Source organism: Schistocerca cancellata, chromosome 12 (assembly GCF_023864275.1).
Source record: "Schistocerca cancellata isolate TAMUIC-IGC-003103 chromosome 12, iqSchCanc2.1, whole genome shotgun sequence".
NCBI lineage: Eukaryota > Metazoa > Arthropoda > Insecta > Orthoptera > Acrididae > Schistocerca > Schistocerca cancellata.
The window spans coordinates 148,751,777-148,895,955 of NC_064637.1; the positions used below are offsets into that span (position 1 = coordinate 148,751,777).

Sequence of the window (144,179 nt, forward strand, 5' to 3'; positions counted from 1 at the left end):
CTGCTTGTAACAAGAAGAAAAATATCTTAACATCTAAGAGCATCAGCCTTGAAATCAGGAAAAGATTTTTGAAATCATATGTGTGGAGTGTGGCATGCTATGGGTGTGAAACATGGACTCTCAGGACAGAGGAAGACCAGAAGCTTAATTCTTTTGAAATGTGGTGCTATAGACGCATGCTCAAAATAGAATGTATCGACAAGGTCATAAACGAAGTGGTTCTGGAAAGAGCAGGTGAGAAGAGAAGCTTCTGGAGTTTCATTGTTAAAAGAAGAGTGCAATTTACAGGCAATCTATTAAGACATGAAGGACTCCTGAACACAATTATAGAGGGATATGTCGAGGGAAAAAGACCAAGAGGAAGACCACGGCTGAGGTACATGGATCAGATCGTGAAAGATGTGGGATGTAACACCTATAAAGAAATGAAGAGAAAAGCTGAAAGACGCACAGAATGGAGACAAGCTACCATTGTAGCTGTTGCAAACCAATCCTTGGATTGACCACTACAGAAGAAGAAAATAGGAAACCCATTCTAAATAGGACTAACAGATGATATTGAACTTGTACCAAAAACAAAACGGTAAGCGAGCGAGGTGTCACAGTGGCTAGCACACTGGACTTGCACTCGGGACTTGCTCCAAGCAAATGCTGGGATGGTTCCTTTGAAAGGGCATGGCCGACTTCCTTCCCTGTCCTCCCCTAATCTGATGAGACTGATGACCTTGCTGTCTGGTCTCCTGCCCCAAACAACCCAACCCACCCCAAAAAAGCAGTAACACAAATGGTCACAAGATTGTCTGACTTGTGGAAGAACTTTATGGAGATGCTGAAAAACTCTAACTGGCAGATGCCTTAGAGCTGTGAAGTCATAGGCCTTTGTAGTTGGAGTTCATTCCAAAAAAAACCTTCTAGGTATGTGACTGCATCATTTGTAACAAAACTACAAGCAACGCTAAAATAAAACACTTACAGCTGAAAGTAAGATGACACCATTTAATAACTTTATAGAAGCTATGGACCCATATTACAAGAAAGTAATCAAAAATACTATCCTTTCAACTGCTATCGTAGACAGCCTTCATCAAGTTGACTACCATGACGAAGGCTGTCTGCATTACCAGTGGAAACATTGATAGTTTTGTTACATGTGATGCAGTCACAGACTCAAAGGATTTTATTGAGATGTACATATAAATTTCAATCATCAGTATTAAGTGAGAAGCTCCGAAAGTATCATACCTGTAGGGAATGTAGAGACAAGATTAGTCAAATTAGAGTATAGATGCTGGAATTTAAACAGTCCTTCTCCCCCTTCATGTACGTGAACGGAATGGGATAAAACCCTGTGGTGTGGTACATTAGAAAGTACAGTCTGCTATGCCCTTCATGGTGATTTGCAGTGAACAAAGAAAGTAATGGGAGTGCAACGGCGCGGTTACTGTGTGCTTCTTCCTACAGCAAACAGTTCCACTCACCTATTAGTGACTTCTTATCCCCCATCATATCCACACCCCTTTCCTGTCAGAAGAATCCGTAATGTACGCCGGCTAGAAATAGCTGTAGCACAAACTAGCCGCACTACACATCTTTACAGATCGTATCAAAATGTTTTACAGTATCAGGCTGGCTGAGCGATTAATTGAAAGGTAGTTGCGAGTACGAACTTCAATATATTGTGACTTGTTTGATACAAAACAGCGCGAAGCCTGTGCTGTTGTTGAGTTACTCTTTCATCATTCACACGCAGTCACACTCACTCATAACAGTCAGCACACAGTAGTTAACAAAATCCATTACCAAAGCATTAACAAACGTATTGTCTGTGACAGAATGTTCGTTCAAATATTATGCAGTTTGACCAATACAAAAGTTCAGTTTGCAGTCCCGCCACGCAAAAAATGTTCAAATGTGTGTGAATTCCTAAGAGACCAAACTGCTGAGGTCATCGGTCCCTAGACTTAGACACTACTTAAACTATCTTATGCTAAGAACAACACACACACCCATGCCCGAGGGAGGACTCGAATCTCTGGCAGGAGGGTCTGTGCAATCCGTGAATGACGCCTCGAACTACGCTACCACTCCGCACGGCACGCCACGCTCATTTTGGTTTTCCAAAAGTCACAGTTTACATATTAAAACCGGAATTTCACACTCCGTCTTTCTCACACGTTACGTCCACTTTGGGACACTTCACGGACAAGTTTTAACAATTATTTTGTAAAGTTCGCACATCTACAGTGTACAGAGCTCCTTGTCTCCACGTCTAACATAATTATAGCTGAGATCCGAACTAAACTTAGGCCTCACAAAGCAATTCTCTTAGCCCACAAAATCCGCGCGACCTTACTGTCCACCGAGTGGCTGATATACACTGATGAGCGAAAACATTATGACCACCTGCTTAATAGCTTGTTTGTTCGTCATTGGAAGTAAATACCTCACAGATTGTGCGTATCAGAGATACGACAGTTTGTTGATAGGTTTGTGGAGGTACGTGGCATTAGATGTCTGCGCGCAGGTTATGTAATTCGCGTAAATAACGAGCCACCGATCTGCGCACGTGGTTCTGGCGCCCCATAACGACCCAGATGGATTCCCATAGGATTTACATCACGTCAGTTTGATCGCTGACACATCAATGCGAGTCCGCTATAATGCTCCAAAAACCATTGTATGACGGCTCTGGCTCCGAGACACGGACAATTATACTGCTAAAGATGTTGTCGCCATCGCAGAAGACATCAGGCATGAAGGGATGCAGGTGATTTAGCCCCTAGTGGTAGTTTCACTTTCCTCCAATCTTGTTCTGTAGATGCTCACAACAGTAGCACGTGAACATTCGATCAGCTTTGCCATTTTCGAGATACTCGTTTGCAGGACTGCGTAGCAATATACTGCCCTTTGTCAAAGTCGCTTATCTCAATCGATTTCCCCATTTGCAGCCCATATCTTCACTAGGGTGACCCATGTCCATGTCTACTCTGCTTACATACTTTTGTTACTGCATCACATGCCTGCAACGCCACCAGGTGGCATCTAACGTCACGATGGGCAGGGGTCATTATGTTTTGGCTCACTAGTGTACCTCGTAACCAATCCAAAATTAGTATTAAACTGCACAATCCCCACTCTTTTACTTGTGACCAATCCCATCTTAATAGTTTTCATGAACAATTTATCAAAAGAATATCAGTATCAATATCAGTGATGTATTTCGTTTCAAAGACAGACAAACAAGCCATTAAACAGTTGGTCATAATGTTTTGGCTCTTCAGTGTATGTACCTAGTATAACAGTTTGTAATAGGAGGAACCCTCTGTGGTACACAGTCACTGTAAATAAACGTCTAAAAAAACAGAGATTACTGCATAACAGGTTTAAAACAAAGCATAGCACTAGAGTTAGAGAGATACCAAAAGAAACGTGTCTGGCTGTCAAGAGAGCAATGTGCGAAACCCTTAATGACTACTGTAGCAGAATATTGTCACATGACAGTCTACAAAATCCAAAGAAATTCTTGTCGTATGTAAAGGCGATTAGTGGCATCAAAATTAGTGGCAAAAACTGAGGACAGTAAATCAAAAACTGAAATACTTAACTCATTTTTCAAATATTCATTTACAAACGAAAATGGCGGAGAAATACCCCAATTTAACCCTCATACCACTGAAAACATGAGTGAAATAAGCTTTGGTGTCACTGGTGATGAGAAACAGCTGAAATCGTTAAAACTGAACACAGCTCCATGGCCCAATGGAATCCCTGTCATATCCTACACTGAATTTGCAGCTGAGTTAGCTCCTCTTTTAACTCTAATCTGTCGTAGATTCCTCAAACAAAAATCCGTGTCCAGTCGTTGGAAGAAAGTACAAATCACAACTAGTTACAAGAAGGGCGGTGGAACTGATCCACAAACCAGCCGTCCAATAGTATTCTTGTCATCAACTTGTTGTAGAATCCTTGAACATACTCTGAACTCAACCATAATCAGTTAGCTCGAACGGAATGACATCCTCTATGGCAACCAGCATGGATTCTGAAAACACCAATCATGCAAAAACCAACTCACACTTTTCTCACATAATATACTGAAAGCTTTGTATCAATAGATGCAGTATTTTTTGATTTCCGAAATGTATTTGACACTGTACCATACCTATGCATATTGTCAAAAGTGCAATCATATGGGGTATCAAGTGAAATTTGTGACTGGATTGAGGACATTTTGGTTGGGGGGATGCAGCATGTTATCTTGGATAAAGAGTCATCACCAGATGTAGAGGTAACTTCACTTGTGCCCCAGGGTAGTGTGTTGGGACCTTTGCTGTTCATGTAGTGTATTAATGACCTTGCAGACAATATTGATAGTAACCTCAGATTTTTTGCAGATGATGCAGTTATCTGTAATGAAGTACTGCCTGGAAGAAGATGCATATGTATTCAGCCAGATCTTGGCAAGATTTCAAATTAGTGCCAAGATTGGCTACTTGCTTTAAATGTTCAGAAATGTAAAATTTATCACTTCACAAAACGAGAAAATATAATATCCTATGACTATTTTATCAATGAGTCACAGTTGGAATCGGCCAGCTCATACAAATATCTGGTTGTAACACTTGTTAGGGATATGAAATGGAATGATCACATCGGCTCAGTTGAGGGTGGAGCAGGTGGCAGACTCTGCTTTATTAGTAGAATATTGGGAAGTGTAATCGGTCTATAAAGGAGATTGCTTAGAGATCACTTGTGCGTCCCATTCTAGAATATTGCCCAGGTGTGTGCAGCCCATACCAGACAGGATTAACAGGGGATATTGAACATGTAAGTTACAAATAAAGACAGTACAAACAGTCAAAAGTGTGTCTGACATGCTGAAGAGTGTTAGTACTATGTTGAAGAAACTGAACTGTCAAACTCTTGTAGATAGACGTAAACTATCCTGAGAAAGTCTACCAACAAAGTTACAAGAATGGGTTCAAAGTGATGATTCTATGAGTGTACTGGAAGCCCCTACATATCACTCACATAGCGATCATGAGAACAAGATTAAAATAATTACTGCATGTACAGAAGCAATCCATAGCTGAACAGAACAGGAATAAAATCTAATAACTGGTACTTGTGATGTATGCTGTGCCATGTGCTTCTCAATGCGTTGTGGAGTATAGATGTAGATGCATAGGATAGACCAGTATCGAGACACGCATCAAACCAGTATATTAATTGGACGCTACAACAACAACCTGTTTTGTTACGATGTGACGTTCCAGATATCTCTGAACTGAGTGTACCCAATAGAGTTACAATAAAGTACACACATAAAAAAAGTTTTGCATACCTTGGTTCCGAAAATTCCGGAACCTGTACAGAAAATTTTAATAGAGATCAACATAAACATCATTTCCACCCTTTTTATTGCTCAGGAAAGACACAGATTGCATGTTGTACCACCATACAGCGAGACCTTCAGAGCTGGTGGTCCAGATTGCTATACACGCCGGTACCTCTAATACCCAGCAGAGCTTCCTCTTGCAATGATGCATGCCTATCCACAAGTTCATCAAGGCACTGTTGGTCCAGATTGTCCCACTCCTCAACGGTGATTCGGCGTAGATCCTTCAGAGTGGTTGGCGGATCACAACGTCCATAAACAGCCATTTTCATTCTATCCCAGGCATGTTCGACAGGGTTCATGTCTGGAGAACATGCTACTGGCCACTCTAGTCAAGCGATGTCGTTATCCTGAAGGAAGTCATTCACAAGGTGTACATGATGGGGGTGCGAATTGTCGTCCATGAAGGTCAATGCCTCACCCATATGCGCCGATATGGTTGCACTATCAGTCGGAGGACGGCATTCACGTATTGTACAGCCGTTACAGCGCCTTCCATAACCACCAGCGGCGTACGTCGGCCCCACATAGTGCCACCCCAAATCAGCAGGGAACCTCCACCTTGCAGCACTTACTGGACAGTGTGTCCAAGGCGTTCAGCCTGACGGAATTGCCTCTAAACACGTCTTCGACGATTGTCTAGTTGGTTGAAGGCATGTGCGACACTCATCGGTGAAAAGAACGTTATGCCAGTCCTGAGCGGTCCATTCGGCAAGTTGTTGGGCCCATCTGTACCGCACTACATGTTGTCGTGGTTGCAATGATGGATCTCACCACAGACGTCGGGAGTGAAGTTGCGCATCATACAGCCTATTGTGCACAGTTTAAGTCGTAACACGACGTCCTGTGGCTGCACGAAAAGCATTATTCAACATGGTGGCGTGCTGTCAGGGTTCCTCCGAGCCATAATCAGTAGGTAGCGCTCATCCACTGCAGTAGTAGCCCTTGGGCGGCCTCAGCGAGGCAAGTCATTGGCAGTTCCTGTCTCTCTGTATCTCCTCGATGTCCGAACAACATTGCTTTGGTACACTCCGAGACGCCTGAACACTTGACACTTCCCTTGTTGAGAGCGCTTCCTGGCCCAAAGTAACAATGCGGACGCAGTCTAACCATGGTATTGACTGTGTACCTCCTTCCAGGTGGAATGACTGGAACTGATTGGCTGTCAGACCCCCTCCATCTAACAGGCGCTGCTCATGCATGATTGTTTACATCTTTGGGTGAGTTTAGTTACATCTCTGAACATTCAAAAGGACTGTGTCTGTGATACAATATCCACAATCAAAAAAAAAAATGGTTCAAATGGCTTTGAGCACTATGGGACTTAACTGCTGAGGTCATCAGTCTCCTAGAACTTAGAACTACTTAAACCTAACTAACCTAAGGACATCACACACACCCATGCCCAAGGTAGGATGGGAACCTGCGACCGTAGCGGTCGCGCAGTTCCAGACTGAAGCGCCTAGAACCACTCTGCCACACCGAATATCCACAGTCAACGTCTATCTTCAGGAGTTATGGAAACTGGGTTGATGCAAAACTTTTTGTGATCTGTGTGTATATCTCTTTTCTTTAATTTTCTCTTGGGATTCATTACGTCATTTGAGTCGAAGCTACTCAGCTATGGAACAAGCTGCTGAACATTTAATTCACAGAGTGGCAATATAAAGGTTATAGATACAAAAAAAAGATATTTGGGATAGTACATACAGATAACTACCTAACCCAATACAGTGAAAAGTTCTTGACTGCTGGTAACATTCATGTAGAGAATGGAAGAATCAGCACAACAAATGGCAGCTTTATGCCTTTTGACTCGAAATCACTATTTTTCAGTTATTCTGGTAGCTTACAGAAAATGGAACCAATGGAATAGTGTTGTTGTTGTTGTTGTTGTGGTCTTCAGTCCTGAGACTGGTTTGATGCAGCTCTCCATGCTACTCTATCCTCTGCAAGCTTCTTCATCTTCCAGTACTAACTGCAACCTACATCCTTCTGAATCTGCTTAGCGTATTCATCTCTTGGTCTCCCTCTACGATTTTTACCCTCCACACTGCCCTCCAATACTAAATTGGTGATCCCTTGATGCCTCAGAACATGTCCTACCAACCGATCCCTTCTTCTAGTCAAGTTGTGCCACAAACTCCTCTTCTCCCCAATTCTATTTAATACCTCCTCATTAGTTATGTGATCTACCCACCTAATCTTCAGCATTCTTCTGTAGCACCACATTTCGAAAGCTTCTATTCTCTTCTTGTCCAAACTATTTATGGTCCATGTTTCACTTCCATACATGGCTACACTCCATACAAATACTTTCAGAAACGATTTCCTGACACTTAAATCTATACTCGATGTTAACAAATTTCTCTTCTTCAGAAATGCTTTCCTTGCCATTGCCAGTCTACGTTTTATATCCTCTCTACTTCGACCAGCATCAGTTGTTTTGCTCCCCAAATAGCAAAACTCCTTTACTACTTTAAGTGTCTCATTTCCTAATCTAATTCCCTCAGCATCACCCGATGGAATAGTAAGCTACACAAATTTCTGTGCCGTCACTATAAACTGGTTTTAGAGGTCCACATTACTTACACGTAGTGCTTTAACCAAGTGAATACTGCATTATATTCGAATGTGTCCTCGTTATTAACCGAATGGAACACAGTTTGGAGATCCTTGGTTAGTAGCCGAAGAAATTAAATTGAAGTAAAGAAAAAACACAACTGATGTAATAGGCCAAAGTAAATAGGCTTGTGTAATTAGAAATGAAATGGGAAATTTACATCACAAGTCCTCTCATTTTATAGGGGTGAGAGAACTAAATATCGAAAAAGATTAACTGGATGAAATAATGTATTGCTGCAGTCTCAGATTTAGATGTAGCTGCCTTGATTGACAGTAACATAACACAGTGATGTGTGACGTGCAGATACAGTTGTATCATAATGTGTAAAGGAAACAAGTAACTTTAAGATAGTCACACAGTACGAAATTTCGCAACGTCCTACTTCTAAACTTTGAACTCGAATCAGTCCAGGTGTAGGTTTAATGCTTCTCGCAGCTCTTAGCAGAGCACATTTCCGCTATCTTGATTCAGAATTTCTGTCTTACTAGCTCTAAATAACGTAATGGTATTATTTGCGTCGTAATTGTCAAAATAGACAAGTCCATAACAGATGTTGCATTATCTCTGGCTCTAGACGGGAACTTTAAGACATTTCGCATAGTTAGAATTGTATGTGTAATCATACTCATAATGAATGACTGCGTTTTGTGGTACGCAAGACAATATGCCATTTTCGAATAACCAGCAGAACATTAATTTGCAAATACATTAAAGGTTGGCGAACTTGCCACTGTGCGCGGCTACATTCGGATCACAGTTATTATTATTAGGTGGTGTTGCGCTCAGCTAGATAGCTATACAGCTTCACGTAAGATCTTTGGCACTGGGTCCAACGGAGTAGTTTCAGACAGGGCCAATTTTTATAATTAATTGTAGCTTTGTGTCTTTGTTGAGTTTTGCGAGAGCTGCTTCTGTATATTCAGAAACGATCAAATTAACGTAAAAGGTATAAAAGTCGCGGAACAGGCCGAGAATTTCCATGAATTAAGGTTGCAGATGTAGTGAGTTGTTGGCTGTTTGAGGGTATGATCAACCATTTTTTGATCTATCAAGACTTCACTTCCGTGGCGTAGCTTATGCTATGATTTAAAATTTCTACGTTCTGACTGCTGCGAGGTAGTTCATATCGAACATGCGCGTAAACGGAAGCTGAAATTACTCGTTAAAACGAGTAAAGGAGATATTATTAAGGTACGATTGAAGTTTTTCCGCTGTAATCTGTGTGGTGCTTTGTGTGTAGCGAATGTTTTTCTTTAAGTAATACTTTAATATTGAGCGTTGAATCACATTTTTAAGGAGAGCGGCGGAAACAAGAAGAATCATGGTATCAACTAGACTCTCCGGAAATTTTGGCGGTGGAGGTGAAAGCCCTACAGCGGGGCCCGAACCTGGACCGTCCAAATCAGCTCGCACTAGCTTGGTACAAACGTCAATTTGTGAACCCAGTACAAGCGTGGTAATTGTGAAGCCAGCCGAACCAAAACCACCACCTACTTTGTTAGACTTTCCTGCCGAGATTCTGGAGAAAATCTTTTCGTACCTGAGTTTTAAAAATGTAGCACATCTTCGTCCGGTAAGTTCAGATTTTTTTTGTGCATTCTACGGGCCTGTAATCAATTAATTTCGTGCCTATCGTAAAAAAGTTTGCTGTAGGGTTTTTTCTACATGCATTGTTTGACTATAGTGTTAAGTTGTAGATCGTGTGTAATGTTTCCAGATATTACTAAATGGTAAAAAGTAAATATGTTGTATGTCTGTCTTTTGCGATTTTCTCTTCTCGCGTAGATTAGTTGCGGAGGAAGTAGGCTTGAATTACGAATTTTTATCTAGCATCCTCCATTTTGTGTGTCACATATGACCTTAGTGTAGAGAAGGTAATGTGGTATGGCACAGGAAGGTTTTTAAAATTCAGATTCAGTAGGCAGCCGAAAATAAATTTTAATCCAAGCCCATCTTGTCATTGAGGATTATTTTCTTCCATGAATCTGCAATCGTGTGTTTGTCTTTATTCTATGGAGAAACATTCCTAATATTTGCCACTACCTTCAGCATTTTCTTGCTTGACAATTAATTGTTCACCTTTCTGGTATTTTATTTGTACAGTAAATTAATTTCAGTTTTTACCACAGGAGGTTGTGCTCTAGATGAAGCAGCTATTTATCCACTTGTGTTCTTCAAATTTGCTCTCAATTTTTTAGTCCCTCCAAGCTGCTGCTGAATAGCAACAGAAGTGGATTGATAAGTATGTTGTTTAAATACCAAGATGCCTGCTATATGTAGTGCAAATCTATGCTGCACACTCATGAGTCTTAAACTGAGTTGCTTTGTCAAGCTCTAAATGAACTTATTAATTTAAATAGTAAAGGCAACAAACCACTGAATACTAGATGAGATATCGTGCACAGGAGGTGTGTTTTTTAAAGATCAAAGATGTGCATTATAGACATAAGATGGCATGTACTGTGGAACATTAATAAATATATTCTCAGAAAACTATGTAGAACACACAGTTTAGCCCTACACAAATAGATGTGACCTGTTTAAGGATGTCCACATCAAAACTAGTATCCTTGACCATGATGTGGTTGTGGCAACAATGATTACCAGAGTACAAAGCACAACTAAAATGTGCAGAAAGATACATATGTTAAGTAAACCTGATAAAAAAATCAGTGGTGATATCTCAATGAGGAGCTTGACCCTCTTACCACAGGACAGGAGCATGCAGAGGAACTATGGCTCAGGTTTAAAATAGTAGTTATCTGTACACTGGCTAGATATGTTCCCAGTACAACAGTTCATAATGGGAGGGACCCCCATGGTGTGCAATCACTTTGAAGAAACTTCTAAAGACACAGATTACTGCATAATAGATATAAAACAAAGTGTAGGTCTATATATGTAGGGAGATGCTCAATGAAGCCCATTTGGCTGTCAAGATAAGAATATGAGTAGCCTTCAGTGACTACTGTAGCAGAATATTGTCAAATGTTTCACAAAACCCAAAGAAGTTGTGGACATATGTAAAGGCTGTTAGTGACACTAAAATTAATGTCCAGTCCATACCAAATGAGACGAGAACCGAAATAAAGGTTAGCAAAGCAAAAGCTGAAATGCGTAATACCATTTTCAAATGTAGCTTTACGAGTAGCCCCAATTTAATCCTCGTACCACTGACAAGATGAATGAAATAAGTATTAGTGTCAGTGATGTTGAGAAACAGCTAAGATCGTTAAAATTGAACAAATCTCCAGGGCCTGATGGTATCCCTTTCAGATTCTATACTGAATGTGCAGCTGAGTTTACCCCTCTTGTAACTATAATCTGGCATAGATCCCTTGAACAGTAAACCCTGCCCAGTAGTTGCAAAAACTTACGGATAACACCCATCCACAAGAATGGTAGTAGAAGTGATCCACAAAATTACCATCAGATATCCTTGACATAGATTAGTTGTAGAATCTTAGAACATTTTATTAGCTCAGACATAAATGTACCTAGAACAGAATGACCTCCTCCGTGCTAACCAGTATGGGTTCCAGAAACATCGTTCATTTGAAATCCAACTTGCACTTTTCTCACGTGGAATACTGAAAGCTTTGGATAAAGGCAGTCAGGTAGATGCAATATTTCTTGATTTACGAAAAGCATTTGACTCTGTACCACACGTACACTTAGTGTCAAAAGTACGACCATATGGGGTATCAACTGAAATTCGTGACTGGATTGAGGAGGTAGGTAGGATGCAGCATGTTAGCTTGGAGAGCCATCATCAGATGTAGATGTAATGTCAGGTGTGCCCCAGGGAAGTGTGTTGGGACACTTGCTCTTCATGTTATATATTAATGACCTTGCACACAAAATCAATAATTACCTCAGACTTTTTGCAGATGATACAATTACCTATAGTGAAGCACTATCTGAAAGAAGTTGCATAAATATTCAGTCAGGTCTCGATAAGATTTCAAAGTGGTGTTGAGATTGCAAACTTGCTTTAAAAGTTCAGAAATGTAAAACTCTGTGCTTGATGAAATTCAAAAGAAAGTAGTAATCTTAGTATAATGTCCATGATTCACAATTGGAAGTGGTCAATTCATATGAATGTGTATAACACCTTATAGAGATGTGAAATTGAACAATCTCATAGGCTTGGTCATGGTTAAAGCAGGTGGTAGATGCCATTTTGTTGATAGAATGCTAGGGACGTGTAATTCATCTGCAAAGGATATTGCTTACAAATCACTTGACACATTTTAGAATATTGCTCAAATGTGTGGGACCCATACCAAGTAGGACTAATCAGCAGATATTAAGCACATATAGAGAAGGGTAGCATGGATTGTCACAGGTGGAAGTGTGTTAGAGATACTGAAGGAACTGAACTGAAAGATATTGTAGATAGACAGAAACTATTCAGTGTACATCTACATCCATACTCTGCAAGCCACCTGACGGTGTGTGGTGGAGGGTACCTTGAGTACCTCTATCGGTTCTCCCTTTTATTCCACTCTCGTATTGTTCGTGGAAAGAAGGATTGTCGGTATGCCTCTGTGTGGGCTCTAATCTCTCTGATTTTATCCTCATGGTCTCTTAACTTCAACAAAAGCCCATACTGAGCTACTGAGCATCTCTCCTGCAGAGTCTTCCACTGGAGTTTATCGATCATCTCTGTAACGCTTTCGCGATTACTAAATGATCCTGTAGCGAAGCGCGCTGCTCTCCGTTGGATCTTCTCTATCTCTTCTATCAACCCTGTCTGGTACGGATCCCACACTGGTGAGCAGTATTCAAGCAGTGGGCGAACAAGCGTACTGTAACCTACTTCCGTTGTTTTCGGATTGCATTTCCTTAGGATTCTTCCAATGAATCTGTCTGGCATCTGTTTTACCGATGATCAACTGTATATGATCATTCCATTTTAAATCACTCGTAATGTGTACTCCCAGATAATTTATGGAATTAACCGTTTCCAGTTGCTGATCTGCTATATTGTAGCTAAATGATAAGGGATCTTTCTTTCTATGTATTTACATCTGCTAACAAAGTTTCAGGCTCCAGCTTTAAATGATTATTCTGTGAATATATGCAACCATCTACATTTCACTCATACAGGGATTATGAGGAGAAGGTTAAATTAATTCAGTCATTCTTCTAGCACTCTGTATGTGAGTGGAATGGGAAGAAACCCTGATGATTGGTACAATAGGGCTCACCATCTGCCATGCACTTCATGGTGGTTTGCGCGTGCACACACATACGAGACACGAGAGAGAGAGAGAGAGAGAGAGAGAGAGAGAGAGAGAGAGGGGGGGGGGGGGGGGAGGAATCTTCATTGGAGTGACAGACAGATCAGTAGTGTAATCACAGGTGTAAGTTAGGTTGAAAGGTGGTCATTTGAGAGTTGACAAAGCCAGCATATGGGAAAACTAAAATTGGCTCTTGTTAACAGATTGACCTGTAGTGGAGCCTAATGTTTACATCTGCAGCATATTCAAGCACAGTTTGCCACATTTAACTCTTTTCAACATAAAAACCAAAATTGCAAGTTACATTCAGGAAATGTACTTTAAATAATGGCCAAGCCTGAATATACTGATGCACATTATGCACATATATCATAAATTAATTGCAAAAAATTAAAGAGGCCCCCACTGTGTAACGTTTACTGAAAAAGCATTCATCTGAAACATAGCAAGGTTCTCAATCTTGTTTATTTTGCTCTCACTGACTCAGTGCATGTACCTCCGAAATTATTGCCCTTGCACTTACCATTACAACATTACCTAAGTGAACTGTTAAGTTAAAAAAAATAATACTGAAATTTACTTTCCCTGTTTGTGGTATTATTTTTAATAGTTCTTAGTAGTTTTATTTTTGCACATTACTGAGAGGCTTGATATGATCCAATATGTTAAACAATGTTTCAGAGGGTCCTTTAATGACTCAGTGCAGAGCAAGTATCCTTCAGTGACACCTTCGCTAAATGTGTGAACAATCAATTTGTTATTTAATCTGGGGAGTTTTTAGGTAGTGTAACTTAAGACTACAGTTAATTTCAATCAAAGGCATACTGTAAAGTGTCAAATGACTATCTGAATAATTATTCCCCATACGAATGTAGTGTTTAGTGGAGGGATCTTTTTACTCATGTTGGATGGCACCTGTCCTGTTCCATTTGCATATGTAATGGAGGAAAAGCTGCTGTTGTATGCCTGTGTACTCACCCTAATTTCTCTCATAATCTCTGTGTGAAATGTATGATGGGTGCTGCAGATTTGAAAACTACCTAGTACAGTGGGTTACTAAATTACCAACAGTGTTTAGGGAGACTATTGTCTACCTTCTAAAAATCCCCATTTATGTTCCCTCAGTATAACGGTTCCACTTTCATGATGGCTATACCAGCTGGCAGCATTGTGGCAATGAGCTCCTTTTTCAATTTGTCAGGCAAACTTTTTGCAGACCTCAATTTTTTTCTTCTAGTATCACTTTGTAGTACTACCTCTAAATATTTAAAATTATTAGATGCTCTGAAGTTAAACACAAATTTTTGGATCTGGTACTGTTGTACATCTTTCTGCTAGGGGACATTATCTTCGACTTATCCACAGTTGAAGGAATGTCATTCACTACACAGTGTAAATGCTGCCAAATGTACATCTACTTAATTTCTCTGCTGTCATACTTTTCTGTATGCAATGCCATAATTAGTCAACAATGTTAGTGATGCTGACTGTATTGCGACTGAAATGGACCAATTTTTGTTCAAATAGGCTTGCATTTACTAGCAGAATGTTTCAAATCCCTCTCAAGGTCTTTGCGATTCAGATTTTCAGGGTTTTCCTTCTGTCATAGTTCAGTCCAATCTGGTGCTCTGTTTCTAATGACTCCTTGATCAGTATGATGCTTAAGTCTGTTTCTTCAAGACAATCACAAATTTGGGAGGCTACTTTGTCTTTGTTGTTCGTTCTCACTTTGATAGAATGTCAAATACTTTCCATTTGTGAAGGAAGGCAATGCGCGCACACACACACACACACACACACACACACACACACACACACACACACACACACACACACTTGATTTGTAGTGGTTTTGGGGATACTTACATTCGTCTATGACTGGTCTGTCACTAAGCATTATTATGATTGGCACTGATCTGTAGTGTAGCCCAAGGTCTAGGTTCAGGACAAAGGCCAGGTTGGTTGAGAGTAGAATTCAAGAAATGTCTTACTTGAAATTCTCACTGGAACTTCTATTTCTCCACTGATCTATGATAGCATAGATGCTATAGTTGTCATGTGAGGGTGCCATGTTGTGCTGCAGATCAAACCCGTTAAGCTGTATTCTTCGCTACAAAGTAATGTCTCCATATTTTTGTCCTGTTCTCAATACCTGTTGAGATATTGCTCAGTCAACTTAGCACATTGCTGGCACAAGTTGCAACCCTTCAATGCTAGAGAGCTTCAAAGTGCAGCATGTAACATAGTGCTGCCTCGGTATGTGAGAAATGGCATGTTATAGTTTCTCACTGCAGAAGATGTTGTCCACACATGGAGCACACACTCCTTCAGCATGACTGCCAGGCCACAAGAGTGCTGTGACATCTGCAAGAATCAGATGCCTTGGTTGTTCACTGTCATTGACCATTCTCCATACACACCTGAGTTGGCATCATCTGATTTTCATTGGTTTCCAAAATTTAAAGAAAACCTTTGAGAATTTTATTTTGATAGTGATGAAGTGGTGCAAGCAGAGGTGAGGTTGTGGCTCTGTTAACAGTCAAGTTTTGTATGGTGGCGGTACCAACAAACTGGTCTTTCGTTGGGAGAAATGTGCTCATCACCAGGGTGATTATGTTGAGAAATAAATAAGTAGACGTGCAAAGTAAAGATGTAGAATGTTAATGTTTTATTTAAAAAGCTTTGACCGAGCAAGGTGATGCAGCGGTTAGCATATTGGACTCGCATTCGCAGGGTGGTGGTTCAAGCCCACGTCCGATCAACCTGATAAGGTTTTCTGTGATTTCTGTAAATTATTTAGGTTTTCCGTAATTTCCTTCAGGTAAATGTCAGGATGGTTCCTGTGAAAGGGCACAGCTGACTTCCTTCCCCATACTTCACTGATTTGATGGGGCCAATGTCCTCGCTGTTTGGTCCCCTCACCCAAATGAACCAACCTACCTCTCTTCCCGGTACTCCAAACCTCCCTTCCTTATCATATCAACTACATTAAAAAGCTTAGAGTTTTCTCATAAGTTTGGAGGCATTACTTTTCAGGATGCCCTCGTACATACATCCCTCAAAAGGAAACAAAGTGCAGTCAGCATCTAGGGTTGCCACAAGTTCTGGAAATCGAGGATTATCAGTGAATTTAAAACAGATCAAGGATATGTCAGTTTGAAAAAGACATTGGAAAAATCTCAGTTTTGTCTCAGTAGATGAAATTGCTTGTTTATTGTGATAGCATGCATTGTTGCTGGCTGGGCACTGCTTCCCTACTCCCTAATTCTTACTGTTTCTCCCCTTCCTACCACTTCAGTCAGTACTGCCACCACTTTGTGCCACTAGGCTAGCAGCTGTTGATGAGAGGCAGGGAGGCTTAAGAAATTGTTAGTTTGAATCTGATTCCCAGAGATTGTTGATGCAGCGGCCATGTGCGTACGAGTTGTCTGAGTGATTGTATGAGTGTTTTTGTGCTCTCGGTTTCTGATAAAGGCTTTGACCGAAAATTTAGTTGTGAGAGTGTCATTGTTTTTTCTACTTGCATGTCTATGGCTCGGCAGTTATCTTTACGGTGAGTTCCTGCCTATCCTTGCTAGTACTGTTTCTCAAGAGTATTTGCGCAAGTTACCTGTTACATGGATCACTGCTGTCTCGTTTCATCAACGTGGTGTCTGTGATCCATGAATAGCTGGCCACACGAGTGAAATTGCACAACAGGTTAAAACTGCAGGCGATTTCTGCAGCTCTCTCTAATGGACTGGGCCTGCCCATCAGATCTAGTCTCACCAATATGTCTGCAGGCCGTGTTTGTTTTTGTGTGGCATAATGTGGAAGATTTTCATGGTTGATCCATGGACCTCACTCAGACTGTGGTGCTCCTTGGCAGGCCAGAGGCCACTGGCAATGGATTTCAGGAATTGTGACTGTCTCACCACAAGTACATTGTACAGTGGGGTGTTTTATAGACATTTTCCTTATTCTAGTACATTTTGGCACTTTGAAAGTAGGCCTAGTTTATATATTAGACAGTATGGATGATACGAAGAAGAAAGCTGTAGCAGTTGCTGGCGGTTTGTATGCTATATACTCACATATTTCTCAAAAGAGAAATCACACAAGACGTGTAAAATAATAGACATAACTTAGTGGTAATAACCGACAATAACGAACGTAGTAGAACCAACATTTTATTTGTGGTCACCTTATAGTGTTGGTTTACACAAATCTTCCCCGCCTTATACACTTCTTTAAAGAGGCCTGCATTTTTCTGAGGTTATTTCTGAACTCAGTGAAAGTATTTTAAATCTGTCATTAGACTCCCAGGAAATGTGTGTGTTTTTGTCACCACATTTGTCTAGTTTTATTGAAATAAAACAGTGGTTTTGATGCACCATATTGCTTGCTTTCACCATCTACAAACAGTTCGTTACAAAAGATGTTGATGTTAGTACTTCATATTTTTGCTCACAAAGGGGAGAAATAAAGAAGTCCTTACTTTTTTGTCAACTTGGGTCTTTACTTACCCTTGACATCTCAAAATTTGTCAGGGAAAAATTTTAAAACTTGTCTGGAAATCATAGGAGTGTCAGTGAATTTCACATGGGGAAACTTGCAGCAACCCTGGCATCGTTATTTTTGCGTTTCGTGATGTTTTGTTGTTTCCACATTTAACTGTGCAATAGTTTGAGCCTTCTGGGTTCTGTGTACTGTTCGCACTCTTTCTGTGAAATTCCCAACATAACGGAAATTAGAGACTTATTCTTCCTTATTAATGCATAAAGATTACACACCTCTTCTTACACTTTTCAGTTTGCTAACTTTCAGGTGACAGTCCAGTATTATGCTGTAGTCCTGAACTTAGCTTCCTCCAAATATGATCCCATGTGACATCAAGGAACAAAAGTTCAGAAACTTCATGATGTTTGTAGTTTGATGCAGCTCTCAATACTAATCTGTCCTGCACAAGCCTCTTCACCTCTGAATATTTACTGAACCATGTATCCACTTGAACCTGCTAACCAAAATCAAACATCACTTAACAGTTCTGTTTCATACCACACTTGCCTCCTTTAACAAATTAGTTATTCCTGAATGCCCCAGGATGTTCCTCTCAACAAGTCACTTGACACCCCAGATCTCTGCATCTCCATTCTTCCACATTTTAAAAGCTTATGTTTTCTTGCCTGTATCATTTATCATCCAAGTTCAAATTCCCTGTGAGGCTACATTGAAGACTACTTTGAAACCTTCTGACACCTAAATTTAATGTAATTGAATAGATAAAAAAAAAATCTGCTCGCCAAGTGGCAGCAGGAGTACACGTGTATAAATGTATTGAAATCTTTAAGCTTTTGGAACCTATGGCTCCTCCTCCTCCTCCTCCTCCTCCTGGCAGAAAGGTTTGAACAGAAAGTAAAGGACCAGTGAGGGGTGGGAAATGGGGAGAGTTAAAAAAAGTCACTCTGAATCCCGGTTCGGGGGACGAAAAGTATTCAGAAGGCACATGTGGTGAAACAGGCACAGAGTTTGCGACTGTCATGTTGTAGAGCATACTCTGCAACAGGATATTGTGTGTTGCCACTGCACACCCTCTGCCTGTGCCCTTTCACTCCCACCAAGTTATCAGTTAGCATGAATGATCAGAGACAAAGGATTTACACTGAAAACAAGCAATATCCAATTGCAGAGAATACTCGGAATCATGGCAGATGTGACCTCAGTACCTGTTTCACCACGCGTGTCTTCTGGATTTTTTTTTCCCCCAGGCAAGAGATTCTCAGAACTCCACAGTGGAGGCTGGCATTACATGTCCTTGGTTCTTGTATCTCGCTGGCCTTCATTTACATAAATTTGATCTCAGCATTTCTGCCTTGTAAATATTGATTTCTTCACTCCTGGTTAGTTTTCTATATCATTTGTTTTCTGATCTGCCTATTCCCTCCCTCCCCCACCTCTGCCACATACAGTGCACATTACTTTCCACTCTTATTAACTTGTGCACTATGTTTTGTTAGTATTCTGTCTTGCTTATTAACCTATCTTCAACCTTTAAGCTCCCAGGTTTTCAAATCTTGTCCAGTGCAGTCTCCAACAGTCTGCCTTTCCTTCTCATCCTGTCTTGATAAGTCTCCCCAGATCTGGTGTTAAGCATAATTGTCCTGGACTTTTCCCATTATCTTAACTTCACCAGTCTGCCAACATAAGATATTTTGCTGTCCAAGTAATAAAACTTATCTATTTCTTTCATTATCTAATTTCATATTCCTTCAGCATTGCCTTTTTCACACTTCAGTGCCTTATCTTCATAATTTCTGTTGATGTTCATATTATAATATCTTTTTCAAGACACTATCTATTCACTTCATCTGATCTCCAAATTCCTTTGCCTTATCTGCCAGAATTACGCAGTCATTATCAAACATTAGTTGCAATTTTATTCTTCGTGCACTTCTATAAATTTTCTAAGTATCCCTTTGGTTTCCTTTACTGCTTTCTTTAAGTACATATTTAATAAGATGACAGGTAGAAGCTATGATTATAGATATCATCTTTAGCTTATTTTCTAAGAAATTGTAGATTCAGTGTTGCTACAATTTTCCAGAACCAAAATTGAGCTTCTTAAGAGAACTCATGTTAGTATTTTGTGACCAAGGCATTGTAAACTAATGAAAATACTTTGCTTAAAATAAATTTGTGATGTTTCTGAGAGTAGAGTGATAGGGCCATGTGTCAATCACAGCTGTTTCTTGGGTTCCATGTGCTTGCTCTTGGCTGTTCTGCAGACACAGTAAGTGCCTTGCTGAGCATTAGATTCTAGGGAGTGACAGGTTTTCGTGAGCATACGGCATGTTGTGTGAAAGGTGACAACTCCACTCCGCCCTGCTGCCATCTGTCCATCAGAAAATTATTTTGATCAAAGTGAGGTACTATGGCATCACTTGAATTCAGGATGGGTGTGCCTATGTAGGTAACAAATTCTGATGAGTTTTAGGGGTCCCTGCCTGAGTCAGTAAAAACTGAACTCTTACAGGCTCACTTCATTGTCTGTCTGTCTTCTCCCTGTCAGGCTTTTAAGAGGTTCCTGCAGATTGGGTAGAAGTATAAAGCTGAAATTTGTGACATACAATGGTCTATGGTCCCTTTCAGTGTAAAAAATTAAGCTTCTATGCCAGTGAAATCAAAAATATATGGTCATTTATCACATATTTTGATACCTGCAAGCTCACTCAATGCCTGTAGGGTGCTTCCTGTTTACATATAATCAGGAAATTTTTTAAGAAAAAAAATTCATAGGATGACTGAAGGAAAACCCTCAAAATTGTTGAATCGTAATTGTAATGCCAAAACAAATTGTAATTTGTTCTCTGACTTTGTCTGTCTGACAAGACCCCTACTTCTCAGCAAAGACTGAGTGGGGTGGCACAGTGTTTAGCACACAGGACTTGCATTCTGGAGGGCAATGGTTCAAACCCACATTGGACCATCCTGATTTAGGTTTTCCGTGATTTCCATAAATTGTTTCAGGCAAATGACGGTATGGTTCCTTCGAAAGGGTATGGCCAATTTCCTTCCTCATCCATCCCTCATCAGAGCTTGTGCTCCTTCTCTGATGACATCATTGTTGATGGGACATTAAACGGTTATCTCATCCTCCTTGTGCTCCTTTCAGCAAAATGTAGGCATATGAAGCTGAAAATTGTCGCATACTAAGGTGTAAGCTTGAGACAATGCAATCAAAATATACAAAAACTGGAGGGGGAGAAAAGAAAGCAGAGAGAAGGCACTATTGATGTCGGCTGCATTGGAGCATTCGTGGAATCAGTGATGACAAATGAAAATATGTACCGGACTGTGACTCAGACTCTGGATTTCCAGCTTACTAGGCAGTTGCGTTAAGCACTTAGCCACTCAGACACGGTGTTCATCGCAATTGTGTGGACTATGTTAGCATGCCTCTTGACCGGGCCACACTCCCACCTACTACCACCTATCCAAAGTCCGTACCCTTGTCTTCTCCCTCCATGTTTGATACCTTGAGATTCCTGCAAGAGACCAGACATAATTGTGCATCTGGCCTGAAGAAGCTGGATTCAGTTCCCGTTGAAGGGAATCAGTTATATGCATGTGTGGTGTCTGTACTTTCCAATATGTCATAAATAAGACACCATGCATCCATACAACTATTCACATCAGATATTTTGATGAGCTAGTGTTGATAACAGGCAAAAATTGTCGATTTTCCTGTGTTCTGGGCTGCAAGGGATAGTAATAGTAATGTTCCCAAAGTTGATGATTAATTTTCTTGTTGGCTATTATTGAGCTAACTGTAGTTCGTGACTGTGACTGCGTGGGCTTGTTGGCCTTCTTTCCCATAGTCTGCAGTCTAGAATATTGCTGGTAATGATGTTACTTAACACGTAAAATACTGTGAAATAAATGCGATGAATTTCTTCAGAGGCATTTTCCATGTGTTCTTAGAAACACACAGTTAACTCTTCGTGATAAATTTGGATAAGAAATTAGTTCAGGGAGAAGAAATAAAAAAGTTAGTTTTGCTGATGACACCGTAATTCTGACAGTGACAGGAAAGGACTTGAAAGAGCAGTCGAGAAGGGTAGACTGTGTCCTGAAAGGAGGATATAAGATGAACATCAGTAAAAGTAAAACAAGGGTAATGGAATGTAGTCAGATTAAATCAGATGATGCTAACGAAAGTGGATTAAGAAGCGAGATGCTAAAAGTAGTAGCTGAATTTTGCTATTTAGGCAGCAAAAAACTGATGAAGGCCAAAGGCATAGCCCATATCAATTCAGGCAGGCTAGGAAAAAATCTTATCTTCATAGTCTCGGATGTTATATTGAATTTAGCATATGTTAAAATGAAGGACTAAGTAAGGAACATGTAGTTTTTTGTTTTATGCAAAAAAAATTCTACTCAGAGATACAGACCTCCAAAGATAACACCATGCTTACCATTTTGAAGATGCAAATTTTGGAAAAAAATTTAAAATGCTGTATCTCTGGAACAGTTCTACATCTTTTGCTTGTTTATTTATTTTAAACATAATTGTGTTATGATTACAAAGAAATCCTCCTTTAGACTTATCTGTCAAAGTTCTTTTACTATAAAGTTCTGAACTTTCTTTATAATTTATGGAAAAAATACTTTTTCAAAAATGCCAAACCATAATTTTTTTCTTTTTGATTAGTACCATACATTTCTACATTTCCTGAAAAGGAGAGCTTCCACTTTTAGTTTGAATAGGTTTTACAAACAACTGAAATTTTTGTCATACATAAAACCTGTTTTATTACCACATCATCACATAATAAGCTCATAAAAATAAAATCCTAGTCTTATTTAACATAATCTTAGTTTTGAAAGATGAGTAAGACTCATTTTTCAAGCATTTTAGATGGTTCCAAAATGTTTGTGAAAGGTCCAAACACTTCAATGTTTCAATTTATACAACATCTGTGCACTCTGTTTTGTATGGAAACTAGCCAGTAAATGAACTAAAAACATGCTCCACTGCTTCAGTATCTTCCTTTGATATAGAGTGATGCCTTCCTGTTGAATCGGTAGGAACTGGAGCACTTACAATCTTCAAAACATTGTGAACAGAAAATGAGCACTGTCCTTCAGCTGGAAGCCTATATCCAGCAGCTGGGCCATGTGGTACCATAAAGTTTATTACAGTTTTGTTTAACTCATAACTGGTATCTATAATCTCTGCAATCCACCAGTCAGTCATACATTCACGCCACAAACATCGCCCTTCTCAGGTTGTGAATCTGAATATTATCCTACTGTTTCTGAGGTGTTGGCCGAACGAACAAAATTTCTTTGTTGCTCTTTAAAGTGTGTGCAGTATGAGTTATCCCATTATTTTGAGTCCAAAAATGTCTCTTCAGAATTCCTTTCACAGGAGTAGTTTGTTTGGACCATTCTTATTTTTTCTGCTCACAGAATTCTTTGGTTTCCTCTTCAGACAAAAGAATGAGGGCTGTGGATGTGTATGATTTCACTACTCTCATAAAATCCTCAGCATTCTGGATTGCAGCTGTATTTGGTCTAGAAAGATTGTTTTGTAGCATGGTGCTTCAGCAGGCCTCCTACACCATCACAAGGCCCCTTCCCATGGCCAGTAGTACTGTATACACAGTCAGTTGGCACAAGCGACGTACTCAATTCAAACAGCTGGTAATGATTTTAAAAACGACTAGGAGCAGTAATGATAATCTTCTGTGCCCCTGTTTGCAGTTGAAGAATTTTGCGCATTGCTAGTAAAGCATGTGCTGAGTCATGTCCTGTGTGATCACTTATAACTGCAACACTTGTGGTCTTGTTTCGAAAATGTCACTCCTGTAAAAATTGAAACCTGTTCATTGCTCAATGATACCCTTGTACTTCTTGTGGGAGAATTACAGACCAGTTCTCAGCAAAATCACAGTGGTGAACTAAACATAGTTCTTCAGCCTGTACACACTCTTTTCAGTTCTGCAATGTGTTGTCGCAATTTTTTCAGATGGTGGTGTGTTCCTGCTTTCACTGTCCATTTACCAAGTTCATCAATCAAACTGTCAAAGGCAACAGTTTTCGTAATTAGTTTATTTTCCTCCCATGTCACATATGTAATTTCTGCAGAATTATCTGCTATGTCTTCCAGGCCAAGTGATTGTAAAGACAGTCCTCCCTCTCCAGGGCAGTCACCACATTCTTGAAACAAACCAGTCACTTGCTTTACGTCACAGACTACTAATGACTTCACACGCCCAACCAAGGTGTCGTATGTCACATAGTGCAGTAAGTTCTTCAAAGTTACCACACTAAGTTCAAAATTCATGCAATACACACACAAACAGATATTCCTAGGTGGGTGTGGAACTGCCCACTTAGGTCGTAGTGCATGAAATTTTGATTTTCCAATTTGTGAAGTTGTATTGTTGCTCTTGTTGTTGTGGTCTTCAGTCCTGAGACTGGCCTGATGCAGCCCTCCATGCTACTCTATCCTGTGCAAGCTTCTTCATCTCCCAGTACCTACTGCAACCTACATCCTTCAGAATCTGCTTAGTGTATTCATCTCTTGGTCTCCCCCTACGATTTTTAACCTCGACGCTGCCCCCCAATACTAAATTAGTGATCCCTTGATGCCTCAGAACATGTCCTACCAACCGATCCCTTCTTCTGGTCAAGTTGTGCCACAAACTTCTCTTCTCCCCAATCCTATTCAATACTTCCTTATTAGTTATGTGATCTCTCGATCTAATCTTCAGCATTCTTCTGTAGCACCACATTTCGAAAGCTTCTATTCTCTTCTTGTCCAAACTATTTACCGTCCATGTTTCACTTCCATACATGGCTACACTCCATACAAATACTTCCAGAAATGACTTCCTGACACTTAAATCTATACTCAATGTTAACAAATTTCTCTTCTTCAGAAACGCTTTCCTTGCCATTGCCAGTCTACATTTTATATCCTCTCTACTTCGACAATCATCAGTTATTTTGCTCCCCAAATAGCAAAACTCCTTTACTAGTTTAAGTGTCTCATTTTCTAATCTCATACCCTCAGCATCACCCGACTTAATTCGACTACATTCCATTATCCTCGTTTTGCTTTTGTTGATGTTCATCTTATATCCTCCCTTCAAGATACCATCTATTCCGTTCAACTGCTCTTCCAAGTCCTTTGCTGTCTCTGACAGAATTACAATGTCATTGGCGAACCTCAAAGTTTTTATTTCTTCTCCATGGATTTTAATACCTACTCCGAATTTTTCTTTTGTTTCTTTTACTGCTTGCTCAATATACAGATTGAATAACATCAGGGAGAGGCTACAACCCTGTCTTACTCCCTTCCCAACCGCTGCTTCCCTTTCATGTCCTTCGACTCTTATAACTGCCATCTGGTTTCTGTACAAATTGTAAATAGCATTTCGCTCCCTGTATTTTACCCCTGCCACCTGTAGAATTTGGAAGAGAGTATTCCAGTCAACATTGTCAAAAGCTTTCTCTAACTCTACAAATGCTAGAAACGTAGGTTTGCCTTTACTTAATCTTTCTTCTATGATAAGTCGTAAGGTCAGTATTGCCTCACGTGTTCCAGTATTTCTACGGAATCCAAACTGATCTTCCCCGAGGTCGGCTTCTACTAGTTTTTCTATTCGTCTGTAAAGAATTCGTGTTAGTATTTTGCAGCTGTGGCTTATTAAACTGATAGTTCAGTAATTTTCACATCTGTCAACACCTGCTTCCTTTGGGATTGGAATTATTATATTCTTCTTGAAGTCTGAGGGTATTTCACCTGTTTCATACATCTTGCTCACCAGATGGTAGAGTTTTGGGCCTTGTTTCGACTCAGGTCTTTCAGTGCTCTGTCAAACTCTTCACACAGTATCGTATCTCTCATTTCATCTTCATCTACATCCTCTTCCATTTCCATAATATTGTCCTCAAGTACATTGCCCTTGTATAGACCCTCTATATACTCCTTCCACCTTTCTGCTTTCCCTTCTTTGCTTAGAACTGGGTTTCCATCTGAGCTCTTGATGTTCATACAAGTGGTTCTCTTATCTCCAAAGGTCTCTTTAATTTTCCTGTAGGCAGTATCTATCTTACCCCTAGTGAGATAAGCCTCTACATCCTTACATTTGTCCTCTAGCCATCCCTGCTTAGCCATTTTGCACTTCCTGTCGATCTCATTTTTGAGACGTTTGTATTCCTTTTTGCCACCTTCATTTACTGCATTTTTATATTTTCTCCTTTCATCAATTAAATTCAATATTTCTTCTGTTACCCAAGGATTTCTACTAGCCCTCGTCTTTTTACCTACTTGATCCTCTGCTGCCTTCACTACTTCATCCCTCAAAGCTACCCATTCCTCTTCTACTGTATTTCTTTCCCCCATTCCTGTCAATTGTTGCTCTTATAAATTGCAAAAGTTTCTTTAATACTGTGAATCGTGTACCTCTTCACTTTCACAACTTTTTGACCTTCAACTGTTACAGTTATAGTCTCTCTTTTTGTTGGTACTCTGGCGAAAACAGTTCCATTTATCTTCCAGATGAAATGACTGCACTATTTGAACTTGCCACTTCTACAGGATAACCATAATAGGGATCTGGTCTTCAAAGACTCCTTTTACAGACCTCACATTTCTTGATTTGCCTACCATGTACTTTGGTATTGATGGAATGTGGTTCAAAACTGTTTTCTTCAAAAGTGTCTCTGGAATGATAGTTAAAACTTGTAGCTTTTCACTATAGGATGCACAATATTCAACAGCTGAATTGCTGTCTCTGAAAAATTCCTGCCAAGAGGTGCAAGAGTGCTTTGGTTCATTTTCTTCTGAAGATGGGATTTGTACTTTGAAGAGTGTGGTCAGTTTTCCTGTAGTGTGTTCATCTATAGCTTTAGTAATTTCTCTGCACTTTCTTGATGCATAGAGTTATGACTCGATTTCACTGACCACGGTTTCTTAACAGTGCTAACACCTACCTCTGTAGTTGACTGATTCAGGGTATTTAATTCTTCCTCTGTTGATGCAAAATCTGCATCATCTGCACCATGGGAGGCTTCACCTTGTTCAGATACTGCCATTGTTGTTCTGTCAAAACATTTAGAACACAGTCGTTACGGGAAACATCTTCACTTTGAAACAGTCTTCAAATGAGAACACTAATTCCCAACCTGAACGAAGTCTCTGTTATATATATTTTAAAAAATCCCTCTTCTATGGATATGCAAATAGTCAGCACACTTCACGCTCCTGTGACCCCAATCAGAAGACATTTCTACATCTACATACATACTCTGCAATCCACCATATGGTGCGTGGCGGAGGGTACCTTGTACCACAACTAGCATCTTCTCTCCCTGTTCCACTCCCAACGAGAACGAGGGAAAAATGACTGCCAATATGCCTCTGTACGAGCCCTAATCTCTCTCATCTTATCTTTGTGGTCTTTCTGCAAGATATAAGTTGGCGGCAGTAAAATTGTACTGCAGTCAGCCTCAAATGCTGGTTCTCTAAATTTCCTCAGTAGCGATTCATGAAAAGAATGCCTCATTTCCTCTAGAGACTCCCACCCGAGTTCCTGAAGCATTTCTGTAACACTCGCGTGATGATCAAACCTACCAGTAACAAATCTAGCAGCCCGCCTCTGAATTGCTTCTGTGTCCTCCCTGAATCCGACCTGATAGGGATCCCGAACACTCGAGCAGTACTCAAGAATAGGTCGTATTAGTGTTTTATAAGCAGTCTCCTTTACAGATGAACCACTTCTTCCTAAAATTCTACCAATGAACCGAAGACGACTATCCACCTTCCCCACAACTGCTATTACATGCTTGTCCCATTTCATATCGCTCTGCAATGTTGCGCCCAAATATTTAATCAAAGTGACTGTGTCAAGCGCTACACTACTAATGGAGTATTCAGACATTACAGGATTCTTTTTCCTATTCATCTGCATTCATTTACATTTATCTATCTTTAGAATTAGCTGCCATTCTTTACACCAATCACAAGTCCTGTCCAAGTCATCTTGTATCTTCCTACAGTCACTCAACGACGACATCTTCCTGTACACCACAGCATCATCAGCAAACAGCCACAAATTGCTATCCACCCTATCCAAAAAGATCATTTATGTAGATAGAAAACAACAACGGACTTACCACACTTCCCTGGGGCACTCCAGATGATACCCTCACCTCCGATGAACACTCACCATCGAGGACAATGTACTGGGTTCTATTACTTAAGAAGTCGTTGAGCCACTCACATACTTGGGAACCAATCCCATATGCTCGTACCTTAGTTAGGAGTCTGCAGTGGGCACGGAGTCAAACGCTTTCCGGAAGTCAAGGAATATGGCATCCGTCTGATACCCTTCATCCATGGTTCGCAATATATCATGTGAACAGTCCTTTTCACGAAACACACTGCAACTGTGTCAACTGGAAAATTCCTCATCAAAATACAGAACTCACTAGATGGTCTCAAATTTCTTAGAAGCCTCTTCAGTAATCAAATTAGCACTGAAAAACTACAATACAGAAACCTCTCATGAGCAACCAGGACAAAGAAACTGACAGGTGAAAAGAATTAACTGCAACAAAGACAATAGAAATAAACATTATAACAAAGAAATTAGTTAGAAACAACTTCAGTGAAGACATAAATTACCCTTGGAAGTTAAATGATTTTTTTTGTAAATAAAACTTGTCCAACTTAAAAGTGGAGCTTTGCTTTACAGAGAATGTAGTACTACGTGGTACTAATCAACAGAAAAAAAAATCTAACTTTTCTGGATTGGCATTCTTGAAAGAAAAAATCTGTAAATTATAAAAAAATTTAAGAGGTGACAGTAAAAGAACTTTGACAGTTATGTTCAAACGGAGGTTACCATTGTAATCATAAAGCAATTGCCTTTCAAATAAAAATCTAACAAAATATCTAGAACTGTTAAGAGATTACAGCATTTTAAAAAAATTTCCGAAATTCGCATCTTCAAAATGTGTTCGCACTGTTGTCTTTGGAGGCCTGTATCTCGGTGCAGGAATTTATTTATTTATTTATTTATTTATTTTTTTTGAAGAAAACAAAAACATATGTGTTTCTTAATTACTCCTGAATGTTAAAAAATGCTAAATTCAATAACATCCGAGACTATGAAGGTAGCCCCCGTCTGAAGTGATACGGACTATGCCCAAAGTACAATGCCCAAAGTGACAGTGGCAGGGAAAGGATTTCTGAAAAATAGGAATTGGTTGAGTACAGATTTAAGAGTCAGCCAGTCTTTTCTAAAGATATTTTAAGTGTAGCCTCGTGTGGAACTGAAATGTGGGTGATTAACAGTCCAGACTAGAAGAAATAGCTTTTGAAATGCGCTGCTGCAGAAGAATGCTGAAGATAAGACAGGAAGATCCAGTAACTTATGAAGTGGTCGTGAACAGAATTGGGGAGGAAAGAAATTTGTCATGCATCCTGACTAGGACAAGGACTCAGTGGATAGGCCACATTCTGAGACAAGGGACCACCAGTTTAATAATGGAAGAAAAGTGGTTGGGCAGGGGGGGGGGCAAATATAGAGGGAGACAAAGAGATACAGTAAGCAGATTCAGAAGGATGTAGGCTGCAGTAGTTATTTGGAGATGGAGGCTTGCGCTGGGTAGGGTAACATGGAGAGCTGCATCAAACTAGTCGCTGAGCTGAAGGCAACAGCAGTATATTAAGTAGTGTAGATGATTAAATTTGTGGGTGATAAGGGAAATAGAGGGTTCGAAATTTAGTAGAGTGCTGCCCTCTCTGGCAAAGCAAGGACTGCTGTAACTTGGCTGGGTATTGAGTGAAACTGAAGTTGGATTCCATGCTGCTTTAACCCTCTGGTTTGTACACCTTCAGAGTTATAATAAACAATGTTTTCAGCCTTCAGTTGCAAGGTAATTTTACTCGTTTACCTAGGTTTCGATTCCAGTAATGGAATCTTCTTCAGAACAACAATGAAATTATTTTGTGAGCCAAACACTGGCCATGTCACAGATTAAAAATTAAAACATTAAAGACGCATAATCATAAGATTATGTCAGTCAAAATTAAAACCATTAGGGCGAACGTAGACGGAGCTGCGCCGGCCATAAATCAGGACCACACATTTGCCAATCAGCATTAAAGGCAGCTTGTGACTATCAGCAGCTTTGCTGCATGCTAATAAAGTTACACCATCTTTGCACATAAACCAGGAGTATGGTCTTCTGCTTTTGATTCCAGGATTTTTGTTGGCAATGCCCTAAAATTAAGGCCAGTCTCGTCAGCATTATAAGTTTTTTGGGGAGAATACTTTCCCTCTCTTATCATTATTTCAAACTCACCCAAGTATTCCTTCGCTGAATCACGGTCAGAAGAAAGCTTCGCTCCAGTAATTGTTAGCTGATGGATTCCGTGACACCAACCTGTACCCGCACTAAAAGACTAATCACCATTCATTAACTTGTTCAGGCAGACAGCCTTCTCCTGAACCATTGCTCCACTCAAAGGACTTCCCCTTTCTCTTTCCTGCGTAAACCAAAGGAAAAGAGCTTCGTCCACTTTATCATACTGGGACTGTTTCAAAGTCTGCCAGAATAGTGTTTCTCCAAAGACGTTGCATAGGTCTGTTCAAGCTCCACTCAGTTCTTCTTCTAATCACACAAATGGTTGCTTTACCAACACCCAGTTCAATTGCCAGTTTAGATAAATTCTCACCATTGTCCATCTGCTTCAAAGCATTCAGTTTTTCTTTGAGAGTTATTGTTGTATGTTTCTGTTTACTCATGACGAAAATACGTACACCGCTACACCTGAACGAATGCAATACAACTGTTACGCGTGCCAGTGATCGATAACCAACGTAATAAAGTGCTTTGCGAGACAACTGGCAGTGCACTGACCTCAGACACTACAATGGTCTCAACAAAGCATGACAACTTGGGCAGGGAGTGAGAGTGAGCCATTGTTCCCATTTGTTGCCATGGTGTACCTACTTATCTGCTTGGTAAACTTTATTCTAGAAACTCATCACCGTAATTATGGCTGATCTGAACAAATCAGTAATCCAAACAGGGTCTGGTCACAATGAGTTCGGATTAATGGGACTCTACCTTATACTGTTACTGTTATTACTGTTGTTGTTGTTGTTATGGAATATTTTCATTTCCTCTCCATTGCAGGTATTGAATAAACTCTCACTTCTTTAATTTTCTATTCTTGCTCCCAGTCTTGTCAAGAAAAAAATTCCCCGCATGCTTGGAAATCAACCCTATTGTACAGGGTGCAGCAGAACATATGGAGCAGTTGTGAGGAGTTACGAAAAATAAATCAGAATATAGAGAGAGAGAATTTTTATTTTTAAAGTCTCTAGTTCATAATTTTAATCATACATCATCAACAAAAGCAAAACGAGGATAATGGAATGTAGTCGAATTAAGTCGGATGATGTTGAGGGTATTAGATTAGAAAATGAGACACTTAAAATAGTAAAGGAGTTTTGCTATTTGGGGAGCAAAATAACTGATGATGGTCAAAGTAGAGAGGATATAAAATGTAGACTGGCAAGGGCAAGGAAAGCGTTTCTGAAGAAGAGAAATTTGTTAACATCGAGTATAGAGTTAAGTGTCAGGAAGTCATTTCTGAAAGTATTTGTATGGAGTGTAGCCATGTATGGAAGTGAAACATGGACAGTAAATAGTTTGGACAAGAAGAGAATAGAAGCTTTCGAAATGTGGTGCTACAGAAGAATGCTGAAGATTAGATGGGTAGATCACATAACTAATGAGGAAGTATTGAATAGGATTGGGGAGAAGAGAAGTTTGTGGCACAACTTGACCAGAAGAAGGGATCGGTTGGTAGGACATGTTCTGAAGCATCAAGGGATCACCAATTTAGTATTGGAGGGTAAAAATCGTAGGGGGAGACCAAGAGATGAATACACTAAGCAGATTCAGCAGGATGTAGGTTGCAATAGGTGCTGGGAGATGAAGAAGCTTGCACAGGATAGAGTAGCATGGAGAGCTGCATCAAACCAGTCTCGGGACTGAAGACCACAACAACAACAGTTCATAATTCATGCATTTTTATATTAATTCAATGTTGAATTAATATTCTCAAGATGGCAGCCACTAGCAGCAGCAAGTTTTCAGAGGCCATCTCGGAAGCTTTGAACAGCTCGTTTACACTTATTGTGGCAGTATGGCATTCACTTCTTCAATAATCTGGCCCCTTAGCTCTGGCAGTGTAACATTTAAACACCTTTTTTTTTCAGATACCCCCAAAGAAAGAAATCCAAATGCTAAAATCTGGTGAGCGTGCAGGCCACCCAACATCACCCCCTCAAAGAGACCAAACGTCCCAGTAACATTTTTCTCAAAATATTAAATGAAATCAGGCTGTGTGAGCTGTAGCACCATCCTCTTAGGAACCACAAGTTCCTTAACTACTAACGGAACTACCGGAATTTGGTCATGCCTTCTTCCTTAAAGAAGTATGGGCCTATCACGTCAGATTGTGATCAGGTGCATCACGACATTAGTTTAAAGAAATGTAACAGTCTTCAGTGGTGGTTATTTAGAGGAAAATGAGGTGTTGCTACTGAAGAAAACTGCCTCCAAAGGGGCCTGTGCAAGCATTTGCTCACAAAGATTTCAGAGGTTGGCTTAGTCTGTAGGGCTTCATTCTTGAACCTTTATTATTTTGTGGGGAAGGAAATTCAAATCTAAATGCAGGATCCTCCTCAAGCTGCTGTCTGAAATACCCCACATGATAGCACGAGAGTAAAACATCTCTGCTATTGCTCAACTGCTGCTCCCACGAGCTGCGCATTTTCTGATGTTACAATGGATCTGTGTCAGCCATATGTACATTTTCTTATAGAGCTATCAGTGTCTTCCAACTGCTGAACCCAGGTGCAATTGTGACAAAGAAAAGAAGCACTATGCAGGAATTATCAGAATAGGATGGAAATCATTAGATGTGACATACATGTGCAGACAAATAATTTCAGAAAAAAATTGATGATACTGTATATTAAAGACAAAGATCTTCACAAATTGGGCAAGTCAGTAATGCGTTGGGCCTCCTCTGGCCCTTATGCAAGCAGTTATTCGGCTTGGCATAGGTTGGTAAGAGTTGTTAACGTCACTCTCAGGGATATTTTGCCAGTTTCTGTCCAGAGGGTGTGTTACATTGTTTAAATTCTGAGCTGGTTGGAGGACCCTGCCCATAATGATCCAAACATTCCCAGTTGGGGAGAGATCCAGCAACCCTGCTGGCCAAGGTAAGGTTTGACACTCACTAAGACAAGCAGTAGAAACTCTCACCCCGTGTAGGTGTGCATTGTATTGCTGAAGAGTAAGCCCAGGATGGCTAGCCACGAAATGCAACAAAACGGTGGCATAAAATATTGTCAGTGTACTGCTGTGTTGTAAGGATGATAACAAAAACATTGAGAGGGTTCCTGCTATCTTTTTCAGGCCATATATGGTGGAAGACAGTAAAGTTGGTACCCCACCACTGTCCAGGGCAGCTCCAGACATGTCTCCAGTCTGGAATCTCATTGACTGAAGTAGACTTGTCAGTGATGAGTCCTTCAAATTGACCCCCTATGATCAGTGAAGACATGTCTGGAGATGCCCCAAACAGTGGTGGGGTAACAACTTGTCTTCCATCATATGGCCTGAAAAACAGGAGTGGTGGTCTAGGGTACCATTTCTTTTCATAGCAGGACCCCTTTGGTTGTTTTCTTGGCACTCCTGCAGCACAGTGGTATGTCAATGATATTGTACACCCTGCTTTGTTGCCCTCCATGGCAAGTCATCCTGGGCTTACATTTCAGCAATATGACCACAACCCACACACGAGAGTTTCTACTGCTTGTCTTCGTGCTTGCCAAACTCTACCTTGGCAAGCAAAATTGCCGAATCTCTTTCCAACTGTGAATTTTAAGAGCATTATGGCATGGCTCTCCAACCATCTCAAGATTTTGGTGACCCAGCGCACCTATTGGATAGAATCAGGCGTAATCTCTCTGCATTACGTCCACCAACTGTCAACCAATGCTAAGCTGAATAACTGCTTGTATAAGGGCCTGGGTGTGGACCATTGCATTGTTGACTTAATCAATTTGTGAAGCCATTTCTCTTGAATAAATCATTAAATTTTTCTGAAACTGTAATCATTTTTCGGACTGTACATATACTTCATCTGCTGATTCCTTCGTGGTGTGGTCTTTTAATTTAATTATTATTAGGAACAGTAGTGTTGCTCAGAATGTTGAACTGTTTCCAAAAAGCTCTTTGCATTGCAATCAAACCTTGGTCATTTCCAAAATGAACGTGCATGGCAATGTCCCAGTGTGCTCTGGTCCAAACCAAGTGGGCTACTGACATGGGTCAGTGACAGAAGAAAGGAGAACCATGAGCAGTGCTTCCCCCCCCCCCCCCCCCCCCCTTTTCCTGTCTGAGCTGATATACCTTGAAACTGCTTAGTCATCTCTGCCCCACCTGTATTTTGTTGGTTCCTTACCATTTCCTAAGGCAACTGATCAACTGACGATTTTTGCACTAGCACATTTTGCATTGCATGAAGCTTTTGGATACATTAGTTACCTCTAACACTAAGTTTGTCACTGTAACAGGTTTTTGCTATGACCTGTATTTAGGATGAACTGGATCCAGATTTCACAGTGGTAAGTTTTCTCTTCATAATTATGCGACAGCTTGCTGAGTGAGAGGAAGAAAAGATAGGTTAACTTGTTGCTTATTAGCTTATTTGTTAGTTCCATACTGATTATAGGTAATTGTACATGTATACCCATTTAATCACTATGTGGACTTAAACACTGAAGCTGATAATTCAGTTTATTTTATTCCGTTTAACTTCAGATCAATCAAAGAAAACTTTCTAAAATATGCATAACTTTTTAAAAAAGAAAATCTGATTAATAATTTTGTGGTGCTGGTGATAACATGTAAGAATTTTTCATATTACAGATCATCATAAAAGAAAGAGGATGGTATCAGTTACAAGGTTGTTTCCTCTGTATGTAAACAGGTTTTTTTTTTTTTTTTTTTGTGCTTAAGAATTCATTTTAGTTAATTAAAATTACCTTAAGCAAGTGTTATAAATTTTGTATGAAAAATCTATGGTACTTTCAATTACATTCATGTACCACAATTATGTAAATGTAGAATACTCTCATTTAGAATAGTTTATGGTTTTCTGTTTGTAGTCTTTTGAAAACCTGTCCTTTTTTAGGTACAGTTATAACTACTTTGGACATGGTAAGGTATGGTGTACACCGTTTAAATTGGTGCTTAATGATGCACAGTGCTCTAAGCACCGTTTCTATATTTGTGCATTGGATTATGAGGTATGGTCAGAAAGAAATGGAATTTTTTGTTTTACTCACAGAATCTTTATTTATGCATCAACATCGGCTTTGTCCTGTTGTTATTGCAGTTCATGGTTTTGGTAAATATCAAAATACTGTATTTAATATTCCACAGTTTCTGAATTGTACAATATATTTTCAGTGCATTCACCAGGGAATAGGTCTGTATCATCCAAAAATGTATGTACACACCTGTATGATAAGTTGGGATTCCTATGTAGAAGTGAATATAGGTAATACAAAATAAATATGAAGCATGGATTTTGAGAACTAACCCCTTTGGTGGATCTTCGTCTATGAAAATATGAGGGTAGTCTGAAAAGTCCGTGGCCTGATAGTAAAAACGACAATATATGCTTTCAGAGTAGTTTTATTTTTCAACATAATCTCTAATTTCAATGCATTTCATCCGTGGTATTCCAGTGCCGTTATCCCCTCTGTGTAGTATTCCTCCAGAAGTGCTGCAGCCTCAGTGGCTTCTCGATTCAACAAAAAGCACTGATCATCATGGAATTTCTTATTTTGAGAATAGATGAAAGTCTAAGAAACCAAATCTGGCAAACAGGGTGGATGTTCCAGCACTTCATAGTGCATATCCCTCAATTTCCACATTTCAAAGTCAACTTTGTGGGCAGGTGCATTGTCCTGATGGCAGATGCAGATGATTGTTTTTCCTTCTTTAACTTAGGTCTGTTTTCATGAATGCTTAAGAGTAGTATCCACCAGTTATGATTTTATCATTTGAAGATAGTCGGTCAACAAAATTCCTTTAACATCCCGAGCCAGACGCCTTGATCTTTTCTGCCGATGGCACTATCCTAGTCTTAAATGGAACTGAAGAACTGGCGCCTGTCCCCTACACAGACTGCTGCTTGCATTCAGACGTGTGGTGATGAAGCCATATTCCGATACTGTCACATATCAATACAAATAGTCACTCCAGTTCTTCTTAAAACACACCAAGCAATACGTGGAAAGGGTTGTGCGAATGCAATCTGCAGTGAGCACATGTGGCACACTTCTTGCCCAAAGCTTTCGTGTGCAACATGTGATGAACACATTCCTTTGGTATCCCCTGAGGAATAGCAGTTTCACACACCTTTATGTGTCAGATCTTCTAAAATAATATCATGCAATTCGTTGATTTGTGGTTTGCATTGCTTTTCTTGAATGTTCTTTGCATGGATCATGTTCCATGCTTTCTTGGCCGCCTGTGGTGAAAATTGAAGGTGAACAGCCACCGTACATGTGCAAGCTGTAAGCGCATTTCGCTCAGTGTTAAGCATTCTTTTATGAAGATTTTAATCACTTGCATGATAAGTTACTTTTTTATTTCTTTTTCTGCCACCACATATCAACTAACATGGGTACCAATATAAGGGGGACCATCACGTGTGCCCCTATGGCTCCGGCAGTTAGAATAGGCTCGAGGTATTCCTGCCTGTTGTAAGGTGCGACTAAAAGGAGTCTCACACTTTTTGGCCCTAAGAGTTCAGGTCCCATTCTATGATTTGACCTGGCACTTTCAAAATTCTACAGAAGTGTGGACCATATGGAGGACGACGCCTTACGTGTTGCACGAGTTATCCATAGTGCCCTTAGGTTCGATCTCCTGAATCTCTCGTCATGGCTTAGCATCTCCACCTGCGATTAAACTGTTCGGGCTAGGACACTTTCCAGGGTATGTCATCTTCCGTTGTCTCCTGTCCTCTTTCGCCCCCATGACAGTATTGGATTTCTCTGTGCCCAATATCCAGTATGGTAGCCAGTCCGTTGTGGTGGGGGCCTTCATGAATCCATTTGGTGGTAGCCCCCCTGGCAACACAGGGATTGCACTGCTGATGCCTGAGCTGTAAACTTCCCATGTATGCCAAGGTGCATGTCTTCCTGGGGCCTCAGGACTCCTAGCCAGTTGGCCTTTGCTGTGGCTGGGTGGCTCCTGTAGGGACAGCCCCTGATCAGAGTGGGTGGCATCAGGGCAGATGACCCGCAGTGAAGTGGACTAAGTCATCTCTAGAGCCATATTTGCTTCGGTTTTAGTCTCTTGCAGAACTGATGTGGACTCCTTTCTATCTACAAAGCCACAATTTTTCATTGAACACCTTGAGGAAAAGTTTGGAGAAGTGACAGCGCTGTCCAATGTGCGAAACGGCGAGTCTTGATTCAGACAGCATCCCCAGCCCAATCCCAAGCGTTACTCACCTGTGACAAGCTGGGTGTTTCTGTCACTCTCCATAAAAGCCTCAACATGGTCCAGGGGACTATTTCCATCGCGATCTCATCTTGCAATCTGATGAAGAGCTCTGCGCCAATTTAGAACGGCGGGGTGTGCATTTCATCCGGCATGTTTACGGGGGACACAAAGACAACAGGGTTGCTACCGGTGCCTTCATCTTGGCCTTTGAGGGTGATTCATTGCCTGAAAAGGTCAAGGTGATGGTTTACCATTGTGATGTTAAACCGTACGTACCTCTCCCTATGCGGTGCTTTAAGTGCTGGTAATTTGGGCATGTCTTCCCGCTGCACTTCCAGTGCCACATGTTGAGACTGTGGAAGTCCACTGCATCCAGATATTCCATGTGCATCTCCTCCCACTTGCATCAGCTGTGGAGAGCACCACTCCCCCTGCTCGCCAGATTGCCCATACTCCAAAAGGAGCAGAAGATCATGGAGTACAAGACCCTGGACTGATTGACTAACACAGAGGCTATATGTAAATTTGAAAGATTACACCCCATTTGGTGGACATCGACGTATGCTGCATGCTGCAGCTATGTCAACAAACTACAGTCTCCTCCGGTTCCTCTTGTGTGGAAGGGGTCCCTTGGGGCCCTCTCTCCCAAGGTCTTCACTAATGCCCTGGCGGACACTCACCAGTGGGAATTGGGACAGTTTTTTCCATCACCTTGCTGAGGTACGGCAACTCTTAAGCTGTATACCTGCTTTCTGCATTGCCCTTCAGGAAACCTAGTTCCCGGAAATGCAGCCCCCCACCCTCTACAGCTATAGGGGATATTACAAGAACCATAATGACTATAATGGTGTCAGGTGGAGTTTGTGTCAGTCTTGAACTCTGTATGCAGTGCTTGAACTCGGTATGCAGTGAACCTGTGCCCCTTCAAACCCCTCTTGAAACTGTGGCTGTCAGGATAAGGACAACACAGGAAATAACTGTCTGCAATGTATATCTTCCTCCAGATAGTGCAGTACCCCTGCACGCATTGGCTGCCCTGATTGATCAACTCCCTAAACCTTTCCTACTTCCGGGAGATTTCAACGCTCATAAACCCTTGTGGGTTGGCACTGTGCTTACTGGCCAAAGCTGAGATGTCAAAAATTTACTGTCACAACTCGACCTCTGCCTCTTATATACAGGTGCCGCCACACATTTCAGTTTATCACATGGCACAAATTCAGCCATTGCTATCTCGGTATGCAGTCCTGGCCTTCTCCCGTCTATCCATTGGAGAGCACATGATGGCCTCTGTGGACTCCCCCCATCTTCCTGTCACTGCCCTGGCGTCAGGCCCACAGACGACTGCCAAAATGGGCTTTAAACTAGGCAGACTGTGAAACTTTCGCCTCCGCTGTCACTGTTGAATCTCCCCCACATGGTAACATCGATGTGGTGGATGAGCAGGTGACTAGCACAATTGTTTCTGCGGCAGAAAACGCGATCCCCCGCTCTTTAGGGTGCCCCCAGTGAAAGACAGTCCCTTGGTGGTCGCTAGAAGTAGCTGAGGTGATTAAGGAGCGTCAGTCAGCTCTACAGCAGCATAAGCAGCACTCTTCCCTGGAGCACATCATAGCCTTTAAATGGGTCCATGCCCGCATTTGCCAGCTTATCAAAAGACGGAAACAGTAGTGTTGGGAGAGATACATGTCGACCATTGGACAACATATGTCACCTTTCCAAGTCTGGACAAAGATCAAACAAGTTTTTGGGTACCAAACCCTGGTGTTAACAGAAATGGCGTGTTATCTACCTACGCAAACGCGATTGCCGAGCACTTTGCTAAGCATTATGCTCGCACCTCTGCATCGGAGAATTACCCCCAAGCCTTTCAGACTCTCAAATGGCGGATGGAAGGGAAAGTCCTCTCTTTCGCTACAGGCCACAGTGAACCCTATAATGCCCCATTTACAGAGTGGGGGCTTCTCAGTGCCCTTGCACATTGCTCCGGCACAGCTCCTGGGCCAGATCGGATCCACAGTCAGACGGTTAAACATCTCTCGTCTGACTACAAGCCACATCTCCTCGTGATCTTCAGCCGGATCTAGTGCGATGGCGTCTTTCCATCGCACTGGCGAGAGACCACCTTCATACCAGTGCTCAAACCTGGCAAGAGCCCTCTTGATGTGGATAGCTATCAGCCCATCAGCCTCACCAATGTTCTTTGTAAGCTGTTGGAACATGTGGTGTGTTGGCAGTTGGATTGGGTCCTGGAGTCACGTGGCCTTCTGGCTCCATGTCGGGGCGGCTTCCGCCTGGGTCACTCTACCACTGATACTCTTGTGTCCCTCGAGTCTGCAATCCGAACTGCCGTTTCCAGACTCAAAACACCTTGTTGCCATTTTTTTGTTTACAAAAAGTGTATGACACCACCTGGTGATGACATATCCTTGCCACATTATACGAGTGGGGTTTCTGAGGCCCGCTCCTGATTTTTATCCGGAATCTCCTGTCGCTCCATACTTTCTGTGTCCAAGTTGGTACCTCCCATAGTTCCCCCCATATCCGGGAGAATGGCGTCCTGCAGGGCTCGGTATTGAGTGTATGTCTATTTTTAGTGGCTATTAACGGTGTAGCAGCAGCTTTAGGGCCATCCGTCTCACCCTCTCTGTATGCAGACAACTTCTGCATTTCGTACTGCTTCACCAGTACTGGTGTTGCTGAGCGGTGCCTTACAGGGAGCCATCCACAACGTGCAGTCATGGGCTCTAGCCCACGGCTTCCAGTTTTTGGCTGCAAAGTTGTGTGTTACGCACTTCTGTTGGCGCTGTATCATTCATCCGGAACCAGAACTTTACCTTACTGACAATCCCCTCACTGTAGTGGAGGCATATCAATTTTTAGGACTGGTTTTCACTACCCGATTGTCTTGGCTTCCTCACCTTTGTCAGCTTAAGCAGAAATGCTGGCAGCACCTCAATGCCCTCCTCTGCCTGAGCAACACCAACTGGGGTGCAAATTGCTCTTTGCTGCGGCAGCTCTACAGAGCCCAGAACCCTTGTTAAATCCCGCTTTGGCTATGGGAATCTGGTTTATGGTTCGGCAGCGCCCTCAGCATTGCGTTTACTCTACCCTGTGCACCACTGCGGGGTTCAACTAGCAACAGGAGCTTTTAGGACTAGTCCGGTGACAAGCGTACTGGTGGAGGCTGGTGTCCCTCCATTGCAGATCAGGCGTGCACAACTGCTCGCCAGTTATGTTGCACATTTTCCTGGTTCTCCTGCTCATCTGAATTACCGTCCCCTTTCCTCACCCATGGTGGTTCATCTCCCTCATTGGCAGCCCAAGTCAGGGCTTACAATTGCAGTTCACTTCCGATCCCTTCTCTCTGAACTGGAGTCCTTGCTTTTACCACCGATACTCGAGGTCCAATCGCGTACACCTCCATGGTGTACTCCTAGGCTGCAGCTTCACCTGGACATTTCACATGGCGCTAAGGACTCAGTTGATCGTGTGGCTCTCCGCTGCCACTTCCTCTCGATTCTTGAGATGTACCGAGGCCTTGAAGTGGTTTACACAGACAGCTTGATGGCTGATGGTCATGTCGGGTTCGCGTATGTCCATGGAGAACATATCGAACAGCATTCCTTGCCTGATGGCTGCAGTGTTTTCACTGCAGAATTGGTGGTGACTGTATCTTGTGCTCTTGAGCACATACGTTCATGCCCTGGGGAGTCATTTCTTCTGTGTACTGACTCCTTGAGCAGCCTACAAGCTATCGGCCAGTGCTAGCCTCATCATCCTGTGGTAGCAACCACCCAGGAGTCCATATCTGCCCTGGAACAGTCCGGTCATTCAGTGGTGTTTGTGTGTACCCCAGGCAACAAACTTGCTGACAGGCTGGCCAAACAGCCTACACGTAAACTGCTTATGGAGATCGGCATTCCAATAACTGACCTGCGTTCGTTTTTATGCCACCAGGTTTTTCAGATCTGGGAGATGGAATGGCATAGTCTCAATACGCACAACAGCCATTGCCATTAAGGAGACTACAGATGTGTGGCAGTTCTCCATGCGGGGCCCTCGCAGGGACTAAGTGGTTCTCTGCCGGCTCCACATTGGCCAAGCTTGGGCGACCCATGGCTACGTGTGCACCGTGAAGACCCACCTCAGTGTCAATGCAGCGCCAAGTTGATAGTGGCCCTTATTCTTCTGCTATGTCCTTCTTTGGCTGCCGTGCGACTTCATCTTCGGTTGCCAGACACGTTATCATTGATTTTAGCAGACAACACCTCGTCAGCTAATTTAGTTTTATGTTTCATCTATGAGAGTGGATTTTATCATTCAATCTCAGTTTTAGCACCTGTCCTTTGTCACTCTGTCCCCCCCACCCTAGTGCTTTTAGGGTGAAGGCTTTAAAGTGTTGCAGGGTGGCTGCCTTTTCCTTTTGTTTCGTGCATCTCTGTTGTTCTCTTGCCCTCTTTTGTCCCTTTTAGTGTTCGTTGCCTTTCCTTCGTTCTTGTGATCTTTCCTTTCTTTCCGTTTTATGTTGAATGTCTCATCTATTTTATTCTCACCCTTGTGCCATTGTTTTATTCGGGACAAGGGGCCAATGACCTATTAGCAGGGTTTCACATGGGACAGACTGCCACATACAGGGTGTCCCAGAAGGAATGCTCTATATTCAGGGGTATGACAGGAATGATCATCGGAACAAAAAATCTACGAGGGTTGTTTTTTAAGCAAGTGCCATTTTTATTTTAAAAAAAGATACAAATACTTTTGTAAAAAAACTTATATTTTCTGATTCTACAAGCTTTTACCTACTTTTCTACATAGTTGCCTTGTTTATTTAAGCACTTGTCATACTGTACAACAAAGTTTTTAATTCCCTCTTCAAAGAATATGGCCGCCTGCTCCGACAGCCAAGAGTTCACGGCCGCTTTCACTTCATCGTCGTCATTGAAGCGCTGCCCGCCAAGATGGTGTTTCAGGTACCGGAAAAGGTGAAAATCGCTAGGAGCAAGGTCGGGGCTGTATGGTGCATGGTCCAAAACTTCCCAGCCAAAAGAATCAATCAAATCCCGAGTCTTGAGAGGTGTGAGGCCTAGCGTTATCGTGCAGGAGCAAAACTCCTTTTGTCGGCATGCCACGCCTTTTGTTTTGAATTGCTCTGCGGAGCTTCTTTAGAGTTGCACAGTAGGCATCTGAGTTGATTGTCGTTCCTCGTGGCATAAAGTCCACTAGCAAAACACTGTTTCGACTGCAGCCACCAAATCATCAGTGATCACAGAGGGCCGGCCTGAGCGTTCTTCGTCGTGGACGTTTTGACGGCCACTTTTAAACTCTCTAACCCATTGACGCACTTTACCTTCACTCATTGCATTCAAGCCATAAACTTCTGTTAACTGATGATGAATTTCTGCAGCTGATAGGCTTCTCGCGGTGAAAAAACGATCACTGACCATACCTCACACGCGGCGGGCGATTCAATAATTGTAAACATTATAAAGTAGCACAGTGATTCGTACACGTCAGCTACAGAGCTGCAACTTGCATCAGCGTGAACGGGAAGGATGCCGGCAAGTGGCACGGTGGCTTGTTGCGGCGTCCGCGCGAACTACGGGACTATACGCGCGAACGGCCCTTACTTAAACAACCCTCGTAGTAAACATAGGCTCTAAAATGCATGCTTTAAAGAGCTATGAGCACTTGTTCATCTTCTCTTGTGAAACACATCTGCTCTATTGAACAAGTGTTCATAGCTCTATAAGGTGTGCATTTTAGAGCCTGTTTTTACTAGACCCCCCCCCCCCCCCCCCCCCAAATGATCATTCTTATCATACCCCTGAATATTGAGCATTCCTCCTGGGACACTATAGGTATGAGTGGAGAACACTTAAAAGTTGTAATAAAGTAACCTATAAGACCTCCCGCATGTTAGTTGGATTTACTGTCGACTTAGGCTCATAATTGTGCCTGGTCATGACCAACTCCAATACATCAAGCTGCAAAATATGCAAGTAGAGTTACAGTAAATCCTTGTGGAATATTTTAATTTGATATGTCAGACATGGCATGGTCTCCAAAGTTATGGAGCGAAGCAATTTTGATAACTCCTCAGAGCAGAAAAGACCAAAATGCCCCAGTAGTTACAAAAGTGTCACCTTGACAAGCTGTGTAGGAAAGGTCTTTAAGCAAATGATCGGTCATAGTATGGTCTCGATATTAGAGAACATGGAGCTCCTCGATCCCTGTGTGTGGATTCACAGGTGTTACTCCACTTGTGACATTCTGACTCTGCTAGAGGTGGCTATCCAGCACGGTTTCCTACATAAACAGCATTCTATAAGGATGTATTTTGACATCAGTAAGACATACGGCACTACCGGGAGATGAAATATTCTAGGGCAGCTCCCCCCATGGGGCTCAAATGGCTATCTACCCATATTCATTCACTCCTTCATATCAAAATGTCCTTGTCGGTACCTATTCGGTAACATGCAGTCAAATACTTTTGAAGAGGAGAATGGTGTTCACCAGGGGGGTGTTTAAACTGTTGTTCTCTTACTCACAGCCATAAAACAGTATGTGTGAAATGAGGATTGCTGTTCAGTGCTCTCTGTGGTGTCACCGCCAGACACCACACTTGCTAGGTGGTAGCTTAAATCGGCCGCGGTCCATTAGTACATGTCGGACCCGCGTGTCGCCGCCATCAGTACTTGCAGACCTAGCGCCACCACATGGCAGGTCTAGAAAGACGGACTAGCACTCGCCCCAGTTGTACGGACGACATTGCTAGCGACTAGACGTACGAGGCCTTCCTCTCATTTGCCGAGAGACAGTTAGAATAGCCTTCAGCTAAGCACATGACTACGACCTAGCAAGGCGCCATTAGCCTTACCTACTTTGAGAGTTATAGTATAAATGTCTCAAGAAGAACGCTGTATTCATCAGAGAATAAAAGTTAAGTATAAAGCAACTACGTACTTTTCTTGCTACCATTCAATAGTTATCCTGTTTCAGACTTCACGCCCGTCTGCATTAGTTAGCGTGCCTTTCGGCTACCTCCGAGTGGTGTGGCTGTCTTGCTACGCCACAACACTCTCCTTATTTGTGGATGATTTTAGTGTTTTCTTGTTCCTCAAACCCTGCAACAGCAACTTCTCAGTTACAGCTTACAGGTAAGAGGTTGAAAGAGTAGGCTGCAAATAAGTAAAGAAAATATTGAAGCTCCTTAGCCACAAGTCCTGGGGAGAGGGCAGGATGTGTCTGCTCCAGTTTTTCTAGGCTTTTGTGAGATGGCAGTTAGACTGTAGATGAATCAGTGAGGATTTCTTACATGAAGATCATTGAGGCTATCCACCATGAGGGGATCAGGTTGGCCATAGGTATTCACAGGATCAGCCCGATATCCCCTCAGTGTTGTGTGTGGAGGAGCTGCCACTCACCATCTGGCAGCAACTCCTCATGGTGTATCGAGCATGTAAGATCCCTGCTGTTCCAAATTCACAGTCGTGCCCTAAAATTGCTTGACCAACAAACGAATGCCTTTTCTCAAACTGTCAAAGAATGAGACCACTTGGTATCGATGTGAAGCATGAGCTGAAGTCACTTGGTGTGACCAAAGTGCAAACCTATATCCAGGGTTGGAACCAACACCAATTTGACCCTGGTTACTATTGATGAAAAAAGATGGATTGCTACTCACCATATTGTGGAGATACTGTGTGTGTGTGTGTGTGTGTGTGTGTGTGTGTGTGTGTGTGTGTGTGCGCGCGCGCGCGCACAGTATCTCCACAATATGGTGAGTAGCAATCCATCTTTTTTCATCAATAGTAACCAGGGTCAAATTGGTGTTGGTTCCAACCCTGGATATAGGTTTGCACTTTGGTCACACAAAATGACTTCAGCTCATGCTTCACATCGATACCAAGTGGTCTCATTCTTTGACAGTTTGAGAAAAGGCATTCGTTTGTTGGTCAAGCAATTTTAGGGCACGACTGTGAATTTGGAACAGCAGGGATCTTACATGCTCGATACACCATGAGGAGTTGCTGCCAGATGGTGAGTGGCAGCTCCTCCACACACAACACTGAGGGGATATCGGGCTGATCCTGTGAATACCTATGGCCAACCTGATCCCCTCATGGTGGATAGCCTCAATGATCTTCATGTAAGAAATCCTCACTGATTCATCTACAGTCTAACTGCCATCTCACAAAAGCCTAGAAAAACTGGAGCAGACACATCCTGCCCTCTCCCCAGGACTTGTGGCTAAGGAGCTTCAATATTTTCTTTACTTATTTGCAGCCTACTCTTTCAACCTCTTACCTGTAAGCTGTAACTGAGAAGTTGCTGTGTGTGTGTGTGTGTGCGTGTGTGTGTGTGTGTGTGTGTGTGTGGGCGCGCGCGCACGCACACGGCCACTGTCTGGCTGCCAAGGCCAGACTGCCAGAAGAAGGGAAAAAGTCTTTTGGCTGAAAGCTTATTTCTTACACAGTCTTTTTATAGTGCCTATCTGCAACTCAGCATCTCTGCTATATGTTGAGTAGCAGTCTGATCCTTTTGTAATACTGACATTATTCCATTCTGGATAATCTGTTGATTTAGTAGAATATTATAAGACACTGACGATCACCACATCTATATTAATGGTGTTATATTCACAGGTTGTTCTAAATGTGGAGTCTCCCTTGGGTGATCTCCTACCCCTCCCCCAGTCGTGCCCTCAAGACTGTTATCGCAAGAATTCAGTGTGTCAAAATACAGAATTATAAGCAATCTTGAGGCCACTGGAGCATGTGTTATGTGCTGCGACTGCTAAATTCCTGATCTGACAAGACGCCCTGAGTAACCTTCACTCTCTGCAGCACTTGCACCCAGCAGATAAAATAGTCCAGAATATCCAGGACATTCTTCTTCACATATGAAGTCTGGATAAAGTGCCATTCTGCAGAGTACCAGGGCACGTGGGAATTCAGGAAAATGAATTAGTGGATGTAGCAGCCAAGGAGATGTGTCAAGATAACTAGGTGCAAGGATGATTCAAAAGAAAACCTTAGACATTCCATAAAATTTTGAAAAGGTGTGTAATGGGGGTGGTAGGTGGCAGTAGTAGTGTTCCTTCAGGTCTGTGTGTTTTATGTGTAGCGAAGGTGTCAAACCAGTCAAAAGTCATTGCAGACTGACAATGCAATGTGGTGATTCTTGTTTGTCATTGCAACAAGTTCCAGTGTGTAGGTAGTTTAAAAGTGATGTAACTTCTGTGGAGGATGCCACAAAGACCATGGCAGGCTCACTGCGTAGTGACCGATGAGAGCATTGTGTTAGTGGAGGTACTCGTAAAGCAGGACAGAAGCGTAACTGTAAACGAAATAGCTGCAAGTTTAAAGACTAGCGTTGATTCAGTGCATAATATTCACAAGGTACTGCACTTCAGGAAGATGACTGTAAGATGGGTGCCACGTCAGCCGATTGCCAAATTGAAAGACCCTCACATTGGTGCCTGTGAAGAACTTTTGCATCATTTCCATGTTGAAGGTGCCGCACTTCTGGGAAAAATTGTTACCGGCAATGACACTTCGATCCACTATCACCAATCACAAATGAAGAGGTCCAGAAAGGTATGGTGCCACAATTTGTCACCAAAATGAGAAAAATTCTACACAGTACAGTCTACAGAGAAAGTCGTGCTAATTTTCTTCTGGAATACAGATGTAGTAATTTTGAAGCCTTGTGTAGACGACTGTAACAGACGCTGAAAAATAAACTTGCCCTGCTATCAGGAGTAAACGAGGACGTAAGACTTCAGGAGTATTTTTACAGTATGACAACACCCAACAGCATATAGCCTGTGGGACAGTTGAGACCATTCAGGAAATTTAAATTTGGATGTGTGGTACATCCTCCTTATTCACCCGACGTCACTCCTAATGACTTTCATCTGTTCGGTGTACTCAAAGAAGCAATGGAAGGCAGGCATTTCAGAAATGACAAAGAGGTGAAAACCGCGAGCACAGTTGGCTTCACACACGACCAAAAGAATTCTTTCATCACGATATCCATGCGCATCTGTAGCAACAGAATACACGCATTCAGTGTCAGGGAGCCTACATTGAAAAATGACCTGTAAGGGTTCATTGTTACAACTAAACATTTTATAGCATTTCAAGGTTTTCATTTTTCATGTGCTGTCCTACGACATGCTATTACATCACTGTGGAAGTGCAGAATAATGCACTGATAGGAAGAAAAGCATCTGAAAGTGAAAGACAATAAACTGCACCTAGTGAAATCGACAGCTCCGCTGTTGCATATAGATCACAATGCATCATATTTAGTTGGCTGTTTTTTATTCATATATTCAGACAAAAGAGCAGTAGCTAATGTAACTACAGACTTCTCCTCTATTTTAACTGATAATGACACGAATGCAGTAAAACTTAAGGTGCTGTAACATATCGGACTTCTTAAAATTTTAGGGAAAAGTTTTTTTATATATTGCCATGGTGGCTGGCTCTTTCAAATCAAATCTGTTCATATGGTTATAAAAAAAGTCTCACTCATCTTATTTAAAGCTAATTTTGTAAGCACTTTTGGTCAGTAGACCACCATCCAGTACGCGCTTAGAGGTTATACTGAATGGTATGTCACATGCTTCGACCTCTGCCCCAGATAATTGAATTGAAAACTAAACGTGCATCCAGAATTCAGCCTATAGACAAATTGTTCTTATAACTAAACTATCATAGATAAATAAATAGAAACTCTAATAGCACTTTATCTAATGTTGTGCACATTGCCATAAAACTGCTACATACTAGTAGTAGATAAAGAATAATGGGCATCAGGATCCCTGTTGTTGCAGGCTAGTTCTACCACTGATATGATCCCTTCTTTTGAATTTCAGTGTTACAGAAATGAAAATCTAAGGACTGGCCTGTTTTAACACAAGATTTATGTACCTACAGTAAATATAGATTGCAATACTGGTCACAGTAAACAAATGTATAGTTTTAGGTATGATGTTATGCACAGTATAGTGCATTTATTCTGAATTATGTATGCTGTTCTCTACAATTAAAACAGATTAAGTAATCAGTGCAATAGTTTTCATTGTTTTTTGTTTTGTGGGCTGCATTGAAAGCAACATGTTCACAATTCAAGCATTTTTAACTTAAAAGTGACAGAATCACCGTATAACTTTGGATAAGTTTCTCAGCATTTTTCAGCACAGCTACTGTGAAGCTTTGTTTTATAAAATTTAATGAATAATAGCCTAAGATATAGATCTAGATAACAAGATCTTCAAAGTACTGGGCCATGATTTTCTATCTAACAAATATTTTGTGCCCTTTCTTAATTATCCTTCTTGTGTGTTAGATTTTTGCAACACTAGTCTATTATATCTGTCACTCAGTAAAACTCACGGGCACGTACAGATAGATAATTTTGTTCATTATTTGGCACGTAATTTAACTTTCAGATTACAGAAACATTTCACTCATGCTCTAGACTGCATACTATTAAGAAGATCCACAAAGTGCAAAGTATGTACGGTAGTTAAATTTCTTGCGCGTGGCAGTTACACTGCTGTAGGTGCCCAATGATTTGCAACTTCTTAGTGGTTCTATCTCGTGAAGCTTCTGGTTGTAATACTGCTTGTTGACAGTAACTCTGCTGTCCCTCCCTTGGATATCATGAACTGCTTGATACGTGGATGCAGTACCCAGTGATAGACTTGAGACTTGTTTAAAGACAATAGCGGCATCATAAGTTGTTAATGGAGCATTATCATGTTGTTAATATCTATTACTTGATACACACCACTGTAATAAGACCCATGATAAATTATGGGGCTACTGTATAGTGGAATGAAGAACAGAAGGGTGGCTGCTAAGAAGTGTAGCAAGTTGCGGTGACTGCCCTGTTTAGCAGTAACGGGAGGAATTAGTAGCATACCCACAGCTGGGATGAAGACCATGCTTGACATGCTGCAATTACACCTTTGGGTTAAAAGGAAGTGACATCAGGTTAAAAGCAGGAAATCTTTAAGATATCAAGAATCCCATAATAATTTAATGAATGTGGTAAATATATGAGTGATCTGGGAAATACTGGCCAACTATACAAGAACTTCCAACAGCTTCAATAAATCTTCCAATGTAACGATTCAAAATGGGAAGTAGTGGAAGAACGAAACACATTGCTGTGCAGGAGACAGTCAGTGTTGCTGACAGGTCAAAAAAAGACAAAGGGACTGGGATATAAGGGATACATACTAGAAAGAGCCGTCTCTCTCTAGGGAATCTGACCACAGTATTCCAGGTAGAGAAATATGCTACCAGGGTGCATGCAGAGTAGAATTTGCATAGGTGTTGCAAATTGAGCAACTCTAAACTCTCTTAGACTTTGCAGTGTTAGCAAAGATCGTTGCAAAATGTCATTGAGCCTTTGGGATACAAGGGGAAGCACTGCTACGGGTCCATGGTCACTCAGAAAGTAGTGGCAATGAACAAACTGGGAAACATGCCAGGACAGGATTGATGATTCCGCCAGCTGCTGTGGCCGAGCAGTTCTAGGCGCTTCAGTCCAGAACGGAACTGCTGCTACGCTCGCAGGTTCGAATTCTGCCTCAGGCATGGTTCTGTGTGATGTCCTTAGGTTGGTTAGGTTTAAGTAGTTCTAAGTCTAGGGGACTCATGACCTAAAATGTTAAGTCCCATAGTGCTTAGAGCCATTTGTATCATTTTGATTGATGACTCCATTTGTTGAACTGGAATCTCTCCTAAGCATCATTAAAGTGATTGTAAAATCAAAACTGTGTAGCTGGATCTGTAGGCAGAACAAAATATTGCTGATTATAGTACAATGCTGGCCATGGGAACATTAAGAAACACCTGCACGCAATGTGTATAGGGAAAGAAGCCTCTAACTGTAGATATGTGGCAATGGTGATAAAACCGCTCCACATTTGGCTTCCAATGCTTCATATTGGAAGATTAAAAGCTAAAGAATATTTATGTTGTTAATTCTTAAAGAAATTTTCTAATAATAAACTGATAAAGGGTCTCCTAGTACTTTCTAAGGATACTGCAGGCTCCACCAGAATCACAGGCAGAAAAACTGCACAATAACAGTTTTGTTGTTTGCAGTAGCTAGTTAAGACAACTGTTGTTTTATTTCCCTGTGCAAATTAAATCAGCATTTGATGCATCTTTGAATGATGCTAAAAATAATGTACAGTAATTATGGCTGCACAATGTATATAATCCAAGAGCCAAATATATCCTTTGGTACTGTTAAAATTCTAACATTGTAAGTTAAACATGATTTAGAGAATCGTTCAAAGGCATTTCAAATTTCTTTCAAATATTGGCAAATAATTTCACAAAACATAAATTGTTCAAATTTTTGTTTTTCAAAACAAAATTTTATGTTAAATACTGCACCAATGTAACTTTTTGTGTGCAAAAATCGAGCCCCTGTAAGAAATGAATTTTTTAACACTCCAGTTACATAGCAGCAGCTGTTCATAAAATATTTCAATTTTCCATCAAATCAGTAATTAAGTTTGCTTAAGTGCCCTGATTGCATTTGAGAAATAAACCACTTTTGCAAAAGTATGGCACCCATGGAGATCAGTTTGAAACTCATTTTGTCCTCTTCCTGTGTCTGCCTAGGAAATTTTCGACAAAAATCTGTTGTAGAATTTCTAGAGCGTTTTGTTTTCACTCCACTCAAACATTTGATCAAAAATATTACCAAACATAAACAATTTCGTGTGCATGCTTGTGGTTCCATTACGTACATCTGAAGTGGTATTAGGATAATTATCGTCCCCAACAAAATACTGATGATAGCAGACATTAAGAATAACATAATATTAGTTCAGCACATCTGAAGCTGTGGTTAATACCATCAGAAACAAAAGGGATAATGACAGCAATAGTAAATGTTAACATGAGTTTCAATAGAGACAAGGGGATGGATTTCTGTAGTGTGTTGACACAGTGTTCTCATTTCCAAAATGCTTACCTCTCTGTAACAGAAGGTGTGCTAATTTGAGATGCCCTAGCAGATTTAAACTGTGTGCCAGAGAGCTGCTTGTTGGGGAGGTGCTGGGGAAAGTAAAGTTGTGGGGATAGATCCTGATTCATACCTATATAGATTACAGTTGAGCATTCCCCAAGAAAATCTAAGATTTTGGTCTCAAGTCCCAGTCTGGCACGCAGATTGTCTGCTGGGAAGTTTCAATGTCTTTTCTGTAACATCAGTTCCGTTACTTTTAATGCCACATGCTCCTTCTTTCATTGTTTTCAAGTGCTTCAGCTAGTTACAGGTAGTCAGAAAGGACTTTACCAGTTTGGAATGATACAGAAATTTATTGAAATAACTTCTGGAATTGGTAGAGGTAATTTTGTAGCAAATGACCTCAAGTTTGATTCATGTAGTGCATCATTACCCCATTCTGCCACTAGGAGCACCAGTGTATTGCAGTTAAAATGGCTACTTTCACTGGTGCAGAGTGTGCTTGCTGTGTGTTTTGGTTTCATGAAATGAACTCTACTACATCATCAATGGAAATGACTCAGCTGGGATGGTTTACCACCAGCAAGACAGTGCACATCATCATTCCCTCTCATAAGTTCTAAGTTTGCTCAATAATCGTTTGCTAGGTAAACGGATTGGCTGTGAAGGACCAGTCGCATGGCCATCTCGCTTCCCAGACTTGACACCACTGGATTTGTTTCAGTGGTATTTCATTAAAGACTGTGTGTTCTGCCCCTGTCAAACAATTTTGCTGACCTGAAAAAGGGAATCGGGCTTTGCTGTTGCAGAAGTTAAGCTTGCTTTGCTGCAACGAGTGTGGGAATTAATTGATTACCGGTGGGACGTTTGTCGCATCAGAAATGGTAGTCACATCGAACCAGAGTGACACTTGATACTTCCATGTTAAACTTGAGGTTGTTTTCTTCAAAATAAGACATCTACAGATTCTATCAGTTATGTTAGTAAGTTTCTATATCATTCCAAAGTTGGTGAGTTCTTTTTGACTCACCCTATAGTTTCACTTATGCGTAAGTGACTGACTATTTGCTGTACCAGTCAAATGTTTTCAGCTTTAGGTTATTGTTAATTGATCCGCATGTACAGCGTACATTTTCTGTAGAATTTTAAGATTGTAGACAACTGCGTCGGCTTTGTTGGCAGGTGTGCCACAAGATAAACAGCATCTGCTGCCACATCCTCAACACGACCTTCCAGCGACTGCAGGGCCAGATGCTAGTGCGCTTCCAGAGCATAAAGTCAAGGATGCCACGCCGCGAGTCGGCGCGCCGCAACCACCCACTGGCGTGCGAATCTGACATTGTGGAGACACTGCACATGCGGCTGACTCTGCTGCAGATGACGTTCGGCAAACACATAGAGCGCAAGCACTGCTGCTTCTTTGCTGGCGAGGTCAGTCACTCAGGTTATGTAAATAGGTAAAAATTGACAGTATCTTGAAAGCTGAATGGCTTTGCCTGTAATGATATTGAAAGTAGATTACTCTACCCAAGGCCAGTTTAAGGTCTGCATATAAAACACTTTTCAGAGTAGTCCCTTTGTCTTTCCTGTTCAGATGATGCTGTCGTCTGCAGGAAAATATTGTTGCTCGATTCTTCAAATGTTGTTAAATGTGCTTTCACCCTCGCAGTACCGAGGCAGGGTGGGTTACTTTTTGCTCTCCTTTTGAAAAATATTGCAGTCTAATTAGTTAATTTAAAATTTTGAAAAAAGTTGTTTATCAGTTCTTTTACAAAGTTCATAAATGTTTTAAGTTTTTAATTAAACTGAGCTCAGTAATTTAAATTGTCTGTAACTTTCCATAATGAATGTTATTCAGTATTTTAATGTTTAGGACCATACTTACACATCAAAATCTTGTTAAAAGTATGTTGTAAGTAAAAGTAAACAAAATGAATAAAATTTGCATTTCTAAAAATCTTTTGTGGTGTTCATGAAGCTTGAGTTATGTATTATGAAAAATGCATTGATATTGCTAAGAGTGTAGTAAAATATATTTTAAGGTTCTGGACCTTACATGCAGATCATTGCTTCTTTAAAAAGTTTGTTAATGTGTCAGTAACAATTATGAAATCTCTTTAGGGTGGGCATAAAATACATCACACCTTCAGTAATGGAAATTGAATTGGTATTGCTAGGATTAATTTTGTAATTTGGCAACATATGTAGCATTTTTTTATTAAACTTCTTGAGGGTGTCGTGTTGTAAATGTGTGTGCTTAACATAGTGGTATACACATATTGAGCGAGTAGTGAGGAACTGCATTGTAAGACTTCGATTTGTTGGAAGAAAACCACTTGTAACATCTAGTGTGACCTATTCAAAAATATTGCTCCGGCTTTAGAGGGCCAGATAAAGTCTGTAGGTGGAAGGCATTACAGGAATTCAGAGTTGTAAGTACAGTCAAGTCATTTAAATATCTGGGCACAGCGTTGTAGAGTGATACGAAGTGGAACGAGCATGTGAGAACTGCTGTAGGGAAGCCGAATGGTTGATTTCGGTTTACTAGGAGAATTTTAGGAAGGAGTGGTTAACTTTTAAAGGAGACCACATATAGGACACTGGTGCGACCTGTTCTTCAGCACTGCTAGTGTGTTTGGGATTCGTACCAGGTCGGATTGAAGAAAGACATCTAAGCAAGTCAGAGGCGGACAGCTAGATTTATCACTGTTAGGTTCGAACAAAACATATGTGTTGCGGAGATGCTTCCAGATCTCAATTAGGAATCCATGGGGGGAAGGCGACATTCTTTTCAAGAAACACTATTGAGAAAATTTAGGAGCCGGCATTTGTAGCTGACTGCCAAACCATTCTACTGCCACTAACATACTTTGTGCATAAAGACCACAAAGGTGAGATACGAGAATTAGGGCTCATATGGAGGCATACCTACGGTTATTTTTCTCCTCGCTCTGTTTGCAAGTGGAACTGGGTAGGTACAGGATACTCGCTGCCATGCGCAGCACTGTGGCTTGTGGAGTGCCTGTGTAAATGTAGAAGAGAAATGTCCTGGACACTTAAACGGGATGAATTGGAAAAAGGGTAAAGTTCTCTTAGAACACAGCTATGTAAGGTATTTTGTTGATGTTGCTGTGAAATCACCGTACCAGTGTGTGATTGCTGTAGCAGACTGACGTGACCACAACTAGTTACACCACACATTTTCATGTGTATGCTAAACAGACCTGTTATAAATGAAGCACAAAAGTAAGAGAACGACTCTGATTTTTTTTTTTCCTCCAACCTCTCCATCTCAAAGCAGCACTTGCACCTTACATCTTGAATAATTCGTTGAATATCGTCCACTCTGTCCTCTAACAGTTTCCACCTTCTTCAGCTCCCTGTAGTATCATGGAAGTTATTCCCTGATGTGTTAATAAATATCCTATCTGTATGTCCCTTTTTGTTTTCATTGTTTCCCATACCGACTTTGCAAGGATCCTCCTCCATTTAGAGTCCACCTGATTTTCAACATTCGTCTATAACATCACATCTCAAATGCTTCCATTCTCTTTATTTCCCACTCTGTGATTCACTACCACAAAAGGCTCTGCTCCAAATGTACATTCTCAGAAATTGTTTCCTGAAATTATGGCTTATGTTTCACACTAAATGATTTTTTACCTTGAATGCCCTTTTTGCCTGTTAGTCTACTTTTTATGAATTCTATTGTCTGTTACGTTACTTCACTTCCACGCCAGAACACCTTAACTACTGTTTCTTTGTGGTCCCTAATTTTTATAAGTTTACCACCAATGTCATTTCTGCTGCTCATTACATGTATATTTCTTCAATTTACTCTTAGTATACGTTAAACTGTTTATTCCATTCAACAGGTCCTGTAATTATTGTTCATTTTCACTGAGGATTGCAGAGTTGTCAATGAATCTTATCATTGCTATCATTTGACTCTGAGTTTTAATCTTACTATTGGGGCTTTTTTGTTTCCATCATTGCTTCTTTGCTGTAGAGGTTAAACGGAAGGGAAATGTTTTGTAGATGAAGAAATTACCTATAATGAAGTACTGCCTGAAAGAAGCTGCATAAATATTTAGTTAGATCTTCATAAGATTTCAAAGTGATGCAGCAGTTGGCAACTTACTTTAAATGTTCAGAAATATAAAATTTTGCACTTCACAAAAGAAAAGAACATATCCTATGGCTGTAATGTCAATGAGTCGTCGGAATCAGCCAACTTGTACAAATACCTGGGTGTAACACTTTGTAGGAATATGACATGGAATGATCTCATAGGTTCAGACAAGGGTAAAGCAGGTGTTACACTTCGGTTTATTTGTAGAATACTGGGAAGTGCAATCAGTCAACAAAGGAAATTGCTTACAAATCACTCATGCGGCCAGTTCTAGAATACTGCTCAAGTGTGTGGGACTCGTACCAGACAGGACTAACAGGGATATTGAACATATGTAGAGAAGGGCAGCACAAATGGTCACAGGTTTGTTTAATCCGTGAGTGGGTGTCGCAGAGATACTGAACGAATTTAACTGGTACGCTCTTCAAGATAGACATAAAGTATTCTGAGAAAGTCTGTTAATGAAGTTCAAGAACTGCCTTTAAATGATTACGCTAGAAATGTACAACCGCATCCTATGTACCAGTCACATAGGCATTCAAACATTCATTCTTCCTGTGCTCCATATGTAAATGGAACAGGAAGAAACCCTAATAACTGTTACAATGGGACATACCCTCTGCCATGCACATTACGGTGGCTTATAGAGTATAGATGTAAATAGAACTGCCTGTCTAGTAACTTTCCCTTTCCTGAAGCCAAAGTGATTATCTAACATGTCTTCAAACTTCTTTTCCATTCTTTTGTGTATCATTCTCGTCAGCAACTGCATGATCTGTTAAGATGAGCAATAATTCTTGCTCTTATCTGCCTTTGCTATCTGATGAATATGTGGATTATATGTTTCTGGAAGTCTGACGGCTCATCTGGAGACTAAAGAGACTCTACAAACTAACCCATCATGTCAAATAAATTAGAAATGTTAGAGGGCAGGAATTTCTCATTACAGTTATCAACAAATGTCATCAGAGAGATTCTCAGATTATACTGTGACTCTGCTGAATTTCATATGTTTAATCAGAACATGTTGCCCTAGAAGTATGGATACATAATTGAAGCAATATGCACCTTTTTGTACAGGTCCCACTTAGCCACTTCATCAATTGGAGTACTCAATAAGTTGGAACAATGTGACCAAATTGCTGTGCAAAGACTGAAGTCTTGGGCGAAAAGAGCTGCTTTGAGAATTTCATTCTGAATAGAATTTTAGCAGAGAATAAGACTTCTTCAAAATATGATAAAAATAGTTTCACTGTATATATAGTGATCAGGACACTTAACCAAAACAATCATTTCTCATATTGATTACAATGTTCATCAGAATTGTATGTAAAATTTCACTCATAAGTTGTTGTATTCTTTTTGCGTAACATGTCGAAACAAAATATACCTACATATTCCACTTTTTGGAAAATTCATACCAGTCTTATGGTATAGCTACTGTGTGAAAATATTTCTTGCACTGTCTGTTGTGGATTAGCCCCTTTCGTATAACAAAAAATTAACAAATACAGAACTTACAATGTCTATTCTGTACTTTCCTAATCATAACAAAACTAATTCAAACACAATTAAGATTTGCCTAACAAGTAAAGAGGGAAAAGATCCTGTATGGGAAGAGAGATCCTGTGTAGGCTTTATGGAAAACAGGATACAACAGCTCATAATTCTCACAGTTATGCACAATATAGAACTTCTAAAAAGTTGAGAATTTGGCCATTTGTAAGCTGCTTTGGAATGAGATCATTATCATTGGATTGGAAATTTTGTAGAGTTGATTAGATGCTAGAAGTGTTCTCAGTTTGCAACTTTATTCTGTAACTTTTAATGTTTTAAAATCCTTCCTTGTTCCATCTAGTCATTCAGTGGTGTTATTAACTTGGTCCAAAATTTTCTTAAAAGGAGAGGTTCCTAAAAGACATTTTGAAGCCACCTTGTACAGTGATGTAGGTGGAGGTCCCATGTGTGATGTCCTGGCAGGCCCTTGTTCGAGTAATCCACGGAAAAAAACTACAGAATTTTGTGTGATGCTCTACAGCTTTACACAGTGAATATAATACAGGCCGGTTATGCATTGTAATGGTTAAGGTACAGTCCTCACAGGCCAATGATTGTTGGTTCAGATCTTGTCAGGTGCTTATATTTTTTCATTTCTGTTCCATCTCGTGTTATTTTTATCACACTAATTTTTCATTTGCTCTCATCTTTCTTCCTATTATTCTTTTTCCACTTGGAGTCTTTGTTCATGTGAATTAAATTATTATGTATGAACTTTAGTTGAGTTTCTTGTTCATGTTATTGCATTTTTTATTTTACTTTAATTTCATTCTACTTACACCCCTTCTTTCATTTATATTTTTATCTTTGTTGTTTTGTACATAGTGCAATAACAATTTGTTTCATGTTAGTCCGGCAATTACCATCCAAAAAATATCATCTTCTAATGAAAAATACATTTTTGAAGCCATTGCATGGGCAATACAGATTATTTCGTCTTTTGTTTCTTAAACAGTAGATCAACATTTTCAAATGTTTAATTATTATAATAAATAAATTAAGTTCACATGCATAAAGATTGGTAGGAAGAAAAAATTAGAGCAGTTCAAAAAGTTGACACAATGATTAAAATGGGACAGAGGAATAGAAATATTGTATCATTTAAACCAGTAATTCTGTATAAATAAAAATATAAATGTTGCTATAAAATCATGAATCTCAGAAAGTTCTTCACTGATTGCTTTGAATTTTTTCCACATGGCTTTCAAATGTGCACTTATGTACCCACTGTAGTGCCATATATAATACATAAATATATATGTAATGTATAAAAGGAAATATTGTTCGATCGGGTACTTCAGGATCAACTACTTAGTCATCAAACTGGCTCCTCCTCTTCCAGTCTTTCTTGTATTAATATACACATTTATTTTCTTCTTTTGCTTCTTTTTACAGTGTTGCAGCTGTTGTTTCTTGTCTTAATTTTGACACCTCAAGGCATTATGTGTAGTCTTAGCAATAAATTTTCATGTCAGAGTATTTATTTTTTGTTGCAGATAACTTTGGAATCTTTTACTTTTTGCTGCAACAATTGTGCATAGTAGAGTTGGACGTTGCTGTTACAGATTCTGGACGAGGTGTATCGGATCCTGCACTACATAAGTGTGACTCCCGTCATGGCACGGCCGTACAAGGTGACCGACGAGCTCTTCGACCTGTCGACTATGGCTATGGAGTATTTCAAGGAGTTTATAGAGCCGAAACTGCCAGAAATCAACTACTTCAATGCGAACTTCCTCGACTTTGCCTCGGCCTACAACAGTGAGTGGGAGGGTGCAAAGAGTGTGTACTCTTTCTGCTACAAGGCATTCTGCCAGGACAAGAGTAAATAATCCCTGTTGGCTGGTTACTTAGAGTGTAAACAGCTGCAGCAAGATTTTTTGCTGTTGGCACTCTGGACAGACACAAATTTTGTGTGTGTGTGTGTGTGTGTGTGTGTGTGTGTGTGTGTGTGTGTGTGTGTGTGTGTGTGTGGTTCGAGTAGTGAGCATTGAGTAGGACTTGTACGGATGAATTAAGAGTGACATGTACTAAATTTCAAAACCCAAAATCCTTTCATACAGGGTGGCACACAAAATGATCCAACATTTGATTTTGCTCTAATTTTGTATGTTATTGGTTGTTATTGTGTGTTCCGTTGGCAGAAGAGAGAGTAGCTCAAGATCACTTTTTTATTTCTGACTGCATTGTTTCTCATTCCAAGATGTCTGATAAAGTAAGACTGATAGCTGACCACTGTTTCGAAATGGTTATTTTTTCATGAAACTGAAAGTGTGGAGCTTTCGCTGAGACAGTTATGTGCACATTATAAGCCTGATGGTCACCCTCATTTACTATGAGGGGGGATCCAATATTAATGGGATTTTTGTTCCTGAACATCAACAGTTGGTAGGAATGACCCTGCACTTCTGCTATGCTTAGGTGGGACCGTTAGAAGTGAGGAGAACATGCTGTTAGATATTTCCCACCGTTTCATCAGTAACGCTCACGATGTCTAAGCAACAAGTGTACCCCTCCATTGCGCAATGCATAATTATCAAATTTCTTGCTCGTGCAGGAGTTACAGCGGCAAAAATTTGCCAAAGATTGACTGCACAGTTCGGTGATAAAATGCTATCAAGAACGCGTGTTTTTTCCTGGCATAAAAAGTTCAAGGAAGGACAAGAAAGTGTGGAAAATCAGCAACACGATCGCCATCCTCAGACCAACATTACAGACAAAAACATTCATGCATTTAGACATCATTGACGACGATCGACGGGCAAGAGTACCAGAAATGGCACAAAAAAGTCAGAATCAGTTATGGGAGCTGTCAAGCAGTCATCATAAATGACCTACAGTTCCATAAAGTGTGTTCCAGTTCGGTCCCTAAACTTTTGACTGAAGTTGTGAAGTTGAGACATTTGGAGGCCTGTGGCTTACAGCGAGGTTTGCGGAAGAAAATAATGCATTTTTGAGTCGGAGCATCACCTGCGACGAAACATGGGTTCACCACTACACTCCAGAATCCAAACAAGCCAGTAGGGAGTGGCGGAGGAATATCACCGCAAAAGGCGAGACCGATCGATTTGATAGGTCGTCCTCCTCTATAACGATGTGCGACCCCATACTACAGCTCTGTCTCCAAGCTACAGGAAATGCACTGGACTACACTTGATCCTCCTCTTTACAGCCCAGACTTATCACCCTGCGGTTTCCATTTATTTGGACTGCTTAAAGAAGCTCTAGGAGGGCAACAATTTGAAGATGACGAGAGTGGAATTCATCATGTGCATCTGGCTGGTGACACGACCCAGTTCTTTTTGTGATGAGGGCATCAGAAAGCTGCCCATATGCTGGGACAAATGCATCCCCAAAGCAGGAGACTATGTGGAGAAATAAATTATAATTTCCTTGAGTTTTTCAATGAAAGAATTTACATAAAAAATAAAATCCTGTTTATATTTGGTCTGCCCTCGTACATAGACTTTACAAAACCTTTAATTTTTATGGTTCAGTTTTTGAGAGGAAGCATGGATGTCCTGCCAATGTTGGTTTTCCACAGAATGTCAAAGCTGTGAGAGCATTGTTACTGAGAAGCCCAAGCAAATCAACTAGGAAAACAGTAGCACAGTTTCGATTTTCTAGACAATGTGTACAGCGAATTTTAAAAATTGATTTGCATTTGTATCCTTACAAAATAAATGTTACCAAAATTAGTGAAGGACAAAAAAACATTGATGAATCGGTTTTTAGATGAGACCTCTTCGCCTTGATGGCGTTGTTAATAAAGAAATTGGGCAGTTTCAGACTTCCGGGTATCCAGACATGCTTCATGCAAAGCTGCATCGCACTCAGCCTTATTATATGGACCGCTATCTCAAGTCATGGGGTAATGTGGCCGTTCTCTCTTGAACACACAGTAAACATTATGCTGTGTAGTAATTTTGTGCCTCAGCCCTTTTATTCCCCTCCCCCCCCCCCCCCCCCCCCCCCAAAAAAAAAAGGGTTTACATTGCAAAATCAGTGGTTCATGCAGGATGGAGCAAAACCACACACATCTAAAGTTGCCACAGACTTCGTGCATGAAACATTTAAAGCAAATGCCATTTCATACAGATTTCCTAATCATTTCATGTGTGGACAAAACTCTCCCCCATTCAGTCCTGATTTGAATCCCCCCTCCCCCATTTTTTAAGTGGTGGTTTGAAAGAAAGATTTTTGCTAAACATCCTCAGACAGTGATGAACTGAGGGTGCTGACAGTTGAGGTGGACAAAAAACTGTTTACAAAGAAAGGGGTGCTACTTCCAGACTTGAAAGATATTAAAGCAAACCATGTGGAACAAAGGACCTATGAACCCTATGCAGTTAGTCAGCACATTCACAGATATTATAGCAAGAAAGTGTGCCCCACAAAATGGAAGTTGCTAATTTCTTTAAAAGAATGTGAAGTTTTCTCAGGGGGTTAAAAAGTATAGGCTTCTGCTTTAAAAAGGTAGACAGACAAACTGTTACTTGAAGCATCTCGTGTAATTGCAGCTCATAGTATTTTCTTATATATAATTGTAGGAAAGGATATACGTTTAACCATGTGGTTAAATGAAACCTAGGTGAACACTGGAGAAGCAGGTGATAAATGCCACACAGATGGCACTTAAAATAGCAGCAGTCGTCGGCTAGTGGGAAGAGGGTCCCGGTTAATTGTAGCCATGCTGATTGTTCAAACAGTTTTGTGCATGAGGGACTTCCAGTTTTTCGATTAAGAAAAACCTGTGACTGCCATGTGAATATGGATCACCTGTGATTTCTGCAGTAGTTTCAAAATTTGTTGCTGGAGTTTAATGTTAGTGTTCTTAATAAATAATGCATGGTACCATTCTCTGATATTAGACAAAGCTCCAACAGCTAGTGATCAAAAAGAAATTAGAGTGCAGTTGTTACAGGTGACACGTTGCTTTGGACATTAGCATGAAAAAGCTTCTGCTTTAGTCACTTGTGAAAACAGTAATTAAGTTACTGCCTTATCACTGCCATTTTAACCCAACTGAATTGGTTTGGAGAGATGTCAGGGCCTGCATTCGAAATACGTCCTTTACAGTAACAGAAAGGCTGCTATTTGCAGGTCTTGTTAATGTAGATACCACATCATGGAGGAACAAAGTAGACAAATGTTGACAAGCTTATTAGAGGAGCACAGACTGTAGGCAGAATTATAAATTCGTGTGAGCAGTTAATGTGGTGTCGGTGGTTTTGATGCCAATTCCAGTTATAGTGTAGGAGAATCGAATTGAGCTGCACCACTGACATCATAAATTGGTGAGTGTAAATGTATACAGAATTAATTCTTTCTCCCTGCAACTGAGTAGGATAAGCACCTTTTTCTTTATTTTGTTCTAAGATTGTGGGAAGCGTGTTCTTTGGTATGTATAGGTTTACATTATTAGACAGCATTTTATATGCACCTATTACGGTAACAATTCAGAGCAACATCCCATAGACATTTCCATTAACTTCAGATGCTGTTAATTTCTCAGTTCCATATACTATCTAATGATTTTTCTCCATAGTTCTCTCTGTTGTTAGAAAAATGTTCTTTGTTGTAGTTATGTATACATTATTATGCAGTGGAGTTCAAATTAATGATATGAATATAATAGAGGGAAACATTCCACGTGGGAAAAATATATCTAAAAAGAAAGATGATGAGACTTACCAAACAAAAGCGCTGGCAGGTCGATAGGCACACAAACATACACACGAAATTCAAGCTTTCGCAACCAACAGTTGCCTCATCAGGAAAGAGGGAAGGAGAGGGAAAGACGAAAGGATTTGGGTTTTAAGGGAGAGGGTAAGGAGTCATTCCAATGCTGGGAGCGGAAAGACTTACCTTAGGGGGAAAAAAGGACAGGTATACACTAGTGCGCGCACACACACACACACACACACACACACACACACACACACACATCCACATCCATCCGCATATACACCGACACAAGCAGACATTTGTAAAGGCAAAGAGTTTGGGGCAGAGATGTCAGTCGAGGCGGAAGTACAGAGGCAAAGATGTTGTTGAAAGACAGGTGAGGTATGAGCGGCGGCAAATTGAAATTAGAAATTAGCGGAGATTGAGGCCTGGTGGATAGCGAGAAGAGAGGATATGCTGAAGGGCAAGTTCCCATCTCCGGAGTTCTGACAGGTTGGTGTTAGTGGAAAGTATCCAGATAACCCGGACGGTGTAACACTGTGCCAAGATGTGCTGGCCGTGCACCAAGGCATGTTTAGCCATAGGGTGATCCTCATTCGTGGCAAACGAATCTGCTCCAGTCCGGAATCCTTGAACCATTACACCAACAACCTGAAAACAGCTTTTGCATCCCGTAACTACCCTCCCGACCTGGTACAGAAGCAAATAACCAGAGCCACTTCCTCATCTCCTCAAACCCGGAACCTTCCACAGAAGAACCCCAAAAGTGCCCCACTTGTGACAGGATACTTTCCGGGACTGGATCAGATTCTGAATGTGGCTCTCCAGCAGGGATACGACTTCCTCAAATCCTGCCCTGAAATGAGATCCATCCTTCATGAAATCCTCCCCACTCCACCTAGAGTGTCTTTCCGCCGTCCACCTAACCTTCGTAACCTCTTAGTTCATCCCTATGAAATCCCCAAACCACCTTCCCTACCCTCTCGCTCCTACCCTTGTAACCGCCCCCGGTGTAAAACCTGTCCCATGCACCCTCCCACCACCACCTATTCCAGTCCTGTAACCCGGAAGGTGTACACGAACAAAGGCAGAGCCACGTGTGAAAGCACCCACGTGATTTACCAACTGACCTGCCTACACTGTGAAGCGTTCTATGTGGGAATGACCAGCAACAAATTGTCCATTCGCATGAATGGACACAGGCAGACAGTGTTTGTTGGTAATGAGGATCACCCTGTGGCTAAACATGCCTTGGTGCACGGCCAGCACATCTTGGCACAGTGTTACACCGTCCGGGTTATCTGGATACTTCCCACTAACACCAACCTGTCAGAACTCCGGAGATGGGAACTTGCCCTTCAGCATATCCTCTCTTCTCGCTATCCGCCAGGCCTCAATCTCCGCTAATTTCTAATTTCAATTTGCCGCCGCTCATACCTCACCTGTCTTTCAACAACATCTTTGCCTCTGTACTTCCGCCTCGATTGACATCTCTGCCCCAAACTCTTTGCCTTTACAAATGTCTGCTTGTGTCTGTGTGTGTGTGTGTGTGTGTGTGTGTGTGTGTGTGTGTGTGTGTGCGAGTGTATACCTGTCCTTTTTTCCTCCTAAGGTAAGTCTTTCCGCTCCCAGGATTGGAATGACTCCTTACCCTCTCCCTTAAAACCCAAATCCTTTCGTCTTTCCCTCTCCTTCACTCTTTCCTGATGAGGCAACCGTTGGTTGTGAAAGCTTGAATTTTGTGTGTATGTTTGTGTTTGTTTGTGTGTCTCTCGACCTGCCAGCGCTTTTGTTTGGTAAGTCTAATCATCTTTCTTTTTAGATATATTATTATGCAGTGGCTTACATAAACATTGGTTGTAGCCTACATTCAAGAAGCATACTTCAGACCTGTCGGCTATGGGCAAATGTGGTGGCAGTTATTGCAACCTTGCAATCACAGTATAGCCAACTACACACGAGCTGTCACGTAACATGTTTCAGTGACCCAAGTATTTATTCTTAATGCATTATATCTTACATTTATGTATATAGACTGAAATTTTTTTTACAGAAACAAATGTTGGATCGGTTCATGTGTCATCCTGTACATCAAAATGGATGGAGATATATTAATAAGAGATGAGGTTTGTGGTAACATGTAGTTCTTATTCAGGTTCCCAAAGAAAGTAACATAGTAGTAAGACACTAGACTTGCCTTTGAGATGATATTGGTTAAAATTCTCACCGACCATCTAGATTTAGGTTTTTTGTGATTTTTCCACTTAAGGCAAATGCTGCGTTACTTTCCTTCACCATCTTTCCGCATTCAGAAACTTACGTACCGCCTACATCAAGGACTTGAACTACAACAAAATTTTGGAGATGGTTCAGAGATATTTTCTGCGTATTTTCATATAAGGAACCTACGGTCTCTGTTGGCTCATTGGCATGTCACGTCTCCTGTGTGGAAGGCACAGGTTGCATTCTGCCAATCCCATGAGACCTGGAGGTCCAACGAACCCCTGATATTGCGAAATCTTCACCACAGCACTTCCTGCTTGCACTGTGTTTTTGTCAGCCTGCTGTGTTATGTGGAGGCCGTATCATGAACTACTTCCAAATGAGATATATCTCAGGAATTCAGTCTGTATCACAGAATACAGACCCCTGTTTTTTTGTATCACATCTATTCTTTTTCATGATATAGGTTGACATGTTTGAGACTTTTCCAAGAATAGAAAACCATTTGTTATTTGTGGCAGTATGGGCAAAATGTTCCGCTAGTTGGCAACACTATCTTGTGTAGGCTTCAGCCTCCACAACAGGTGGTCGTGCGGCTCATTAGTGGCTGCTGTTAGAGATGGACACTCTACTGCCCTCTCATGCCGAGTGTGAGGTGCCAGTGGTTATCCACTTTATTAATGTGGAGAAGATCCGCCCAGTTGAAATTCATCATAGGCCATCTATGGTGGAGTGATTAACTAGCGTAATGATAGGAAGTGGTCTGCTGAGTTCTTGAGTGGTAGAACCAGTGTGCAAATTGAGGATGGAAGGGGAAGGTGGTCTTAAATTGATGACGCATTGTTGGAGAAACTTAGAGTAAACTTCGTGAAGATTGCAGCCTGACAGTCCAGGACCTTGCAGTTTTGATAGTTGAAGTCGGCGGAAAATCATTGCTCCAAACCATTTTTGTGAGAAAATTGTTGTACGTGAATGTGTGCCCTTGATGGATGCTGAAAACATTGACAGAGGAGAATCATGTGAAGGGTACTCAGAAATTTTTGGGCCATTTCAAAAGGTAGACAAGGAGTTTTTGAACCTGATCGATACAGCTGGCAAAATGCCAGAGTGCAAAAGACAATGAATGGCATGGCACCATCTCAGTTAAAAAGGTGTCCGAAAATTCTGTTAGGCAACCTCTGACAAGAAAATCATGTTCATCATGTTTTGGAATTGAAAAGTTCTACTTGCTAAATTTTTGCCAAAGGGAACGCAATCATCACTGATTGTTATTGTGAAATATTTAAACTTCCACGACTGACAAGTTCGTTGTGAGACAATGCCTGGCTCCATACAGCAGTTCTAAGCACCGCACTTCTGCATTCTTTAAAGTGGTATGTCAGCTGTCTGGCTTATAACCCTGACCGGGCACCCAGTGATTCTCATTTCTTCCTTCACCTAAAGAAAGCTGTCTGGCAAATGCTTTTCAACTGATGAAGTCCAGGAAGTGATGTCAAGTTGGTTGCGGACTGCGGCAAGAGGTTTTTTTGAAAAGGGATCAAGGACCTCTTACCCCAAGTCGAGATACGTGTTGCACTTGCTGCAGATTGCGTGTAGCCATGTATGAACAATGCCTTTCGACAAAATTGTACAAATAAAAAAAATTAGGGGTAAGATAAATACTGCCTACAGGAAAATTAGAGAGACCTTTGGAGAAAAGAGAACCACTTGTATGAATATCAAGAGCTCAGATGGAAACTTAGTTCTAAGCAAAGAAGGGGAAGCAGAAAGGTGGGAGGAGTGTCTAGAGGGCATATACAAGGGCGATGTACTTGAGGACAATATTATGGAAATGGAAGAAGATGTAGATGAAGATGAAATGGGAGATACGATACTGCGTGAAGAGTTTGACAGAGTGCTGAAAGACTTGAGTCGAAACAAGGCCCTGGGAGTAGACAACATTCCATTAGAACTACTGATGGACTTTGGAGAGCCAGTCCTGACAAAACTCTTGCCATCTGGTGTGCAAGATGTATGAGACAGGCGAAATACCCTCAGGCTTCAACAAGAATGTAATTCCAATCCCAAAGAAAGCAGGTGCTGACAGATGTGAAAATTACCGAACTATTAGTTTAATAAGTCACAGCTGCAAAATACTAACGCGAATTCTTTACAGACGAATGGAAAAACTGGTAGAAGCCGACCTCGGGGAAGATCAGTTTGGATTCCGTAGAAATATTGGAACACGTGAGGCAATACTGACCCTACGACTTATCTTAGAAGAAAGATTAAGGAAAGGCAAACCTACGTTTCTAGCATTTGTAGACTTAGAGAAAGCTTTTGACAATGTTGACTGGAATACTCTTTCAAATTCTGAAGGTGGCAGGGGTAAAATACCGGGAGCGAAAGGCTATTTACAATTTCTACAGAAACCAGATGGCAGTTATAATAGCTGAGGGGCATGAAAGGGAAGCAGTGGTTGGGAAGGGAGTGAGACAGGGTTGTAGGCTCTCCCCGATGTTATTTAAACTGTATATTGAGCAAGCAGTAAAGGAAACAAATGAAAAGTTCGGAGTAGGTATTAAAATCCATGGAGAAGAAATATAAACTTTGAGGTTCGCCGATGACATTGTAATTTTGTCAGACAGCAAAGGACTTGGAAGACCATTTGAACGGAATGGACGGTGTCTTGAAAGGAGGATATAAGATGAACATCAACAAAAGCAAAATGAGGGTAATGGAATGTAGTCGAATTAAGTAGGGGTGATGCTGAGGGAATCAGATTAGGAAATGAGACACTTTAAGTAGTAAAGGGGTTTTGCTATTTGGGGAGCAAAGTAACTGATGATGGTCGAAGTAGAGAAGATATAAAATGTAGACTGGCAATGGCAAGGAAAGCATTTCTAAAGAAGAGAAATTTGTTAACATCGAGTATAGATTTAAGTGTCAGGAAGTCGTTTCTGAAAGTATTTGTATGGAGTGTAGCCATGTATGGAAGTGAAACATGGACGATTAATAGTTTGGACAAGAAGAGAATAGAAGCTTTCGAAAGATGGTGCTACAGAAGAATGCTGAAGATTATATGGATAGATCACATAACTAATGAGGAGGTATTGAATAGGAATGGGGAGAAGAGAAGTTTGTGGCATAACTTGACTAGAAGGAGGGATTGGTTGGTAGGACATGTTCTGAGGCATCAAGGGATCACCAATTTAGTATTGGAGGGCAGTGTGGAGGGTAAAAATCGTAGAGGGAGACGAAGAGATGAATACACTAAGCAGATTCAGAAGGATGTAGGTTGCAGTTAGTACTGGGAGGTGAAGAAGCTTGCACAGGATAGAGTAGCATGGAGAGCTGCATCAAACCAGTCTCAGGACTGAAGACCACAACAACAACAACAACAACAAAATTTTTGTGCTATTTTGTATGAAAAAGGTCCTTAATTTGTGGCAGCTCTCTCATGATATGTTTTACCACCATCTCTCTCTCTCTCTCTCTCTCTCTCTCTCTCTCTCTCTCTCTCTCTCTCTCACACACACACACACACACACACACACACACACACACACACACACACACGCGCAATATTATTTTCATCTTGTTGGAGAAAGTAGGAGGATCAGAAAAAATTAGTAAAATGTTCATTGCGAAAGTTTCTCGTAACTAAATCGTACAGGTGTTTGTCTGTGCAAGATATTTGAAACCGTATTCTGCGCCTCGTACTCCTGCCAAACTGTCAATCCTAAAGCAATTTTGAACAGACGTAGTAAGTATATAGTGGCGAATGAAAATTCGTGCCAGACACACACTCGAGGCCATATTTCCTCGTTACTGCAAGCAGTTGCTTCAATTGTTATGCTGTCTGGACACATATTTGGGCCCCGATTCAAATTATTGTTGTCACTGATGTTTCTTCATACAAGTTTCAAACACTACTACCAGAGATTCTCCAATAGGACTTGAAAGTGAAATTGGGTCTTTGGAGGAGTGTGGATTACATTGCTGCAAGGGATACATATGAAATTAGTGAAATGCATTTTAGTTCAGTGCATTGACATGGTTTAATGAGATACAATGTTTAAACTATGTATTCATGCTTTTGTCAACAAATAAGACATCACAAGACAGAAGTTTCTCACAAAGACATCCTCGTATAAAACAGTCTCGGGTTACTTTATACATCAAATATGTGTAATATCGTGAAAATTTGGCCCAATTCTCCATATTCTTCTTCAGGAGCGTCCAACAGGTTGCGATAAATCAGCATGTTATTAAGTCATATTCCCAGAGGCAGTGTCCATGTGTGCACTGGTGGTGCCAGCATTCTCATAGGAGTGTAAATAATTTGGCACAGTTCTGTTTCTCACTGTTGAGTGGTTGTTCCCACACTAGTTTTGCAGTGAGAATGCTGAATTAATGGACTTGCTTTGAAGGAAATCCCACTTTTAACAAATATTTTTTTGTCTCTGCAAAACTCCCATAAAAACTGCTATTCTTTCCCAGTTTTTAATGAATCCTGCTTTAAGTAAAAGACTACTTCTAAGAACTAAATGCGAAACATTCTACAAATTAAAATTCAGTTCTTATTCCATTCCTAACATTGTAATTTACACTGTTGAGCCAAAACATTATGACGACCTGCTTAATAGCTTGTCAACTACTTCGGAATGAAATGCATCACTGATTCTACGTGTTGAGGGTCCGATAGTTTGTTGGTAGGTTTGTGGAGGTATGTGGCATTAGATGTCTACACACAGGTCATCTAATTCATATACATAATGGGGTACTGACTTGCGTACACGGTGACGACACCGATAGCGAACCTGATGCGTTCCGTAGGATTTACAACAGGCAGATTTGGTCACAAAGACATAGACGTGAGTTCACTATAATGTTCCTCAAATACCTGTAGCACAGTTCTGGCTCAGAGACACGGATGATTATACTCTTGAAACATATCGCCATTTAGAAGACACCGAGCCTGAAGGGGTGCAGGTGGTTCGCAAGCTGTCAGCGTGTCTCAGACTACTACCACAGATCCCGTGCAAGCACAGGAGATGATAATACTGCTCCCACAAACCTGCGTCAGTGGTGTGCTCCACGTTTCGAGCCGCTGTTCGCCTCGATGACGGCATTTGCAGAGATGGCTATCGACCTAGTGTAGCAAAAATTTGACTCATTGAAAGAGCCGACAGGTTTCCATTGATCGATGGTAAAGTCCTGATGGTCTTGTGCCCACATCTATCATAATTGTCAATGTCGTTGGGTCAGTGTGTGAACCTGTAAGGGTGATCTGCTGCGGAGATTATTGTTCAGCAACATACGATGGATGGTGCAATCCAAAACACTTGTGCGTGCACCAGCGTTGTGCGCTTTTGGCAGAGATGCCACAGATCACCATCTCTCTTACTTTACTGAGCAGATGAGCCTCTGAACCCCTCATTCAGTGGAGAGTCGTGGATGGACATCGAACCATTTAGCATCTAGTGGTAGTTTCACTGCCCTTCTACCTCTTTTTGTAGGTGCTCACGACAATAGCACATGAAAATTGCAGTTTTTGACATGCTGTGTTTAAATTTGGAGCAAATTATTGGTAAGTTCGTAATTGAATACCTCTAACATCACGTATATGTGCTTGAATTGATTCTTTGTCACTCCTTCCATGTACCTGGGCAAGACCCCCATTGAAAGAAAATGTTTGGAACCCCAGTGACACGTTAAGCAGGGGTTTGACTTTAAATTATAGCCCCCGTTCGAGTTGCGTTTCTCAGTCATTCCAATTTCCACTGCCTAATAAGAATCACAGAATGTAGATGTATGGGATAAAATTTTAGTGTCAGTCTATCCGAATTATCAGCAGTTGCCAGGCACAGTCTCACAAACACACAATAATGTTTGATGAAACTAAAGTTATCCCACACTTCTACATGCTGGGATTCTGTTGTTAAACTGGCACAATGGCAGATGTAGTCTTAGTTGTGTGTAGAAGGGAGCCATTGTCACAGAAGACAAAAAGAAATGTGCTTAATTGTTGATATTCTTAAGAGCACTGGCACGCCACCATTGGAGACATGAGTACAACATCTGGCAGATTGATGTAGTAAAATATGCATGCCAACCAATCACAAGCATTTTTCGTTCATGCATTAGGCCTGCCTTAGTCTTGTGCAGCTGCATTTGGTGCTTCCATCGTTTTGCTGGACTTCTACTTCTTACCTTGTGGAATATATTGCCAAAATTGTAGTGGTAATTTTATCTACTCCATTCACAACAAATGGGGTATCCATATTAGCCTATTTTCTTCAATCTTTTCGTTTATATCAGATATTTTCAATTATTTTGTAATGTTTGTTTCTTTTATAATCTATTTTTTTGTATTCCACTTTGTACATGAGGAATTTCATCTCATTGGCCAGTAACCTTATTTTAAAAAAGGCAGACAGAAACCCATATGACAAACAGGACAAATGACGAGCTTTCTGTTAGCTGTTAATGGTTACCACAATGGTCAGTTGTTACTTAAAGAGATTATGGTAGATTTTGTCGAAAATTCAAGATTTTACCCTGATTTCTAGTGATATTTAAATTGAGAATGTTTTATACAGTTAAAAGATCAGATTTAAAAACACACTTTCCTACCAGTTTTGTGGTGTAATGTACTTTGCTATAGTATATAACATTTCCATAAAATAAAAGATGCTCACAAGTGTAAACAGCATAACATTCTGAAATCTTTCCTCCCCACTCCACCCCCACCCACTCCCCTGAAACTTTATATCTAGAGTACACTCAGGCACCTTAAGAACAAACTTTGGAAGAAAATAAAATCAATTTCAGTGCTGATAGCTAAGTGTTTGGTCCCTAGAGAGTATGCAGTCCTGTATTTGTAGCTTGGCTGTCATGTTTTGGTTGAAGTGGTTGGCACAAGATATTAGCTTTACTTTGTGCAGCTTTGGATTAAAATGAATTTCTATAGTTATACTGAGCTTGGTCCAATTAGTGTTCAGAAAGTGAACAAAGTGATGTTACTTCATTGGAGACTGAAAGTGGTGGCAGTTCATCAGATTTCTACTTGACAGGAGCTCACCAGTGGTGAGGTATAAATATGTCTACTATGCTCCAGCCAGGTCCTCAAAGATTTGAGTTTGTTTTGATTTATCACATTGAAAAAGTGCCTGTGTTTTCCTGAAAATTCAGTGTACTTTTACGTGAACTGTCCACAGCTGAAGCTAAATAAAATTTGTCCTACACAAACACCTCAACAGCAAATTCAAAAGTTTTTGCTCACCAGATGCAAATAGAACTATTGGTGAGAGTTTTTTGTTGTATAAAGGGAAACTTGGATAGTTACAGTATCTATCAAAGAGGAGAGGGAGGTTTGGAAAAGACATTCATGCTATGTGACTGCCCAAGTCAATGTGCATGGTCGTTTATTACATTCACAGAAAAAAGGGGAAAATTATGATATGCCACAGTGAACTGATTGTAGTGGTGCTGTTAACAGCACTTCTGAATAAAGATTGCCATGTTATCTTCAGTAAATATTAAGTCTCATGCTTGCAGAACTGATGCATATGGAACATTGCAGCCATCCTCGGCTCTATCATTTCATTATAAGAAACTAAAAAACAGGTAATTATTGCTTTTCAGAAGGGACAAGTGACAGCTGTTTGATGGATGAATAAGAAAGATGTCTATATGATGACAATTCACGATGCTGATATGAATTGTGTTAAGAAAAGGCACAAGTTTTGAAGCCAGTAGCTGTTTTGGCATGTGATTATATGATGAGTGGAGTAAATAAGATAGATCGGTACATGGACAATAATCCGGCAACTTGTAAAAAAGGAAAGAGGTATTAAAAGAAAATCTTTTCCTGTCTCATTGCACTTACTTTGTGGAAGACATGTCCTAGTCAAAAAACAAGAGGATAGTAAAAATTGCATTGCATTCTATATTGTTGTTGTTGAGAAAATTATTTCAAAACACCAGAAAGATGAGTTTGCATCACGAGTCCCATGTCCTACGTCTTCGAGCACCAACCCCAGATGACTGACTGGCCAACATTTTCTGTCGATAATTCCACCTACCGCAAAGAAACCTCATCTGACAATGACTTTGAGATCGTAGCCATGTTTGGAATGCAGATGGGAGAAAGGTGAGAAGGCAATAGAGATATTGATGTGAAAACTATAGTGTAGTCCTGTTCATTGTTTACTATTTTTGCCCTTACTGCAGAGCTACTAATATTTAAAGGCATTGTGAAATTCTTACTTCAAACCTACACAGAAATTTTAAAAGACATTGTTATGGATATTTTAATCAAAGCCAATGCATTAGCATATTTGGGATTTTATTTGTTGTGATCTTCACAAATTTGTAACTCCTTATGTTGAGCGTCAAGAGCTACCTTTATGTCTACATGTAATGTCGTTTGTTAAAGAACATTGTTCCCTAATAAAAAAAATATTTTCTGGAACATAATTTGTTTAACCAGTCTGTCTTAAGGGGTTAACATGTAAAGTAGTGAACCCACAACCCTGTATGATATTTGGAATACTTTACATTCATTATATTAGTATTTGAATGAAAAAACTATTTTCAGTAAGTTCTCAAAAACTTTCCACATTGCAAATCAGAGGTACCATAGATACAAAGGGGGAGTTTCAGTGTTTAAAATATTATTAGTAACTCTGGTGTTTAAAATTGCTATTATCATTTTATTTTCATGGATTATCTATCCTAAAACATGCAGTAAACTGAGTAAAAGCACTGTATCTTTTTTTGTATATGTGATATAACTCAAATGTAATATGTAAAATAAATAATGTATTGCACATCAATAAAATACTTTTTCCTTAATTACTTGTAATATGACAAAAAATATACATGTAAAAATCATAATGTGGCACTTGATAGTTTGATAAATGATTCCAGCCAAATATATGCCTAAAGGAAAAGGTACTTCTGACATATTGAAGACACCTCTCTCTCTCTCTCTCTCTCTCTCTCTCTCTCTCTCTCTCTCTCTCTCTCTCTCTTCCCCCCCCCCTCCAGCTCCCTCCCTCCCCATTACTCCCTCCCTCCCTCCTTCCTTTCTCTGCCTTTGCATTTATTTGTGATTTTAACCTAGTGACACTTTACAGTAAAACAATTTTGATGGCAAGACAGCCCATGATTGCTATAAGGCAGAATTTGTGCAGTAGTTTGTAAATAAAGTTAAATCGAACAGTTGAAGCCTTCTGGCTTTAAATTTGCCCCTAATGTGTTCAGATGTTCAATGTGTTGGTAAAAAATTCCTAAGTACACTGTGCCATTGTTGTATCTTATTATTTTTCCATCCATTGCAGAGTGGGCTTACTTCAAGGAAACTTCATTTTAGTCATTCTTGCACACTGTCCTTTCAACAAGACAGAATTTGTTTTTGCCATTGGTTGAACAAACATTTTTTTTATTCTCTGACAAAAAAATTACTATTCCATTTTCCTCAGAAAATATTCTCTCTGAAAGTGTCGATATTTTTTGATCCACTTATTTTTCTGACAGCTGTCAAGCTTTGGGACAGTTGTAACTGAGCTGAGAGACAAATGTGGAAACAATCTTTCTTCAATTCAGTAACTTTCATTTCAGAGTTTAGCATTGTAACAAGAGTGAGAGGGAGAAGAAATAAGTGGGATACAGTGTGCAGGAAAAAGCACTTCAAGCTCTGAACAGGGAATACTGAAGTTCAAGGAAATCTTTCAGAAGACAGGTTGGGCTAAGATCTTTTAGGATTAGGTGTCCTTTCACAGCTCATATTCAGCATAGCCACATTGTCTTGATTGCTGCACTTTCACAGTTGTCTTGTTTTTCCTCTTTTGGTTTTGTTGTTTTGTAAAAAGATGAGTTAAGCTGTCCTTTAGCATCCAGTTTACCTGCTCAGTCAAATGTAGTCTCCTCCCTCGTATGCTTCACAATATTTTGATGTTTGGACAGTGGTACCAATACATTTTCCTTGAGTTTCCATTCCAGCAACAACTGTTTCCTCATCACTAACATATAGAGACCTCTACATGGCAGTTTAGTGATAATTTTGCTACTTATGTGTGAGCTATTCCCCTGATCATCTTATTAAACCAGCAGAAAAATGCTCCTGTCAGAGTACAAAAAAAGTGAGTATGCTCCTGCTTAAAAAACACTGCCTCATTCTGCATTCTTCAGCGCCTACAAAAATGACATGTTGAACATATTGAAAATCTTTTTAACATGGATTTTGCTTCACTCTCACAAACTCCCTGAACTGTAACTCTCCCACCCCCAGTAGTCAATCACTGAGTCGCTCATACCCATCCACTCCCACTTGCGTGCTCTCTCTCTCATTCAGCCCACCACCACTTCTCTCTCTCTCTCTCTCTCTCTCTCTCTCTCTCTCTCTCTCTCTCTCTCCCCCTCCTCCCCCCTCTTACCTCCTTCCTTCTCTTTCTTCTCTTCCCTCTCATCCATCCATCTCCTCTCCCTTCCCTCTCTTCTTCATTGTCATTGTCATAGGCTGTGTCTGTCATTATGACTGGCTCTCACCCAATTCCATATTTTCCTTCTCTTGATACTGCCCCGTTAGTGGAGTCTTCTCCACTCTTTTCATAGCTCTGTCCTGTCAGCTGTATTCCACTACCACTGTATCCTTATCTTTCTCTCCAGCAGCCATTGTCTCCTTCGCTCTTTCTGTAACACAATTGCTGTCTGTTACCTTTCAGTATTTACTATTTTTCCATTTCCTGCACATAACCACTGTCCTTCCTCTCAGCATAAGACACTGCAAACCCCTAGTAAAGCTCATAAAACATGTTGCCAAGAAGATATGGAGGTTTGGTAAAAGCATTTTGCGTAGTTAATGGAAGAAATGTAAAAGAACATAACTTCTTGATAATCTTGTACACTGTTTTGCCAACAAGATTATCCTGTTTACAAAGATCAGTTGTTTCATTATGTGCTGCTGTGATTTCTTAGCAGTAAAGAAAAAAAAATGCAGGAGTTCATAAAATGAACCTAGGGAAATATTCTTGAAGTGTAGTTAAGATAGTTGTAATAAAAATATAAGAAGAGGCAGATTAACAGAGTATAAAGTCAGATTTAAAATTTAAGAAACATAAAAACTGATGTATTTAAAATGTGTAGTGGTACAGTAATTCGTCCAAATTATGTGTGTTTCACTTGCATGGATTGTGCTGGTTATTGTTATTTTTTAAATACGGTTCTCAATTCCATGTAAATCGAGAAATAATGTTAGTAACTCCTTCAGTAGTAGAAGTTGTCATAAAAAGGCCCAAACACGTAAACAGGTTGAGATGGTTCCTTTATCATGAAACAATAAGCTATTTAATTACATAATAAATCTAATGAAATACCACTGAAATTCGTGGTCAGTAAGAACTTTCCTTGTACGTTCAGTCACAGAGATGCCTTATTTTCAAATCTTGAACAAAGAGCTTATGTCACCAGGCTGCACAGCATTGTTGCCAGCCTTCCCTGCAAAAATTGTGATACATTTCTACGTCTTGTTACATACATATGTCTTCAATTTATGAAGTGGAACACTAAGAAATCAAGGTTGAAAGATTTCCGCTTGGCAGTGAAGCCGTACTAATTTTTTTATATACCCTCCTTGCATTACATTTAGTCCAGTGGTATCAAGCCTAAACACCAAAAAAACACGCGCACCCCTCCCTCCCTCCTTCCCTAGCGTGTGTCCAACTGGCTCAGTGTAGGTGCACAGGTGTGGGTGTGGGTGCGTGTACATGTACATGGTTTTTCTTTTTCACTCACTCTACCTTGAGAAGAAAGGATTCACCTGAAAGCTAGCAAAGTTTTCATTCTATTTTGTGTGTGCTTGTCGGCATTCAATGCTTCTGCTCTTAGGTGAATGGTCTCCTTTACTCCTAAATTATTTAAATTCTTCCAGTATTTCCCTTGCTATATTTACCCTTCAATTTTCTCTTTTGAAGCACCTTTATGAGCAAGTGTGTTGTCCTGCTTTAAGATCGATTCTGTTTGTTTTTTATACTCTTCTCACATTTTTCTTTTTTTAAGATGGATGACAGATTTTTCCTAGTTATTGCTGTATGCTTTGTGAGACAATATGGGAAACACTTTGAAAAGTAGTATTTGCATCCCACAGAGCTTGCAATAACAATTTTTCAGGAACAGGCTAATATTTTGCACTTTCTAGTTTTCAATCTATCGTAGCAATTTCGGGAAAAGTTTCATCTGTAGTATCTTACAAGTACAACATTTCATTTCGCTTACTATAATAATTCGTGTGGCTCAATGGAGTGCAAGCATTTAGATTGGACAACCGTCCAGTAACTTCAGTATCCCTAACCTACAGCATTTATGCAACCAGGGAAACAGGACATACTGTTTAACATGGAATCTGAACCCCATGTCATTCCTGTTGACTCCTCATGTCATGTAGAAGTGAAGAAAAGATTAAAGGCAGACTGAAAATTTCCATGGCCCGACCAGGATTTGATCCTGCCACCTCACTTTTCCAATCACACACTTTAATGCTAGGCGATCAGACCTGACAATTTGGTTGCTCATTTCTTAATCGATGGAGACATTAACATACCTTCCTTACCATTCATCAACATTGGACAAGTTGTAGTTTGTGATTAGCAATCCAAGAGAGGCATCAGTGCTAAGTTATTTCGAGTTCATCCAGTTTTAAAGTAATCACTTTAAAAAGCCACACACACAAAAGCATTCAGCTAAAATGTTGACAATAGTTATAAATCATTAACAACTACCAGCATAACGAAAACATAATTTAAGTGCTATCTGCTTCCTATGAGGTAGACCTTTTAACCTTGTTCTTAGATGTTGAGCAATAGCCAAATGACTCTCCCTGTTGTGGTCTTTAGTCTGAAGACTGGTTTGATGCAGCTCTCCGTGTTCTTCTATCCTGAGCAAGCCTCATCATCTTCGAATAACTACTGCAACCTACATTCTTCTGAATCTGCTTACTGTATTCATTTCTTTGTCTTCCTCTATGATGGTTACCCCTACACGTACTTCCAGTACTAAACTGATGGTCTCTTGACGTCTCAATCTGTGATGGTCTCTTGATGTCTCAATCTGTCCTATCAACTAATGCCGTCTTTTAATAAAGATGTCCTGCAAATTTGTCTCCCCAGTTCTACTCTATGCCTCCACATTTGTTACATGATCTATCCATTTAATCTTCAGCATTCTTATGAAGCATCTCATTTCAAAAGCTTTTATTCTTTTATTGTCGAGACTGTTTATCATGCATGCTTCACTTCTGAACATGGCTACATTCCAGACAAATACCTTCAGAAAAGACTTCCTAACACTTAAGTACAGGTAAAATAGTTTCTCTTCTTCTGAAACGCTGTTCTTACCATTTCCAGTCTGTTTCATATCCTCTCCATTTCAGCAGTCATCAGTTGTTTTCCTGTCCAAACAACAAACCTCATTTTCTGCTTTAAATGTCTCATTTCCTTGTCTAATTCCCTGTGCACCACTTGATTTAAATGGACAACATTCCATCATCCTTGTTTTGCTTTTGTTGTTCATCTTATGTCATCCTATCAAGATGCTGTCCATTCCATTCAAATACTCCTCAAAGTCCTTTGCTGTCTCTGACAGAATTAGTGTCGTCTGCAGACCTCAATGTTTTTATTTCTTCTGTGCTTTAATTCCTACTCCAAATTTTACTTTGATTTCTTTTACTGCTTGCTTGGTGTAAAAGTTGAATAACATCACGGAATAGTCTACAACCGTGTCTCACTCCCTTTTCAACCACTGTGTCCCTTTCATGCCCACTGGACATGTATAACTGCTGTCTGGTTGCTGAACACGCTGTAAATAGTTTTTTTGCTCCCTGTATTTTACCCCTGCTCCCTTCAAAATTTCAAAAAGTGTTTGTCAACTTGGTCAAAAGTTTTATTTGAATCTACAAATGCTATAAACATAGATTTTCCTTTCCTTAACCTCTCTTCTAAGATAAGTCATAAAGTCAATATTGTTTCTCATGTTCCTACATATCTCCAGAATCCAAATTGATCTTCCGCGAAGTTGGGTTCTGCGAGTTTTTCCATTCTTCTGTAAAGACTTCATATTGTCATTTTACAACCATAAATTTTTAAACTGATAGTTGGGTAATATTCACACGTGTAAACACCTGCTTTCTCAAAGTTGGAATTATTACATTCTCCTTGAAGTCAGAGGGTATTTCACCTGTCTCCTGCATCATGGACACTAAATGACTGGTTCTCTCAAGGCTATCAATAGTTCTGATGCAATGTTGTCTACTGAAGGGGCCTTGTCTGACTTAAGTCTCTCATTCGCCTGTCAAATTCTTTTCGCAGTATCGTATCTCTCTTCGCCTCCTCAGTATTTCCTTAAAGTTCGTGATCTTTGTGTAGACCCTCTGTATATTTCTTCCACCTTTGAGCTTTCTATTCTTTGTGTAGGACAGGTTTCCCACCTGAGCTCTTGACGTCCACACAGTTGCTTCACTGTTCTCCAAATGCCTTTAATTTTCCTGTAGGCAGTACCTATCTTTCCCACAGTGAAATACGCTTGCCCTGCATATGCTCCAACAAATGTTACAAGCAACCATTTTTCTGTCTAAGGTGCTATCAAAACTTTCTATGCATTGTCATAATACAGGGTGTTTACACAAGATTCAACCAGTTTCAAAAGACTACGAATGAATATTGTGAATGAAGGTAGAAACTTGGGGTAATTCTTAAATTTGCCTCAAAATTAAATCTTCACCTCTGTGCCACTTGCAAGTTGCTAGTTCATATGGTTATCATTACAGATATCCGCAGTGCAGTTACCTCACTTACCTACTTATTCGTTATCTGACATGCACAGTTATGTTGATAACGCAGCAACCTGCAGATTTCTGCTTAAATAAAAACTAGTGCCTCAGGCAGTCACATGACGTAATTGTAACAAAATCTCACGTGTTGAAAAGGTGAATGCCTTTCGTTGCTCTGTCGCCATCTCAGCCCAATGCATGCTGGGTAATGAGTGAGTAAGCTAGTTAACAGCAGGAGACTCCAACTGCCAACCACATGAACCAGCAATTTACATCTGGCTCCAAAGAGCGAGACGTGTATGGATTGTGCAGTCAGTGTGATGCCCAAGAGGTTCTGGGTTCAAGTCCCAGAAGTTTCTGAGCTGTGATATTCATTTTCCCTCTGTGCTAGACTGTCGGCTACCACGTTCGTTGTACTGATGCATGCTGTGTGTGTGTGTTTGCGCAGATCAGCCGTACCTGGTGCTGGACAGCGCCTCCACATCCGGCAGCAGCCGCACGGGCGGTGACGATGGCCACATGTATGGTGATGACCCCGCATCTGTAGTCGCCGCAGCAGCTGCCGCCATGTGCTTCCAGGACGACCAGCTGAGCGACCCGCCCCCGCAGTCAAACATGGTGCTGCGCAAGCGCATCCGCAAGATCAAGCAGGGCATGAAGAGGTAACTGTCAACTGCACTCACATTGAGCTTACTCTCTAGGCATATGTGTCAGTTAAATAAGCCACACTGAGTAACTCAAACTGTTGACAAGATTGTGACTTCTTGATCTCAGAGTTCTGGAGGGTTTTTGCCTGTCAGTTTTTCAAACTCTTTAAGAACTCTAGTCTGACCCAAACTGTCCCTGCATCAGTTACCTTCGATCTAGCTCTACAAGTTGCAATCAGAAAGAAATCGGAACTTTTTTCCTTAAAGAATCTGTATTTATTCGTCATCAACTTTGTCTCCTTCAAAGAAATGCCCCTTAGATATAAAACTTTTCTGCCAGTGCTTTTTCCAGTCTCGGGAGCACTTCTGGAAGTTGCTTTTCTTAAATGTTCCGCTCTGTCAGTGATTGTGTTGTTCTCCCTATGGTGGTGCCAAAATGACATCCTTTCATGCTTCTCTTCAGCCTAGGGAATAGAAAGAAGTTGCGGGGGGCCATGTCTCGCAAATATGGTAGCTGAGGCAATGTAACAGTTTTGTTTTTGCCAAAAAATAACACAACCAAGCATTGAGGTAGAAGTGGGAGCATTATTGTGCTGCAGTTTCTGAAAGTGATTTTGCTACAATTCTAGTCACTTTCTTCAGATTGCTTCATGCAGATGGAGCACAACTTCGTGGTAGTATTCCTTATTGACCATACGACCACAAGGCAGGAACTCGTGATGCACTATCCCACTTTAATCAAAGATAACAGTGAGAAGAACTTTCACATGTGATCGAACTTGTCAAAGTTTTTTCGCTCGTAGCTCTTCAGGCAGTTTCCATTGGGACGATTCAGCCTCGATTTTGACACCATACCAGAATAACCAAGTTTTGTCTCCTGCTTTAACATCCTTTCGAAGTTCGGAATTATTGTTCGCTTCATTCAGCAATTCTTGAACAATTTCTAAAAAACACTTTCAGTTGAAGTTCAACAGTTTTGGAACTAATTTTGCTGCTACTGATTACATGCCCAAAACCCCCCCTGCGGGTCCGGGGATTAGAATAGGCCCGAGGTATTCCTGCCTGTCGTAAGAGGCGACTAAAAGGAGTCCATCCCCCTCACAGGGGTAGTTAGCGCCTGCGTCCGGAGACGGACGGTTCCACGACCTATAATCGTGGTCTTTTTGGTTTTTCACTTCTCGTTTCTTCCTTCCTTTTGTTGGTTCCTTTCTTTGCTCTTCTCCACCTCACTGTCTTCCTTACTCTTTCCCTTGACTTCTCCTTGCCTTCTCATTGCCTTTTTCTCCTTGCCTTCTCATTGCCTTTTTCTCCTTGCCTTCTCATTGCCTTTTTCTCCTTGCCTTCTCATTGCCTTTTTCTCCTTGCCTTCTCATTGCCTTCTTCTCCTTGCCTTCTCATTGCCTTCTTCTCCTTGCCTTCTCTTTGCCTTTTTCTCCTTGCCTTCTCTTTGCCTTTTTCTCCTTGCCTTCTCTTTGCCTTTTTCTCCTTGCCTTCTCTTTGCCTTTTTCTCCTTGCCTTCTCTTTGCCTTTTTCTCCTTGCCTTCTCTTTGCCTTTTTCTCCTTGCCTTCTCTTTGCCTTTTTCTCCTTGCCTTCTCATTGCCTTTTTCTCCTTGCCTTCTCATTGCCTTTTTCTCCTTGCCTTCTCATTGCCTTTTTCTCCTTGCCTTCTCATTGCCTTCTTCTCCTTGCCTTCTCATTGCCTTCTTCTCCTTGCCTTCTCATTGCCTTCTTCTCCTAAACTTCTCTGGTCTCCGCCTTGGCGTTTGAGACAGTCTGTCCTCTTTCTCCCTCTCTCTCTTCTTTTTCCTCTTCTTCCTTCCTCCCTGTGCGTGCCTGAAGGCCGACCCACGCGTTCGCACGCGTAGCCGGTGACGGGGTAACGCGTAAGTCCCCACCCTGGGTAGACATGTAAGGCACGCGCGTACCCCCTGGTAAAGGCCAGGCCCGGGGAGGGGTGATTGCCTGAGCTGATACCTTCTGACCATGCCGATTGGTCCCTCCGTCTGTTTCTCGGGAGGTGTGACCTGAGGTGTAAACATTCACCTAAGGCGGGAGTGCCCTCTGAGAGGGTCCCCACAAGGAAGGAGCGTGCCATCGGAGACGCTGGCAATCATGGGGGATTCCTCCGCAATGGATTCTACTCCATCTCTCTCGACTTTGACCCAAAAACGGAAACGTGACCAGCCAACAGTGACAAAAGTACTACCGCCTGCCCCACAGTTCCTCGTAGTTTCTCGATCTGAGGACGGAAAGGATTTTTCCTCTGTCAACCCTTTCGTTATTCAGAAGGGCGTAGATGCCATAGCCGGATCTGTCAAATCTTGTACCAGGTTGCGTAACGGCACCTTATTACTAGAAACTGAGAGTGCCTTTCAGGCACAAAAACTGCTTCGGGCCACCCTCCTGTACACGTTCCCTGTCCGGGTGGAGGCCCACCGAACTTTGAATTCGTCTCGTGGTGTAGTCTATACTAGTTCCCTCGACGGATTGACTGACGAGGAGCTTCAATCTTTCCTCGCTGAGCAGGGCGTGACGGCTGTCCATCGGGTCATGAAAAAGGTCAACAATGACCTTGTACCGACCCGGACACTTTTCTTGACCTTCGATAGTGTTAAGCTGCCATCGCGCATCAAGGCGGGCTACGAGGTTATTTCTGTTCGCCCCTATGTCCCGACACCTACGCGCTGCTACCAGTGTCAGCGTTTCAATCACACTCGACAGTCTTGTTCCAATGCGGCTAAATGTGTCACTTGTGGCAGGGATGCCCATGAGGGTGACTGTCCACCTCCGTCTCCTCGTTGTGTGAACTGTCAGGGTGACCATGCCACATCATCCCGCAACTGTCCTGTCTATAAGGAAGAAGGCTGTATCCAAGAAATTCGGGTCAAAGAGAAAGTGTCCACCTCGGCTGCTCGCAAGCTATTGGCTAGTAGGAAGCCCACGCTGCTCCCAGTGGGGAAATACAGTACTGTCCTCGCCTCTCCTCGGACTACCCGGGAGGTAGCAACCCAGACATGCGATCTGACCTTCAGCACCACGGTCGTCCGTTCGGCCAGTGCTAAGATCGCGCGGTCGACGTCTCCTCTTCCTCCCATCACCCCACAAACACCGGCCCCTTCCTCAGCTTCTGCTAAGTCGAAGACCCCGAAGTCAGATGCACGGGCCTTCAAGAAGGAACCATCCCGTGCAGACTTCCTCCGTCCCTCGACCTCCCAGCCTTCGACCGGTACTTCCACCAAACGTCCTTCCAAAAAGGCGCATAGGAAGCACAGTTCTCCTTCTCCGCCACGGCACATTTCTTCTCCTGTGCCACCCAGCGGTTGCCGCCCCAGGCCGTCATCCGTTTCGCCTGGCCGCACCGCTGGTCGCCGTACATCTGGCCGTTCACCGGCGGAGGAAGCTCCCCCTCCCGGCCATCCTCCCGAGATGGCCGATGACCCTATAGACCCCATGGACGATGACTGTCCGCCTACCGATAGCGGCAGCAGTGCTCGCTCGAAGCCAGGCCCTAAGCGGCCTTCGAGGTGACCCCTTCTCTCATCTTCCTTTTCTTACGATGGCACTTATTCACTGGAATATTCGCAGCATTCGCTCCAACCGAGAGGACTTGAAGTTGCTGCTCCGCTTGCATCGTCCGCTCGTCGTAGCCCTCCAGGAAACAAAGCTACGCCCATGCGATCAAATTGCCTGGCACACTACACCTCTGTGCGTTTTGACCTACCCCCTGTGGTAGGTATCCCAGCTCATGGAGGGGTTATGTTGCTGGTACGGGATGATATTTACTACGATCCCATCACGTTGCACACCGGCCTGCAGGCAGTTGCCATCCGCATTACTCTCCCCACTTTTACGTTTTCCTTTTGTACCGTTTACACTCCGTCATCTGCCGTTACCAGGGCAGACATGATGCAACTTATTGCTCAGCTACCTGCACCATTTTTGTTAACTGGAGACTTCAATGCCCACCATCCCCTTTGGGGCTCTCCAGCATCCTGCCCGAGGGGCTCCTTGTTAGCAGACCTTTTCAACCAGCTCAATCTTGTCTGCCTCAATACTGGCACCCCTACTTTTCTTTCGGACACATCTCACACCTATTCCCATTTAGACCTCTCTATATGTACTCCCCAACTTGCACGCCGGTTTGAGTGGTATGCACTTGCTGATACATATTCGAGCGACCACTTCCCGTGTGTTATCCATCTCCTGCAGCATACTCCCTCTCCATGCTCCTCTAGTTGGACCATCTCCAAGGCAGACTGGGAGCTCTTCTCTTCCAGGGCGACCTTTCAGGATCAAACCTTCACAAGCTGCGATCGTCAGGTCGCACACCTCACGGAAGTCATTCTCGCTGCTGCTGAATATTCCATCCCTCACCCTACTTCGTCTCCACGTCGCGTACCAGTCCCCTGGTGGACCGCAGCATGTAGAGACGCTTTACGTGCTCGTCGACGTGCTTTACCCACCTTTAAACGCCACCCTACTGTGGCGAATTGTATTAATTATAAACGATTACGTGCTCAGTGTCGTCGTATTATTAACGAAAGCAAGAAAGCCAGCTGGGCTGCTTTCACAAGTACCTTCAACAGTTTTACTCCTCCTTCTGTTGTCTGGGGTAGCCTGCGCCGGCTATCTGGCACTAAGGTCCACTCCCCAGTTTCTGGCTTGAAGGTCGCGAATGACGTCCTTGTGGCCCCTGAGGCTGTCTCCAATGCCTTCGGCCGCTTTTTCGCAGAGGTTTCGAGCTCTGCTCATTACCACCCTGCCTTCCTCCCCCGCAAACAGGCAGAGGAGGCTAGGCCACCTGACTTCCGCTCCTCGAATTGTGAAAGTTATAATGCCCCATTCACCATGCGGGAACTCGAAACCGCACTTGGCCGATCGCGGTCCTCCACTCCAGGGCCTGATTCTATTCATATTCAGATGCTGAAGAACCTTTCTCCTGCGGGTAAAGGTTTTCTTCTTCGTACATACAATCGCATCTGGATTGAGGGACATGTTTCCGCATGCTGGCGCGAGTCTATTGTTGTCCCGATTCCTAAGCCGGGGAAGGACAAGCACTTGCCTTCCAGTTATCGACCTATCTCGCTTACCAGCTGTGTCTGTAAAGTGATGGAGCGAATGGTTAACTCTCGATTGGTTTGGCTGCTCGAGTCTCGACGCCTACTTACCAATGTACAATGTAGATTTCGTAGGCGCCGCTCTGCTGTTGACCATCTGGTTACCTTGTCGACCTTCATTATGAATAACTTCTTGCGGAAGCGCCCGACCGCGGCTGTGTTCTTTGATTTGGAGAAGGCTTACGACACCTGTTGGAGGGCGGGCATTCTCCGCACCATGCATACATGGGGCCTTCGCGGTCGCCTCCCTCTTTTTTATTCGTTCCTTTTTAATGGATCGACAGTTCAGGGTACGTGTGGGTTCTGTCCTGTCCGACACCTTTCGCCAGGAGAATGGGGTGCCACAGGGCTCAGTTTTGAGCGTCACTCTCTTCGCCACCGCGATCAATCCAATAATGGATTGCCACCCAGCTGATGTATCAGGCTCCCTTTTTGTGGACGATTTTACCATCTATTGCAGCGCGCAGTGTACACGTGTGCTGGAGCGCTGTCTTCAGCGTTCTCTTGACAGTCTTTACTCCTGGAGTGTCGCCAATGGCTTCCGTTTTTCTGCCGAGAAGACAGTCTGTATTAACTTCTGGCGCTACAAAGAGTTTCTCCCACCGTCCTTACGACTCGGTCCCGTTGCTCTCCCAATCGTGGAGACAACCAAATTTTTAGGCCTTACCTTTGACAGGAAACTTAGCTGGTCACCACATGTCATATTTGGCCGCCCGTTGTACCCGTTCTTTAAATGTCCTCCGTGTTCTCAGTGGTATGTCGTGGGGAGCAGATCGAACCGTCCTACTTCGACTATATCGGTCGATCGTCCGCTCCAAGCTGGATTATGGGAGCTTTGTATACTCCTCTGCACGGCCATCCATCTTACGCCGCCTCAACACCATACAACATCGGGGTTTACGACTTGCGATCGGAGCATTTTATACTAGTCCCGTAGAGAGTCTTCATGCTGACGCTGGCGAATTGCCACTCACCTACCGGCGCGATATACTGCTTTGTCGGTATGCCTGTCGGCTACTGTCAATGCCCGACCATCCGTCTTATCGTTCCTTTTTTGACGACTCTCTTGACCGTCAATACGGGTTGTATGTCTCTGCCCTGCTACCCCCTGGAGTTCGCTTTCGTCGCCTTCTTCAACACCTTAATTTTTCACTCCCTGCAACCTTTCGAATGGGCGAGAGCCGCACGCCACCTTGGCTCCAGGCTCAGGTCCGCGTTCACCTTGACCTCAGCTCGCTTCCAAAAGAGGTCACCCCCGGTTCGGTCTACCACTCCCGTTTTTTGGAACTTCGTTCGAAGTTCATCAACATGACTTTCATTTATACAGATGGCTCTAAGACCAATGACGGGGTCGGGTGTTCCTTTATTGTCGGGGCACAAAGTTTCAAATACCGGCTCCATGGCCATTGTTCGGGCTTCACAGCTGAGCTCTTTGCCCTCTACCAGGCTGTTCTTTACATCTGCCGCCACCGACATTCTGCTTATGTCATCTGCTCAGATTCCCTGAGCGCCATCCAGAGCCTCAGTGATCCGTACCCGGTTCACCCTTTCGTACACCGGATCCAACGCTCTCTTCGGCAGCTGGTGGACGTCGGTTCTCCGGTTAGCTTTATGTGGGTTCCTGGCCATGTCGGTATCCCTGGGAACGAAGCTGCAGATGCCGCGGCCAAGGCTGCGGTCCTCCAGCCTCGGACAGCTTCTTGTTGTGTCCCTTCGTCCGATTTTAGCAGGGTCATTTGTTGGCGCATTGTGTCGCTGTGGCATGCCGATTGGGCTACACTTACCGACAACAAGCTTCGGGCCTTAAAACCTCTCCCCATGGCTTCGACGTCCTCCTCACGCCCTTCTCGGCGGGAGGAGGTCGTTTTAGCCCGGTTAAGAATTGGACACTGCCGGTTCAGCCATCGCCATCTGCTGACGGCTGCGCCGGCGCCGTTCTGCCCATGTGGGCACTTGCTGACGGTTAGACACATTTTAATGTCCTGTCCCGATCTTAACACACTGCGCCTCGATCTTAACCTGCCTAATACTTTCGATGCCATTTTAGCGGATGACCCACGAGCAGCTGCTCGTGTTCTTTGTTTTATCAATTTGACAAACCTTGCTAAGGACATTTGATGATGTTGTTTTTTAATCCTATGCCTGTCAGTCTGTCTTTTATCATGTTTTCCCTTTTAGTTGTTGTTGTCAACTTGTGCCTCACGGTGCATTCTTAGAGTAGTCAGGGCGCTAATGACCATTGAAGTTGTGCGCCCTAAAACCACCAAAAAAAAAGCCCAAAACGTACAAAAAATGCGCGTGACATGAGCCAAAGGACTTGTTCACGTCGTCAGCAATCTCTCTGATGGTAGTTCCCCCCGCCCAGAACTATTTTCTTTTGCAGTAATAAATCTGCTAGGGCAGTTGTTGTCTTAAACATCTTCTCGACCCTCTTCAAAACGCTTATAGCAATCATAAACACTTGTCTTACTCATAATAAATTCGCCAAAAGCCACAGTCAACATTTCGAAGGCAGGGCTGCACTTTACTCTGTTTTTCAAGCAAAACTTAATGCAAATTCTTGGAGCCATCTTTCTTGAAAGTAAAAATTTACCGAGCACTTGAAAATACGTATAACGTTTCTGACTGTCAGAGTAAACTAAATGTGCAGGAGAGCTGAAAATGCAAATATACATGAGGAACACGTGTACCAGCAATACAAAAATGATTTTTTGAAAATCGGATATAGAAAGCCTGCAAAATTAAATTCCTGTTACTTTTTTGATCACACCTCATATACAGGATGTAAAGGATAACTGTTTACAATGTACCACATTGGTGTACAGGAAGTAGAAACGACAAATTTAAGACACTGCGGTCTATCAAGCCTGGGAACAGCTTAAACTTGGCCTACAAAAGCCTGTAAGCATACAGCATATGCATGCTATGCAAGATTTTAAATATCGCCTTGTGGTCTCAGGCCACCAGCTTATGTTAACATTAGCAATTTAACCTTTCATGTGAGGATATTGAAAGCGCAAAGAGTTTTGAACGTGTTAAGCAAAAACTGTTTAGTTGTGGTAGTCTTGTAGTAAATAGGTCTGAGAAACAAAATTTGTTAATTTTACACTGTTAAAATACACAAAATTGCGAGGTAAAACTTACAAAAATTGGCAGTTTGACAGTTTGTAAGTACACGACAAGTTGGTGACATGAGGGTGAGATAATATTCCAAAAATCGTGTGTTATAGCATAGTTAGCAAATCGTGTGTTACAGCATAGTTAGCTTTTCTAGGTCAATTTGAGGTTTCCCAGGTTGACTATACGTATTTTTCAAAAACCTGCATCAAAGAAAAAAGGAGGGTTGGTTACTATCCTGCATTGTAAGGGCTTGAGAGTTAAAAAAATTATCACAATTGGGAGTATAAGGGACACTAAAATTCTGTATTAAATTGTTTCCTCTAAATTCTTTTTCATGTAACTAATTAGCTACACCTGTGTGTCACTGATCGAAAATTTGAAGCATGAATTTGTCTTGGAACAGTTTTGTTGGTATCACAGTATGGTACATAATCTTGCTTATTTATTATTATACAATGCAACTGAAATTGCATTATTTAAACTGTAGCCCAAGTCAGTTCTCAAAGTAACTCAAGTAACAGTATATGTACTAATAAATAACGCTCTGAAATTTTACAAGCCTTGTTTAAGCAAGCAAGCCAATACTAAGTGGTAGTTACATGTAGATACCACATTAGTTGATTTTTGTACAAATACAATTAACATTTAATCATAGTGAGTAGGAGAGTTGCTCCCTAGTTCACCGATTCTGCCACGGAATGTCAGTTGCTCTGCTCATGACCCACTGAAGTACATGTTACTTTGTCATATGCAGCATATGAACATGAAATTTATGTAAAGAATTGAAAAGTACATGCATTTAACTGACTTGCCTGAATGAACATCAGTTGTCAGCTAGTTTTGTTTCTGGGCAGTATTCAAAGTTTTTTGAAGACTTCAACTCCTCCAGAATTGGTATTATGCCCATGAAAGATTAGGAAGCATGCTAATTATACGATTTTCGCTGTATCCGCCATTACACTAAAGTATCCGTAGTATGTAAAAGTATCCATAAAAAATATTGTCCCATAAACGGTCCATGTGTACATTCACCGTGATGATGTTTTCCAACTGCATACGAAATTGAATACACCTTTCAGTGGGTACATGTACACTATCTTTCTTGTTGAAGAATCATAATGTCCAATAGATGTAAGCAGAGTGGCATGTCACACATATTGTCAGTTAAAAAGTAAGTGTTTAAGGCATTTTATGACACCTCTTGCTTGAGGCAGGTGATAAACTAAGTATCCCTTTGCTGACTTGGAAGATTCTCTGGCATATTTCATGGATTGAATTGAAACACTATGAAGTTGTTACGATAAAAATTTCTAAAACTATCTGTCCTTTTGCTGTAAATGTTTGGCTAACATCCTCATTTGGATTACATTTGACAGTAACTAAAATTTACATTTATTTTCAATTTCCACCATAAAAGAATAAAATCTTTACAGGAATATAAATACACTGTAACATGTGCAAGCTGTGGAAGTCTATTACTGATGGTTGATCATTGCAGTTCAGAAGCCTTGCAATATATAAATGAGGTTCAAGTGGATCCTGATTAAATTTTGCTCGTGGGGCATAGCTGAAACCTCTTTTCCATAAGTATTCAGATATTGCTAAGGTACTTTCAGTGATTACTAAGTTGTTTAGGAAGGAAAGTCGTTAATTTTATCCATGTGTGTGCATTTTGTTCAATTGTTCTTCATAAATATTTCAATGAATGGTTCGGTTAACTAGGCCATTAGTTATGTACAGTTTGAAATAAAAATTAAACAAGTAGACTTAGCATAGCAATTTTATTTTCACATGAAAGCATTTACTTTAACTTTCTACATAATTCCAACCAGTATTGGGGCGCTTACTTCATAGAACCAGCATTGAGTACAGTCTTAGTAGACATCTGCACCTGAGCATAACTTTCAATAGTTTAAACGTTCTGTGACAACCGCATAAAGCAAACTTCCTGATGCTGAAAAAGAAACTCACCACACAACATCAAAATCATGAAGCGTCTCTTTCAGTTTCATCAACTTTCTCCACCTAATTGTCATTAGTAACTGAAGGTCGTCTGCTTCATTCCTTATCGTGCTCATTCATACAGCCACCTTTAAAGCTCTCATCCATTTCTGTACTATCCCATCACTTATAAGTGTCAAGGAGTGTGCTTTATGCAATTGGCACATACTGAACATTTAAATTATTAAACATTATGTTCAAGCATCAATTCATTGGAAGATGGATGGAGAGTATATACCTTCCTAAACTTTGTGCGTGCCCCATTATTAATGTGCAATAACCCAGACGAAATTCTGTTTCATTGACATGCCATGAAAAGCCTCGTTACCAATACATTTAGTATTTATGCAACCTATCTAATAATCTTATTGTCTCCGGTTTACGCTAAAAATTAATGCTGCCTGTTTTCTGTGCATTCAGTTTTAGTTTATTGCATATTCACCAGTTGTTTACAACATTGAGAGTTTTGTATTCTCGAGCAGGGATCTTGGTGTAACAGTGGTTGTCACTCATACTAAGAATTGTCTTTTACCTTATTATTATTTTACATTTATTATTACTGCCTCTTATGTTTGTGAATATGTATTCAAAGCCAAGTGATATTAAAATAGAGCTTGTTATCTCTGTCCAGATACAATAGCCAGCTGTCGCTGATGCGTCGTGACTTGCGGAACTGCAAGAATAAGATAGCTGACCAGCAGAAGCAGATTTTAGACTATGCAGCAAGACTTGATGAGAATGACAAGAAGAACGAAGAAACTTCACGGAAATTCAGTACATTGCTGCAGGTTCGCACACTGCATTGTTAAATTTTTAATGAGCTAGCTGTTTTTATTTCAAATTACCCCTATATGACAGAAAGAAATTTGCCAAAATAAACTTAGTGTCTCACCCAAGTTGTAGATTCACTAAATTAAAAGAAACAAGGATCCTTCTTGGTAACAATGTCTGGGGGCAATGAGGACACAACTGCCCTGAGTTTAACTGATTATTATTTAAATAAATCTTATCAATCAAATCACATTAAGTTGTGCTGCTGGGTTAGCCGCTAATACTTTCTACCAATGAACAGTCTTACTTCAGTGCTGTGCATACGACGAAACTCGGAGCCGACAACGAAACTGTGTTGCTGGAACTGCTGTTGTTGAAGACAGTAGCATATTGGGGAGCCACGGCTAATTATGGGAACGGGCGATCGTAATTAATACAGCCTCTTCCGCCCATCCATGGGCTGAATAGGAAACTGTTTGCACTTTAAAACTGTTACTTTTGTGCAAAGCAAGAGCCACGAACCATTATTCTTGTCAACTTGCTGATTTATAGTTTTCGGTTACTGCTAGATGTCTAAAACAAATTTTGTAAAATGACAAAGATTTTGTGTTCAAGAAACAGCTGCAGAAAACTGCCCTGACACCCATACGTAAACATGATAGATGGAAGTTTGCTGAAAAGTATATCGTGGATTTGTGAATGGTATGACGTGATCTTCGGTGGTGAGAAGTTTAAAATGTAAAATTTATTTGTGTCTGATGGATTTCACTGTAAGTAGGATGATCTGAGAACAGCACCAGGAGACCTAGGGAATGAAAGTATTCTTCAACAAGATAATGCATGTGCATTTTTCTGCTGCAACCAAAAAGTGGTTTGAAGATAAGATACCAATGTCCTGCCCTGTCTTTCATGTAGCCTGGATATGAACCCCATGGAAAATCTTTGTGGGATATTTAGAGGCGTGTTTGTTGCAATGGAAGGCAATTTGAGACCATATGTGAGTTGAACAGTGCAGTAAGGAAAGAATAGGTTACAATTTCACTACAAGAACTACAAACCATAGCACAATCAATGATGAAGAGAATTTTTGAGATAATTATGAAGAACGGAGATTGGACAACATACTATCAATGCAGTAACGCAACAGAACAGTGTGTGCCTTTATACCAATTTCCATCCAGGAAACGCGAAAACCTTATTTTGTTACTCGTGTTATGAAAGAAACTATATAATTAATTTGTGATTGTGCAACAAAAACAGTCAATTATTGACAAAATTATGTAACTGGATCGATAAAAAATTTACTCACCAACTGGTGGCAGCACACACATATAATAAACGGTGCTAATTGATAATCTTCAACCCTTCTGCCTGAAGAAGAAGCCACTGGCTCCAAAAGCTTGCCGATTACGACTGTCTATTATGTGTGTGTTCTACTGCCACTTAGTGAGTACAATACAATGGTTGTTCTTACATGTATCAACTATTTTCATAAGCAGAGACAGTATGCTACAGACATTGTACTTTTGTATTACTTTTGTTGGAACCCTGCCACACTGATTTCCACTAGTATCTTTATCTTCATTCTGTACTTCTTTCACTTTATGGAATGCTTGACACCATCTGCTGTAGCTTCTATCCTGATTCCACCAGCACTGGTTGATCATCCACATATTTTACAGTCATTATCCTTTATGCTTATTGCCTCCTCTGTGGTTACCTTACCCTCTTCCATTGCTCATTTTTTTCTGACTGCTCATCCAATTACTCCATTGAATGAATTTTCCCACTCAAAAAGTCAAATATACACCACTTTATTTCTACAATTTTCTCCAACCATCCTCAGACAACCTACTGCTTGTTTTGTTCATTTACCCTTTCTAAACCTAAACTGATGTTTAGTATGACTCTTGTTAACAGCCATTGTGATGTGATCCATAAAACAAAAATCCTTGCATTCGTTTGTGATGTACTTTTTAGGTAAAGATGGTAGAATAGTCTTAAGTAGATCTTGGGGTCAAATTCCTTTGCCATAAATTCTGTTTACTATCTCAATCTGATTATTGAAACTGGACTAAAGTATTTCAGTCTCTGGCAAACTGTCACAGCCCAATCTTATTTTCCCAGAGGTCCTGAATTGTTAGCTCTAATTCCCATTTTAATATCCTAGGGCCTTAGTCTTCCTTATTTTGTTTGAGAAGGAAAGAAAAGTTCAGAAAAAATGCAGGAGTTTTTAGAAGGGCAAAGATCATACACCTCTTAGCTTACCTCTTATATATAGTAGTTGTAGTGGGCAAATGCTGTTTGTAGAGGGAAAAAGTAAACACATTGCAATTAATGTTTACCATTATTCACAGTTTATTATATTTCAAAATAACATTCTACGTTCCGTAAATCTGGAAAATACTGTCACAGAGTAACATGTGAAAGAAAGGCCTAAAGCAGAGGCAGTATTGATCATTTCAGATTTAAAATCATAGAAATAAATATCTACGAATTTGGTTCAACATACCTGTTAACCACTACGTCTGCGATGTGTTACATTAATACGACAAAAGTTGTATTGCTGATATACTGATGGCTGAAGTCACATTTTGCAATTACTGGTACACAGCTGCTAGTACATGTGTCATTGACGCTTCATGTATTGAAATAGCATCTACTCTTTGAGCATGGCAGACTAGACTTCACTTGAACTATTTTGCATTTTATTGATAATATCCACTTCATAAAACATTTCTTGCTTGACAAAACCGTTATACCTCGCAATCAAGATCATGGCAGAAATCTGAAAAACAAGCGTGCTTAGACCTCATGACAGAGTGTTAGCGAAATTTCCACAGCTGGGTCAACACGTGGAAATTGGGATAACTGAACACATCAGGATTGACAGGACATTGTTCTCCACAGTCACGGACTGGTGTCACTACATCCCACTCAGTGTAGATGTTTCGGGTATGGGCTGCAGGCAAGTTGACAGATGCACCATTTCTCAAGTAGGGTCAGTGTTGTGCATTCTCATTGTGTTTGTAATGCTTGAGAATTTGCTGTATACAAGCCTTGCAGTGTTTCTAGTTTCCCAGTTTGACAGCCATTATCTCCAGCTTTTTAGTCATCTAACACTCAGGCAAAACAGCAGTCAGCTGGCTGGGGTTATAATGTCTCCCCTGTGAACAAAAAAAAGCACCCTTAGCTGACAGTTGGAAAGGTTTTTTGGGGTGCTGAAGATGCCTTGTTTCTCGATTATGTGTAAGGACAGTAAATTCTGAAGACTACTTACAAGAGCTATTCAAAACGAGCAATGTGGTCCTCTTCACTACCATTGGGTACACCCACAAGAATTGCTGCATCTGTGCCAGTGGGGCATTTTTGAACATCATCTCTACAGGTCAGAGTTACTGAGGCAACAAGTCATGGGATGGCGGTATGCACATAAACAGATGCAGGTAGTATCACGTACAAAGGTATGAAAGAGCAGTTCATTGGCAGAGCTTGTCAGTCGTACTCGACTTTTCATTTGAAAAGGTTTATGACGAGACTAAGACTGCACAATGAGAATTAACAGACTTTGAATGTGAAATGACAGTTGGAGATAGATGCCGGGGACATTCCATTTCGGAAGTCGTTAGAGGATTCAATATTCAGAGATCAGCAGTGTCAAAAGTGTGCTGAGAATACAAAAATTCAGACATTAGTTCTCATCACGGCATTTTCGTGGAGTTGTTAGCACTAACAGAATACAAACACCGCATGAAATAGCCACATGAATAAATATGGTACGTATGATGAACATTTATGTTAGGACAGTGTGGCGAAATTTGGCGTTAATGGGCTATGGCAGAACACAGCTTGTGTTTCCATTGTTCACAATTATGATTGCAACTTAGTCTATTTGAGCTGTGTTAAATCAACATTGGTATTCTCCATGTGGTCTTTTGTTGGCTCAAATTATAACTTCATAGTCATCAGAAATCTTTCAGTCTAGTGCTGTTTTGAATTGGCATTGGGGGAGCAGCTCAATTACCCTGTATGCAGGACGCTATTATGTTTGGGACGTAATGTAGTGTACTAATGAAAAATACACGAAACAGAATGCCATTGTTTTACATATATGGTACAATAATTTGGTAATGACAAGTTCCGGTAGAATATAAATAATTAATATCAATATGTATTACAAAAGTAAGTGTACAATATGCCTGCTTCTTAAACTAAGAAATGTGTCCCTGTGTGATCAAGTGAGTTATAGTGTGGTAGCCATGAAGAAGGCTCCTGTTTTTACCTGAAGGGCATGCTTTTGAAGATATAAAGGCTGGGTAGTATTGTCCTCCAGAACATTCGAGAACATTCCACAATGTTCCGCAATGTTCCAAAATGATCCTAGATGTTCAGGAATAGTCTGGAACATTTGGGAAGATTCTAGAATGTTCAGGACCATCCCAGATCATTGTGGAACATTCCAGAACACACACTAATGTTGTGGAATGTTCTGGAACATTGTGAACCAGTTGAAGGCTTTTTGGTATGTTATGGAGTTCGCCACTGGTGATGCTGCCCATTGGTAGGAGTACACAAAGCAAGACCCATCATGGGTTTGGAACTGTTAGATGTGCGCAACTGACAGACAAAAAAACAATCTCATATGGCCTCATGACAGAATTCATCCCATGGCAATATTATGCTGTTAACAAAGGCACTGATGTTTGTCTTGTTCTGCCATAGCCCATTAACACCAAATTTCGCCACACTGTCCTAACATAAATGTTCATCATACGTACCATATTTATTCATGTGGCTATTTCATGCGGTGTTGGTATTCTGTTAGTGCTAACAACTCCACGAAAATGCCATGATGAGAGCTAATGCCTGAATTTTTGTATTCTCAGCACACTTTTGACACTGCTGATCTCTGAATATTGAATCCTCTAACGACTTCTGAAATGGAATGTCCCCTGCACCAGTTTTACACAACCTGCAATGTTATATCGGGCATTAAAAAACCACACGAGAGATTTTCATAGCCTTTTGCTTGCTATGCACAGAAAAAGTGAACAGGACTTTTTTTTGTAGGAAATTTAATGTAGTTACATTTTGTACTAAGGTATGTTTTTGATGGCAGCCATAGGTCAATCGAGAAAAAGGTAGAAAACTGACCTTCGCACATCTGCACTCCCACGCTCATACCTCACCAGTCAAGATTTCTAATATGTTGTTCATGGCATTCCCTCCTACCATTGTACAAATATCGCAAAAACAATTTCCCACTTTTTGGCTTCATTGATGCCTTAGTACGCCACTGACTTAGTCGAACACTTACAAATTGTAAAACTGATGTTTGTTATCACAAACTAACGTGTGTGTCAATTTTAACCACAAAATATTTACATCGTAGTATTCATCGGGCCTTGTGCCCATAAAACTACTGTCGTTATAAAGATTAAGTTTGAATCGAATTGTCAATGTAAATAGTTTCAGCAAGATTTTGACAAGTCATTTTTCTTTCATTATATTCAGACATGTTTGGTTTAATAATACTAACAGAACAACAGACTACACTGGTGGCATAATAGCCCACTCAGTAGAGACCAGGAAGGTCAAATGTGGGAAGTAACTTGTGTGGCCAGGTTCAAATCCCGGTGCAGGTACAATTTTTAATTCATTGCTTTGGCCTAAATAACTATCGTAGGTAAAGATGGTATTAACAGAATCTTCCGTCGGTTCTTGGTAGAACAACATTATAATAATAAATGAAAAGCACCAGTTTGCTTTTGTTCTACAATATTGTAGAACAAAAGCAAAGTGGTGCTTTTCATTTATTATTATTATTGTAAAGATGGTACTCGATATATATCAGGAATACCACCTTTACACGGTTGATATCATCACCTACGTCTGAGGTACAGTTGGGATTAACTTTATTTTGCTCATTGGTAAGATTCCAATATCAGAGAGCCTTGGCAATATTGATGTGAGTTAGAAGGGGAATAACAATGGGCTTAGGCCTAAGTTGGAATTTGAATAGGTGAGGGAGACATACTATAGGGTAGTCCGTGCAGTTGTGATATCTGCAGTGCCAGTATGGCATAACAGATAGCGCATCTGCCTAGTAAGCAGGAGACTTGGGTTCATATAGTGATACTGGTACAAATTTTAATTCAGTGCTTTCACCTACATAGTTATCATACACTGAAGAGCCCAAAAACCTGGTACACCTACCTAATGTTGTGTAGCACGCAGAAGAGCCACAGCACGACGTGACATGGATTCAACTATTGTTTGAAATAGTGCTGGAGGGAAATGACAGCATTAATACTGCAGGGCTATCCATATATCCGTAGAGTATGAGGCAGTGGAGATCTCCTCTCAATAGCACGTTGCAAGGCATCCCATATATACTCAATAATGTTCATGTATGGGGAGTTTGATGGGCAGCGGAAGTGTTTGAACTCGGAAGAGTGTTCCTGGAACCATTGTGTAGCAATTCTGCTCATGCGAGGTGTCGCGTTGTCCTGCTGGAATTGCTCAAGTCTGTCGGAATACACAATGGATATGAATGGATGCAGGTGATCAGATAGGATGCTTACGTACGTGTCCCCTGTCAGTCGTATCTAGACGTGTCAGGAGTCCCGTATCACTCCAGCTGCACACGCCCCACACTATTACAGACCCTCCACCACTTTGAACAGTCCTCTGCTGACATGGAGGGTCCATGGATTCACGAGGTTGGCTGCACACCCACACCCATACACATCCACCCACTCAATACAATTTGAAATGAGACTAGTCCAACTAGGCAACATATTTCCACTCGTCAACAATCAAATGTTGGTGTTGACGGGTCCAGACGAGGCATGAAGCTTTGCATCGTGCGATCATCAAGGGTATGCGAGTGGGCCTTCGGCTTCTGAAACCCATATCGATGACCATTCATTGAATGGTTTGCATGCTGACACTTGTTAATGGCCCTGCATTGAAATCTGCAGCAGTCTGCGGAAGGGTGGCACTTCAGTCATTGTTGGTCCCTTTCTTTTCTGGCCACAGTGATGTCGGAGATTTTATGTTTCAGATTCCTGATATTCACGGTACACTCGTGAAATGGTCATATGGGAAAATCCCCACTTTATTGCTACCTTGCAGATGCTATGTCCCATCGCTTGTGTGCTGACTATAGCACCGTGTTCAAACCCACTTAAATCTTGAGAGCCTGTCATAGTAGCAGCAGTAACCGATCTGACTGCGCCAGACATTTGTTGTCTTGTATAGGTGTTGCCGACCACAGCACCGTATTCTGCCCGTTTGCATATCTCTGTATTTGAATACACATGCCTATACCAGTTTCTTTGGTGCTTCAGTGTACATTGGAAATAGTTCGTATAGTCAGAAAATTTGTACAGTGATAGAAGAAAGTGCCATAAACAGACTAAAAATCATGGCTGGTGAGACACAGTTGTTGGGGGAGGGAAGGGTGTAGATGGTTTGAAGATCACTTTGGTATGTTTTTCTTGAATAACTCAACTATTGTGACATCCAGCGAAAATTATCCCAGTACAAAATTTAACAACATTAAATTTCCTACAAAAAGGTCTTGTTCATTATTTCTGTTGGAATAATAGTTTCTGCGTAGCGACCGAGAGAAAATGGAAATCTCACACGTGGTTTTTGAAGACAAGTTATAACATTGCAGGCTGCATAAAATGACACCAATAGGGACAACTGAATCACCCTGTATACTATATAATAAATAGTACAGTGTAATAAAAGGACTTTCCGGGTAGTCTTCATAATACATTTGCCTAGATTATTATTGTATGTTTTACTACGAATGTAGACAAAAAGGTTGTCACGCTCGTACATTTTAAGGAGCTGAACAAGTGCAAGACAGAGCTGCAGTACTGGCGCTCCAAGTCTCCCGCGAACCTGCCACTCTGCGTGTCGTGCGGTGTAGCAGTGGCACCCGCACCGCCAGAGGACCTGCAGGCGCTGGCCAACCAGGGCGCATTGCCCCAGGGGTTGGACCTCGCCGCCGTCGACTTCGTACCCATCGCGGGCTCCGTCAACAACCCACCCGTGCCCACCTCGGACTCGACCGATGCTGCGCCCCAGCAAGTGCCGCTGCAGCAGCCCCAGCCGCAGGTGCAGGTCCAGCAATTGCAACTGCAGGAGCCACAGACGCAGCTCCGGCAGTCCCCGATGTCGGCAGGTGCGAGTTCAGCGTCCCAGGAAGTGGAGGTGGCCACATCTGGCGCAGTTGCGGGGGCTTCGTCGCCAGCCTGCCAGGCGGCCCATGTGCAGCTGGCAACCCCCGTCGCGTGCCGAGCGTGTCCCTCCGCAACAAAGAGGAAGGCACCGGCTGGTGACACTGCGCCCGAGCTCCAGGAGGAAGACACACCCGTGACGCCTGTGGCCGTGCGGCCCGGATCCCCCAGCACTGATGATGCAGACGGATCGGCCTCGCCAAAACGGGTTCGCCGCCTGTCCAAGTGCAGAGGGAAGCGCCTGAAGGTGCAGTAATGGGTGGGGTCGTTCTCTCTCTCGTGAGGTTTTGTCGCATTCTCTGCCGGGTCGGGAGCACGAGATTTTAGAGTGTGAAATCGCACCTCCGCAGGAAAGTGCAGTTTGTCTGCAAATGTGCTTTTAAGTGGTTTGCTCATTGTACTAAGCAAAATAACCGTTCCATCCCATTATTGTATCGAAACTCCGATAAATTCAATGGAGCAGTAGGAATAGTATTTTTGCCATCTTTGTAGGAAACCCCAGTGTCCTACCCGCAACCTTCACAATACCTGTGACAAGTTCATTAATACTGTGTCACTACACTTGCAGTCTGTAGCTTAATAACTGTTTCTGCTTATTAGTGAAACTACACAGATTTTGTCACATTCTGACAAGTCTTCACTTCGAAAGAGAACGGTGCTAGTGGCAGATAAAACTTGTGAAAACAAATAAATGTAAAAGTCTGTTTACACATGTGCACAATACTGCATGCTTCTGGCCAAACTGGAACTATCACGCGTTGATCGAAAACTCTCGTGCTCCCTGCTGCCGGCGTACTAAACAGAATTAGCACAGTTTTTGAGGAAACTGGAAAGGAAGCTAACATTGGTTTCACAATTGGCCTGTTTTAATCTGCACGATATATCTGGTCGTTGAACAGATATTAAAAATTTTTAACTGAAATTACTACCAATGATTTTAGGCAGCAACTTTTAGCCCTCACTTCTACAAACTGGTGCACTGTAAATTACAGCTCACTCATTAATGAGATGCACAAGATAAAAACTTGAAATTGTCTAAAAATGATCAACATTAACACAGTGTGCTGTTATTTGTATGAGTGAGAGATGAAAACTGTGGCTTAAAATTCAGAATAACTTCTTGGTAAGATAGAAGACTGTGAGACGCAGCTTCGAAAACACTGTATTGCTGCACCTGCTAGAACAGGACTTTGGCTAAACAAATGCTCCACATCGTTGTGCATAATAAAATTCAAAAACAAAGGGCAAGTGGTACGTGCATTCTTTAATGAAGGAAGATATAGATATTTTTAGAAATGTTAGTCTGACAAATTTTAGGAGAAATGATCATTTTGGTGTGTGAATGCTCTACTACTCCTTGCACTGTGATTTTACTATTCTGCAAAACATGAGTTACATTGAAGCATAGCTTTTGATTGGAGTGAGAAAAGAAAACATCTCTGTAAATAAATTTATGCCTTAAGAAATCATTACGTTAGGAAATATTTTGTTAGGAATCTTGATAAGGGAATATGCCTGTAAGGTTTTATAAGAGTTCTGCCATGTTACAAAACTATTTATTTGGTTAAGGAATCATTGGGCTATGCATTTTTTCTGTAGTATATTAGTGCTTGAAGAAATGTTTTAAGGAAAGTCATAGTTGTTGTACTGAACTGAGCCAGTTGTTAGACTTTTGTGTGCACGAAAATGCACTAGGCAGTAATACAATCGACAACACTACAATATTTATTTGCAGCAAAGAATCTCATCTGCTAAATGTTAACAGCTTTTACACAGTTGCTTGCGGACAGTTTGATCGTTGTAGCTTGATTATAGCAAGACGAGTGTGAGAGTTCTGTTTCAATATACAACCTTTGCAGTACCTGCTCGTGCAGTTTTTTGCTTGATGTTAAACAGGAAATAGTCATCTGTATGCAAAAAGCTTCTTAAGTCTTTCTAACTTTTTGACAGTTGTGCTTCAGCAGTGTTTATTTTATGATAAAATGCATCCCTTAGCATCATAGGCAGTCAGGGATGTGTGAGAAATGTTTATTTTTGTGTAAAATGGTTCGTTGCTGCCTGAATTGGACCTCTCGTTGGAGGTTGGTGACATTTTGTGGAAGGTAAAGTGTTTACTGACTTTTAGGCACTGCCTCTGTGTGTGTGTGTGTGTGTGTGTGTGTGTGTGTGTGTGTGTGTGTGTGTAATATAAATAAGAAAATGTGTGGACTACTATAAGTACCTACTTTTTGTAACTGTAGTATTATATTGCCAGCAGTTTCTTCAAAACATGTTTGCTGTGTGGTTAGTTTACTGTGAGTGTTTAACAATAAATTCTGTATAAACTTGTGAATATTAGACATTATATTTACCATCACAATACAGTATTTTTCTTTTTTCTTCAGAATATAACCTAACTTCCAAGCTCTTATGTTGACAGTAACGTGTTTTCTGTGATAGGATTTCTTCTATCTGTACATGCAGAAAATACGAACTCTTTTATTTTGTACAAATATCAGAACAGGTGCACCACAAATTTAAAGAAAAGTATTGTAGCCTACTTACTGTACTTGTCACAACTATCATCCTATTGTAGACTGGTCACTTCGTTAAGCTGTGGCACCTTTGTAATTTTTGACCTAGCCTGTAAGCTGTAGAGTAAAATTTCTCGCTGTTCTATGCAATTCAGGCAGGTGCTCGTCGATATTGAGGAATGTTGTTCGGTCATGAATTTACATTTCGATTACTGTGATAGATGGAAGGGAAGTGCACATCCCATTTTTTGTTACAAAGGTACCACAGTTTAGAGACCAGCACAAAGGAATTACTTAAAAATATTTTTGTTAGTGCCACTGGCAGATGTTTGCTTCAGTGGCCTGAAATATAGAGCAACATACATTATTTTAATTAGTGGTAACATACTGTATGTTAATAAAGTACATGATATGAGTAGTGGTTTGACTATATGAATGATGCACATTGAAGAGACCAAAAGGGATAAATTTGATTGGTAGAGTTATAAGACTACTATAACGTTTGTCTAGAAGTGACCTTGAAAAATTTAAAAAAGATTTTATTCTCACTTTTTACTTGTATTGCAAAATGTTTTCAGATGTTGTGTGTTTAAGGTCAATATGTATGTGGATTGATTCTCCAGTCTTTATTTCCAGGGGCACGTGATAGTTATGTTACATACATGTGTACATGGAAAGTAGAGCTTTAAAAATATATATATAAATATACGTACATATATTTTATGATCCCACTTGTGTGTGTGTGTGTGTGTGTGTGTGTGTGTGTGTGTGTGTGTGTGTGTGTTGCTTGAGTAGAAGTGTTGCAGTGAGATGGGGCACTCAGTTTTATATTTTGAAGTCTACTGATATATCTTTAAATGAAAGCCATGACACAAAGAAAGTGAATTGTACAAGATATTTTAGTTCAACAGTTGAGCATACAAGCATGGATGTGTGTATGTACATACTACTATGATCTCTAATAAACTGGATATATTAAATATAAACTTATTTGTTTTGCTTTTTACCCACTCTGTCAGTGATGGGTTTATCTGTATGGTTCTGTGAAGTGATATTTTTTGGGAGACAAGTTAGCAAGATAAATTTCATGACCGTGCTTTTGGAAAGACACACACCTTAATGATGCCCAAACTGACATTTAGGTGTCTATTTACTGAACTGTCAACAGAGAACTCAGAAATGGTGTCATGAATTTATTGCGGGAATAAACGTAATCGGACAGCTTTGTGTAGCTCTAAAAATGCTTTCCACTTTGAAATATACCGTATGTACACGAATATAGGCCACAATTTTTTCCCGAAACTTTGACATGAAAAATCGTGGTGTAGCATATAATGTTTACCCCTCTGATCATAAATGGTAGATTTTAAAATGACGCGCACATCTTTTGCGAGTTGAAATTAATACCATTACTAGTTACTTTCGTAAATCATCAGATTTGAGAAGAAAATAGCAGTAAAACTTAAACCATGTTTGCAAATACTGTAGCTGTTCATGAAAAAGGAAATCTGAATTTTAAGCATCACATGTACATATTTACACACTACATTTCCCTATATTATTTACTATTGTGGTGTTTGGCATATCAAAATAGAATGGGCTTTGCCAGCATTCCCTATTAGGAAATGTAAATAAAAATTTTGCACTGGACCTAGGTCATGTAACACAGGAAAGATATCAAACTGTTTTCATTAAGCTCAGGGCAGGTATTGCGCAATTGTAGTTCTGTGATGAACAGAACCCGTCCATATGAAACTTTAAATTTAATTGGCAAAAAGCTACTTTTGTGCTATTTTGCAGCTCTCAATTTGAATCATTTCAGATGTAGTGGCATATCCATATTTCCTGTTTTCACATCTGGATATTTGCACTTTTGCTCTCAAAATGAACACTGACTTTTCGAACTGTCTAAGTTTTTTTTTTTTCCATCTATATGAAACCTCTGTCCAACTTCCCACAACCTGTGTGGCTTTGCACAATGTATAGCTGATAACTTGATGTGGCTCAGTTATGAGAGGTTGGCAACATAATTTAGTGTCTGCATCTTGTACATAATAGTAATACTTCACAATAGAATGTACATTTAATAGCGCAGCCCACATTCAAAATTTACTTTTTACTATAATCCTGCTTCAAAAGTGTAGGTGTTGCCTATATTCGCACAAATACTGGAACTGTGCAATGGTGTTGTCCAGGGGACATTATTTGTTGCAAGGGTTTGTTTATATTTTAAGTTACCTCGTTATGATCATCTTGGAATAGTTTGCAAACCCCAGACTTGTTAAATATTCTTATCTGTAGAATAACTTAATTTTTACTGAAAACCAGGACTGCAACTTCCGTCTGTACTGGAGACCTTCTGGATAATGAATAATAAGTCCTTTTTTCAATAAAAACATACATATATAAATTATTGACATAAACTTCTGATCATTGGTATTCCTTGACAGCATGGCTGGCGCAGAAGATATTGCCATCTTTGACTACTCTGTGCATCAAGCCTTCCAAGTATGTCCTTCACTCTCATAATTCTGCTAATAAAGTTTGTTCACTTATATTAAAAATTAGTGAGATTTCACTTTGTCAACAAAGTTATTTACCTGCAAACTTTGGCTGCAAAATATCTAGAAAAATCTTGTATCTCTCACTGTGTGGAACTAAATCTTTTATTTATTCTGTCAAAAGCAAAAATATGACTAACAACACTTAATAAAATACAGACATATAAGCCGAAAGAAAAAGTTGTAAACAGCAAATATCTCCACTGGTATACAACAGGTACTGTGGGGCCACTTGCCACATTCCTCTTTACGTGTATGATCTAACAACCCTACCACAACAAAGGTCAGAATTTAATAACGATTGTGGTGTTGCTCACGCTGCTAAATACTGCATTTTCGGGCAACAACAGTCATATTATGTGGCACGTGTCATTAGAGCACAGTTAATAAAGTCATTTCATGTAATAATCAAAAAACTAGGCACTCATCTTTTTGTGTTTCCCACGCTGGTCTCGTCGTAAAATCATGACTCAATCGTTGAAAATCTAGGTGGTTATGATCCCAAGCTCGGATGCAAAGAGGCCTAGGTTTTATTCTGCTATATTCAAAAGTTTTGTAGATGCGCTTCACAAACCAATCTTGGAGATTAAACCTTTCAAAGTTAGCACAATAGTGATGTAAAAAAAATAATCAGCACTCCGAATTTAAGTTACACTTCCTTTTAATTGCTTTTATTGCAATATCACGTAACACAAAACATCACTTCACAATACAAAACATCACTTCACAATACAAAACATCACTTCACAATACAAAACATCACTTCACAATACAAAACATCACTTCACAATACAAAACATCACTTCACAATACAAAACATCACTTCACAATACAAAACATCACTTCACAATACAAAACATCACTTCACAATACAAAACATCACTTCACAATACAAAACATCACTTCACAATACAAAACATACTTGAAAACGTCTTCCTCACATTTTATAAGCCAACTACAATATGCATCTTTCCAACATGACGTCCAAGACTTGACTTTCTCAAGGTCCGACACTCTAAGAAGTTAAAAACTAACTACTTACACGCACAAAAATCAAGAGTTAAGTGTACATCCAAGATCATAGTGACAAAAGAAAGAATACACATAAAAATAATATCATTGCAATATAAACATATCGATGTATCAAAAATGAAATCAAATCTGAATGTTGTCTCAGAAATATGATAGTAGTTAACAGAAACACAGTAGAATAATACTGGTATCAAGAGGTTCAGGTGAGGTAGAGAGACAGCAAAACAAGTTGCCAAGCATCTTGTCCGACATAGTGTGTTCGATGTGGACAGCTGCTTCATATCTGTGGCATCTGGAATTTTTCCGACCCCAGCTTCTTTGAACTGTTTTGATGGAAACTCTCCCTGCAACATATCCTTCATTGCTGTAGCCCCTGACCTCAACCTTCAGGAGTACATTTTCACATCTACATCTCCCCTTCTCTACTCCCCTTCGCACCTCTGCCTCTCACATGCCTGCTGTCCCACCCAGCACACATGTGTAGTCCTTTGCTCTCTCTGCTTGTTTCTCCCAATCTCCTTCCCTCCCCCCCCCCCCCCCTCCTTTTGCCTAGCACACCTTCCCAATACTGTACCTTGCAGCCCACCATCCTGTTCCTCTTGCACACCTCTGCAACAGTATCTTCTCCCATCCTTATCATGCTATTCCTCCACGTCCCTGCCCCTCACGTTTTTTGTATGCCAACCACCCACAACAGCTGAGATTACTGCTCACCAGTTGGACCTTAATGTGTGTGCTCTCTCTCTCTCTCTCTCTCTCTCTCTCTCTCTATCTATCTATCTCTCTATCTCTCTCTCTCTCTCTCTCTCTCTCTCTCTCTCTCTCTCTGTGTGTGTGTGTGTGTGTGTGTGTGTGTGTGTGTGTGTGTGGGGGGGGGGGGGGGGGGGTCCAATAGCTTAGTCTACTTTTAAACTTATGTGTCTGCCACTCAACACGTCCATTATGTAGTGAGTAGCAGTCTGTCTCAGTTCATATTGTTGTTCAAATATTAAATGTGCAGTATCCACGCTTTATTTCTGTTCTCCTGATTGAGATAGTTATCTTTAACATCTAATAGGGTCAAGTTTTAGGTGATACTGAAAATAATATAGGGAACACCAAATCTTTTATCAACTCTCAACTACAAAGGAAATTCAAGTAAGGCAACAATTTCTTTTTCTTGGCCAATTTTGGATGAAAAATGTGAAATTTTTTTTGGAACTTGGTGGAACATTCTCACTTCCCTTGTATTTTTATGAAGTTGAGATAGGTGACAGCACTGTAGGTAGCCTTCAAAATTGTGTCTGTAATGAAGGTGCCTTCCAGAGAGGTGTCATTGAGTTTCTTTTGGTGAAAAACTTGGCAGTGTAAAAATTTGAACCTATAAGTCAGTCCAACCAAAAGCTATGGCTGCTGAGGTCATATTTTGTTACTCACTAATCAAAACCTATAGGATACTTATTGTTGGTTTGGAATCATGAAACTTGGCATAAACAAGGTTTCACAGTACAACCAAAGGAAAAAAAACCGGAAACTGTGAATCTGTGATTATATCACATGAAAAAGGTATTTCTTGTGTCATTTTTTATCTGATGTTGGATTTGAAATTAAAACCATCAGTAGCTCTGCATTCAGGCTGTTACTGGATCACAATCATAAAAGTCAAACATCAGGCAAGGACTGACTTTATTGTTCATATGTCTAGTCTGATAATGTTTGTTTTGCATTAAACTTGAAATGCCATGTCTATGTGCAGTAATTGCTCCCGGACATCTGATGATGGATAAATTCTGAAATAAGTCTTGATTTTTACCATTGTGACCCTGTCAGCCTGAATGAAGAACTACTGATCATTATACGCAGGGTGGTTTTTTTTTTTTTCAACCTCTGATTGGCTGTAAATAAAAGAAAAATGTACAGAAAATAATAATTTTATTACCAAAAGTACAGTAAAGCCTTAACTTATTTTTCTACATAATCGCCAAAACGATTGAGGCACTTGTCATATCGTGACACAAGCTTTTCGACGCCTTCCTCGAAGAATGTTGGTGCCAGTGAGGACGGGTAAGTCTTGACAGCGTCCCGAAGTTCTTCAGTAGTAGCGAAGTGCTGCCCACCTAACCATGACTTAAGTTCTCGGAACAGGTGATAATCACTTGGTGCTAGGTCCGGGCTGTACGGTGCATTTTCAAAAACTTCCCATTTAAACTTTTTGAGGAGGTCTTTTGTCATGTTGGCACTGTGTGGTCGGGCGTTGTCATGGCTCAAAACAATGCCAAACGAAAGCATTCCTCTGCATTTGTTTTGAATGGCTCTGCGGAGACGACGTAAAGTTTCACAAAAAACTTCCTTGGTTATCGTCGTAGCTGGCTCCATAAAGTCCACCAGCAGCACTCCTTTATGGTCTCAAAACACAGTGGCCATTGTTTTTCTTTTCGTCAGTGAATGTTTAAACTTTTTTGGCTTGCTTGGGGAAGCTGTGTGCATCCACTGCTTTGATTGTTCCTTTGTTTCAGGATTGTCATAGAAGACCCACGTTTCATCGCCAGTAACAATCGACTTCAAAAAAACGTTACCCTCATTGGCATAACGTGTGAGAAACGATAATGCTGACGCCATCCTTTGCGTTTTGTGGTCGGTACTCAGCATTTTTGGGATCCGACGTGCACACAATTTCTGATAGCCTATGTCTTGAGCCACAATTGTGTACAAAGCAGACCTTGAAATGTCTGGAAATACATCAGACAGTTCACTAATTGTAAACCTTCGTTTGCACCTCACCGCCTGATCAACATGCTCAACGAGGCCTACAGTGGCGACAGACTTACGGCCTTGTCATCATGAATGTCTGTTCGTCCTCCTTTAAATTTTTGACACCATTGCCGAACACTACCATCACTCATAACGTTGTTACCATACATGTTGCTCATTCTGCGACGGATTTCCGCAGCGCTACATCCTTCTGCTTGCAGAAAACTGATTACACTTTGTGACTCACATTTGGCGGGAGCATCGAGCGTAGCGGCCATGTTTACAAGGACGTAGCTCGGCTGTGACTGACACACTGCAGCTGAAAACGGCAGAGGTTGTGGTGAGGGAGCTGCGCAATCTCATGACACGCAGGTCTGGCCCCTCCCTACCTCTTACTTGCTTAGATGGACGATCGGAGGTTAAAAAAAAAAAATAATAATAATAAAAGAAAAAAAGAAAAAGAAAAACAGCCCTCGTAAAAATGGTCACCTACCTTCTGCATGACTGTCACATATATATTCTTGAAACTGAAACATTCTCAAAAATCTGGGAATCTGTGGGACTGATATCTTGCCAGTATAAATGTCGATTGAGTCTCAATTCCCAGAATGGGTGAACAGTCTGTATACATAATTAAGTCTGTATGGAAACCTCAGTGTGAGAGTCCTACTTGCACCTGGCTAATTTTTTACTTCCATTGTAAATTTAACACTGGCGTGGAGATTGTTCAGATGCCTTCAGAAGAGACAGGGCTGTTCCTGACCATGGCTCCACACAACAAAGGTGTTGTCAGTGCTTGTGTGCCACACCTTAAGGCCCGTCCACACACAACGATCTGTCTGCGCACATCACATCTGCGCAGACAGATCGTTGCGTGTGGACAGAAGATTTGCACCAACCTGAGGTGTGTGCAAACCTGGAAGTTGGAGTTGGAGGTTTGAGCGAAACCTCTCAAATCTGTGGGTTCAAACCACATCTGTGCAGACAAGTTGGAGCGTGTGGACAGGAGATCGCCGCAAATCTGGCGCGAAACAGCTGTTTGTTCAGTCTAGTGTTTGTATTTGTGCGCACAGGGCATTAAAATGGCTGATACTCGTCAGTGTTCTCGAGAGTTTGTAAGTGAATTCATTGAAATATATAGAAACCACCCATGTTTGTGGAAGATTAAAGTAAAGAATATAGTGACTGAGACAAAAAGACAGCAGCATACAATGCTCTAATTGAAAAATTGCGGGTATTATTTCACTCAAGTCTTGTTTCGATATTGCAGTTGAAAATTCCAAATCCTTGTAGCTCCTTCCTGTTGCTAGGAATCTTAATGTTACCGCCAGCCGTTCATGAGGAGAAATTGCCCTTCTCTATACAAGTATTTTTTCTCATAATATGAGGGGCTCCAAGCTTTAAGAGATAATTATAAGTTTCGACATCCATCCGAAAATAATTTCGCCAGTCGTTAGGTTCGCCCTGCAACTCCCGCAGTAAATTTACGTGAGAAAACTGCTTTCGCTTTAGCAGCCACTGTCTACACCATTTTGACCGCTTTCTCTGTTTCCTGTGGTTGGTCTGAATGTTTTTTGCAACACAAGTTGCGAACACAGACCACAACAGAACTTCCTCCATCTCTATATTTCAAAATAAGTGAATTAAATTTTTGACGTTTACGGGGAGCGTAGTCGCTTGTTACTGATTTCTTTTCTACACCGACAGATGGCAGGCGAGTAGTAGATTGGGGTTTGTGTCGTGTGAACACACTACATTTGCAGCAATCTTTTGCATGTACAGACATCTGCGCCGATGTCTGCGCAGACAGATCGTTGCGTGTGGACCGGGCTTTAGGTCTACAGGGCACCATGTCCAGTGCCTGTCTTTCAAAGTGCTCCATCAAGAAATTTGCAACCACTGAAGTAAATGAACTGCCAATGGAGATGCCTTCCAACTGTTCATAAAAATCACCAGTCCACATAAAGTAGCTCATGGTAAGACATGCATTGACAGTTTGGTGATGTCCTAGAGGGATGTCAGTTATCACTGAAACAGTCAGTTTTCAGTTACACGTGTTCTTTTCGTCTTCAGTTTAACACAACTCTTAAAACTGCTCAAAATAACCAGTTTCTGAAATAACTGAGTTTCAGTTAGTAATTGCTATTACTTCTAGTAAAAAAAATATAGACTTGGAAAAAAGATTGAAAAATTCTAATGGAGGTGAAGGTGTGGGAGATCACGAACAATATGGGGTTGAGTCTGTGGCAGAAGTCAGTCTTATTCCCTCCAGCAAAGTTTGCGAAGATGAAGTAGATGGGCACGGTGACAGCAAGAGTGAAAGGTCACAAGTTGGTGACTTCCATGCATAGTCAGTTTTGGATAGGGTCAATTTTTAACCCTGAAGCAACCACAAAATTTAAGGGTTCAGTTATTAACCTAAGTTTATAGCACGCCAATAAAATGTAGGTATATCAGTCAAATTTACCTTGTAAGATCTCCTCCTGTGTGACTTGCATTTACTGATGGGGATAGAAAAATTGTCGTCAGCTTACTGAGAGAAAAATAATTTAATAATTTTTGAAAATCAGTTAGCCTGCAATTTTGAGGATGATTCTCGACGGAATTGTTAGTCCCAGCACACACACAAGGGATTCACATTAGTGAGAGAGGTACAAATGGGTCATTTCTTGGTGCCATATTTCATGATTATGGTCATTTTACAATCCATAAAAATAAAAATAAATACCTGTCTCACTTTAGAACAGTATGCAGGACACAGAGAGCTTCTCTGATGAGCTGACCTATAGAAAACTATTATTCGTTTTATGTTCTGACAATCAAATTGGAAAGCTAAAGACTGCAAGCTCTTGAAAAGGATGGGAATTTTACTCGCTTAATTTTTACATATGGCGCCAGTGGCCATATTGACGCAGTCCAAGCTAACCAGGAATTAATCTATTTTCGCTACCTCCTTTTACACCCTCGAAGAACAGCTAAATTTCTTTGCCTTTTCTACAGCAAGAGGAGCCACAAGATTGTAACAATAATTATGTACATTAATTTGTTCACTTGAATGGTTATTATTAAATAACGAACAGACCTACTCTCCATCTGACCAAGCTCTATTCAACATTAGAAAGTAAAGTTACCAGAATGTGACAAACAATATCAGCCTTAACATATCTACTGTTTCTTTTTCTACAGATATTATGATATTCCATCTGGCCCCCAAAATCAAAATTATTTACCATCTTCTCGATCTGTGGCCCCTTGACCGCCCCCCCCCCCCCCCCTCCTTTTTCCAGTTTTTAGATTTGGTCTCACCTTTTATGCTTTTATTGCATGTGTTTAATGTTAATTATTGTATAATTTGACTCCCTTACTGGAGCTGTCTGCTTTTAGCAGACCCTCTTTCTTCTGTAACTCACTTTGGAATCATGGGACTGATGACCTTGCCGTTTGGTCCCATACCACTCAATTACTCAGTCAAAATTATTTATTGTAACTCTTCACCTCCTCTTCCAAGAAAGATTGTGGATGTTTTCTCCTTATATGATCTCATGAGTCTGTTGTGCCTCCTCCAGTTTCTAATCTTGTAAAGCAAATGGAGCACTGTACTTCATTGCTACCACACCTAGTAAAATACACTCCTGGAAATGGAAAAAAGAACACATTGACACCGGTGTGTCAGACCCACCATACTTGCTCCGGACACTGCGAGAGGGCTGTACAAGCAATGATCACACGCACGGCACAGCGGACACACCAGGAACGGCGGTGTTGGCTGTCGAATGGCGCTAGCTGCGCAGCATTTGTGCACCGCCGCCGTCAGTGTCAGCCAGTTTGCCGTGGCATACGGAGCTCCATCGCAGTCTTTAACACTGGTAGCATGCCGCGACAGCGTGGACGTGAACCGTATGTGCAGTTGACGGACTTTGAGCAAGGGCTTATAGTGGGCATGCGGGAGGCCGGGTGGACGTACCGTCGAATTGCTCAACACGTGGGGCGTGAGGTCTCCACAGTACATCGCTGTTGTCGCCAGTGGTCGGCGGAAGGTGCACGTGCCCGTCGACCTGGGACCGGACCGCAGCGACGCACGGATGCACGCCAAGACCGTAGGATCCTACGCAGTGCCGTAGGGGACCGCACCGCCACTTCCCAGCAAATTAGGGACACTGTTGCTCCTGGGGTATCAGCGAGGACCATTCGCAACCGTCTCCATGAAGCTGGGCTACGGTCCCGCACACCGTTAGGCCGTCTTCCACTCACGCCCCAACACCGTGCAGCCCGCCTCCAGTGGTGTCGCGACAGGCGTGAATGGAGGGACGAATGGAGACGTGTCGTCTTCAGCGATGAGAGTCGCTTCTGCCTTGGTGCCAATGATGGTCGTATGCGTGTTTGGCGCCGTGCAGGTGAGCGCCACAATCAGGACTGCATACGACCGAGGCACACAGGGCCAACACCCGGCATCATGGTGTGGGGAGCGATCTCCTACACTGCCTGCACTGGCCGTACACCACTGGTGATCGTCGAGGGGACACTGAATAGTGCACGGTACATCCAAACCGTCATCGAACCCATCGTTCTACCATTCCTAGACCGGCAAGGGAACTTGCTGTTCCAACAGGACAATGCACGTCCGCATCTATCCCGTGCCACCCAACGTGCTCTAGAAGGTGTAAGTCAACTACCCTGGCCAGCAAGATCTCCGGATCTGTCCCCCATTGAGCATGTTTGGGACTGGATGAAGCGTCGTCTCACGCGGTCTGCACGTCCAGCACGAACGCTGGTCCAACTGAGGCGCCAGGTGGAAATGGCATGGCAAGCCGATTCACAGGACTACATCCAGCATCTCTACGATCGTCTCCATGGGAGAATAGCAGCCTGCATTGCTGCGAAAGGTGGATATACACTGTGCTAGTGCCGACATTGTGCATGCTCTGTTGCCTGTGTCTATGTGCCTGTGGTTCTGTCAGTGTGATCATGTGATGTAACTGACCCCAGGAATGTGTCAATAAAGTTTCCCCTTCCTGGGACAATGAATTCACGGTGTTCTTATTTCAATTTCCAGGAGTGTACTTCCAGACTAAGGATGGTACCATTCCGCTCTACAACAGATGTCAAAGTATAAAAGTGAGAACCTATCATATAGATGAGGTGCGGACAAATATTGCGCATTTCACCTACACATGTACCATTTAATTGCCAGAGCAGGTATACTATTGTCTCTGCAGTGATCTACCAATTCTGTTTGTTGCTAGTTTTCTAAGAGTGGGCGCTGATATTAAAAACAATGATGGTTGCTTTTTCCAGCTTCCACAATAATCCAAAGCCAATGGCCTTGCAGCAGTTGTAACACCAGTTCCAGTCAGATCACCAAAGCTAAGCGCTGTCAGGCTTACATGGACGGGTAATCGTATGGGTCTGCCAAGCAGTGTTTGGCAAGCGGGGTACACTCAGCTGTTGTGAGGGCAACTGAGGAGATAAGATAGGCTCAGAAGTAGCAATTCTGGTCACAAAAACTGATAATGGCTGGGAGAGTAGTGTGCTTACCACATGCCACTCCATATCTGCATCCGGTGATGCCTATCAGCTGAGGATGACACAGGGGTCAGTCAGTATCATTATGTGAAAACAAAAAATTTTAGTGCTGCTGCTCCAGCAAACTGATACGCTGTTTTTTCAGTATCAGTTGTAACCAGTTTGTTTTCCCCATGCCTAATGTTCTATAGGAAAATGGAATCTATATATTGCAGAGTGTCACTGAGGGGCATTTTGCTTAACAAAGGAACAACATTAAAGTTGACCAGCCTGTTGTTGGGTCCAGGTGTTAGTTTCATCAACTTCTCAGTGAAATGTCCCAGGTCCTCCATGTATGCATCTGTCTTTCCCACACGTGGCTGAAGCAGATGGGCCAAATGACTCACCAATTTATATGTCAGTGAGTTAGAAGGGCTTATGCTCCATCTTGATGGTACACCATCTTTGTTGGTTTTTGATTACCCATACAGCTGAGTAAGTTGGCTCTCTGTGTTGTGCAGATTTCTCTTATGTGCATTGAGAGAGAGGAGACACTGTGATTATCTGACACGTATTCTGCATGATCTGATGTGTCGGATCCACACTTCGCCATCAGATTTAGCAAGTAACATATCTTCTGCTCATAATCTTCAATGTTCATTACAACAGTCACATGTCCTTTGTCGGCAGGCAGGAGTGCTAACTCTTGTTAAGCATTAAGACATGACAGCTTTTAACTGTGGTTTTTTTTTTCCGGCTTGCAAGTTGGTGGTTTTGTCCAAAAAAGTATCCTAGCAGTTACTGTAGGTAATTCCATATAAAATAGTGATTGAACAGACAGTCTGAAATTAGCTGCACAATAATTATGAGTTTGGGACATTGTTCGATTGTATGCAATACAACACAAAATGTAGGAGAAGCTTTCAATAAGTAATGCAACTCAATTTTTTTCTCGGCGAATTTCAGTTTGAAAAAATGTGGAATTTGTTGTGGGACATTGTGGAATATTACCGCTTCAGCCCCTATAGTTTCATGAAGTTCTGATAGATTGCGTTGCTATACGCAGCCATCAAGATGATGTCTGTAATGGAGATGCATTCCAAGCAGAGAGCTGTCATTGAGTTTCTTTTGTCAGAAAACCAGAGCATTGCAGATATTCATAGGCTCTCGCAGAATGTCTGCGGAGACGTGGCTGTTAACAAAAGGCTTTCTCATCCAGTCCGCTAAGTCTCCTCTGATCCTGGGTTGTGGGTGACTTTTCCTAATTGTACCTCTTTTCCTAAACCTTTCCAATCCTTTCCCTGCACTCCTCTTCCTTCCCCTTCAACTCTTCTGCAGGAAGGAGTAGCCAGTGGATCCAAAAGGATGTGTAAGTTATACCTTTTTGTGTACGTGTGTTCTCCTGCCGCTGCTTGGTGAGTAGATTTTTTTTTAATCTATCCAATTACATTACGTATAGTTTGTTTTTCCTCAGCATGATGGACTGTGCCAGCAAGACAGTGCAATGTGTCACATTACTTGCAGTGTATTTGCGTCGTTCAAAGAGCGCAAGGATAAGTATACCGTTCTCCCAGCACTACAAATTCCCCAGATTTAAACTCAATCGAGAATCTATGAGACCACCTCAATTTCACCGTATGTGCCATGGGTTCTCAACCGAGGAACCTAGTGCATCTGGTCACAGTACTGAAGTTGGCGTGGCTCCACATCCTTGTCAGTACCTTCCAGAAGCCCACTGATTCTCTTCCTGCATGTCTGACAGTGTGCCGCACCACAGAAGGCAGTTACTCAGGCATTTGACAGGTGATCACATTAATGTCTCTGGACAGTGTGTCAGTGCATGAGAAACAGTGTGCTGTAATAAAGTTTTGAATTCACATAGTTCGTCCATACATGGAGTAACCAGACCACTCACGAGTGCTGTGACATCTGCAACAATCTGATGCCTCGGGTTCACTGTCGTCGATCATCCTCCTTACAGTTCTGACTTGGTCCCATCGGATTTTCACCTTGAAGAAAAGACTTATTGATACATAACCAACACGGATTCAGAAAATATCATTCTTGTGCAACATAGCTAGCTCTTTATTCCCATGAAGTAATTAGTGCTGTCGACAAGGGATATCAGATCGATTCCATATTCCTAGATTTCCAGAAGGCTTTTGATACCGTTCCTCACAAGTGACTATTAATCAAATTGCCTGCATATGGAGTATCGTCTCAGTTGTGTGACTGGATTTGTGATTTCCTCACAGTTCGTAGTGATGGACGGTATGTCATCGAGTAGAACAGAAGTGATATCCGGCTCTCCGCAAGGTAGCCTCACAGGCCCTCTGCTGTTCCTGATTTACATAAATGATCTAGTTGATAATCTGAGCAGACCCCTTAGATTGTTTGCAGATGATGCTTTAATTTACCGTCTAGTAAAATCACCAGATGATCAATTCCAATTACAAAATTATCTAGAGAGAATTTCTGTATGGTGCAAAAAGTGGCAATTGGCACTAAACAGAGAAAAGTGAGAGGTCATCCACAGGGGAACTAAAAGAAATCCGATAAATTTTGGGTATATGATAAATCGCACAAATCTAAGGGCTGTCAATTCGCTTAAATACATAACAATTACAACTTAAATTGGAAAGACCATGTAGATAATATTATGGGGAAGGCGAAACAAAGACTGCGCTTTGTTGGCAGAACACTTAGAAGATGCAACAAACCCACTAAAGAGACAGCCTACATTACACTTGTCCATCCTCTGCTGGAATACTGCTGCGCGGTGTGGGATCCTCACCAGGTAGGATTGACGGAGGACATCGAAAAAGTGCAAAGGAGGGCAGGTCGTTTCATGTTATTGTGCAATAGGGGTGAGTGTGTCACTGATATGATATGCGAGTTGGGGTGGCACTCACTGTAACAAAGACAGTTTTCTTTGCGGCGAGATCTATTTATGAAATTCCAATCACCAACTTTCTCTTCCGAATGTGAAAATATTTTGTTGACACCCAGCTATGTAGGGAGAAATGATCATCATAATAAAATAAATCAGAGCTCAAACAGAAAGATTCAGGTGTTCCTTTTTCCTATACACCGTTCGAGAGTGGAATGGTAGAGAAGTAGTATGAAAATGGTTCCATGAATCCTCTGCCAGGCACTTAAGTGTGAACTGCAGAGTAACCATGTAGATGTAGCTTTCCTTCCAAAAGTTAAAGAATATCTTCAAGGACTTCACTTTTATAGTGAAGAAGTGGTGCAAGCGGAGGTGAGGTCTGGCTGTATCAACAAAGTCAGGCATTATACAGTGAAGATATCTATAGACTGGTCTCTCATAGGGGGAAATGTGTTTGTTACCAGGGTGACAAAGTTCGGAAATAAGAATATGGACATCAAAAATAAAGGTGTAGAATGTTAATAATACTTGTTTTATTTAAAAGGCTTTAAGAGTTTTCATATAAAAATTTGAAGGCATTACTTTTTCACATAGATGTGATAATCTGAGTCATTTGATTCATATCATTCAGCTTTCCAAACCATTGGTTTTTTTTTTTTTTTTTTTTTTTTTGTCAGAAAAATGCTTATGACATGGTGATGTGTGTGTGTGATTAATATTGTAGTTTTAAAAGGATGAACATACACTGAAGAATCAAAGAAACTGGTACCCCTGCCTTATATCATGTAGGGCCCCCCCACGAGTACTCAGAAGTGTCGCAACACGATGTGGCATGGACTCGACTAAAGTCTGGAGTAGTACTGGAGGGAACTGACACCATGAATCCTGCAGGGCTTTCTATAAATCCTTAAGAGTATGAGGGGTGACAATCTCTTCTGAACAACACTTTGCAAGGATCCCAGGTATGCTAAATAATGTTCATATCTGCGGTTATGGTAGCCAGTGTAAGTGTTTAAACTCAAAAGAGTGTTCCTGGAGTCACTTTGTAGCAATTCTTGATGTGTGGGTTGTCACACTGTCCTGCTGGAATTGCCTGATTCCATTACAATTCACAATGGACATGAATGGATGCAGGTGATCAGACAAGATGCTTACCTGTCACCTGTCAGAATCGTATCTAGACACATCAGGTGTCCCATATCACTCCAATTGCACACGATCCACACATTACAGGAGTCTCCACCAGCTAGAACAGTCCCCTGCTGACATGCAGGGTCGATGGATTCATGATAATATCTCCATGCTTGTACACATCCATCTGCTCGATACAACTTGAAACAAGACTCATCTGACCAGGCAACATCTTTCCAGTTATCAACAGTCCAATGTCAGTGTTGACGGGCTCAGGCAAGGCACAAAGCTTTGTGTCGTGCAGTCATCAAGGATACACGATGATGTTTTGTTTGAATGGTTTGCATGCTGACACTTGTTGATGGCCCAGCACTGAAATCTGCAGCAATGTGCGGAAGGCTTGCACTTCTGTCACACTGAAAGATTCTCTTCAGTCCTTGTTGGTCCCGTTCTTGCAGTACCTTTTTCCAGCCACAGCAGTGTCGGAGATTTGATGTTTTACTGGATTTCTGATATTCACAGTACACTCATGAAATGGTCATATGGGAAAATCCCCACTTCATGTTGTGTCCCATCACTCATGTGCTGACTATAACACCATGTTTAAACTCACTTAAATCTTGCTAACTTGCCATTGTAGCAGCAACAACTGATCTAACAATTGCGCCAGACACTTGGTGTCTTATATAGGTGTTGGCGACCACAGCACTGTATTCTGCCTGTTTACATATCTCTGTGTTTGAATATGCATGTCTATACCAGTTTCTTTGGCACTTCAGTGTAGTTCGTAAAAGTATTTCAAAGTGAGTTATGGTCTCCAATCCAAAGACTGGTTTACTGCAACTCTCTGTGTTACTCTATTCTGTGCATGCCTCCTCATCTGCAAATAACTACTGCAACCTACATCCTTCTAAATCTCCTTACTGTATTAGTTATAGTTACTATTAGTTATAGGGAGCTCCAACATTAGGCGGGTTATGGAGCCCCTCAGGAAAATAGCGGGTAGGTCGGGGAAGAATGCCAGTGTGCACTCGGTGTGCTTGCCGGGGGGTCTCGTCCGTAATGTGGAGGAGGCCCTTCCGGCAGCTATTGAACGCACTGGGTGTGACCGGCTGCAGATAGTAGCACATGTCGGAACGAATGACGCCTGCCGCTTGGGTTCTGAGGCCATCCTTGGTTCCTTCCGGCGGCTGGCTGATTTGGTGAAGACAACCAGCATCGCACGCGGAGTGCAAGCTGAGCTTAATATCTGCAGCATAGTGCCCAGAGTCGATCGCGGTCCTCTGGTTTGGAGCCGTGTGGAGGGTCTAAACCAGAGGCTCAGACGACTCTGCGACTATAATGGTTGCAAATTCATCGACCTCCGTTATTGGGTGGAGAACTGTAGGGCCCCCCCTAGACAGGTCAGGCGTGCACTACACACTGGAAGCAGCTACTAGGGTAGCAGAGTACGTGTGGCGTGCACACGGGGGTTTTTTAGGTTAGAGGGACCCCCCCTTGGGCGAAACGATAAAATACCTGACGGCTTACCAGAGAGGACATTATCATCATTGATAAAGAACGTCCGTCCTCAGAGACCAAAAACAGGAAAAGTTAACGTAATATTGGTAAACTGCAGGAGTATCCAGGGCAAGGTTCCTGAATTAGTATCTCTTATTGAAGGAAATAGTGCGCATATAGTATTAGGAACGGAAAGTTGGTTAACACCGGAAGTGAACAGTAACGAAATCCTAGACACAGAATGGAATATATACCGCAAGGATAGGATAAACGCCAATGGTGGAGGAGCATTTATAGCAGTAAAGAATTCAATAATATCCAGTGAAGTTATTAGCGAATGCGAATGTGAAATAATCTGGGTTAAGCTAAGTATCAAAGGTGGGTCAGATATGATAGTCGGATGCTTCTATAGACCACCTGCATCAGCAACCGTAGTAGTTGAGCGCCTCAGAGAGAACCTGCAGAACGTCGTGAAGAAGTTTCGTGATCATACTATTGTAATAGGGGGAGACTTCAATCTACCAGGTATAGAATGGGATAGTCACACAATCAGAACTGGAGCCAGGGACAGAGACTCTTGTGACATTCTCCTGACTGCCTTGTCCGAGAATTACTTCGAGCAGATAGTTAGAGAACCAACTCGTGAAGCTAACGTTTTAGACCTCATAGCAACAAATAGACCGGAACTTTTCGACTCCGTGAATGTAGAAGAGGGTATCAGTGATCATAAGTCAGTGGTTGCATCAATGACTACAAGTGTAATAAGAAATGCCAAGAAAGGAAGGAAAATATATTTGCTTAACAAGAGTGATAGGGCACAAATCGCAGAATATCTGAGTGACCACCATCAAACGTTCATTTCTGAGGAAGAGGATGTGGAACAAAAATGGAAAAAATTCAGAAACATCGTCCAGTACGCCTTAGATAAGTTCGTACCGACTAAGGTCCAAAGCGAGGGGAAAGATCCACCGTGGTATAACAATCATGTACGAAAGGTACTACGGAAACAAAGAAAGCTTCATCATAGGTTTAAGAGTAGTCGAATCATAGCTGATAAGGAAAAGCTGAACGAAGCGAAAAAGAGCGTAAAGAGAGCAATGAGAGAAGCATTCAACGAATTCGAACATAAAACATTGGCAAACAATCTAAACAAGAACCCTAAAAAGTTTTGGTCATATGTAAAATCGGTAAGCGGATCTAAATCCCCTATTCAGTCACTCGTTGACCACGATGGCACCGAAACAGAGGACGACCGAAGAAAGGCAGAAATACTGAATTCAGTGTTCCGAAACTGTTTCACTGCGGAAAATCGTAACACGGTCCCTGACTTCAGCCGTCGCACGGACGCCAAAATGGAAAATATTGAAATAAACGATATCGGAATTGAAAAACAACTGCTATCACTTAGTAGCGGAAAAGCATCCGGACCAGACGAGATACCCTTAAGATTCTACAGTGATTATGCTAAAGAACTTGCCCCCTTTCTATCAGCAATTTATCGTAGATCGCTGGAAGAACGTAAAGTACCTAGCGACTGGAAGAAAGCGCAGGTCGTTCCCATTTTCAAGAAGGGTCATAAATCAGATGCGAATAATTATAGGCGTATTTCGCTTACGTCAATCTGTTGTAGAATAATGGAACATGTTTTGTGTTCTCGTATTATGACGTTCTTAGATAATACAAATCTCCTTCATCATAACCAACATGGATTCCGCAAACAGAGATCATGTGAAACTCAGCTCGCCCTATTTGCCCAAGAAATTCACAGTGCCGTAGACACTGGCGAGCAGATTGATGCCGTATTCCTGGACTTCAGGAAGGCATTTGATACGGTTCCGCACTTACGTTTAATGAAAAAAATACGAGCTTACGGAATATCGGACCAGGTTTGTGATTGGATTCAGGATTTCCTAGAAGAAAGAACTCAACATGTCATTCTTAACGGTTCAAAATCTGCAGATGTAGAGGTAATTTCGGGAGTACCGCAAGGAAGCGTGATAGGACCTTTATTGTTTACAATATACATAAATGACTTAGTTGACAACATCGGTAGCTCCGTGAGGCTATTTGCAGATGACACGGTTGTCTACAAGAAAGTAGCAACATCAGAAGACTCGTACGTACTCCAGGAAGACCTGCAGAGGATTAATGCATGGTGCGACAGCTGGCAGCTTTCCCTAAACGTAGATAAATGTAATATAATGCGCATACATAGGGGCAGAAATCCATTCCAGTACGATTATGCCATAGGTGGTAAATCATTGGAAGCGGTAACGACCGTAAAATACTTAGGAGTTACTATCCAGAGCGATCTGAAGTGGAATGATCACATAAAACAAATAGTGGGAAAAGCAGGCGCCAGGTTGAGATTCATAGGAAGAATTCTAAGAAAATGTGACTCATCGATGAAAGAAGTAGCTTACAAAACGCTTGTTCGTCCGATTCTTGAGTATTGCTCATCAGTATGGGACCCTTACCAGGTTGGATTAATAGAAGAGATAGACATGATCCAGCGAAAAGCAGCGCGATTCGTCATGGGGACATTTAGTCAGCGCGAGAGCGTTACGGAGATGCTGAACAAGCTCCAGTGGCGGACACTTCAAGAAAGGCGTTACGCAATACGGAGAGGTTTATTATCGAAATTACGAGAGAGCACATTCCGGGAAGAGATGGGCAACATATTACTACCGCCCACATATATCTCGCGTAATGATCACAACGAAAAGATCCGAGAAATTAGAGCAAATACGGAGACTTACAAGCAGTCGTTCTTCCCACGCACAATTCGTGAATGGAACAGGGAAGGGGGGATCAGATAGTGGTACAATAAGTACCCTCCGCCACACACCGTAAGGTGGCTCGCGGAGTATAGATGTAGATGTAGATGTAGATGTATTCACCTCTTGGTATCTCTCTTCAATTTTAATCCCCCTCAGTTCCCTCCAGCACTAAACTGGTTATTCCTTGATGTCTCAGAATGTTTCCTATCAACCCACCCCTTCTTTTTAGTAAAGTTGTACCACAAATTTCTTGTCTACTCAATTCTATTCAGTACCTCCTCTTTAGTTACTCAAATTACCCATCTACACTTCAATATTCTTCTTTAGCACCACCTTTGAAAATTTTCATTCTCTTCTTGTCTGAGGTGCTTATTGCCCAAGTTTCACACCTATACAAGGCTACACTTAAAACAAATATCTTTAGAATGGACTTCCAAACACAGAAATTTATATTCCAGTCCTGGTCAAGATTTGTGCTTCCAGAGCACACTCTCGCTCCACAAGTGCAGTTGACTCTACTTGACACTTCGACTTCCCCCACCACAGCATTATTCTCAGCAGCTTTTTGAGTGGCATGGCTATATTCCAAAGGCTACACACATGGAAAACTTAGGAAGATGTGTTTGCAACACAGTGCAACTACTTTTGGGAGGCAGTAATTGGTGCATACTGTTATAAAGATATTATCTTGTCTTATTTTTAACTTTTTATTTTTTGCCAAAGCAGTAACTTTTATTTCTTCAGTAAGAAAGTACATTAGACAGTGCTGATATAGTGAGCAGAACTACAAAAAGCTTTACATACAGGCATTTAACATTAAGTTGTCACATTTGTACATTTATACACATCTCAGTTTTAAAATACGTGATGTATCTAGTCAAATGGTTCATGATACAGTCAAACACAGGGAGTTACTCAAATTAAAATCTGTTAAACTTGAAAGTTATTGGGGCTTTGTCAGTTTCATAACAGGAAGAAAAATTGGCCCACATACGTTATACTAAATAAAGAAATAACTTTAGCAGCTTGTCTGTGCACTCAAGAATATTGCTCTTGGGGCAACATTTTACGAAGTCCTCTAAGTTCCTGGAGTGGACAAATAGGTTGTTGATCTGGGTATGTCGATCATCCCAAGTTGGAAGTAATGAGGTACATTAGCAGTCAAATGATCTGACAAAAATTCGAAATCTGACTTCATTCGTGCAATGTCTTGGATTACCCTTGAGAATTCATTAAGAAAAGTTTCAATTACTAAAATGTGGTCAGCTCTGTGTGGACCTTGAGCTGACAGGATGTGCTCTGTCATGCACTTGGAGCTGATTTTTCTGTAGGATTGCTTTTTATTTAATAGCATCAATCTTGTCCACCATACTTGTTACCAAATGATTCTCCCCTTGCATTAAGACACATACTACATTTAAATAATTAGTGATATAAGCTGTAAAAGATTTTATCAGCACTCTATTCACCATTAACTCAGTTGTTTCGCTGATGTTCACTTCCACTGCTGTAAGCAGTGAGCGAGTACAAAATAAATGCCCAGTCTTTGGAAGCGGTAATGTCCGCCAAGTATCTGGGTGTGACTATTCGAAATGATTTCAAATGGAATGATCAGATTACACAAGTAACGGGTAAGGCGAACTCTAGATTGCGGTTTATTGGTAGAATCCTAAAGCGATGCAGCCCTTCAACAAAGGAAATAGCTTACAGTACGTTAGTTCATCCAGTCTTGGAGTATTGTTCGTCTGTATGGGACCCTTACCAGTTGGGCCTGATGCAAGAGATTGAGAAGGTCCAAAGAAGAGTGGCAAGATTTGTGACTGGTACATTTAGCCATCGCGAGAGCGTTACAAATCTCATAGAAAGTGTGAAGTGGGACACACTTGCAGATAGACGGCACGCTAAACAGAAGGGGCTGCTCACTAAAATCCGAAATCCAATCTTCACCAAGGATGTAGAGCATATACACTCCTGGAAATTGAAATAAGAACACCGTGAATTCATTGTCCCAGGAAGGGGAAACTTTATTGACACATTCCTGGGGTCAGATACATCACATGATCACACTGACAGAACCACAGGCACATAGACACAGGCAATAGAGCATGCACAATGTCGGCACTAGTACAGAGTATATCCACCTTTCGCAGCAATGCAGGCTGCTATTCTCCCATGGAGACGATCGTAGAGATGCTGGATGTAGTCCTGTGGAACGGCTTGCCATGCCATTTCCACCTGGCGCCTCAGTTGGACCAGCGTTCGTGCTGGACGTGCAGACCGCGTGAGACGACGCTTCATCCAGTCCCAAACATGCTCAATGGGGGACAGATCCGGAGATCTTGCTGTCCAGGGTAGTTGACTTACACCTTCTAGAGCACGTTGGGTGGCACGGGATACATACGGACGTGCATTGTCCTGTTGGAACAGCAAGTTCCCTTGCCGGTCTAGGAATGGTAGACCAATGGGTTCGATGACGGTTTGGATGTACCGTGCACTATTCAGTGTCCCCTCGACGATCACCAGTGGTGTACGGCCAGTGTAGGAGATCGCTCCCCACACCATGATGCCGGGTCTTGGCCCTGTGTGCCTCGGCCGTATGCAGTCCTGATTGTGGCGCTCACCTGCACGGCGCCAAACACGCATACGACCATCATTGGCACCAAGGCAGAAGCGACTCTCATCGCTGAAGACGACACGTCTCCAGTCGTCCCTCCATTCACGCCTGTCGTGACACCACTGGAGGCGGGCTGCACGATGTTGGGGTGTGAGCGGAAGACGGCCTAACGGTGTGCGGGACCGTAGCCCAGCTTCATGGAGACGGTTGCGAATGGTCCTCGCCGATACCCCAGGAGCAACAGTGTCCCTAATTTGCTGGGAAGTGGCGGTGCGGTCCCCTACGGCACTGCGTAGGATCCTACGGTCTTGGCGTGCATCCGTGCATTGCTGCGGTCCGGTCCCAGGTCGACGGGCACGTGCACCTTGCGCCGACCACTGGCGACAACATCGATGTACTGTGGAGACCTCACGCCCCACGTGTTGAGCAATTCGGCGGTACGTCCACCCGGCCTCCCGCATGCCCACTATACGCCCTCGCTCAAAGTCCGTCAACTGCACATACGGTTCACGTCCACGCTGTCGCGGCATGCTACCAGTGTTAAAGACTGCGATGGAGCTCCCTATGCCACGGCAAACTGGCTGACACTGACAGCAGCGGTGCACAAATGCTGCGCGGCTAGCGCCATTCGACGGCCAACACCGCGGTTCCTGGTGTGTCCGCTGTGCCGTGCGTGTGATCATTGCTTCTACAGCCTTCTCGCAGTGTCCGGAGCAAGTATGGTGGGTCTGACACACCGGTGGTCAATGTGTTCTTTTTTCCATTTCCAGGAGTGTATTATTACCACCAACTTTCAAATCGCACAATGATCACGATTCAAAGATAAGGGAAATAAGAGTTCGTACTGAGATGTTCAGACAGTTGTTTTTCCCTCGCGTGATCTGCGAGTGGAACAGAGGGGGGGAAATATGACTTTGGCACGAATTGTGCCCTCTGCCACACACCGCTTGGTGGCTAGTGGAGTATATATGTAGATGTAGATGTAGATGTAGAAGCACTCACTGTCATTTGTAAGAATACAAATGTACCATACCGTCTTTCTGTCTGGTGTTGTAATGATATTCCAATGAGTGTTTTCTCAGCTCATAATAGTGTGTGGCGTATTATGCGGTCCACGTGTCCCTTAAATGATACGAAAAATGAGGTAATTCCCATTCGGCACTGGACAATGAGACTGCTCCACTTTGTTTTTTGACAAGGGTGTAGGCACCATAGTATTCCTAATACACAATGAAAATATAATTTAACGCAAGAATTATAGTCAGCAAACTGCTTGACATCTGACAAGTTGACTGCTTTGCTCTAGCAGTGCCTGGCTGCAGCCTCCATTTTCCTCTTCCTCGCCACCTTTCAGTCCCAGTCGCTGCCACACTTGGAGTGCTCACACTTGAAGAGCACTGTTAGGCCAGGTCTGCTATATTCAATTTTAACAAATTTCTCTTTTTTCAGAAATGCTTTTAGCACTGTATCCAGCCTGGTCATCATCAATTATTTTGCGGCCAGATAGTAAAACTCATCTACTGATTTTATTGCCTCTTTACCTTATGTAATTCCCTCAGCCATTGGGGGATTTACCGTATTTACCCGAATCTAAGCCGCACCTGAAAAATGAGACTCGAAACAAAGGAAAAAAAGATTTCCCGAATCTAAGCCGCACCTGAAATTTGAGACTCGAAATTCAAGGGGAGATAAAAGTTTTAGGCCGCACCTCCAAATCGAAACAAAGTTGGTCCATTGTAATATGAGACACAATTTAGGTCGAATGAATGACGATACAGCTACAGTAGTTTGGTTCGAGTCGTAAGCTTTACCAGGTAGCCATTGCTATGCGTCAGGCGCTCCGTCCGTATTTATACGGGTACCCTTCCTTTTTCACGTCCTTCGTCTGGTTTGAATCGATTGCTTATTTTGTTTGATCTGATAAGCGCCGTTTTCTCTGTTACAGGTGTTTACGTCACTCTAAGCTGAAAATGCATCACTGTACTGTGTCATGCATTGTTTGTCGCATTCTGATAGTGCGTGTTTACGGCCTGTCGTCGTTTGCGGCATGGCTTGCTTTTGTGTGCGCTACCGCCGCTTACAACTAAAAAGAGGCGAATCGTCTCATTAGCGAAGCAATGTCAAGAGACTGCTATTTGTTGTTACTTACACTGCTGCTTTCTTTGAGAATGATCAACAAGAACCAAATAATAGGCTGCGTATGATAGAACATGTTCTGAACGAGAGTTAGGCGAAAATTTTTCTCCGTTTGAAAATCTTTGCGGCCGCTTCTTTAGTACATCAAATTCTACACAGAAATTAGAGTCATCTTAGATTTAAAAATCTAGTCAGTTGCCGTGGTTCATTTCTGACTGTATCACTATTAGGCTAAGAATAATACGAATATAAACAGACACAATAAGTGTATTCTTCCGCGTTTGCTGTTGTCTCACTCTAGTTTCGTAGTTTATTAGGCAGACAGGATTTAAATGAGATAGCAACAAACATGGAAGAACACATGGCAAAATGTTTATATTCATATTATTCTTATGGTGAATGGTGAAGAGAATACTGCTTGTGATTCACATTTCATCAGGTTACTTTTAGCAACCATCTCTTCTCACAGGTAGGAAAAAATTCAGAACGTAGAGTTGGCCATATTGAAAAACATCCCAAACAGTCTTGCCAGTCGGATTTTCGTAGTACATTGAAATTCTAATACATTCGAAGATGAACAATACGGAATTTGTATTTACTTCGTTGGATAATGTATGAAAATGCAGTGGTCGAAACTCGGGGCGGAGAAAAAAAAGCTCGTCTTCCACCTTTTTTTTTATTTATTTACTGACGCAGAGGTTTTGGCGCCAGTATTTATCTTTGTGCCTACGAAGCATGTCTGTGTAGCGCTACATATATTCGACGGCATAAGTTAGTTGTGGCGGCACATACCAACATTTTTCAGAACTTCCGCTTGCTTTGCACTCGATTCTAAGCCGCAGGCGGTTTTTTGGATTACAAAAACTGGAAAAAAAGTGCGGCTTAGATTCGAGTAAATACGGTAATTCAACTACATTCCATTACCCTTGTGTTACTTTTGATGATTTTTTTCCTATAACTTCTTTTCAAGGCACTATCCATTCCATTCATCTTCTCTTCCAAGCCTAGCTGCCTCTGAGAGCAAACCTCAGTTTTTATGTGTGATTGCTGGCTTTCTCAGGATATTCCAGCTATGAAATATTCTCAGTTTATTGACAGAGTGGCATCACGTCGTATTGCAACATTTCAATGGATTCCGTATCCATCGTATTCAGACGAAGTGTCGGGATGCTGTCTGCTGCCTTTCTTTATAGCCACTAGGCTGCTGTCAGATTCTGCCCAGCAGCCAGTCACACACCAGTGGTATCACACGACACACTCAACACCACCGGTGGTGGGGGGACTGCACATTGTGGCTCCAGTGTGGGCATATACATGACAAAGTAATTAATTGAGACAGTAGTTTATCATCTCAGTTCAGCGTGGGACATTGCAGTCCTGTACCCTTTAACCCATTGCATAAACAAGTGCTTACTTGAGGAATATTTTCCTGATGAGTTAAAACTGTCTAGGGTCGTCCCAGTATACAAAAAGGGAGATAAAGACTCTCCATCTAGTTACAGGCCTATTTCAATAGTACCCGCATTCTCCAAGGTAATAGAATGCATCATGTACCAACAATTATCATCTCACTTTGAGAATCTAGGAATAATTAATGCTACACAATACGTGTTTAGGAAGAATCTGTCAACCATTGATGCAATCAACACGGTAGTCAGTTACATCCTCAAAGTTTTTGAGAACAAAGGCTTTGCTCAGGTCTCATTCTGTGACCTAAGCAAGGCCTTCGACTGTGTTGAGCACACGCCACTACTAGAGAAACTAGAATTCTACGGCATCAAAGGAAACAGTCTCAGACTATTAAAAGCTTACCTCAACAACCGTAAACAGGTAGTTTGTGTTGGTAAGGAAATGTCAAACATAGAAAATGTTAAAGTAGGTGTGCCTCAGGGATCTGTACTGGGGCCCTTCCTGCTTCTGATAATGATCATTGACCTCCTCCCCTCGTTTATTAGATCCACCACTGTATTGTATGCAGATGATACGACTTTTCTTCATAGCAGTAACAATCTTAATTATCTTAAAACCTGTGCTGAAAATACACTCACTAATGCAGTATATTGGTTCAGAGCAAATGGTTTCCTGCTAAATGAAAATAAAACTCAGCAGATAATCTTCACTCTAAGAGACAAGCCACTATCTGATGACCCTAGTTCTGTTAAATTCCTGGGAGTTTATTTAGACGAAAAGTTATCCTGGGGCCAACATGTAAACTATATTAGTAGTAAGCTATCTAGAGTAATTTATTTATTAAGACAACTCAGAAATTGTGTACCCGAAACATACATCAGATCATCTTATTTTGCATTTTTCCAAAGTATAATATCCTATGGCATTATCTTGTGGGGTAACTGTAGTTATATACATGACATCCTATTATTGCAGAAGAAAGCCATTAGGATAATTACAAATTCTTCACATAAGGCTCACTGCAAACCCTTATTTACCAAACAAAAAATTATGACTGTAATAAACCTCTATGTATACAATGTCTTAATCTTTACGAAGAAGAACCTACAAGATGTGAAACGTAGAGAAAATGTACATTGTTACAACACAAGAAGCATCAAACACATATACACGCCTTACCACAGACTATCAAAATCAATAAATAGCTATGAAGTCACAGGGCACAAACTATTTAATAAGCTGCCACATGCCATACAGGATCCTCCTGAACATACATTCAAAGAAAGACTGCATGAATGGTTTATTGCCCACCCGTTCTATGATATCAATGAATTCGTCAACTGTAAAATGCAGTAATCCAACAGATGACCCACTGTACATTTATTGTAATATAAGCTAAAATATTTCAGTAGTCAATACCTTATCACACTGTATTATAAATTGTAACTTCATTTGACGTTGTCAATTGCTGTAATGGCCTAAAGACAATAAAATCTTTATTATTATTATTATTATTATTATTATTATTATTATTATTATAAGAAAATTCAGCAAGAGCACTCTGGTCTGTAGGGGATGGTGGCCAGGACTGGAATGAATTGACACCAATATTTGACACCCATACTGGAGTCGCAACACACATCCCACCACCACTGGCAGTATCGAGAGTGCCATGCAATTCTGCTGGCATGTGATTGGGTGGCATTCAGAATCTGACAGCAGTCTAGCAACTATAAAGGAACACAGAATACTGCCTCCCAACACTTCACCTGAAGATGACAGATACAGAATCCATTGAAACACTGCGACAAGATGACGACGCCACTCGGCTGATAACCCGAGAAGATTTCGTAGCTCAGTTTTTTTTTATCTTCTCCCTTAACTTTCATTCTCTTTCCAAGTTTTTCTCTTGTTTCTTTTACTGCTTGCTTAATGTACAGGTCAAATAACATTGGGAATATGCCAAAACCCTGTCTCACTGCCTTCTAGAAACTGCGCAGGTGGCAAAAGTATGGCAAGGATTGCGTGGAGGAGTGCTCCTAGCAGTTCTACAGCTTCGATGCGGGTGTTGGTGATACTTTCAGCAAGAGTGCATAAAGCCTTGAAATGGTCAGCTGTGTGTCAACAGTTTCCAAGTGGTTCTTGAGAACCACTAAATCTTGATTTACTGCACCCACTGACTCTCAGATGTGTGTCAGAGTATGGTGGCCATGGTGCATAACTGCCTGGTATTGTTCACCATTCCTTGTTCTCTCATCTACATCTACATGATTACTCTGCTATTCACAATAAAGTGCCTGGCAGAGGATTCAATGAACCATCTCCAAGCTGTCTCTCTACAGTTCCACTCTCGAACGGCGCACAGGGAAAACGAGCACTTAAATTTTTCTGTAAGAGCCGTGATTTCTCTTATTTTATCCTGTTGATCATTTCTCCATATGTAGGTGGGTGCCAAAAGAATGTTTTCACAATCGGAGGAGAAAACGGGTGATTGAAATTTCATGAGAAGATCCCATTGCAACAAGACACCTTTTTTTTTAATGATTGCCACTCCAGTTCACGTATCATGTCTGTGGCACAAACTGCCCTATTTCACGATAATACATAATGAGCTGCCCTTCTTTGTACTTTTTTGATGTCATCTGTCAGTTCCACCTGATGCGAATCCCACACCGCACAGCAATACTCCAGAAGCATGGTGTAAGCAGCCTCAGTAGACCTGTTGCATCTCCTAAGTGTTTTGCCAATGAATCGGTCTTTGGTTTGCTCTACCACAACATTGTCTGTGTGATCTTTCCAATTTAGTTTATTTGTAATTGTAATCCCTAAGTATTTAATTGAATTTACAGCCTTCAGACTTGTGTGTCTTATCGCATAATCAAAATTTAGTGGACCTCTTTTAGTACTCATGTGAATAACTTGTCACTTTTCTTTATTCAGTATGAGTTGCCACTTTTTGCACCATACATATATCTTATATGACGAAGAAATTGAAGAAATGTATGACGAAATAAAAGAAATTATTCAGATAGTGAAGGGAGATGAAAATTTAATAGTCATGGGTGACTGGAATTCGAGTGTAGGAAAAGGGAGAGAAGGAAACGTAGTAGGTGAATATGGATTGGGGCTAAGAAATGAAAGAGGAAGCCGCCTGGTAGAATTTTGCACAGAGCACAACTTAATCATAGGTAACACTTGGTTTAAGAATCATGATAGAAGGTTGTATACATGGAAGAGCCCTGGAGATACTAAAAGGTATCAGATACATTATATAATGGTAAGACAGAGATTTAGGAACCAGGTTTTAAATTGTAAGACATTTCCAGGGGCAGATGTGGACTCTGACCACAATTTATTGGTTATGACCTGTAGATTAAAACTGAAGAAACTGCAAAAAGGTGGGAATTTAAGGAGATGGGACCTGGATAAACTGAAAGAACCAGAGGTTGTAGAGAGTTTCAGAGAGAGCATAAGGGAACAATTGACAGGAATGGGGGAAAGAAATACAGTAGAAGAAGAATGGGTAGCTTTGAGGGATGAAGTAGTGAAGGCAGCAGAGGATCAAGTAGGTAAAAAGAAGAGGGCTAGTAGAAATCCTTGGGTAACAGAAGAAATATTGAATTTAATTGATGAAATGAGAAAATTTAAAAATGCAGTAAATGAAGCAGGCAAAAAGGAATACAAACGTCTCAAAAATGAGATCGATAGGAAGTGCAAAATGGCTAAGCAGGCATGGCTAGAGGGCAACTGTAAGGATGTGGAGGCTTATCTCACTAGGGGTAAGATAGATACTGCCTACAGGAAAATTAAAGAGACCTTTGGAGATAAGAGAACCACTTGTATGAACATCAAGAGCTCAGATGGAAACCCAGTTCTAAGCAAAGAAGGGAAAGCAGAAAGGTGGAAGGAGTATATAGAGGGTCTATACAAGGGCGATGCACTTGAGGACAATATTATGGAAATGGAAGAGGATGTAGATGAAGACGAAATGGGAGATAAGATACTGCGTGAAGAGTTTGACAGAGCACTGAAAGACCTGAGTCGAAACAAGGCCCCGGGAGTAGACAACATTCCATTTGAACTACTGATGGCCTCGGGAGAGCCAGTCCTGACAAAACTCTACCATCTGGTGAGCACGATGTATGAGACAGGCGAAATACCCTCAGACTTCAAGAAGAATATAATAATTCCAATCCCAAAGAAAGCAGGTGTTGACAGATGTGAAAATTACCGAACTATCAGTTTAATAAGTCGCAGCTGCAAAATACTAACGCGAATTCTTTACAGACGAATGGAAAAACTGGTAGAAGCCGACCTCGGGGAAGATCAGTTTGGATTCCGTAGAAATGTTGGAACACGTGAGGCAATACTGACCTTACGACTTATCTTGGAAGAAAGATTAAGAAAAGGCAAACCTACGTTTCTAGCATTTGTAGACTTAGAGAAAGCTTTTGACAATGTTAACTGGAATACTCTCTTTCAAATTCTGAAGGTGGCAGGGGTAAAATACTGGGAGCGAAAGGCTATTTACAGTTTGTACAGAAACCAGATGGCAGTTATAAGAGTCGAGGGGCATGAAAGGGAAGCAGTGGTTGGGAAAGGAGTAAGACAGGGTTGTAGTCTCTCCCCGATGTTATTCAATCTGTATATTGAGCAAGCAGTAAAGGAAACAAAAGAAAAATTCGGAGTAGGTATTAAAATTCATGGAGAAGAAGTAAAAACTTTGAGGTTCGCCGATGACATTGTAATTCTGTCAGAGACAGCAAAGGACTTGGAAGAGCAGTTGAACGGAATGGACAGTGTCTTGAAAGGAGGATATAAGATGAACGTCAACAAAAGCAAAACGAGGATAATGGAACGTAGTCAAATTAAGTCGGGTGATGCTGAGGGAATTAGATTAGGAAATGAGACACTTAAAGTAGTAAAGGAGTTTTGCTATTTAGGGAGTAAAATAACCGATGATGGTCGAAGTAGAGAGGATATAAAATGTAGACTGGCAATGGCAAGGAAAGCGTTTCTCAAGAAGAGGAATTTGTTAACATCAAGTATAGATTTAAGTGTCAGGAAGTCGTTTCTGAAAGTATTTGTATGGAGTGTAGCCATGTATGGAAGTGAAACATGGACGATAACTAGTTTGGACAAGAAGAGAATAGAAGCTTTCGAAATGTGGTGCTACAGAAGAATGCTGAAGATAAGGTGGGTAGATCACGTAACTAATGAGGAGGTATTGAATAGGATTGGGGAGAAGAGAAGTTTGTGGCACAACTTGACTAGAAGAAGGGATCGGTTGGTAGGACATGTTTTGATGCATCAAGGGATCACAAATTTAGCATTGGAGGGCAGTGTGGAGGGTAAAAATCGTAGAGGGAGACCAAGAGATGAATACACTAAGCAGATTCAGAAGGATGTAGGTTGCAGTAGATACTGGGAGATGAAGAAGCTTGCACAGGATAGAGTAGCATGGAGAGCTGCATCAAACCAGTCTCAGGACTGAAGACCACAACAACAACAGTTTTTTTTATCTTGTCCCTTAACTTTCATTCTCTTTCCAAGTTTCTCTCTTGTTTCTTTTACTGCTTGCTCAATGTACAGGTCAAATAACATTGGGAATATGCCAAAACCCTGTCTCACTGCCTTCTAGAAACTGCGCAGGTGGCAAAAGTATGGCAAGGATTGCGTGGAGGAGTGCTCCTAGCAGTTCTACAGCTTCGATGTGGGTGATGGTGATACTTTCAGCAAGAGCGCATAAAGCCTTGTAATGGTCAGCTGTGTGTCAACAGTTTCCAAGTGGTTCTTGAGAACCACTAAATCTTGATTTACTGCACCCACTGACTCTCAGATGTGTGTCAGAGTATGGTGGCCATGGTGCATAACTGCCTGGTATTGTTCACCATTCCTTGTTCTCTCATCTACATCTACATGATTACTCTGCTATTCACAATAAAGTGCCTGGCAGAGGGTTCAATGAACCACCTCCAAGCTGTCTCTCTACAGTTCCACTCTCGAACGGCGCACAGGGAAAACGAGCACTTAAATTTTTCTGTAAGAGCCGTGATTTCTCTTATTTTATCATGTTGATCATTTCTCCCTATGTAGGTGGGTGCCAAAAGAATGTTTTCACAATCGGAGGAGAAAACGGGTGATTGAAATTTCATGAGAAGATCCCATTGCAACAAGACACCTTTTTTTTAATGATTGCCACTCCAATTCACGTATCATGTCTGTGGCACAAACTGCCCTATTTCACAATAATACATAATGAACTGCCCTTCTTTGTACTTTTTTGATGTCGTCTGTCAGTTGCACCTGATGCGAATCCCACACCGCACAGCAATACTCCAGAAGCATGGTGTAAGCAGCCTCTTCAGTAGACCTGTTGCATCTCCTAAGCGTTTTCCAATGAATCGGTCTTTGGTTTGCTCTACCACAACGTCTGTGTGATCTTACCAATTTAGTTTATTTGTAATTGTAATCCCTAAGTATTTAATTGAATTTACAGCCTTCAGACTTGTGTGTCTTATCGCATAATCGAAATTTAGTGGACTTCTTTTAGTACTCATGTGAATAACTTGTCACTTTTCTTTATTCAGTATCAGTTGCCACTTTTCGCACCATACATATACCTTATCTAAATCATTTTGCAGTTCGTTTTGGTCATCTGATGACTTTACAAGATAGTAAATGACAGCATCACCTGCAAACAGTCTAAGCATGCTACTCAGATTGTCTCCTATGTCGTTAATATAGATCAGGAACAATAACACTTCATTGGGGAATGCTGAATATTACTTCTGTTTTACTCAATGACTTTCTGTCTATTACTATGAATTGTGACCCTTCACACAGGAAATCATGAAACCAGTCACACAACTGAGGCAATATTTCATTGTTCAGAGCTGGCTAACTGTAGAGTGTATATCTCATAGGTCTCCTGGTTTTATTTCATGTCTACCTGTACCTGTTGCTACCCCACACTTATATTCTCAACATCTTCCATGCTGATGGTGCCAAATACTGTATTTAGGATTGTGCTGCCTGTGTCTATCCAGGCTAATTTTTGCTGAACTCACAGGATCATTTATGTAGTTTGGTGTAGATGCTCCTGCAAATGTATGAAAGCTGATTACAATAACTGATATTCTCTTTGAGTATCATTTAGCAAACCCTGCCTTGCATTGGAGATTGTGGTTGCTTGAACATATCCTCAAGCTGCTGAGTTTCATTTTCTATGTCTGCACATCAAAATTTGAGCTTGATGTCCACTGCTGCTCCAACATCACTACATACGGCTGTTGCATAAAAAAAAATACATTGCTCATACATTATACGCTATGTGATCGAAACCATCTGGACAACTGGCTGAAAATGACTTAAAAGTTCATGGCACCCTCCACTGGTAATGCTGGAATTGAGTATTGTGGTGGCCCACTTTTAGCCTTGATGACAGCTTCCACTCTCGCAGCCATACATTCAGTCAGGTGCTGGAAGGTTTCTTGGGGATTGGCAGCCCATGCTTCACGGAGTGCTGCACTGAGGAGAGGTATCAATGTCAGTCAGTGAGGCCTGGCACGAAGTCGTCATTCCAAAACATCCCAAAGGTATTCTATACGACTCAGGTCAGGACTCTGTGTAGGCCAGTCCATTACAGAGATTTTATTGCCATGTAACCACTCTACCACATGCCGTGCATTATGAACAGGAGCTCCATCGTGTTGAAAGATGCAGTTGCCATTCCCGAATTGCTCTTCAACAGCGGGGAGCAAGAAGATGCTTAAAACAGCAATGTAGGCCTGTGCTGTGATAGTGCCATGCAAAACAACAAGGGGTGCAAGCCCCCTCCATGAAAAAGATGACCACACCGTAACACCGTCGTCTCCAAATTTTACTGTTGGCACTACACATGCTCATAGATGACATTCACTGAGCATTCACCATACCCACACCCTGCCATCGGATTGCCACATTGTGTACCGTGATTCATCACTCCACACAATGTTTTTCCACTGTCCAATCATCCAACGTTTATGCTACTTACACCAAGTGAGGCATCGTTTGGCATTTACAGGTGTGATGTGTGGCTTAAGAAGAGCTGCTTGACCGTGAAATTCAAGTTTTCTCAGCTCCCGCCTAACTGTCTTAGTACTTGCAGTGGATCCTTATACAGTTTGGAATTCCTGTGTGATGATCTGGATAGATGTCTGCCTATTACACATTATGACCCTCTTCAAATGTTGGCGGTCTCTGTCAGTCAACAGACGAGGTCAGCCTGTATGCTTTTGTGCTGTATGTATCCCTTCATGTTCCCACTTCACTATCACATCAGGAACAGTGCACCTAGGGATGTTTAGGAGTGCGTAAATCTTGCATACACAAGTGACACCCAATCACTTGACCACCTTTGAAGTCCGTGAGTTCCACAGAGCACCCCATTCTGCTCCCTCACAATGTCTAATGACTAATGAAGTCACTGATATGGAGTACCTGGCAGTAGGTGGCAGCACAATACACTTAATATGAAAACCGTATATTTTTGGGGATGCCGGATACTTTTGATCATATAGTGTATCAAATAGCTCTTGCCACTTTGTATTTGCTCCAAAAGCTTATGAGCACTGCAACTAAAAATCTTCTGGCTTTCCACTGTCCTTGTTTTTGTGTTCAGAACTGGAACTGGTACAATTGTCCTCCGCTCTTCATAAATTGTTTCTGGGTTAGGGCCCAGTCCACGTGCTAAGGGAAGAGGAAATTCATTGTCAACTTGCTTGCCCCTCTCACACTTGAAAAGCATCTTCAAATTCATCATTGTCATGCCCTAGATTGCCCTATGAAGCATCTGTTTTAAACTATGAGGGTCATTTGGGAAGTAAAGAATGTTTTGTTTTGACTCATGATTGCATCCCCCACCACCACCCCTGACCCCAGTACACCTTCGCTTCAGTTTATGACAATCCTGGTTATATATCAGCTTGTAGTTCCTCAGTGGCAGCGATCACGGTGAAAAGTTGGCTGTAAATGTGAGTGGGCACAGCATTTCTTTATCCAATGATGTGATCAATACACACACATTTGGTTTCACAGGTTTCACTTCCATAAATGTCAGACCCCATCGCTGAATTAGTTATGCCCAGTCTGTGTCTTGATTATGTAATTGAGTCTTATTTACCATCTATGCATATACTGCACCTTATAATTATACAGCAATAGCCACTGTGCAGTATAACCTAACCAACATACAACAGTCACACACCAATAAACGATACGTGTAGCACTTTTATATGAAGTCAATCAGCAGTCATTTTTTACTGAGCTACTTCCCTGTCCGTCTTCTTATTCACGACAACTCATCATCACACAATCACATTATTAAGGTTCAGACTGACACGGGTTCGATGCTCGGAGTCTAGGCATTGACTGTCTGTCGTGTTCAAGTTAACCCATATATGTTATTAACAGTTCTAGTTCAAAGTCCAGTTTTGTATTAAGTTAAATACGTCAATGCACCATTACATTATTGTGGTTCTGATTGACACGAGCTCCACTCCCAAACTCTTGGAACAGACTGACTTAATATGGCTACAGGTCCAGTGCTTACATAGCTCTGAAAAAATGGCTGCTGAAGTTTCACGTTGTTAAATATGTAATTTTTATAATTTTCAATTAAAATTTTACTTCTCAACTTAATTTAACAGTACAGGAAAATTGTGTTTGGTCTGAACTTCAAATTACAATAAGAATTTCGACTGAAATAAACCTTCTTGATGAGAAAACTGCAAAAATAGCTAAAGAAACCAACGCCACACATAAAAGTATTAGTTACCCGGAAACTAATTTAGTTCTGATGGTCCTACGATGTTTTTGAAATAAAGCACATGAATACTTTAAGGAATTCTATGGGTTATTTTCGTAATTTCATCAGTAATATAGTAATTACACCTTTTTGCATGTCAACAATGTGACTGGAATAGGGAATAGTTACTGTTACTTAACTGGACTGAGCTTTAGCAAGCTTAATTACTTGAAATGGTTCAAATTAATTAGGAAATTATTCTGACTAATGTAATTTAGCAAAGTTGGGTCTGGTCTTATACTTGGAGTTACAGAATGACACCTTAATCTCATAGCAGACCTCTCACTAACACTAATGATAGACTGGTTTGATGCAGCTCTCCATGCTACTCTATCCTGTACAAGCTTCTTCATCTCCCAGTACCTACTGCAACCTACATCCTTCTCAACCTGCTTAGTGTATTCATCCCTTGGTCTCCTACTACGATAATTAATAAATCATAAAATTGGGGAGATGAGAAGTTTGTGGCACAACTTGACTAGAAGAAGGGATCAGTTGGTAGGACATGTCCTGAGGCATCGAGAGATCACAAATTTAGCATTGGAGGGCAACGTGGAGGGAAAAAATCGTAGAGGGAGACCAAGAGATGAATACACTAAGCAGATTCAGAAGGATGTAGGCTGCAGTAGGTACTGGGAGATGAAGAAGCTTGCACAGGATAGATTAGCATGGAGAGCTGCATCAAACCAGTCTCAGGACTGAAGACCACAACAATAACAACATCATTTAAGGTGACAAATAACTACAAAATGGGAATGGGTCTGAGCTTCCTTTGCTGAAAGTTTCACAGCAGCTATGATCCAATACAGTTGCTTACTGCTTAGCAGTATGACTTTAAAATATGTTATAAAATTGGTGATCCTGCAACATGTGAGGTGTGCAGTGTTTTCTGATTTTTAAATGTGCAAAGAGTCTGACCCATTGAAATTCAGACAGATAGATAACTCAGGTCCGTGGTAATGTGATGAATGAAGTGTCAGTTCAGAAGTTGTGTAGCAAGCATGTTTAATGGGGGATGGAAGAATGTTCATGATGAAGATTACTCGTGCTGGCCCTCAGTGGTGGCTGATGGACTCAAAACACAGATTGATACAAAAATCTGAGAAGATAGGCTTTTAACGATTGCTGACTTGCATTCACTCTTTCCAAACATCTCTAGAACTCTGTTGTACGGGACTGTTAGTGCAGACTTGGGCTGTAAAAAAGTGTGCACCAGATGGGTTCCTCTAATTTTGTCAGATGAACACAAAACCAAAAGAATGGCAGTTGCATGACATTTCTCAGTCGTTATGAAGAGGATGGTGGTGAATTTTTGAATCGCATTGTCACTGGTGATGAGACTTGGATATCATGTTTCACACTAAAAAAACGAAGTGCCAATAAATTCAAGGGCATAATGCACAGTATCCAATGAAACCAGAAAAAGCAAAACAAATTTTGAGCACTAGGAAGATTATGACAGTGATGTTTTGGGATAGTAAGGGTGTCCTGCTCATTGACTACACACCTAGAGGTAAGACCATTAATGCAGCATCCTAGTCAGGTGCTTCAGTGACTTCGACACACCATTAGAAACAGGGGGCGTGGAATGTTAACCAGTGGAGTTGTCCTCCTTCATGATAATGCACGTGTGCATGCAGTGAGTGTGACAGAGGACTTTCTTCAGCAGTTTCAGTGGGAAAAGTTGCAACATCTGCTGTACAATCTGGACTTAGTCCCAAGTGATTATCACTTATTCCTTAAACTGAAAGCTTTGTTTGAGTGGACAACACTATGGAAGTGATGATGAACCTGAAGAATCCATTGATCCATTGTTCAACAAGTTGGTGGCAACCAAGTATGTAAGAGGCATAGAAAAGCTGGTAAAATGGTATGCCAAGTGCTTAAATTTGAACAGTGACTATGCAGGAAAGTGGGTATCAAATTGTATGTAAAATACAGTTTTGTTTAATTGGTTGGTGGTAACCAAGTATGAAAGAGGCATAGAAAAGCTGGTAAAATGGTATGCCAAGTGCCTAAATTTGAATGGTGACTGTGCAGGATAGTGGGTATCAAATTGTATGTAAAATACAGTTTCATTTAATTAAACCAAACAAAAATTTCTGTAGGAAAAAAAAGTTCCTTACTTTCCAAATGACCCTTATATCTTCAATACTCACTCATTCTCACTTACATACTTTTATACCAACTACATATAAAACAAAACAATTGATTTAAATTTCTCACACCAATGTTCCATTAATAGTTCTCTAACCTGTTGCCTGTATGCAAATGTTCTCTCTGAACCTTTCTCATAGAAATAACACTATACAAATATAATCGTAACACTCAATAACTGATAATTAATTAAAAATATGTAGGTTGTGAGACCACCTCATGGTCTTAAGTTGTATGGAATGTGTTGAAACAATGTCAGGTACACTTTGCCCCAATGCCGTATTTCTAGTTTCCTTTCTTCTAGTTTCTTTGCCCAATTCTCTTCACCTTTTGAAGGAGGTGCCACCAACTGAATCAGTGCTCCTGGTTCACCTCCAAAAGGGTGGATTCTACTCATATGGAAACTGTGGTTTGTGTGAAGAGTTGTATGTTAACTAGGAATGTCGTTTCAACTGCCTGACTGTGGTTCTATAGAATGAACTGCTTTGTTTCACCCATCAGTATGTGAAAGTTAGATAACCCACTGCCCAACGTAATACTCACATAATTTTGTTTTTTTTTTTATTTTGAATGTTTTCCTGTCTTTCTAGAACTTTGGTGTTATTTTTTTCACCTGACACCATGTCCCTTTTAGCTATTTAGTAAAGTCCCAAAGAGAGGATACATCCTCCCCTGGAATGGGATGACATAATTAAAATGGTGAGAGCACTTTCGTATCAAAAACAACCTCATAGGGTGAATGTCTCGTGTCTTTGTGAATTTTTTAAATGCATTCACTGACGACATAGTGTAATGGGGTTCCCTACTATAGAGGCTGTTATTCACATAGAGGAATAACCTAGCATTTTGAACAGTGTCCTATGTACTGTCTCTGTTCTATCGTTCACTTGTGGGTGAAGGGTGCTAGTTCATAACATGTTAAAGTGCAAAAGTCATCATAGCTGCTTAAACAATTTGGACATAAAGTTCATGCTTTTTTCTATTATTACCTCTTCTAGCATGCCGAATTCCAGTACCAAATGGTTAACAATAGTGTGAGCCTCTGTTTTGCTTGTTGGGTTGGTATGGTGATCATGGTCAAGTAATGCAAAAAATGATCAATTATGGTTAATACATATCAATTTCCTACTCACGTTTTTGGCAAAGGGCCAAAATGTCTTGGCTGATTAACTGAAATGATTTCTCTGCCTCAGGCAGTCTTTGCAGTGGTATTTGTAGATGAATCAGTTTGACTCTTTGAGTGCAAGGAGATGCAATTCTTTACACGGCATTCAATGTATTGGTTCCTCTGTGGCAACCAGTAATTTTCCATAACACAGCAGTCTGTTGCCCATTGTCTGCTGTGCCCAGCTATGAAGGAATCATGGCCTTACTTCAGCACTTCATCTGTAAACAGTCTGGTACATTGATATGGCAGCCACATTGTGTTTGCTTGTAAAGCACTCTGCCATTAGAGTTGAGCTGCATGTGCTCTGTGTATCACTGACAATTGGGATCAGCAGCCTGAGTTTTGTGTTCGTTACAGTGCATTCTACAGTGCATACTTTACAGCTTAATCCATTCAGCATTACCACGAGACTTCCCTGGGTGATCCACTACCTCAAAATCGACTCTGCTAAACTTTGAGGCCATCGGGTTAGCCTACTGGTCGGACTCTTTAATCCTAGAAGCTATTTTAGTGCACTGTGATCTGTTATGACCTTGAAAATGCCTCCCGTGCAGATAGCAATGGAAATACGTGATACCAAAAATTAGTGCCAGCATTTCCTTTTCTATAGCTGAACAGTTCTTCCTTTTTTTCAGCTGCTTGGAAGTATAGGCTGTGGGATGTTTCTTCTCATCCACCTTCAGGCTCAGGACACAGCTGAGAGCATGGTGTATGAACCATAAGGCAAGGTAAACTGTTTTTGATAGTCTGGGGAAATGAGAACAAGATTCATGGTCATCAATTTCTTTAACCATTGAAATACTTATTGATAATCTGGAGTAGAGTTAAATTTTATACCTTTTTTTTACAAATGCATAAGGGATCTTTCTGCCTCTGCTAATTTTGGAACCATGTCGAGTAGCCGTGCGGTCTAAGGCGCCTTGCCACAGTTTGCAAGGCTCCCCCCCCCCCCCCCCCATCAGAGGTTTGAGTCCTCCCTTGGGCATGGGTATGTGTGTTCTTATTGTAAGTTAGTTTAAGTAGTGTGTAAGCCTAGGGACCCATGACCTCAGCAGTTTGGTCCAATAGAACTTACCACAAATTTCCAATTTTCCAAATTCTGGAATGTATTTTCTGGGGTATTTGTTATCCCAAGATATGACTGTGCTTCTTTTACAGTGCTAGATGTTGGGACATATTTTACTGCTAGCATAAGCCGAGAGTCGGTATACCACATCCTGGTCAGTTATGTGACCTAAACAGTGGAACTCCTGCAAAACAAAGTCACATTTTTCTAAGCCAAGGGTCAGCCATTCAAATACTTCCCGCAGTTGCACCGTGTGCTCCTGGATGTCAGTAGAGTGTTGTCATCTAGATATACTAGGCCTTGCCTCAGTTTCAGGCCTCATAGAATTCTGTCTAATAAGTGTTCAAAAGTCACCAGCACATTTTTCAGACTGAAAGGCATCTGACGACACTGGAAGTATCCAAATGGCACCAAAAATGCTGTCTTAGGCCAATCCTCTAGTGCTGCTCCTAATTGATGATAGCCACTGTATAAATATAAAGTGGTGAAGTAATGGTATCGCCACAGATTGTCTAATGTCTGTACTATTAGGCATGGGATATGCATCAGTAACAGTTTGCTGATTTGGAAATCTGTAACTGCAGCAGAATCTGTGAGTCTTTTTCCTGTCTGAGGACTTCTTGGGCACAGTTACTACTGAGGATGACCAGGGGATAGTCCTCTTTTTCTATAATTCCATCCTGAAGCTGTTGGGCCATGAACTCTTCCATTACCAGTTACTAATGGTGACAACATTGTATGGTTTCTTGTATACTGGCAACTTGTTGCCAGTGGGAATTCTGTGTTGTACCATAGCTAACACTTGGTTTAAGAATAATTAAAGAAGGCTGTATAGGTGGAAGAGGCCTGGAGACACTGGAAGGTTTCAGACATTATATAATGGTAAGAGAAAGATTTAGGAACCAGGTTTTAAACTCTAAGACACTTCCAGAGGCAGATGTGTACTCAGACCACAATCTGTTGGTTATGAACTGTAGATTAAAACTGAAGAAACTGCAAAAAGGTGGGAATTCAAGGAGGTGGGACCTGGATAAACTGAAAGAGCCAGAGTTTGTAGAGAGTTTCAGAGAGAGCATCAGGGAACGATTGACAAGATCATGGGAAAGAAATACAGAAGAAAGAAGAATGGGTAGCTTTGAGAGATGAAATAGTGAAGGCAGCTAAGGATCAAGTAGGTAAAAAGACAAGGGCTAGTAGAAATCCTTGGGTAACAGAAGAGATGTTGAATTTAATTGATGAAACTAGGAAATATAAAAATGCAGTAAATGAAGCAGGCAAAAAGGAATACAAATACCTCAAAAATGAGATTGATAGAAAGTGAAAAATGACTAAGCACGGATGGCTAGAGGAGAAATGTAAGGATGTAGAGGCATGTATCACTAGGGGTAAGATAGATACTACCTACAGGAAAATTAAAGAGACCTTTG

General features: G+C 41.3%; 1 protein-coding gene across 2 annotated transcripts; it reads left to right on the forward strand.

The window, feature by feature from the left end:
* The first annotated feature begins 8,823 nt into the window (after positions 1-8,823).
* LOC126109870 (F-box only protein 28) lies at positions 8,824-103,214 on the forward strand. 2 transcript variants are annotated; one of them, XM_049914936.1, is made up of 7 exons: positions 8,824-9,215; positions 9,321-9,597; positions 52,577-52,825; positions 58,649-58,907; positions 80,252-80,465; positions 91,321-91,477; positions 99,321-103,214. In XM_049914936.1, the coding sequence occupies exons 2-7, from the start codon at positions 9,346-9,348 to the stop codon at positions 99,969-99,971; spliced, it is 1,782 nt and encodes a 593-aa protein (XP_049770893.1). In that variant the 5' UTR covers positions 8,824-9,215; positions 9,321-9,345; the 3' UTR covers positions 99,972-103,214. The 2 variants fall into 2 exon arrangements, with proteins under 2 accessions (XP_049770893.1, XP_049770894.1); XM_049914937.1 differs by having other exon boundaries at positions 58,649-58,844; positions 99,321-103,012.
* Positions 103,215-144,179: the final 40,965 nt, after the last annotated feature.

Excerpts from the sequence above, each read along its gene's own strand:
- LOC126109870 (XM_049914936.1), top strand. The coding sequence starts at position 9,346 with ATGGTATCAACTAGACTCTCCGGAAATTTTGGCGGTGGAGGTGAAAGC. Across the intron at positions 9,598-52,576 it reads ATGTAGCACATCTTCGTCCG|GTGTGCCACAAGATAAACAG; the intron begins GTAAGTTCAGAT and ends CTTTGTTGGCAG. Across the intron at positions 58,908-80,251 it reads GGCATTCTGCCAGGACAAGA|ATCAGCCGTACCTGGTGCTG; the intron begins GTAAATAATCCC and ends GTGTTTGCGCAG.